Source organism: Ambystoma mexicanum, chromosome 14, assembly GCF_040938575.1.
Source record: "Ambystoma mexicanum isolate Mex_15411 chromosome 14, UKY_AmexF1_1, whole genome shotgun sequence".
NCBI lineage: Eukaryota > Metazoa > Chordata > Amphibia > Caudata > Ambystomatidae > Ambystoma > Ambystoma mexicanum.
In genome coordinates, this window is record NC_090940.1 from 326924073 (window position 1) to 327068251 (window position 144179).

The window sequence follows — 144179 nt, forward strand, 5'->3', positions numbered from 1 at the left end:
ATTTGAGCGATAGTTGAGTAAACACCAAATTTCGGCTGAATTTTTGGAACGAATAGATGTGAGCATACATTCACTGTCTTGTTGGAAGATCCATGCTCGGCGGCCACAAATCCAGTTTAAGTATTTACATTTGGCTGTTTTCAAAGCACTATTGGTATTAACATTATTTAGAGCTATGATTTGTCTCTTTTCTTTACGATATTGAGCCTTACGTAACTTAATTACAGGGTCAAAGGAATGCTTGTGGGTTGTGCCGTTTGTGTTTGGCACAATCATGTTTTTAAATGGTTCCAAAAAATAGATATATTCGATCAGTTTGTATGAATTAGCTGATCTATTTATTGCCTGAGAAAACTTCACTAAGTTTCCATGTGACCATTTTAAACGATTTTTAGTGCTATTGACCAATAGTTGTTGGTTCATCCAGTCATTAGGAGAGGAAGCAATTGACCAATTAAGCTGTAGCGAGAGAAGATGGAGATAACTTTGTGACTGCGGAATTATCTCGAACAGAACAATTCTACAAAACATAGACTGCTCGACATAAATATAGTCAATGATACTTCGACTTAGGTCACGCTGCCACGTGGGGTTCGGAGGACTATCTCGTTCCACTGCACCATTTACAACTCTCATATTCCGTTCCGTTATAAGGCAGGACCAGATGGAAGCGGCCTTCGTCTTACTTTTGCTGTCAAGGGACAACCAGTCCATATTTAAATCACCCACTATGATAGTTTCGGTAATACCCGCAGTTGCAGATATTAAATCCAGTAGCCCAGTCAGGCCCTCAAAGAAAGCCACATCAGAGAGCCCTGCTGGGTTACGGTAAATATTAATAAATGCTATCACATGGTTAACACATGTGATTTTCACTAATTGCATGAAGATGGTAACATGCATTCATGCTTCGATTTTAAGTCCACATTTCTTGTTAACGGCTACCATTAAGCCCGACGAAGGCCGTCCACGAGATCCTGTCTTTGCAGGTAGCAGTACAACATCAAAATTATCCCAGGTGGGAGATTCCAACTACCAAGTTTCTTGAAGGGCAATTATAGCATAGTCATCTAATGTTTTTATGGAGGTATGCAAGTGGGCATGGTCCCACGTATTCCAACAAGCGACCTTAAGATCTTGGGTCTGTGACAAGAGTAGTGGTTAATTCTTAGTTATATGCATATCATCACGTGAGCTAGTATATATTTGAGGTTGATGATCAGAGAATACCTCCTCACGTTTTTCCGTGCGGTCAGGATCTTGAGCAAGTAAGAATCCCATGTCAAATTAGGTCATTTTAGCCAACCATATTGTATTTAGTACTATGCCTGAGGGGATCCATAGTCTCACAATCGCTGTGGAGGGGTCAGTAATGTATTCTACCTGGGCGATGTCATGTGATGTTAAATCCTCCAATTCTAAGACATCACTAAAAATATTCAATACCCTTTGTCTATTTAGATTGTATGTAGGGTATGGACCCTCACAGCATTTTAGAATGAGCGTGTGGCAATAAGGGGCTAAGGAGGCTGAGTGGCGAGACAGCTTGGTATTAATATTTTTCGTCTCGTTATTATATGAAGGGATATTATTTCTTTCCAGATTGTATTTGGAATTTGAAGGAGTCGGGCAGGAGGCCCGTATTGTCCCATTCTGCCCGCCATTGATTCTTGTATTCAGTGAATTTGGTTGTTGAACCACCGGACTGGTCCAGGTTACAGATTTTGCTTGGATATCAGTGTCCGGCTTCTTTGGTTGGTCGTTCTTATACAGGCCACGTGCATCCATATATGAGTCTAGTGCTTTACGCATTTTGCTCAAAATAATGGATCTTTGTGAATTAGTTTTGGTTACGCTGGGCACTTGCAAAAAATTACTTGTAGGTGCTACTGTTGCCTGAGTCATAATCGAATCTTGATTTTTAACGTTACTGTCACTTTTCAAGCGCTTCAACCAAATCATCCAACGGCACATATACCATAGGACTGACAGCAGGAGCTTGACCAACAGGCATCGATAAAACATTAAGGCTTTGAGATGAGACAACTGGGTCGCGAGATGGAACATCTGAGGCCTTGGGACGGGTGTAAAGACTGGTAGGGGGTGTCTGTACTTCAGCTCTCTATATGGTAGAGGAGAGGCACAGAAGACCTCAGCCAAGATTCTCTATTACGGTAGCAATGGACGAGCAATCAAGGCCTAGCTTCTCAGGAGGTGATGCAGGCTGGTTCTTAAGTACAGTGTAGTCCCCGAACCCCCACAAAGGAATTTCCACACACTGTATTACTGAAAACACAGTCTTTATGTAATTAATATTCGAAGGTATGTACACGATCACAATAACGCACTTTGTACTCGGAAGTCAATAATGATAAATATATACAATTCTAAAGTGGTATCATCAATGTTATCAAATCTCATTAAAGTGCATCAACTGTACGGTTAAAATGTCACACAGATCAATAACGAGGAAACCAGCAATAGAGATAGGAAGGAACGCAAGGTGGTTGAAGCAATAGGCAGAATTCTGACCCCTACCACTAGGCACAGTTCTGTGTGGAGATCCCCCCACCTGGGCAACCTGTAAAATAAAGATATATAACACAAGCCCAGTCCATGTAATGTTCAATAGTCTTATTTCCTCCTATTAAGGTTTTACCCCCTCAATGTACCTGGTGGAGTAGAGTTCTCCGCAGATGCATCGACCGATCCTTCTTGAGTGCCTCCCTTTAAAGCAGGAGCCACGGATCGTCGAGAGGCGTCGGGGGAACTTGGCATTCGGTGTCGGGGAATCGACGGCCCTTCTGGAGTGCCCTCCCTTTAAGCCAGGAGTCACGGGTCGTCGAACGTCCGACGGCGAACAGGTTGAACTACGGCAGTGAAGTGGCAGCTTCGTTCCTAGCGGTGCTCGTCGACGACAGAGCGTTGGCGTCCTGCAAGGAAGAGGCGTGCGGGGCACCTCGGTGACGATAGTTCTGGACCGCAAAGAGATGATGAAGAACTGTGGCCCAGCAAGGGCGTCGAGTCGTCGGCGTCTCTGTGGTCCTCAGGTGGCAGGAAACCCACCGGGGGATGCTCCTCGGCGCGTCGACGGTCGGGCCTTCTCCAGCAGGATAAAGCGGGTGACGATGCAGACGAGAGCATCCGATGATCAAATGAATTTCTTAGGCAAACGGGAGCATGACGGCTCCGGTCGGCGATGGCGGTCGGCGGCTTCGGTCGGCGACGGCGGTCGTCGACAGTGGCGGACAACAGTCCGAGTGCTTCTCCTTGAGATTCCGCAGCAGTCCCCATCTCGGGTCGGCAGCCTGTCGTAGGTCTGTCTACCAGGGAGCTTAGGCAAAGATCAGCTGTGCACGATGGTCCCTCATAGCTCGGGAAGAGGGCGCCTTACCAGGTCCTCTCTGGGTCAGTGCTTGGAGGCACAGCAGCTTTCGGATTGTGAAGGAGAGCAACAGCAATTCTTCTCGTCCAGCAGGGCTTCAAGGTCAAGCTTCAGTTACTCCAGTTACTCGTCGTAGTGGACTCCAGCTTCTGAACACCATTCCTAGCAGTGAGAGGTCCCCAGATATACTGTTGATCTCCCATTCATTCCGCTGGGTCACACTCAAGCATCCAATCACGACTAAGGGCATTCAGGCAGTCAGACAGCCAATCAGGCACACGAGGTATTCAGGTCATTCACTTCTCTACAGACACTCAAAACAAGCTATGTGTATTGGGACAAGTACCGAACCATTCAACACTCCAAGCTGCATTCATACCGGTTTCGGGCAGGGCTGTCTCAGTCATTGTGTCAACCACCAGATACTAGACATCCACAACACAGAATGCATATTCGTCACACACTCTATTCACCCAGGTCCCACCCACAGGGGGTACCCACAACATACATCACCGGGAAGGCTCCAGCTAGTCTGGCCGGGCCTTCACAACAACACCATATATGGCACTTCCACCCATCAGCCAGTCAGGGGAAAGGGACAGAGTCAGGGCTTCCCAGGACTTTGGGAAAACAAGGTAATGGGTAATAGAAAGCAAGAGGCTACCCGGGCCATCTTGTTTTCCATCAGGAATCAACTGATCCCAATGGCAGGGCCGGGGTATCCCAAAATGGAGGATACTCCGTGCACCTGTCAAATTCAGCATGGAGCTGCCACCAGCCCATACCCTGCTCTGCGGGCCACCCATGGGTGCCCAAAAACATACACTAGGGGCACAGGGTTGTACCCCCACCCATGGGTGCCATAAGGGTATCCCATGGGTCCGTTCACCGAACCAAAAGAGAGAGAGCTGCACCGCTAGGGGTCTCACATAAACTCCTGCGTGGAAAACACGACAGAACACACGATAAAAAGCAGTAAAGGACAAGGATACGGAGGCCCTGTCCCTCCGATGCATTTCCAGCATCACAGTCGCCCCCCCCCAGACTGAGGTGGAGGGTGCCTAATCTCCCACGGGATAGACACCCTCATCCAGACGGTCAACATACCTTCTGGAAAGGCCATCTGCATTATCGTGACTCTTCCCTGGTCTGTGCTCTATGGTGAAGTCTAGCCCTTGCAGGCTAATGGACCACCTGAGCAGTTTCGGGTTCTCACCCTTCATCTGCATAAGCCACTTCAGGGGCTTATGATCTGTTTGGACCTTGAAGGTAGACCCCGTAAGGTAGGGCCTAAAACGCCTAAGGCTCCAAACTATACTAAAACATTCCTTTTCAACAGTAGCCCACCTAAGTTCTCTACCCTTGAGTTGTCTACTGATGAATATGATAGGATGTTCTCTCCCTTTGTCATCTAACTGGGACAAGACAGCTCCAATTCCGGTGTCGCAGGCATCCGCCTGGACGATAAAGGGTCGGCTGTAGTCAGGCGCACACAACACGGGTGCCCTACACAGACTTTCTTTCAAGCCATCAAAGGCCCTCTGACAGTCTTCAGTCCAATTAACCTTCCTAGGCTGTTTGGGTGAAGTCAGAGCTGTCAGGGGTGCAGCTATGGTTCCATAGTCCGCATTGAAATTGCGATAATACCCAGTGAGGCCCAAAAAGGCTCTCACTTGGGTTTGAATAGTGGGAGTCTCCCAGTCCTGTACATCCTGTACCTTACTGGGGAGAGGTTGGATTTGACCCCCTCCTACCTCATGACCAAGATGCATGACTTTCCCCTAAGCTATATGGCACTTGGTGGCCTTGATAGTGAGGTTAGCCCTTTTTAAGGCCTGCAACACTCTACCCAGATGTGTCAAGTGATCTTCCCAAGTGGAACTGTAGACGGCAATGTCGTCTAAATAAGCAACACAAAAGGCTTCCAGCCCACTGAGAGCATGATTGACCAATCTCTGGAAGGTGGCAGGGGCATTCTTTAACCCAAAAGGCATGACCCTAAACTGGTAGAGTCCCTCTGGTGTGGAGAACGCTGTCTTTTCCTTGGCATGGTCCGTCAGAGCTATTTGCCAATAGCCTGAGGTGAGGTCAAAGGTGCTCACAAATTTGGCAGCACCTATGGTGTCCACGAGCTCATCAGCCCTTGGTAATGGGTGCGCGTCAGTTTTGGTGACGGCATTGACTCCTCGGTAGTCCACACAGAACCTCCAATCTTTGGTACCTGCCTGGGAACTTGCCTTGGGGACAAGGACCATGGGACTGGACCAGGGACTGGTTGAGGGTTCAATAACACCCAGATCCAACATCTTGGCGACCTCAGCCTGGATGTCGTTCTTAACCGTATCTGACATTCGGTAGCTCCTGCTCTTGACAGGCACGCTGTCACCAGTGTCAATTTCGTGCTTACACCACGGTGTAAGGCCTGGCGTCAGCGAAAACAAAGAGGCATACTGCTGGAGAAAAGTCCTGCAGGCCCTCTGCTGCTCGGTTGTCAAATCTGGAGAGAGATGCACTCCCTCCACTGAGCCATCCTGAGGGTTGCTATGCAGCAAATCAGGAAGGGGCTCACTCTCATCCTCTTCTTGCTCGGAAGCCAGCCAGAGACGTGAGACTTCGGCTCGCCTGTGGAAAGGCTTGAGCCTATTAACATGGAATACCTGAGGGGCTACCCCTGGGATTCCCATGTCAACCAGATAATTGACCTTGCCCATCTTGGAGATTATCCTGAAGGGTCCAGTCCACTTATCTGCCAATGCCCGAGGCTTGGTAGGCTCCATCACAAGGACCTTCTGTCCCGTAGTCCAATCCATTTGCGAGGATTTAAGGTCATGCCAGTATTTGTTCAATTCCTGGCTGGCCTTGAGTTCCGCTGTTGCTTGACCCATCATCTGTGTCATCCTCCGTCTGAGGCCTAACACATAGTCCCCCACTTGCTTGGCAGGACCTGGAGTGGTGGCTTCCAAACCTTCTTTGATCAAGGCAAGGGGCCCCCTCACGGGATGTCCAAAGAGTAACTCAAAGGGGCTGAAACCAACACCCTCTTGAGGGACCTCTCTGTAAGCAAACAGCAGGCATGGCAGGAGGAGATCCCATTTCCTCCTTAGGGGCTCTTCCAAAGCACCTAGTATGCCCTTGAGAGTTTTATTAAATCTCTCAACCAGACCATTGGTTTGGGGTGGTAAGAGGTGGAGAACTTATAGGTTACTCCGCACTCTTTCCACATGGTTTTCATGTAACTGGACATGAAGTTGGATCCTCTGTCAGAGACAACCTCCTTGGGGAATCCAACACGGGTGAAAATGCCCAGGAGAGCCCTAGCAACCACCTTGGCAGTTACAGTCCGAAGGGGTATAGCCTCAGGGTACCTGGTGGCATGATCTACCAAAACCAGGATGAACCGATGTCCACCTGACGTGGGAGGGTCAAGGGGACCGACAATGTCGATGCCCACCCTCTCAAATGGTGTGCCAACCACTGGCAATGGCTGCAGTGGGGCAATGACACTGCCTCCAGTTTTGCCAGACAACTGACAAGTTGGCCAGGTCCTGCAGTGGGACTCCACTTCTACTCCCATCCGAGGCCAGTAGAAATGGGCAGAGAGCCTTTGCTTAGTCTTCTTGGTACCAAGATGACCAGCCAAGGGCACCTCATGCGCCAACTGCAGTAGGAAGGGCCTGTAAACCTGGGGTACCACCAACCTCTTGAGGGCACCAGGTTCAGGCTTAGTGGGCTCACTAACAAGGAGCTCACCCTCCCAATAAATCCAGAAGGTCCTAGGCACTTCTCCTTGTGCCTGGGACAGGGCCTGTTTCCTCAGACCCTCGAGAGAGTGGCACTCTCGCTGTCCTTTACAGAAGTCTGCCCGGGAGGGTCCCCCTTCAGCTAACAAGTATTGAAGAGCGTGATGATCCTCCGGGTTGAGAACCTCTCCCACAGGAGAGTCTTCTGGCTCTTCTCCCACAGGAGTTGAGACAGGGTTTACCACTGGACCCAGCCGGTCTGCAGCATGGATCCCAATGGGTGCTGTAGGAACAGCAGGAAGAGAAGGAGCTCCCTCCACAGAGGTGGCCTTCTTGCTCTTCCTTCGTCTTGCCTTAGGCCACGCCTTTGGCTCGGGTACCTGACTCACAGCCAGACCCGGTGTCACCTGTGACCTAGTGACCGCAGCAGCAGTCATGGGAAGACCATCGGCGATCAATCCCAACTCCAATAGATCATTACCTAACAGAATGTTAGGAGAGATTTTGTCCTGAACCAGGACAGGAAGCTTTGCTGTCTTGTCTCCAATTACGAGTGTGACTTGGGCTACAGGCGATAATTTGGGAGGCCCACCAGCTAAACTGGTGGTTCTCAGAGGAGCACCTACATAGTCATCTGGCTTGAGCAGGGTTCTGTCCAGCACTGTCATGCTCGCCCCAGTGTCTCTCAAACCAGTAGAAGGCTGGCCATTCAAGAGGACACTTCTCAAAAACCTACGGGTGTTCTGTGGGATAGTCGCCAGTATTTCCGCATACTGGTCCCAGGCCCCAAGGGACACTAAGGAAATCTCTACGGTAGCACCAAAGGTGATTCCGGTAGAGGACAGGAGGACAGTGGCCTCCAACTCAGACATGGGGTAAGGGTAGGTCAGGCTGACAGCCTGCACTCCAAGTGCCTTACCTTTACACTTGGAGTCACCCCTTTTGTGATCCAGAGCCCCACAGTCCCAACAAGTGCCGGGAGTGCGGGGTACGGTACTGGAACCACCGGGAGCCTGCTTTGCAGCAGGTGGACCACTACTCTTATTCCCACCCACAGATGACTTATCCCCGCTAGATTTTTGGGTCTTCGGAGAGGAGGGTTTAGGTTTACCCGACTGTGACTGCTTTTGGGTCTCCTCAGCTTTCTGAGAGGCCCCCTTTTCTTTGTCCTTGTCCTTCCCACTGGAGTCCTTAGGGGACACCCGGTGGGAGACCCACTTGTCAGCCATCCTAGCCAGCTTAAAGGGATCCAAAATGGTCTGGTCAGCAACATACTGACGCAGCTCCGGTGAACAGGCTTCAGAAAAATGCTCAAAAAACAACAGGTGGGACAATTCAGCAAAAGTTTTCACCTTGTAACCATCAATCCACCCCATCATATTCATGTGCGCCGCACTCACCCAGTCAACCCAAGACACATTCTCTCTTTTCTTAAAATCCCTGAACCTTTAAAGGTATTGGGTAGGTGTCTTGCCAAACTTGGCAATTAAAGCAGATTTCATACACTCATACTGATCCCTTTCTTCCACACTCAGCTTCAGAATGCAGTCATATCCAGTTTGAGGGACTCTGCTTAGCAAACACTTAGCCCAATCTCTTTTGTCAACATCATGAATTGCACAAGCCATTTCAAACGCCTCAATCCATTGGAGGATATCAGAACCCTCCACAAACACACCAACCAAATCCTTCATAGATTTAGTGGCTGGGGACCTGACACTCTCACTGGGTTTCGCTGAAGTCTCCACTCGAGCTTTCTCTAGCTGGATTCTCTGACATTCAGTGTCGTTGTCTTTGAGTTCAAGATCCCTATTCTTGAGTTCAACTTGTTGAGCCAGCTCCTCCTTCTTAAGCTCAGCATCTATTTCCAACTTGCGATATTCAAAGGCCAATTTCATCCTTAATAACTCAAGCTCCAAGGAATTGCTGGGGTTCGGAACAGAGGCAGCAGGAATGGCGGCATTCCCAGAAACAGATTCAGTAGAAACCCCAGAGGCAGAGTCCTCATTGGTCGCATTCCCCCCCTCATCAAGAGTTTCACCATCGGTCTGGTAGTCCACCAGGGCAGCTATCAGCTCAGCCCTAGACTTATCCACAAAGTCTAACTCCCTGGCTTCACAAGCACTCTGGAGAGCCTCTAAGCTCATCCGAGTCAATTTACCGTTTGCAATAGACTCCATTGCTTGTAATGCAGTTATTTTGTACACAACCAAACCTTAATTTAATAAAGTGCAGATATTTTGTAAGTGGCACGGTTATACACTGATTCTTAAAACCATAAGCATCCCACTGCTGCCACTAGTCTAAAGACTGGTAGGGGGTGTCTGTACTTCCGCTCTCTATATGGTAGAGGAGAGGCACAGAAGACCCCAGCCAAGATTCTCTATTACGGTAGCATTGGACGAGCAATCAAGGCCTAGCTTCTCAGGAGGTGATGCAGGCTGGTTCTTAAGTACAGTGTAGTCCCCGAACCCCCACAAAGGAATGTCCACACACTGTATTACTGAAAACACAGTCTTTATACAATTAATATTCGAAGGTATGTACACGATCACAATAATGCACTTTGTACTCGGAAGTCAATAATGATAAATATATACAATTCTAAAGTGGTACCACCAATGTTATCAAATCTCATTAAAGTGCATCAACTGTACGGTTAAAATGTCACACAGATCAATAACGAGGAAACCAGCAATAGAGATAGGAAGGAACGCAAGGTGGTTGAAACAATAGGCAGAATTCTGACCCCTACCACTAGTCACAGTTCTGTGTGGAGATCCCCCCACCTGGGCAACCTGTAAAATAAAGATATATAACACAAGCCCAGTCCATGTAATGTTCAATAGTCTTATTTCCTCCTATTAAGGTTTTACTCCCCCAATGTACCTGGTGGAGTAGAGTTCTCCGCAGATGCGTCGACCGATCCTTCTGGAGTGCCCTCCCATTAAGGCAGGAGTCACGGGTCGTCGAACGTCCGACGGCGAACAGGTTGAACTACGGCAGTGAAGTGGCAGCTTCGTTCCTAGTGGTGCTCGTCGACGACAGAGCGTTGGCGTCCTGCAAGGAAGAGGCGTGCGGGGCACCTCGGTGATGATAGTTCTGGACCGCAAAGAGATGATGAAGAACTGTGGCCCAGCAAGGGCGTCGAGTCGTTGGCATCTCTGTGGTCCTCAGGTGGTGGGAAACCCACCGGCGGATGCTCCTCGGCGCGTCGACGGTCGGGCCTTCTCCAGCGGGATAAAGCGGGCGACGATGCAGACGAGAGCGTCCGATGATCAAATTAATTTCTTAGGCAAACGGGAGCACGGCGGCTCAGGTCGCGACGGCGGTCGTCGACAGTGGCGGACAACAGTCCGAGTGCTTCTCCTTGAGATTCCGCAGCAGTGCCCGTCTCGGGTCGACAGCCTGTCGTAGGTCTGTCTACCAGGGAGCTTTGGCAAAGATCAGCTGTGCACGATGGTCCCTCGTAGCTCGGGAAGAGGGCGCCTTACCAGGTCCTCTCTGGGTCAGTCCTTGGAGGCACAGCAGCTTTCGGATTGTGAAGGAAAGCAACAGCAATTCTTCTCGTCCAGCAGGGCTTCCAGGTCAAGCTTCAGTTACTCCAGTTACTCGTCGCAGTGGACCTCAGCTTCGGAACACCATTCCTACCAGTGAGAGGTCCCCAGATATACTGTTGATCTCCCATTCATTCCGCTGGGTCACACTCAAGCATCCAATCACGACTAAGGGCATTCAGGCAGTTAGGCAGCCAATCAGGCACACGAGGTATTCAGGTCATTCACTTCTCTCCAGACACTCACAACAAGTTATGTGTATTGGGACAAGTACCGAACCATTCAACACTCCAAGCTGCATTCATACCGGTTTCGGGCAGGGCTGTCTCAGTCATTGTGTCAACCACCAGATACTAGACATCCACAACACAGAATGCATATTCGTCACACACTCTATTCATCCAGGTCCCACCCACAGGAGGAACCCACAACATACATCACCGGGAAGGCTCCAGCTAGTCTGGCCGGGCCTTCACAACAACACCATATATGGCACTTCCACCCATCAGCCGGTCAGGGGGAAGGGACAGAGTCAGGGCTTCCCAGGACTTTGGGAAAACAAGGTAATGGGTAATAGAAAGCAAGAGGCCACCGGGGCCATCTTGTTTTCCATCAGGAATCAACTGATCCCAATGGCAGGGCCGGGGTATCCGAAAATGGAGGATACTCCACACACCTGTCAAATTCAGCATGGAGCTGCCACCAGCCCATACCCTGCTCTGCGAGCCACCCATGGGTGCCCAAAAACATACACTAGGGGCACAGGGTTGTACCACCACCCATGGGTGCTATAAGGGTATCCCACGGGTCCGTTCACCAAACCACAAGAGAGAGAGCTGCACCGCCAGGAGTCTCACATAAACTCCTGCGTGGAAAACACAACAGAACACACGATAAAAAGCAGTAAAGGACAAGGATACGGAGGCCCTGTCCCTCCGATGCATTTCCAGCATCACAACGGGTCATTGTAATTTTTTTTAAAAAGGCGTTTAATGACGCTTTTGTCACTCTCGCAGATGGCATATTCTTTGCTTTTTTTAATTGCTGCTCTTATATTCTTATTTTTTGTAGGAATTAAAGATGCATTATGAATTATGGGAACACTACCTGTCGAGATAGGTTGCTCATTGCCCATCGTGGGATCAGTTACTATTGAGTCCTGTACACTAAGCCAGGAGTTATTGGTTGTTGGTATCTGAACAGGGGGCAGTCTTTCGGGACTTGGAGTAATTATATGGGTAATTACTGGAAGCACTGGTTGAAATCCGTCAATAGGAAAGGGTAACCCTTGAGCAATCGGACAGCAGGTTAGATCAACATACGCCTTTTCCACTCGTGAGTGAGGTAAGGCTTTAGGGCTCAGTCTCATCTGTTGAGTCCATGACAGTAGATCATCTAGCTTTGTTTCTTGTTTAGCTATTTTAGCATCTAAAGCTTAAAATAGTTTAAACATGGACACTAATGTGGTGTTAATTGCTGTCAATGTAGTCTCTAACAGCATGGACTGAGTATCGGAGGAATCAACCTGAGGTCGCGCCATAGGATGGCGCGGCGTTGGTTGCACATATGAGATTGCTGATAATGAATAGACCGATGACAGAAGCCCAGGTGACACGTTTCGTAGGGAATTTTGCGAGCTGCGAATCGATATCGGGGACTCGCACTGGCTTGCGTAAAGAGAGACCTCTTGATTATCCATGTCATATGTCGAGTATTCAGTTATCATGGTGGATTCAATGTTACGTTCAGCCATTTTGGAAGGGATATAACAAGGCGAGTTTAACATAGTATTATCAGAAAGGTCTCGAGGGACCGTCAAACCCACCACACTTCTTGTAAGAGAATGCTGCAAAGGTAAGCCAGTATTACTATGTCTGTTGAGTGGCTTCGGTGCTTGGTTTTTTCAACTGGATGACTTGTTTTGGAGTAGACAATCTTGTGGGGTTAAATGCCGCAGTACGCACACCACACCCCTAGGCATGCATGGGCATGGTGAAAGCACGATAGACTTATGGAAAACCATTTTTTTCTGCAGATTGTTTTGATTTCCATCAAAGCTATTACACACATTAACAGTTGGAGGCAATAACTGTTTTCAGTGAGTACAGCCGACCACGTTTGTACATAATAGAGACACAAGGAGTCGAAAAATGTTGTAAGTAGTACTACAGACACAGACTTTAGAGCACCAACTCCAACTACATAAGGCACGTACCTATTAAGATTTAGCTATGAGGACCGGTCACCTTCACTGACAACGCGCAATATGTAGCAAATGCAGTTCCAAAACTCGGCCAATCGCCGTGGGCGGGATGAACTCAGAGGCAGAGTATGGGAATGGCTCTGACGCCACAGAGAGGGAAAGGTTGATACTTCGAAGTTGTCAGGCCTTTGAGCCAAAGTCCAAAGTTCAAAGTTCCGAGCAGGAACAGCAGATAGTGCGGGTAAGCGGTACTCAAACCGGTACTCGCCAGTGTGCTTTTGAATACATTGTTAGCATAGTTAGGCAAGGAGTGAGAAAGTGCAAAAAAAAAGTTCAGTTAGCAACCAACAGCAGCTGTCAATTATCATTTGCATTCCACAATCGAGAATGAATTAGAGAAGAAGCAGGAGCGTGCGTAAGGTGCCATTCACAGCCAAGCAGGCAGAAAGTCATACAGCCGGTCGAACAACAGGATCACTCTGTGATAGCGACAGTAGGAATGTTCTTTTCGACCATGTCCTGCTCTGGTAGCTGGCTAAGGCAACGGGTACCCTCATCTCCAAACAAGTGAGTAGGACTGTGAGTGCAGGTCCATAGTTTCTTCAGCCACTATCTCTTCGGATGCCGACTCGCCACATCGCTCTGATGTAAATGTAATTGGTTACATTATAATGCTCTTGGTGCTCAGAGGTTTACTAAGAGCAGACCCGGGGATCGAACCTGTGTTGCACTCCATCGTTTTGCTTCCAAGGCGAGCACGTTGCCCCTGAGCTTTCCTCCCGAAACCATGTCGGTGTAGCTAGTGTAGAAGATGACAAAATTCGTCAATGGCCCTCATTACGCCCTTGGCGGAGGACCATGGTGCTATTAGCACCATGGTCCATGGCGCTAAGGGTGCAATTCCGCCATGGTGGTTGGCGGATTTACCGCCCCATTCCGACCTTGGCGGGGCGGTAAGTCCCCAATCCCCATTTTGCCCTTCCCCATTCCCATTCTTGCCCCATAGGGCATAATGGGAGTGGGGAAGGCGTTAATTACGCCACCGTAAATTACGGTGGCGTAATTAACATCAAGGTCCCTTAGCGCCATGGATTTTAACGCCTGCAAAAAGCAGGCGTTAAACTCACCATGGCGCAAAGGGACCTCGTACTCAGGCGGTAAGGGTCGGCGATGTTTACGCTGGCGTAAACCCCTTACCGCCTGGGTCGTAATGAGGGCCAATGTCTCCTTTGTCCTGCATACCAGGCATGGAGTGGCTCCAACTTTCCACTTTGCTGCCAAAGGTGCCAGTGGTAAAGCAATACACAATGCCTTTGCTGTAGCTTTGTTGCAAAAGCTAGGTACCTAGCAGCACCTATCATTGGTGTTAGAGGCAGATATAATGTGACTTCGAGTCCATAAGCCATTTCATTCTCTCTATTATTGGAAAATAAGGGAAATATCTTTAGTTTCAGAGTCTGCTTCGGTATTTTGGCTGATATTTCAGTATTTCCCAAACTTGATGAGAAGATATCTGACAAAAACAAGCCAGCCGACTCTGCTCCAGCTTGTTAAAGACAGCAAATTGGCATTAAAGCTTTTATCCGATTCTCCCCATTGGCGACCATAAGGTGCACCAAAATAAAATCGGTCTGGAGCGAGCAAGATCCTCTAAGCGGCTTCCAGGTGAGTCACTTAGACCCAGGTGGACTGGGGGACTAACAATAACCTGGACAGAAATTGATTTTCTGCTTTCTGAAGGCAATGGAAATTCCCATAACCCCAAATGTCATTTCCATACATCCCTGCAGGTGTTGCTTTGATTTTATATATTGCCAACAAATGATCAGCCGTGTCCTGCCGAATGGTTTAAGCAAATCCGAAGATGCCACCTGAAACCTGCCTAATCTTGCGCAGCTGATTTAACAATGTGGCTATCCAGGTTAGTCTGTTATTAAACCTGAGGCCCAGATGGTCAACACGTTCACATAACCCAAGCCGGGGGCCACCCATACAGATTCTGGGAGCACTCTGTCTCTTGCCTGGCACACACATTATGCAACATTTGCTGTGGTAGACTTTTAGACCAATTGCTGACAAATAACAGGTGTATTTGTCCACCAATAATGGTAGTGATTTTGGCGTGCTTGCCAGGAGCACAGCATCGTCTGCGTAGCTCAGGACTGGCCACCTCCTGCTTCCACACACAGGAACGTCCGCATTTGTAGCTGTCTAAATAATGACATCAGTGCGAGGTGTATATTCGGGCTTCACAAAAACAACAAGAAGGTCACCCGAAATGAAACGGTGGCAAGTAGGATGCCCTGCTGCCAGGCTATAATTCCGTGCCTCCGGGTCTGCATCCCCTCTGTGTGGAGTTGATAATGCCCTTTTTTTTCCTTTTGCCACTCGTTGTGTGCCTTTCACTTTGGCGTAGTGTTTTTTCTTTCAGGAAGGGAACGGCACTGACTCCTCTCCCTCCTGTCCACATATCCTTTCAATGAGAGGTTTGCAGTCTTCTACCTTTTTTTAAAAAAGCATATATGACCAGCCTGGAGAAGTATTTACCTTTAGGGGCATTATTGATGGCTATCTGGGTGCTATTCAGAATGTTTTATTTTTAAGTGATGCTTTCATTAATGTTTTTATTGTTTCTTCTAATACAAAGGTTTCTATGTCATATTTCCGCTTTTTGTTGGTCGCCTACTAAAAAGACAGATTATTTTCAGCCAGTTTTCACCGACCCGCAAAATGCGGAAATATCACAACCCTTTATCCCCCAAACCCACCCTTGCTGGTAGTATGTCTGTAAAATCGGAGGGTGTAAACCTTCAAACCCCCCCACACCAACTCCACCCTCCCCACCTAAACACACAAATACACTACACACAAACGCTTACCTGTGCTCCCGCGAGAGATCGTCTTGGTCCTTACATGCCTGTCAGCCCCTGCGCGCACTTTGATGTAGAAAGATCGCTCTATGCGGTCACAGAGCGGGCTTTCTAAATCAGTGTTTTTTCTATTGCAGTAATAGGAAAAGAGCTTTTCACCTAATACCATACAAAGAGCTGGTTTAAGATGTTCCCTTCCCTATGTTTCTTTATTTGAGGTGGTTTAATTTAGTGCTCTATGACATGTGTTTTGATAGTTGTAAGTGACATTGTTGCTCTTTTTACTTCAGACTACTAGAAGGTCCCTTAAGGACATTGGTATGTGTTGTCTACTAAAGTGTACTGTTAGGAAAAATGCACGTAGTATATTTCGGTGCTTTGAAACCATATTTTACTTGCTGTATAAGCGCCTAACAAGCAAACAATAAATACATCAAATAAATCAAAAATGCTAGTTCTACTTCCCACATTGTGCCAAGTTAAATAAGGACCATATCGACCTTTACGTTGGCTCTTCATAATTAGGCTGACTGTTCAAAGAACCTGTTGGCCCCATTTTCACACAAACTATTAAAACTATTAATGAACATTCGTAAATATTATTATTATTTGTTGTTATTTTTTATTTTTTTATTTGGCACATGGTTTGTTACAAACCTTTGCCAACATATGATAAGAACAATCAGTTTATAGTTACATTTCTAAATAGTAGCGAAGGGTTACGAGTATTCTAGCAGCGAGCTCTGTTTCACAAGTATAGCATCCCATGTGTCTTTTAGAAACACTTCATGTAGTAGCTTTCCTAAGGTGAAAATTAATTTCATATTTTCAGTTTCGCAAAGCTAGTGCCACGAGGTATCTCTTATACGGGCATTGTTTATGAGTGCCTCCAGATATTTTGTTCTTATCGAAATTAGCTGATGGCATTCAAGTACAAGGTGTTTCAGTGTCTCCCTTTCTATGTGACATAGTATTATTTGTTGTTATAATTATTTGGTTATTTCGCTTCAAGTGACTGGTTTCCATAGTTCACAGTCTGAATTCGCCAACCTAGACCTCGCCTCTCCTCGCTCAATTTCTCCTCTACATACTGGTGTACTTCCCTTGGTTGCCTTGTTTGCTATCGAAATGTTGCTCGGATGTGCTCCCTAACAAAAATAACAGAAATACAGCAAAGTCGCATGGTCCCACTGCTGATCACGTGCAGATTGCACAGACTTTTATACTATTGCAGTAGATTGCCCCTAGAAGCCTTCCTGCCGTGCAAGGCTGCTGCATTGCACAACACCATTAATTAATTAATCTTTTATAACACGCTTAATACCAGAGACCAGACTCTAAGTGCAGGACCGGAATTCAAACCTATGTTTGCTCTGCAGTGCCTCGTTTCCCCTGAGCTTTCCCCCCCGACCATTAGCTTACCAGACACTGCTTACCATTGATCTCATCTCTCAACCGTTCCACAAACAAATGAACTATTCTAAAATGGCTTTTTTGTGTGTGTGGCAAATTCTCTTTCAAAGGCCGCAGCCTTTTGTGAAATTCCTCCATGTCAATTCAAACAATATTCTGTGTTCACAAAAGCATCTGCCCTTCACATTAGTCCACAGTGTACAAAAGGGGAGGAGCGGGGGGAGTCACAAGCATAGGTTTCTTTGAAGTGATCCTGGCCTGCTTTTGTTAATCCATAGTAGTTGAGTAAACACAGAGCATTTTGAGTAGTATGGGCAGGCTTTGACCACGTGAGCCGAAATAGTAAGGCCTTGAGTCACTCCCTAGCAAGCAGCCGCAGTAGGATTTCAGCGACTGTGTGAGCCTGCGACACAATAGGTGATGCCTCATGCGGCTTCAGTAGAGAGCTCGCCTCACCTTTATTTGAAAACATTGACAGTCTCTCTGTTGCTCGTCACAGTTCTGAAGTTATGTGGGTGTCTCAATCTTGGAGACAGGCACTTTATTGCAGACTGCCTGGGGTCCGATTATCAAAGCTTTGCGGTAGCGCAAAAATGGGGCAAGTGAATTGAGATCCAATTTTGCTGTTTAGATAATAAGGAACGGAGCAAACATGCTTAGGAGCAGTAGCTAAAAAAAATGTCACACCGGCAAAAAGGAAGCAGCCTGTTGTATTTACTATATATCTGTTGCGTGTAAAAACAAAATAAATAAATAGGTCCCTAACCTAGCTGGCCGTACCAGCTACGTGCACTTAAAAATGTCCTATGTTGTTTGTCCTTAATCTCTGTATGTCCACCCATGTATTGTCCTCGGTGACTGTTCCATTTACACCCTCACCACAATCTAGTCAGAATGCCCCTAAAACTCACCCCATTGTAAGAAGATCACTGCTTCCTGTCAAATCTGATATGTATTGTATGATCTTTTTTCAATCAAAAACGCATTGGTCTCCCCTGTATATAATTAAATATTGTAAATACACTTATTTTGAAGTTAGGCAGCAAACACAGTACAAAGAACAGCCCGATTCATTTTTTGGCTTGTGTTTCCGACTATTGGCCAAACAAAGTATCCACTTCAGGCGCTTGAGCCAGCATGCCTGGACACCCAGACGCATGATTCCCTGCTGCCTATCTTTACAGGGTCTATTTTGGTGGCATCGGAGGATCCTTTCCGGCTAATACCATTGACAGAAGAGAGTAAACATCATGAACGTGGGCACATGCCACTTCTACATTCACTCTGTTATCAGAGACCTATCCACCCTACATCACCACGCCCCTCGGGAGAGATTCTCAGGCTCTGGTTCTTGTCTTAGAAGAGGGTTTTGGGTGCAATGGCTTGATTAATATTATCGTGAAGTAGCTGCAGTTTGTTTCAAATATCACTTTGAATGAGTTTATAGCCTCTTCTCTGCTCCTGTCTCTCCTGTAGCGGCAAGAAAACTCTTTTGACGAAAACTTGGCGAATGAGCCTAATTAAAGTTCTTGCAAATGTTCCCTCTTTGGGCAGAATCTCTTTGGTCCTTGGCCCCAGGGTTGGTTAAGTAGGTTTCTTAGTTTGGTAGTACGGCTGGCCTTTTCCATCCCAGGGACCTGCACCAGTTTGTAGAGAGATGTCATAGTAATCGGTTTATCTTTGCTCTTGAACCTCTGCAGATCTCCTTTTCATCAAGATGTAGAGGTTGCTTCTGAGGGTCCATGGTCTCTTCTAGAGGCCAGTCTTTATCCTCTTTGATTGTTCAGTCTTCCTATTTCATGAAGGCACCAAGATCTTCATGAAAAGTTATATTGGCAGTAGAAGGTATTCAGGGTCTGTTTCATGGACTGGTGGAGGTGTGCGTCAGACTGATGATCCCCAGGTGGGATCAGCAAGCAGCACTTGGTCCAGTTTCCGTGACTGCCACCAGACTCTAGGTTTCACTTATATCATAGTCTCGGGAGCCTTTGACGTTTCCTGCTCTTCGCTAATCAGTCAATGGTATTTCGGTTCGATTATCCCAGTTCTTTGGCTAGAAAAAAACACAGAAGTCTATTCTGTTCTGTTTTTGTTTTGAACACGTTTAACTTTGCTTTTGGCTTGAAGTGTGGCTGCAGCTCCATCCTGTCAACCCATTCAGCATGCTTATCCTTTACGGGTGGGGTCTGCATCATTTGCCCCTCTCCAGATGTTTTGAACTACAACTCCCATCAACACGAGGCAGTAAGTGGTGAGAGATCATGGGAGTCTGGTGAACTGCAGGTTGCACACTGCTGCTTTAGGGTATATATTTAGCATTCTATCGGAGCAAACAGAGTAGAAATTCCAATACTTCAGATAACAGGTCTGCTTCAATGTATAAAAGCACTTCTCTTCCCAAAATCATTATTGTGCCCATTAATAAAGTGTGTGCCCATTAGAAACACTGGGTGTTCAGTACACACCCAACACTGAAGCATTTTCGTCATATCGTTTTTCGTTACCACACTGCAAAATCCCAACCAGAAATCATATGCAAGGGGAAGTAGACAGGTTTTAAATAAAGATTGTGGGAGAATATATAATGTGCATTATTTTAATTAGGCTCGTTGAAAAAAAAAAATCCTGAAAATAAAATACAGTATGAGTTGCTAGTATATGCACGTTGGACACCATCAAAAAAGGTTATTCCAAATTATATCAGATAACTGCTCTTGCAGGGTGATCAATAATATTGGAATGGTCCTCTTCCATTTCATAGAGCTCAGTATTGAGTGTGCCCAAATTTAGCACATTGTTGTTCTATTCTCTACATTGCTGTTCCCAAAATGGTATGCCACATTCACGCTGTGCCCAGAAAATACAAATGCCAATCTCACATTGTTCCCCGAACCTCTGCATTCCAGTCTCAACAGTCCATGGCAGTCCTGTTATACTATAGTATTGTTATACTAGTTTTCATATTTCCTCCAGAAAATTATATTGCACATTTCCAAGGTGCCATGCCAGTGCATACCCAGTTAATTACATTGGGCCTCATTACACGGATGGCGGTAAGGGTTTACCGGTATTTTACCGGTACCGGTAAATCCTTACCACCTTACTACGAGGTCCCTTTGCGGCTTGGGGAATTTAACGCCTGCTTTTTGCAGGCGTTAAAAACCAACCCGCAAAGGGACCCAGGGAGCTAATTACGGTACCGCAATTTGCGGTACCGTAATTAGCGCCTTCCCCATTCCCATTATGCCCTATGGGGCAAAAATGGGAATGGGGAAGGGCAATGGGGGAAGGGGGAATTACCGCCCCGCCAACCTTGGAATGGGGCGGTAATTCCCCTTTCCGCCAAGGCGGTGCCGGTATTTTACCGGCATGAACCATGCCGCTAATAGCGCCATGGTTCTCCGCCATCCGTGTAATGAGGCCCATTGTCACACCAGCTTCGACAGGCCTCCCAGAAAATGACCGTGCCGGTTTAACAGTCCCACTATAAAATTGTTTTGCAAGTTTAAGAGGAACGTACCAGTGTTGCCCCATGCAATCTTCCAAATTACCCCATAAAACGACTAGAGCACTGCTTCCAGAAAATTGTCTTTGCCAATTGCAATGCTATTTTGTTAGTATTTCCCGAGCAAAGCACATTGGCATGCTAGTTTTCATATAGACTCCAGAAAACGACCATGTCAGTTTCGTTGTTGCCACAATGCTAATTTCACATTGCCTCAAAAACATCACCCTGTACCACTTTCGGCCCACAAAAGATGGTGTTGCCTTTCTTCCTTCCGACACCTGGTATTATAAAAAAAGACTTTAACCATTTTCAAACAACCCCATCCATATCTGTCTGGTTCCCACCTCTTGGTCCCCTGAATACCATTGAATAAGAAAAATACAAATTATTTTACCTAACCCCAATAACATTGCCCCAAACTATTTCTTCATTGCTACATTCACTTTTCTTCATGTCTCTTAGTTCCCCTGGAATTTCCCAATACCACATTCACATGTTCCCAGAACATTTTCTGATTACCCTTTCACATTGCCCCCGTGTAAGTGGCCTGTGCTGCTTTCACCTTGCCACAGTACTAAACCAGGCCAGTTTCACTTTTTTCCCCAGGGCACTGTCCCATGGCAGTTTCACATTCTCCCAGAATTGCCCATGTCACTTTCACTCTACGCCCAGAATAACCTCCACAATAATCAGTGCATGCACAGGTACCTCAACACACTTTCACATTGCATACACACATTCACACACATACTTGCATTCCTCTCAACCCCCACACTCCCTCACACACACAAAGCAACAAAATACACACCTTAGAGCATTAGTTAATTCTCGGAACAAGAAGCCTGTGAGGATTGCCCAAGTCCAAGCCAATCCTGTTGCGGATCAGAGATGGTTAACATATTGGACTCTATAAAGTGAATTTACGGTTGGACAAAAGGAGTAAAATTAGCCTGAAGAGGCAAAAAAGAAGCTAGTGTTGCTCAGGCATTAGTGGAGCTACATGCTGGAGGCAGTGCTCGAAGTGAGCGGCAATGGTCGGGAGCGGTGTTCCACTACTTTTATTTCTTTCTGTTTACCATTCCTCTTCTTTTTATGACCGTATTCATCATCTATATAGAAGATTTGTCCATTAATGTCCCTGTGCAAATGTAAAGATGTAATAGAAGCCTTAACTGGTCACTTAGACTATTGCAATGCCTCGGCCGCAACACCTTGTCACATGCTGCACTATGCTTCGGCCTACCCACTCCACTGCCGAGACCACAGTTCCACTACTTTTTTCGGTACACTTCTACCACTGGCTGGAGGGTGGAGCACAATAGAAGCCGGGGTCTGCATTTGCTACACAATGTGCTGAAAACCCAAGACAAGCCCTTGCTGTGTGAGAGGAAGAGGCAAGATCAGCATTTGCCTCATGAGGTGCTGGGAAGCACAGGCAACACATTTCCACATGTGGAGCTCAACCGCCACAACCACAAGTGGCGGTTAGAAGCCAAGACAGGCCCTTGGTTAATGAGGCGATGATCAGGCATGGTAATCTTTTGTCACAAGCAACTGTGAAAGACACTTCCCAAAAAGTGGCACTTGCAGGGTAAGACATTCGCATTCTGCACGAGGCACTGTGGAGTGGAAATGAGCAGCTTTTCCAAGAGGTGCCACAGAGTTATAAGAGCATTTGAAATAGGGGGTATCAAGATGCCAAGATAGGCCTTTGCAGTTAAAGTCGGTGAGATGTCTTGAAGAGTACTTAAGTGTGAATTGATTTGCAGGTGGGGAAAACACATGGTAATCTAAAATATTTCAGGGCTGTTCAGGAAGAAGTGCCCCGACTTGGACTATAAGAATTTCAAGACTGTCATATGTGATGGAGGTGTAGTTTGAGAGTGCCCCTAAAATGATTCCCTAGAACAACCAAAATAGCTGAAGCTTGAAAGTGTTATTCCTTTGTAAGAAAATAAGAAGAGAAAACACCAGAACCATTGTGTTAGTAACTCTGGGACAAAGAGAAGTTGGATCATGTAAGAGTTACAAGAGCCAATACAAGTGTGGACAAGATCAAACAACTACCATGGTCGAAAAAGGCACCACCAGCTGCCTTCTGTAATGCCTCCTTGGAATCCAGAATACTGCCAAAAGATATTAAACTGCCTCAAACACCCTGATACTGACAAAGGGGAAATGCAGACCCATCCAAAGCTTAGATCCACTGCCACCATCTACGAAATACGCTTTATTGGAAAAAGACTAAAGAAATGACCTCTATCCACATGATAGTGAAAGATTTGACCTCTTGCACACGAAGCAATTGCGGCTCAGACCCCAAAGGAGTACGGAAAAAAGCCTATTCTTTAAACAAGAGAACATGCTAGTAACTTGACAGAAACAGGCCAGTGGCCCCAACCTTACTAGACTTATCAGATGCCTAGAATAGGGTTAACTACTCTATCTTTAGCCTCAGACTACAAAATCAGATGGATATAAAGATGACAGACTTAAAATGGCCGATCAATTTCCTCCAAAACTGAACTACCAACGTGAACATCTCCCATTTCACACTTCTTCTGCAGTGTATCCCAGGGCTCTATTAACTTTCCTTCGTTGTTCATGTCTCATGTAAAAGCGCTGGCAGAACTAATAGAGTCAATCACTAACAGTTTCTAGCTTAATGCCAACGACTCCCAAATTCTTCTTGGCATCTCAAATGCTGAAAAACCCTCTCACAACGTTCCAAACTGCATCCAGTCAATCCAGGACTGGAGATAATCGTCCCTGCATGAATGCGGAAACAAAGGGAATCACCTCTTTAGTAATCCCCTCCCCAAATAGCGCCCAGTTCCCTTGGCGCCTCTCAGCGGGTTCTCCTCCCACCCCAGTTAAGAAGGATAGAAGCATAGGCGTGATATTTGATGACCAAATGTGCTGTATTCTACAAGGTAATGTTTTGCCCCTCCTTACCTATCCTCCCTTCTCACTTTCTATACTCCTTCTCGTTCTCTCTGTTCTGCGGATCATTTCCTTCTCTCTACTCCTTCTCCCCCCGTGCCCCCTACTGTTTCCACTCCTTCCAACTTCTCACTCCCTTCCACTGGAACCGCCTTCCTCTACCCATCCACTCCATCACCTCCTACCCCTCATTTTGCACATCTCTAAAATCCTGTCTCTTCCACTCTCCCCCGTAGCAACCATTGTTCCTCTCTCACTACTTAACCCTCCTCCACCCACTCCTCCTACCCCTCTTTCACTTCTGTCGCTTTCTATTTGTACTTATCCTCATCATTAATGTAACTTGTTCTTTGTACTGTTTTCTGGTTTAGATTCATTGTCATGTATTGCTTGTTGTATTCGCTTGTTCCTCTTGTAAAGCGCTTTGGATTAAAGCGCTATATGAATAAAAATAAATACAAATACCATGTATATGAGCCTGTGTACAAGTCTCAGCAACTAACTGCGTGTTACAAAATAAAACAGAGTGATTGTCCTCATGCCCTGTACTATTCTGCTACCAACACACAAAAGGCACTAAAATAGGTCCCATGGAACAATGCATTACTTTCAAGGATATTTGCATCAGTCACAGGAACATGTCTTCTTCTGGGCCTTCATAACCCACTCCAGCATCATCAAGCACTATCTAGGAGTAACCTGTGCCCAATGTACAAACAGAAACGCCTTGGGGGTAGAACTCTGGCATGGGTGCAAATCAAAAACTGGAAGGCCTCACCTGCGGAGCTCAGATCAGAAGCATAGGAAAGCTTAAAGCTTGTCTCTTTTCCTAGGCCTTGTAATTATGGACACTGTCGACACTCCACCAGTGTTTCCCTTGTGACATGAGGCTGGACACCCCTTCTATCAGGGATGTCATGTGGGGGTTGCAAGTGTTCTCCCTTGCTACCCCGTAATCTTCCTTGCTAGCCCTGTAAAAGAAAATATGTTTTTTTCTTTTTTAAACTTAACCTCCTGGAGTAGTGGTGGCTCCAGCAGCCCCTGCTTTGTGGGGGCACCACCAAACCAGGTCTGGGGTGTCCCCGCACAGTCTCCACTCATCAGGATGAAGGCTGGGCCGGGTCTTGCAGCGCAAGAAGGAAGCACTCAGTAGGGGTTGGAGCTGACCGTGCCATGTAGCACATGTCACATGCCAACCACTATTTAATCGTGGTTCCTGTTTGTGAGCAGCACGGAGGAGCCAAGGGTGGCCTGGAGTGACTGACTGAAGCTGGAAAAACAGGCATGAAGGCTTTTATTTAATGTGATATCTATTCTGCATATGTGAAGTGCATGTCAGATGTATGTATGTGCTATGGGTCAGTGAGTGGTGGATGAATGCGATGAAATGTGATAGTTTGTGCGTGGGTAGGTGTGTGCATGTGTAGATAATGCAGTGAGAGTGGATGTAAGAGAAGGTGTATGAGTGATTGTCTGGTGGGTGAATATGTATGAATGTGGTAGTGTGTGTTTGAATGTTTCTTTGTGTATCTGTTTAGAGAATGCAATGAGAGTGGATGTAAGACAAGGTGTATGAGTGAGTGACTGGTGGGTGAATGCGTATGAATGTGATAGTATGTTTAATGTTCTGGATGGTTACTGTCTGTGTGGAGAATGCAGTGTGAGTGGACGCGAGAGAAGGTGTATGGGTGAGTGAATGGTGGATGAATGAGTAGGAATGTGATAGTGTGTGTTTAAATGTTCTGGGTGGGTGGGTGCGTTCCTGTGTGGAGAATGCAGTGCAAGTGGATGTGAGAGGTTTATGTGTGAGTGAATGGTGGGTGAGTCAGTAGGACTGTAAGGTTTGTGTGGATGTAAATGTTCTGGGTGGGTGGGTGCCAGTGTAAGTATATGTGAGAGAAGGTATATGGGTGAGTGACTGGTGGGAGAATGGGGATGAATGTGATTGTGTGCGTGAATGTTCTGGTGGGTGGGTTCATGTCTGTGTGGTGAATGCAGTGTGAATGAATGTGAGAGGAGATGTATGGGTGGCTAAAAGGGGATGCCTGCGTGTGTTATGTTATGTTATGTTATGTTATGTTACTTGGTATTTATATAGCGCTCTATATATCATTAGTATGATCTCAAAGCGCTGGTAGGATGAACGCCCTCGGGGAACTGCAGTTCAGGTCAGTAGAGAGAGGTGGTCTCTTAGGGTGTGTGGGTGCACCAATTATGTGTGCAGCTGATGTAATAGCTGTATTGTAGCTGCATCCTAGCGTTAGGTTTGGTGCTGAAGATATTATTTGAAATGTGTGCAGTCTGGTGGGTGGACATCCAGACTGGGATTGGCTGTGTTAGGCCTGAAGGATGCTTATGTGAGCAACTAGGCCGGAATGTCATTGGATAGCTGTGTTCTTTTTTGGGTGTTGAGGTGTTCATGAGGTAGTGTTCGTATGTGAACAGCTAGGCCGAATTTGTCAGGGGTATAGCTGTGTTCTAGTTGAGTGATGGTGTATAGTATAGCGTAGGCATAATGATGTGATATGATATGATGGTTCGTCTTATTGAAACACGGACATACAGTGAAAGTGGGCTGGGTTTACGGTGACAGGAGGGGGTATACGGATATATAGTGACAGCACAGGGATAAAGAAGCAGAGTGCACAGTGATACACAGGCACGGTGGGCGCACATGATGACGAGAGGGGTGGGTAATACATTGAAACACATAGCGACATTACGGGAATAGGATGGCAGGGAGCTCTGCAACGCACAGACTCACAGTGACAGGGGGCGGGCTTACAGCGATAAGGGGATAGGTAAATACCATAACCGTGTGTGTGTGTGTGTGTGTGTGTGTGAAGCCCTGGGAGACTGGGGATCCTTAGAGCATTTTTGACACATCCTTCATTGACTTTATATGTTTTACTGTTATTTTCAGTCAAAGCCAAGTTCATGTGTGTCAATACCTGGCTAGACAGGCATGTTGGTACAGCAAGTCTAGCCATTGCTTACTGTGGCATGACATGTATTACTCAGCATCTTTGATAAAACAAACATGATACCTCACTAGACTGACGTTGTGCTGTAGCAGCCTGTATATTTCTTACTGTAGCATGACATTTTATTAACTGAGCATCTATGATGAAGCAAGGATGCGAAGTGTTCTTATGGGTCTAGACTGACTTACACAGGAACCAGTTTGGACATGTTTTCTTATTGTAACATGTCACTTTTAATGGCCAAACCAACTGGAGTATTTCCGTACAGGAGTACTGGCATATATTGGCAGAGCCTGCTTTGTGCCCAGTGCCATTAATGATACTATAAAAACACCTCAAGGCGAACATAAGTATGTTCTTATATGGGAAAAGTAGCATATGTTGGTGGAGCCAGCATGGAAATGTATGGGCAAAGCCAGCATGAACATGTTTTTGATAATGGCATATATTGATGGGACTGGCATGACAGTGCATTGAGAAATGCGCTTGTACACTTTTGGTGACTTGCATTTATTGCACTTTTTACTGTAGACCCTACAAAACAGACTGCAAACTGTCTGGCCTTCCACCCAAATGTGCAGATTAACAAGGGGGGTCCTGGGAGTCCCTCTGCCAGACATTAGTCCTGGTTACGAGAGACTTACCCAGAGTCTTTAGCTCACTATCTTTCACAAAGAAGAAATATCCCAGACATATCAGTCTTTGTCCTGCCCTGGGGCAGTCCAGCACCGAAATGCTAGGCAATTCTCCTCTGAACAAGAGTACCAACAGAAACCCCAGACACGTGTTTCGGTCTGGTTGGACCTCATCAGTAGGGTGGATCTGTGCCTCTCTAAGAATAGTGAGCAAGGGGTCCACGTCTGGATTCCCCTAGTAACTTAGGGTGAGACCCAAAGTTACTTAAATATGCAGATTAACAAGGGGGGTCCTGGGAGTCCCTCTGCCAGACATTAGTCCTGGTTACGAGAGACTTACCCAGAGTCTTTAGCTCACTATCTTTCACAAAGAAGAAATATCCCAGACATATCAGTCTTTGTCCTGCCCTGGGGCAGTCCAGCACCGAAATGCTAGGCAATTCTCCTCTGAACAAGAGTACCAACAGAAACCCCAGACACGTGTTTCGGTCTGGTTGGACCTCATCAGTAGGGTGGATCTGTGCCTCTCTAAGAATAGTGAGCAAGGGGTCCACGTCTGGATTCCCCTAGTAACTTAGGGTGAGACCCAAAGTTACTTAAATATGCAGATTAACAAGGGGGGTCCTGGGAGTCCCTCTGCCAGACATTAGTCCTGGTTACGAGAGACTTACCCAGAGTCTTTAGCTCACTATCTTTCACAAAGAAGAAATATCCCAGACATATCAGTCTTTGTCCTGCCCTGGGGCAGTCCAGCACCGAAATGCTAGGCAATTCTCCTCTGAACAAGAGTACCAACAGAAACCCCAGACACGTGTTTCGGTCTGGTTGGACCTCATCAGTAGGGTGGATCTGTGCCTCTCTAAGAATAGTGAGCAAGGGGTCCACGTCTGGATTCCCCTAGTAACTTAGGGTGAGACCCAAAGTTACTTAAATATGCAGATTAACAAGGGGGGTCCTGGGAGTCCCTCTGCCAGACATTAGTCCTGGTTACGAGAGACTTACCCAGAGTCTTTAGCTCACTATCTTTCACAAAGAAGAAATATCCCAGACATATCAGTCTTTGTCCTGCCCTGGGGCAGTCCAGCACCGAAATGCTAGGCAATTCTCCTCTGAACAAGAGTACCAACAGAAACCCCAGACATGTGTTTCGGTCTGGTTGGACCTCATCAGTAGGGTGGATCTGTGCCTCTCTAAGAATAGTGAGCAAGGGGTCCACGTCTGGATTCCCCTAGTAACTTAGGGTGAGACCCAAAGTTACTTAAATATGCAGATTAACAAGGGGGGTCCTGGGAGTCCCTCTGCCAGACATTAGTCCTGGTTACGAGAGACTTACCCAGAGTCTTTAGCTCACTATCTTTCACAAAGAAGAAATATCCCAGACATATCAGTCTTTGTCCTGCCCTGGGGCAGTCCAGCACCGAAATGCTAGGCAATTCTCCTCTGAACAAGAGTACCAACAGAAACCCCAGACACGTGTTTCGGTCTGGTTGGACCTCATCAGTAGGGTGGATCTGTGCCTCTCTAAGAATAGTGAGCAAGGGGTCCACGTCTGGATTCCCCTAGTAACTTAGGGTGAGACCCAAAGTTACTTAAATATGCAGATTAACAAGGGGGGTCCTGGGAGTCCCTCTGCCAGACATTAGTCCTGGTTACGAGAGACTTACCCAGAGTCTTTAGCTCACTATCTTTCACAAAGAAGAAATATCCCAGACATATCAGTCTTTGTCCTGCCCTGGGGCAGTCCAGCACCGAAATGCTAGGCAATTCTCCTCTGAACAAGAGTACCAACAGAAACCCCAGACACGTGTTTCGGTCTGGTTGGACCTCACCAGTAGGGTGGATCTGTGCCTCTCTAAGAATAGTGAGCAAGGGGTCCACGTCTGGATTCCCCTAGTAACTTAGGGTGAGACCCAAAGTTACTTAAATATGCAGATTAACAAGGGGGGTCCTGGGAGTCCCTCTGCCAGACATTAGTCCTGGTTACGAGAGACTTACCCAGAGTCTTTAGCTCACTATCTTTCACAAAGAAGAAATATCCCAGACATATCAGTCTTTGTCCTGCCCTGGGGCAGTCCAGCACCGAAATGCTAGGCAATTCTCCTCTGAACAAGAGTACCAACAGAAACCCCAGACACGTGTTTCGGTCTGGTTGGACCTCATCAGTAGGGTGGATCTGTGCCTCTCTAAGAATAGTGAGCAAGGGGTCCACGTCTGGATTCCCCTAGTAACTTAGGGTGAGACCCAAAGTTACTTAAATATGCAGATTAACAAGGGGGGTCCTGGGAGTCCCTCTGCCAGACATTAGTCCTGGTTACGAGAGACTTACCCAGAGTCTTTAGCTCAGTATCTTTCACAAAGAAGAAATATCCCAGACATATCAGTCTTTGTCCTGCCCTAGGGCAGTCCAGCACCGAAATGCTAGGCAATTCTCCTCTGAACAAGAGTACCAACAGAAACCCCAGACACGTGTTTCGGTTTGGTTGGACCTCATCAGTAGGGTGGATCTGTGCCTCTCTAAGAATAGTGAGCAAGGGGTCCACGTCTGGATTCCCCTAGTAACTTAGGGTGAGACCCAAAGTTACTTAAATATGCAGATTAACAAGGGGGGTCCTGGGAGTCCCTCTGCCAGACATTAGTCCTGGTTACGAGAGACTTACCCAGAGTCTTTAGCTCACTATCTTTCACAAAGAAGAAATATCCCAGACATATCAGTCTTTGTCCTGCCCTGGGGCAGTCCAGCACCGAAATGCTAGGCAATTCTCCTCTGAACAAGAGTACCAACAGAAACCCCAGACACGTGTTTCGGTTTTGCCAGTGGTTGCCACACCATTTGAGAGGGTGGGCATCGACATTGTCGGTCCCCTTGACCCTCCCACGTCAGGTGGACATCGGTTCAACCTGGTTTCGGTAGATCATGCCACCAGGTACCCTGAGGCTATACCCCTTCGGACTGTCACTGCCAAGGTGGTTGCCAGGGCTCTCCTGGGCATTTTCACCCGTGTTGGATTCCCCAAGGAGGTTCTCTCTGACAGAGGATCCAACTTCATGTCTAGTTACATGAAAACCATGTGGAAAGAGTGCGGGGTGACCTACAAGTTCTCCACCTCTTACCACTTGACACCAATGGTCTGGTTGAGAGATTTAATAAAACTCTCAAGGGCATGCTAGGTGCTTTGGAAGAGCCCCTAATGAGGAAATGGGATCTCCTCCTGCCATGCCTGCTGTTTGCTTACAGGGAGGTACCTCAAGAGGAGAATTGCCTCGCATTTCGGTGCTGGACTGCCCCAGGGCAGGACAAAGACTGATATGTTTGGGATATTTCTTCTCTGTGAAAGATAGTGAGCTAAAGACTCTGGGTAAGTCCCTCGTAACCAGGACTAATGTCTGGCAGAGGGACTCCCAGGACCCCCCTTGTTAAATCTGCATATTTAAGTAACTTTGGGTCTCACCCTAAGTTACTAGGGGAATCCAGACGTGGACCCCTTGCTCACTATTCTTAGAGAGGCACAGATCCACCCTACTGATGAGGTCCAACCAGACCGAAACACGTGTCTGGGGTTTCTGTTGGTACTCTTGTTCAGAGGAGAATTGCCTCGCATTTCGGTGCTGGACTGCCCCAGGGCAGGACAAAGACTGATATGTTTGGGATATTTCTTCTCTGTGAAAGATAGTGAGCTAAAGACTCTGGGTAAGTCCCTCGTAACCAGGATTAATGTCTGGCAGAGGGACTCCCAGGACCCCCTTGTTAAATCTGCATATTTAAGTAACTTTGGGTCTCACCCTAAGTTACTAGGGGAATCCAGACGTGGACCCCTTGCTCACTATTCTTAGAGAGGCACAGATCCACCCTACTGATGAGGTCCAACCAGACCGAAACACGTGTCTGGGGTTTCTGTTGGTACTCTTGTTCAGAGGAGAATTGCCTCGCATTTCGGTGCTGGACTGCCCCAGGGCAGGACAAAGACTGATATGTTTGGGATATTTCTTCTCTGTGAAAGATAGTGAGCTAAAGACTCTGGGTAAGTCCCTCGTAACCAGGACTAATGTCTGGCAGAGGGACTCCCAGGACCCCCCTTGTTAAATCTGCATATTTAAGTAACTTTGGGTCTCACCCTAAGTTACTAGGGGAATCCAGACGTGGACCCCTTGCTCACTATTCTTAGAGAGGCACAGATCCACCCTACTGATGAGGTCCAACCAGACCGAAACACGTGTCTGGGGTTTCTGTTGGTACTCTTGTTCAGAGGAGAATTGCCTCGCATTTCGGTGCTGGACTGCCCCAGGGCAGGACAAAGACTGATATGTTTGGGATATTTCTTCTCTGTGAAAGATAGTGAGCTAAAGACTCTGGGTAAGTCCCTCGTAACCAGGACTAATGTCTGGCAGAGGGACTCCCAGGACCCCCCTTGTTAAATGTGCACAGAAAGTGTGCTGTGTAATGCTCCATTTTAACCCATTATTCAAAAAATGTTCTCATGGGAGGGCAAAGAATCCCCCCGATACTCCCCAAACTGTTTTCGTTAGTTCGGGCCCACTCGCTATTCTCATTTGCAATTGCATACTTATGGCGAATATTTACAACCTCCAATGAAACAACTCACCAGCCACCACTGGTTGTCTGATATATTTTGGGACCAGGCACTGCCCCCTTTTTCTACGCTAGATGAAACATTTACGCTTTGGTTAAAAAACATATTTACTTCTTTCACTTGGAGTAGTCCATGCTCTTGCAGCGGCATAATCATCATGGACATTGTGCACATGTGGTGGTCCAGGCCGGCCTGGGGTGTGGCATGCCCTGTATTTTCTTAAGGAGCTTTGGGGGGCCCTCAGCATGGGCCACAGGTGGGGCCCACCTTTTGTGCTAAGCCACTGATTGGGCTCTGCTCACCTTGAACGCATTCAACTGTGATGTTAATGTTTGAGAGGTGCCGAAAGCTTGACCAGGGCCCTGCTCTAGTGCAAAACTGTTTAAGAAAATAAGCGTTGGACACATGGGGGGTCATTACAAGGTTGGAGATAGCCATGGCGCTACTAGCGGCATGGCTACCCCTTTACTGGGTACTGGGTCCGGGTTCCTTAAATGAGGAATTACCGGGCCATACCAACCTTGGGGGACCCGGTAATTCCTCATTTAAGGAACCCGGACCCGGTACCTCCCCATTCCCATTCGAGCCTCCATAGGGCTCAATGAGAATGGGGAGAGTGCTAACAACGGGGCCGTTAATAACGGTCCCGTTGTTAGCAACCTGGTCTGCTCGCCGGACCCTCTAAGGGCGCCTGGTAAAACCAGGTGCCCTTACCGGGTCCCGCAAGCAGACCTTGTAATGCAGCGGTAGGGGTTTAACGGGGCCGGCAGCCCTTCCGGCCCCGTTAAACCTCTACCGCCAACCTTGTAATGACTGCCATGGTCTCAGAAGTGAGAGAGCCATGGAGTGACCCACCCCTCCCCACTCAAACTCCTTCTTGGAAGGGGCTTTGTGGAAGCTTCATTCACAAGGCTGTCCTGAGGTGAGGTGGTCATTGAATAGCACACCTCGCACGTAGAGGTCTGAAAATCAGAAATGCATTGAGCCCCACTCGAGTAAAATGCAGCCCCCCCTCTCCCTCACACCTCACCCTGTTAAGAAAGATTGAAGAAGAGTCATGTATCAAAGCCTAGGACATTAACGTGTTATGTTCGCCTCTGGGTTGTGGGGGACAACATGTGGTTGCTTGTCACATAACTTAAAGATAAAGGCGCATAGAGACAGATGGTCTCAGCTTACACCCGCACAATAAGTTTCTTCTATCATAGTAGTAGCTGACTCATAGATACTGTCAGGTGTATAGACCCACGTTCAAGTCATTATGCTGCAACATTTGGTGCTGTGGGCTTAGAAACTCCAAGATGGCCGAAAAGCCCACATTTGCGCCAGAACCCAGGAAAACTGCGCAGTTTTTGCACACACCAAAATGGTCGCCTGACCTGCCACCCACCAGTGCGAGCGTGATGGGCCAGAAGCGCCATGGGCGAAATCAGTGCAAAGGAATATGGTGCTGTTCAAAATCTGTTTTAATTAATGTCAAAAATCGCTAAAATCATGGGCACAAAACCACCAGACAAAAAAATCCAACTTCTAGTTGGGTGTTCTACATTACTCTACTGCAGAATCCACATTAATACAATGTTAGCAAGGATCATATGCTATCAAGTAAAATCCCCTTTTTGAAATGTATTAATTCAAGACAGCTCCCAAAAATGGGTGTAGTACCGGCGCTTGACACTAACCGGCGCTAGCGATCTAAACTCTGACAGGAGACCGATATTTCAGGAGCTGAAAAGGAACCTGAGTTAGCTGGAAACTTCAAAGCCTTGGTGGCTAATGAGAATTCTTAACACCTACTGTTCCCGGCCCCTATACTAGAAGGCAGTCTGATTTAATTAAAAGTTCAAGAGGCCTCTGTCCATGGGAAGCATTCACACCTGCTCTTACCAGCAACAGCACTGGAGATCACATGGTCATGTTAATCAGATGCAGAGTGGCACCCTGGTCTGCTGACCTCAGTCAACACAATAGGCTCTTTCTACTTAATAGGATATGCTGATTTGAGGTGTAATTGTCAACAGTTGCTCTGAGGGAAGGAAAGACATTTGATCTCTGAGTCAAGCCAAGTTCCCGGGGGCGAGGGCAAACAAATGGGTGTACTGAATTGAGAGCAAATGTATGTTTTATTAAATTGCTTATACAATATTGTATGAAGCTGACAGAAATGTACAATTTGGGGATTCTTAATATGAGAAATGGGCCCACAATTGGAGACTAAGCTCAATGTTGTGGGATGTTCTGAGGCTAAACCCCAGGATTTATCAATATTGCAGACACAGGGTTTATGCTAGAAAAATGAAAACTTACTGTAATATGCGTAGAGATGGGGTGTACCTCCGGGGAAGATTTGATGAGAAACCAATATGCCGAAACCTACTAAAAAGCGCAAAATGTTGTCAATCCTGAACCCAAGCTCTTAGAAAGACCAGGGTTGATCAGAGACCTGTTTTAATTCATCTATCATGTGTACATGTATTATGAACCACTTGTTTATCTGGGAAACATGTTTTGATTATGAAAAATTGGGTTCTAAGTAAAAGCAAAGGGGCGTTTCTTCAATAGATTGTAAAATGTAGCAACACTCTGACTCACAACTCAGAAAATCCTTTAACCTATCAGGACCCTTAGAGGGTTGGGCATAGAAAGTCAGCCTTCCCACCCATTTTCAAAAGACATAAAAAGAGCCACTGAGACCCAGGTAGATGGCTCTTTCCACTTTTTTGCAAAGCACTTTGCCGGACCAGACAATATCCAGAAGGACCATATCCAGAACTTAGACTCCAGATAGATTCCAGAACTTTGAAGCAGAAGGCCTAATGCAAGCTAAAAGTATTCTCAGCTGGCCTTACAATTTTGCAAACTGATTTATCCCAGACTTCCAAGGGGCACATCAGAATAAAACAGCCGGGCTGTGCTGTTTGATTCTAGCCAAGAACTCTGTGCCAGAACCAGACCACTGTGCAGTGCCAAGAACTTTTGCCAGAATCAGAGATCCAGACCAGCAGAGCAGAGAGAACCGCAGCTAAACCTGTTGACCAGATCTGTGATGAGGCCCATTCCTTCCAAAATTAGGAGTGAGTATCCAGCCAGAGCTGTGCAGAACCAATATCTTAGTTTAAAATAATCTAATTCAAACCATTTCCACCTATTTACAACTGCATAGAAATCGTGTGCCCATTCTGTGATTTCAAACCTATGAAAGTGTCATTTGTCATTTGAATCTTACTTTATTTCTGAAAATATACCTCCACTAAATCGTCTGTATCTTTGGAACCGCACGTGCTAGGAACGCAGAAGTGCGTAAAACAGATGAATGTCCAGAACGGGATTTAACTGTCATTTTAAAGCTAAGAATCTAAGTTTTCCACCAAGCCCAAAACCCGACTTCCTACTCCTTATAGTTATTCTGCCCCCTACCCTGGGGTTTAGATACAAGGACTGAACATATCCAAGAGAGTAAAGATACAATGAAAATATGTTTATTTTGGAATAAAGTCCATCAAACAGACATATAGAAATATATATTTCATACTATTGCCCTTTATATAAAAAAACAACTGCGGATGATAAAAATTTAAAAATATATAAAGGGACCGTGTGACTTCAAATTACCAAGGTTAGCCTGAAAGTTCCTATTCGCATGGATAAGTACGCCCTCGGCATCATCTGTTGAAACAATCCTTAAATCCTTAACATTTACTCATTGTCATTTAATTCATTTTCATATAAACAAATTCGATCATAAAACATATTTTCCATTAAAACCTTGTATCGGCAAAAGTGAGGTGTTACCCAAATAGTCCCTTCTTATCTTATATGCCTCTCTGAGCTACAAGAAAAAGCCCCATGTAGCACAGGGCGAGTTGGCTGAAAAGGAAGCAGCATTGAGTAGGGCAGCACTGACGAAAATCAACTTGTCTTAACCCTTTAAGTGCCAAGGATGAGTATACTCGTCCTTTTTACATAGACTTCAATAATAGCCTGGCACTTTTAAAAGCAATACAATTGTTTGCTTTCTGATTTGTAGATATGCTGGGCAAAACATAACAAAATGCAATAGATCTTCAATTGCTTCCTTGAACAATGGGCAGCAAACATCATTAGGCGGTGCTTGCCAGTCAGGGAATTTTAAAAGCACCATCTCTTATAAATAGTTATTTAAAGATCTTATGAGTGAAACAGCTCTTGAGGTTCGATCAGATGCGCAGCCAGTGCAACACTGATTCAATGCACCATTCATTACCAGAAATCCTACCCTTAGTTCGCTGCGCGCTGCATAATTTGGAACAGATCTCCGGAGACACAAAACATTCTTGCAAAAGTCATTTTCTATGACTTGCAATTTAGAAAAGTTGGAATAGACCCAAAGTGATGCAACGTATTTAGTGCATGTCTTTGATTGTGTGCCATACACCCTGATTATCATACTAAGGGGCTGCCTTTTACACATGGACCGAAAGCGTGTTACTCCCCCTATTATTTGCTTCATTCTTATGGCCTGTTTCCTAATATGGGCATCTCCTGTTACGTCTGAGGAAAAACGAACTCCCAAATAATCGAACTCAAAAATCCTCAGAATCATGGAGCCGTTACTTAACATTCTGATACCTTAATCAGAAAATATAAAGTCGCGTAAAACTGTTAACAGTAATTAAAGAAATTATTAGAACATTTGTTCTACGTTGCATTAATACAAAACACTCTACTACAACACCTTGCCTTTAATGATGTACTTACAGTTTGTAAAGGAAGCAAAAAACATTTTTTGAAGATCTTTGAAGTCTCTGCCCTACTGAAGCAGCTTAACCATATTCAGGTAGCTGTCTTCAAACTTTGTGGCTTGCCTCCTCGGGTGCCCCTGGAGTGTGCCAGGGTGGCACGACACACTTTAAAATGGAAGCACAGTGACTGCTTTTAATAAAAAATAAGAACAGTTATGGCTTTGGGGGTGGTGGGTCTGGAAAAATAATGTTATTATAGGTGGGTCGAGTGAGTGCAGCATAGAAATCCCTCCTTCCATTCCTTCAAACACAAAACCAAACTGTGGCTCTCCGCTTCAGACTACCCTCGGATTGTTTGAACTTGCACTGTCTTGATGCCTCTGTTAAGCATACCCCTCGCATTCCTATACATATCACGTATATTCATGAACTATTACTGTATAGTCACCCTCGATCAGCCTCACACTGTATATATTGTACTGTACATATACCTTGTATGCTCTACCTTGTTTGCTTTCTACTGCAATCTGTAATATATATGAGTGTAACCTTAAGATAAGCTATCTACTGCAACTTGTAATATGTATCATTGCAACTTTAAGATAAGCGCCCAGATGCTTTTGGGCCAGGCATGCTATACAAATAAAGAAATACAAATACAAATGTTTGGATACTGCCGGTCTACGGCCTGCATTTCTTATCCATGTGTCCACAGTAGTCACTTGCAAATTTGAAAACTTTATTCCACCAAAGATAACAAACTTTGAAGTGGAAATTGGCAACAAGGAAATGTAATGATTCACTAGGTATCGTCACTTCTCCCAAGGGGGAGCCCTTTTCTATGAGACTAGGGAGGTGCGGCCGCTACCCAATAGTCCCCCGAGTGGTGGTTTAATGTGGAGGATCTCATGGGGAGGTACACCCCTCTGGGTACAAGGATCATCACCTAGGGTATAGCCCATTGAACCACGCCACTGCCCAACATTTCCTAGCCCCCCCTTCCATACTGAGCCATTTCATAGAGAGTAAACCCATGTATTTTTGTAGCACATGGGAAATTGTCTCAATAGAACAGTGACGAGGGAGAACACAACAACCATGAAGAGTAACCAACTCTTAGGTACTGCCACGACGTGGCTCACCAGAGGCATGAGGAATGCCAAAGAGACATTATCTGCAGGTGCCGATGCTACACCCGAGCAGAGTCCCAGGGATAAAACAGAAAGAGAAGGACTGAAGAGAATCTGATCGTGGGGAAGCCAGGAGCCCACTGGACCCCAGGAGTTTCGAACTTTGAGTGAGGGCTTGAAAAAAAGCTGTGCAGGGTACGCTGGCTGCAGGCTGCAAGAGTCTATTGTGGGTCTGACGGAAGCAGACACAACTGTGAGGCTGAACGGAGGAAGAGGTGGCATGATCGCAAGTAGGTGGACCGTCGGGTCCCAGAGCAAAGCCCAGACCATAAGGAGCGGAGGACTGTGAAGGTGCACCAGAAGCGTTGAAGCGCACGAGAAGAGCATAGGAAGCCACTGACAAGGAACACCATCCCAGGAAGGACTGGTGATGTGTGGCCTCCCTTGAGAGGGTAAAGGGAGGCATGGAACATCCAGTAGGGATACGGGGGAGGTGGAGAGAGGGACACAATGTAATGTTCCTTAACGCAGTGGCAGAAATAGGGCTATTGGGGGACAAAACAGTGTAGAGTGCATCATGAAGGTTCCACCTTATCACAGTGGCAGCAATAAACCCACTAACCACCAGACAAGGGTTGGGGACCCTAACCCCAGTGAAGCAAGCATCCAAGGTGAATTTTCTCATCACAGTAGCAGCAATAAACCCACTGCCCACCAGAGAAGGTTCAGGACCCTAACCAAAGTGAAGCAAGCATCCGAGGAGAGCTGTCTCATCACAGTGGCAGCAATAAGCCCACTGACCACCAGAGAAGTGTCTGGGATCCTAACAACAGCGAAGCAAGCATCTGTGGTGAACCTCCTCATCGCAGTGGCAGAAATAGGTTCACCGACCACCAGAGAAGGGTCTGGGACCCTAAAAACAGAAAACCACGCATCAGAGCATAACTTCCTCATTGCAATGGCAACTATAAGCCCACTGACCACCACAGTAGAGTGTGGGACCCCAACAAGAAGGAACTGAGAACCCAGGGAGAACTTCATCGGCGGATGCCAAAGATAAGTCCACTGACCATAAGGGAAGGGTTTGGGGACTTTGCTGGTACCAAGAGAAGATGGCAAAGCATGCAGCAAGTTGAAAGACATGAAAAATAACTTTTCAAATACCAGGAGAAGGGAGTAATTCTCCTGGAGACAACACAAACACGATTGGGACATGATCAGGAGACGCCAGGGAAAGGGAGTCACTCCCCTTGGCCTTATTGTGAAACTTTACAGACCAGTACCAGGAGAAGGGAGTCATTCTCCTGTTCCAGAAGATGAAGTTGTGCAAAGATTGTGTGGAATCCCCAAGCCAGGGGAAGGCAGTAATTCCCCCAGATAACCTTTTTGCATGAGAACATTCTTTTAAATACCATCCAGCTACCAGGAGAAGGCAGTCATTCTCCTGGGGAAGGAACTTTCTGTTGGATTATATTGGTCTTTAGTTGCAGTGCATAGGTTGTGACACAGGATGGTGGAGATTGATTTCGACAGATATTCTGACAGCAACTTTTAGTATTAGTTTGAGGCAGGGAAACCCCTCTTAGACGATAGGGATAGTGAGAGACTTTTTTTCCATAAATAAAGGTCTATAACCACCACCATGCCACCTTCGTGTCAGCTTCCTAATTCAACACCATTACAGAAACAATTGGATTATTGGATTTCTTACCAACCAGTCAATTTATTTCCCTGCGTCTGCACTAGTACTTTGCTAATCCTTGATGCACTAAAGAAAATGATATAACATCATTTTCATGGCACAACAAATCCAGGATTATGTTCAGATTGAACACATTAAAAGTGATTGCGAGACAAATCCTGGATTTGATTCATTTTGAATACCTTGCAGATGATGGCGAAACAAAAACAGAATGTATATCACAACGTACGCCTAATAATTAAGGGCAAGAGAATCCTGGATTCAACTCACATTGAACGTATCGCATGCAATGGTGAGGAGAATCCAATATTATACACACACTTAATACATTTTCACATCCTGCTAAAACACTTGCAGGATTATAGTCATGTACTTTGAACCCAATACACATAAAACAAATCCAGGATTCTACTCACACTGAGCATATCACATGTAATGGTGAGGCACATCCAGGATTATGTACACATTTAATACATGTTCACATCCTGCTAAAACACTTGCAGGATCATATACATATACTTTGAACTCCAGGATTCTACTCACACTGAACATATCACACATAATGGTGAGCCACATCCAGGATTCTACACACATTTAATATATTTTCACATCCTGCTAAAACACTTGCAGAATTATATACATATATTTTGAACTCCAGGATTCTACTCACACTGAACATATCACAAATAATGGTGAGACAGATCCCGGGAAATATGTTCACACTGAATGCATTTTCAGATACTATTGCGATACGCTCAGTACTACGTAGATTTTGAACATACTACACATAAGGCAAAGGTAGGATTCCACTCACATCGAGCATGTTACACATACGTATTAAGCAAAACGGTTTCCCTCCCAAACCACTTTTAGTTGAATCCATTAGAAGGCTTTCTAGATGCAGAATGGACATGCCTCCTGTTTGAAATAACCCTGCCCTCGTCCAGCATTGAATTTATGTGGCTTTTTGTGGAGAGAGAAGGCTGAAGCCTGTGGGGAGAATGAATGCAGAGAGAGAAGGCTGAAGCCTGGGGGAGCATGAATTCAGAGAGAGAAGACTGAAGCCTGGGGAGCACGAATGCAGATGCAGAGAGAGAAGGCTGAAGCCTGGGGGAGCATGAATGCAGAGAGAGAAGGCTGAAGCCTGGGGGAGCATGAATGCAGAGAGAGAAGGCTGAAGCCTGGGGGAGCATGAATGCAGAGAGAAGGCTGACGCCTGGGGGAGCATGAATGCAGAGAGAGAAGGCTGAAGCCTGGGGAGCATGAATGCAGAGAGAGAAGGCTGAAGCCTGGGGGGAGCATGAATGCAGAGAGACAAGGCTGAAGCCTGGGGGAGCATACGTGCAGAGAGAGAGAAGGATGAAGCCTGGGGGAGCATGAATGCAGAGAGAAGGCTGATGCCTTTGGGAGCATGAATGCAGAGAGAGAAGGCTGAAGCCTGGGGGAGCATGAATGCAGAGAGAGAAGGCTGAAGCCTGGCGGAGCATGAATGCAGACAGAGAAGGCTGAAGTCTTTGGGAGCATGAATGCAGAGAGAGAAGGCTGAAGCCTGGGGGAGCATGAATGCAGAGAGAGAAAGCTGAAGCCTGGCGGAGCATGAATGCAGACAGAGAAGGGGGAGCATGAATGCAGAGAGAGAAGGCTGAAGCCTCGGGGAACATGAATGCAGAAAGAGAAGCTGAAGCCTGGGGGAGCATGAATGCAGAGAGAGAAGGCTGAAGCCTGGGGGAGCATGAATGCAGAGAGAGAAGGCTGAAGCCTGGGGGGAGCATGAATGCAGAGAGACAAGGCTGAAGCCTGGGGGAGCATACGTGCAGAGAGAGAGAAGGATGAAGCCTGGGGGAGCATGAATGCAGAGAGAAGGCTGATGCCTTTGGGAGCATGAATGCAGAGAGAGAAGGCTGAAGCCTGGGGGAGCATGAATGCAGAGAGAGAAAGCTGAAGCCTGGCGGAGCATGAATGCAGACAGAGAAGGGGGAGCATGAATGCAGAGAGAGAAGGCTGAAGCCTCGGGGAACATGAATGCAGAAAGAGAAGCTGAAGCCTGGGGGAGCATGAATGCAGAGAGAGAAGGCTGAAGCCTGGGGGAGCATGAATGCAGAGAGAGAAGGCTGAAGCCTGGGGGGAGCATGAATGCAGAGAGACAAGGCTGAAGCCTGGGGGAGCATACGTGCAGAGAGAGAGAAGGATGAAGCCTGGGGGAGCATGAATGCAGAGAGAAGGCTGATGCCTTTGGGAGCATGAATGCAGAGAGAGAAGGCTGAAGCCTGGGGGAGCATGAATGCAGAGAGAGAAGGCTGAAGCCTGGGGGAGCATGAATGCAGAGAGAAGGCTGACGCCTGGGGGAGCATGAATGCAGAGAGAGAAGGCTGAAGCCTTTGGAAGCATGAATGCAGAGAGAGAAGGCTGAAGCCTGGGGGAGCATGAATGCAGAGAGAGAAGGCTGAAGCCTGGCGGAGCATGAATGCAGACAGAGAAGGGGGAGCATGAATGCAGAGAGAGAAGGCTGAAGCCTCGGGGAACATGAATGCAGAAAGAGAAGCTGAAGCCTGGGGGAGCATGAATGCAGAGAGAGAAGGCTGAAGCCTGGGGGAGCATGAATGCAGAGAGAGAAGGCTGAACTCTGGCGGAGCATGAATTCAGAGAGAGAAGGGGGAGCATGAATGCAGAGAGAGAAGGCTGAAGCCTGGGGGAGCATAAATGCAGAGAAAGAAGGCTGAAGCCTTGGGGAACATGAATTCAGAGAGAGAAGGATGAAGCCTGGGGAGCATGAATGCAGAGAGAAGGCTGATGCCTTTGGGAGCATGAATGCAGAGAGAGAAGGCTGAAACCTGGGGGAGCATGAATGTAGAGAGACAAGGCTGAAGCCTGGGGGAGCATGAATGCAGAGAGACAAGGCTGAAGCCTGGGGGAGCATGAATGCAGAGAGACAAGGCTGAAGCCTGGGGGAGCATGAATGCAGAGAGATAAGGCTGAACTCTGGCGGAGCATGAATGCAGAGAGAGAAGGGGGAGCATGAATGCAGAGAGAGAAGGCTGAAGCCTCGGGAGCATAAATGCAGAGAGAGAAGGCTGAAGCCTCGGGGAACATGAATTCAGAGAGAGAAGGATGAAGCCTGGGGGAGCATGAATGCAGAGAGAAGGCTGATGCCTTTGGGAGCATGAATGCAGAGAGAGAAGACTGAAACCTGGGGGAGCATGAATGTAGAGAGACAAGGCTGAAACCTGGGGGAGCATGAATGCAGAGAGACAAGGCTGAAGCCTGGGGGAGCATGAATGCAGACAGAGAAGGCTGACGCCTGGGGGAGCATGAATGCAGAGAGAGAAGGCTGAAGTCTGGCGGAGCATGAATGCAGAGAGAGAAGGGGGAGCAGGAATGCAGAGAGAGAAGGCTGAAGCCTCCGGGAGCATGAATGCAGAGAGACAAGGCTGATGCCTGGAGGAGCATGAGTGCAGAGAGAGAGAAGGATGAAGCCTGGGGAGCATGAATGCAGAGAGAAGGCTGATGCCTTTGGGAGCATGAATGCAGAGAGAGAAGGCTGACGCCTGGGGGAACATGAATGCAGAGAGAGAAGGCTGAAGCCTGTCGGAGCATGAATGCAGAGAGAGAAGGGGGAGCATGAATGCAGAGAGAGAAGGCTGAAGCATCGGGGAGCATGAATGCAGAGAGAGAAGGCTGAAGCCTCGGGGAACATGAATGCAGAGAGAGAAGGCTGAAGCCTGGGGAGCATGAATGCAGAGAGAGAAGGCTGAAGCCTGGCGGAGCATGAATGCAGGGAGAGAAGGGGGAGCATGAATGCACAGAGAGAAGGCTAAAGCCTCGCGGAGCATGATTGCAGAGAGAGAAGGCTAAAGCCTCGGGGAGCATGAATTCAGAGAGAGAAGGATGAAGCCTGGGGGGACATGAATGCAGAGAGAAGGCTGATGCCTTTGGGAGCATGAATACAGAGAGAGAAGGCTGAAGCCTGGGGGAGCATGAATGCAGAGAGAGAAGGCTGACGCCTGGGCGAGCATGAATGCAGATAGACATGGCTGAAGCTTGAGGGAGCATGAAGGCAGAGAGACAAGGCTGAAGCCTCGGGGAGCATGAGTGCAGAGAGAGAGAAGGATGATGCCTGGTGAGCATGAATGCAGAGAGAATGCTGATGCCTTTGGGAGCATGAATGCAGAGAGAGAAGGCTGACACCTGGGGGAGCATGAATGCAGAGAGAGAAGGCTGAAGCCTGGCGGAGCATGAATGCAGATAGAGAAGGGGGAGCATGAATGCAGAGAGAGAAGGCTGAAGCCTCGGGGAGCATGAATGCAGAGAGAGAAGGCTCAAGCCTGGGGGAGCATGAATGCAGAGAGAGAAGGCTGAAGCCTGGAGGAGCATGAAGGCAGAGAGAGAAGGTGGAACATGAATGCCGAAAGATAAAGGCTAAAGACTCGGGGAGCTTGAATGCAGAGGTAGAAGGCTGAAGCCTGGGGGAACATGAATGCAGAGAGAGAAGGCTGAAGCCTGGGGGAGCATGAATTTAGAGAGAGAAGGCTGAAGCCTGTGGGAGCATGAATGCAGAGTTGGCAACTATTGATGCTCTACAAAACATTTCAGTTGTTTTGCAAGATGGCTAACAAAACAAGCATGTAAAAAGGATAGATTTAGAGCGCGGAATTGGGATTAAATGCCATATTTTACGGAGGATAATAATGCTGCTTCTCTGGGTTCATACAGATTCATCCGTCTCTTGGGCTTCTCCCGGTGCACATAAACAACGGCCTCATATATTAGTCAGATGCGTGTGTGGAAGGCTCCCACCGCATCGTGTGATTTACTTGCTCGCTGGATTGCACTGCAGTGTAGGAAGCTGGAGACAGGGGCCCTTGTAATGAGCCGCTCCAAGAATTACACGGGCGTTTGTGTTCTACACAATGAAGCCATTGTGGAGTTGTGTGGTATGTGTTGCCTGCTTGTTCGCCTACGCGCAGGCATGCCATGTTTACTCACAGTATCTCGCTATCAGCACGAAAGCAATGCTGGGAGTCGCTATTCCCTGCCTCCAATGAGAGCAAACGTTTCCAAATATTTAGTTCTACTCAGGGATCTTTTTCTTGCAGTAACAGTTGAACCCCTCAAAAGTACAAAAGGGCGTGAGCGTGGTAAAGACGAAAGTTGGTAAGGAAGAGAGATTTCTCTGTCCGAGGGCCCCTGCCCACCCAGAAACTAGAACTCGCTTCATCTCTTTTGCAATCCAGGCTGGCACTACAGGTGCACCACTTCAGACATTACTTGCCTCTACCCAAGGGATCTCATCGCCCTGAGCCACTACTGTGCACAGACTGCAGCCTCTCCTCTGCTGTACACTACCTCCACTCCAAGGCACTCGTCCCGCTCTATGTAGCCACTACCCGCAACACAGTATAAGATGCACCCCCTTTCCATCCTGTGGCCTCCTAATGTGACAGGCCTCCTCAGCATATGAGCTATGCCATCTGCTTTGCCTGATACTATGCATCATGTGCCTTACTCATGCATTACCATGGCATGGTGCATATCCTTGCACCCGCTACAGTGTCCCTTCTTTTTCGACTCAACTTCATGGGACATGGACCTTCTCATCTTCCACACATCCAACCAGTCGCAGAAGATGTCGATAGCAACAACCCTATGGCTCCTACCTTTACTGAAGACCCCCACCTTTACTGAAGACCCCCACATTGCTAAGCAATTAAGTGGTCAAAAGGCTGCACTTCCATTTGAGGGAATAGTCTGCAAACGTGTGCTTGGCTTAGTAAATCACAGCTCTGCAAGCTGTTCGTACTCCAAAACTAGTTTTTCTAGGCCAGATGGAAAAAAACACCCCATGGAACTAAGCACAATCTCTTAATTGATTAATCTTTTATAACAGGCTTGATACAGGAGACTAGTCTCTAAACATAGGAACAAGATTCGAACCTGTGTTGCTCTGTGTTATCTTGCTTCCAAGACAAACACGTTGCCTGTGAGCTATCCTACTGGCCTTCCTCGCAGTTCATTTTGTAAGGTCAGATTTTGTTTGTTCCACGCAGGGGACTTCCCATATTGTTGGTTAATTTTCTACAAGATTATGCATTTCCGCCCACCAAAGGGCTTCTAGACTGCTTTACAAGCCCTCTGATTGCACACATTGATGGAGGAAATGCCTTCTTCCCTGGGCTCTGCGATGTACCCCTTTCCCCTGTCAAGGTGTTCATCTGGGATCAGGTGTCCAGCATGCCTCATAGGAGGTTCCAAGAACTACTACCACATCATCCCCACTTCGCGTGAACCACACTGGCTACCTATGCCCACTAGGGACCAATGTTAGAACACCTGCCTACCTCATTTCCAAACATACCATCTTTGGCTACACGCACTCCTCTAGAAGCAAGGCCATCACAATGCTTGAAATGAAACTGGCATGCAGGAGGAATACCAGGAAACTATCCTTCTGCTGCTATGCCCTAGCATGCTAGGATAATCACCAATCCAACGCTTCTGATGTTCAGAAAAGATTTTAAGACACTGCTTTTTAGGGAATTAGTAGATATGTCTTAGGATCTACTGTCCCCGGATAACCACTGCTCGCGGATTGATATGTTTATTATTTTTATTTTTTTACATTTATAAAGCGCACAAGGCAGCCCTTGGGCATTGTGGTGCTGTTACAAGGAGGCTTGCTTAGTTGCACATGAATGACAGCCTGTCTATGGTTCGTGGGTTACAGAGAACCTGTACAGGACAGATAGCGGTACAAAGTATACTTGTTACAGAGGATGCTCACCCATCTCGTTCACTCTGCACTATATAAAACATAAATACAAATACTATTTGGGGTTTCCATAGGTGAGGATGGAGACCCAGAAGTGGGCGTCTTGCCTGCTGCGCGTAGGAAGGCATGTGCACTGCAGCTGCATCTCACTGATCAGACCCAATGATGCTGTTAGGACTGTTCCTCAGAGGAGATTTGCCTGGCATTTTTGGGTTGGGCTCCCCTTATGGGCAGAGTCAGATGTCAAATGACTTCGCCTGTGGTTTGGCACTGAGAGCTACGCCGCGATTGAGATCCTTGTGAATGGGCTGCAGCGAAAGGTAGAAGCTCACTGAGCTTGTGTTCATTCTTACTAGAGAATTCCTCACATTGTTGGTTCGTGATGCAAAGTTATCTCACAGCTGGTGTTACTTCAGAAGAAAATCCGTTGTCTTCTACCATACATTTGGGGAAAAGTGCAAAACCATAAATAGAATCGGATCCCGTGGACATAAGGACAGCGCTTCTGGGATATCCACTTAGAGACTGAACTCATAATGGAAGGGCAGAGGACCAGGCAAGGGGAATTTTCTGTGTGCAACATTAAAACTTTGTGTTTGTTGTCCTGTCCGTTCAAGTATAAAGACTATGGGCCTCATTACACGGTAGGCGGTGAGCCATGGCGCTATTAGCGCCATGGCTCATGCCGGTAAAATACCGGCACCACCTTGGCGGAAAGGGGATTTACCGCCCCATTCCAAGGTTGGAGGGGCGGTAAATCCCCCTTCCACCATTGCCCTTCCCCATTCCCATTTCTGCTCCATAGAGCTCTATGGGAATGGGGAAGGCGCTAATTACGGCACCGCAATTTTGCGGTGCCGTAATTAGCTCCGAGGTCCCTTAGCGGGTTGGATTTTAACGCCTGCAAAAAGCAGGCGTTAAATCCCCCCAACCCGCAAAGGGACCTCGTAGTAAGGCGGTAAGGATTTACCGGTACCGATATTTTACCGGTACCGGTAAATCCCTACCGCCATCCGTGTAATGAGGCCCTGTGAATTATAAACTAGTAGCAAAAAGTACCTGCACTACTCACGGGTTCTGTGGATAGACATGATAACACTCTCATCAATTGTTGAAAATCAATGATCCTGTAGGTCGCTGCTCAGAGTTGGTTATTGCTTGATGTGCTTTGCACTGAGAATAGGTGCGTGTGGCTCACTGACATAGCCCAGAGCAGACGTGGAGGGGAGGTGAGAGTTGGGATGCTGCAGCATACTGCAGCAAACTGGGAGCATACTGCAGTATGCATACTCAGTGCATACTGCAGTATACTGGGACATTCACTACGCTTGCCCCACTTGTCGCCTCACCCTGGTGTGGTGCATTGCAGTGCAAATATCTTAGAAAAGGAGCGTCCTAGGGTCTTGAAATGCATTCGAGATTTGTCCCCCGTGTCGAGACGCTTAAAATGAGCTTTGTCCAGTCCTTCTGCGACCACATTGATGCTTTGGTGATTTCATGCAATCGTCTCATGTGTTAAGGGGCTGAAATCCAGGGAAAGGGGTGGGGTGTCCAAATGTCATGTAGCCAGTAATGTCGGGCGGGTCCTAACAGGTAACTATGCAAAATTTGGTGCAGATTGGTGGAACAGTGTGGAATTGTACAGGGCACAAACTAGCAGATTTTGTTATGTATAGAGATGATACCCTTCATCCGTCCGACAAATTAGTACATAGATGGCAACCTAACTTAGCTCTTAAAGCTCACAGGTTCCAGGTTCAGATGAAAAATCTTTTATCAGCGCAGACCAATCTAAGTTGAAAACCGCAAACCACGACTCTCATTGTCTTAAATTGTGCCTATGCTCAACAGTTCAAATATTGTAATATAGCCTTTATTGCATGTTTCAACTACATAACGGATTTGGCCAAAATTTCAAAAGTGATAACAAGTCTGCGGGCCTCCCCCCCTGCCTGCCCCAGACTGCAAGGTTTTGTAAAGATTTGATAAAAAATGTTAAAAGTTATTAAGCGTGAAACAACATTATTTTTCAAAAGTGTGGCCTACTTCCCATTGAATTTCCCATAGACAAAAAAGGTCAATTATTGCCAAAGTGCACAGCGTATACCGCTGGATGGATTTGGACCAGGTCTGAAACAACTTGGGCACAAAGCGTTGACTCACGATCCATGCATGGTTTGGGGTTATTCCATGCCGTAGTTATTTTAAAATTTGACGGAGAACGAGGTGCTCCCTTCCCCAAATATTAAAGTTATATCTCCCATGGTGCATTGCAGGATCATGTTTTTCAGAAATGAAACAACCACCATCTTGTTTTTTTCTCGATGCGAGAGATATTCACGGCTATAGCTGAGGTTATGGGAAAATGAAACGCAGAAAAAAGCTATTTGCAGGTCAATACTTTGTTGCAGTATGTACAGAGGAGTGTTGTCTTTGAGAGATATGGCTCAACATCCTCTTTTATCACTTGCAAGGTAGCAGGTAGGATTTTGTGTCCCACAGAAGAAGGCTGTGTGGTTAGAGTATTGGTTGAGGAAGATGATGTGGAGGAAGACAGCCTACTACTTGCTAAGAAAGGAACAACCTTTCTGAGAGCAGTGCAGTGGTTGGATTGGGTGTGGCATCGCATTGATGTCCCCTGAATATTTTAAAACACTAACAGGGGAGTACTGTCAGGGAGTCACTCAGTGCATTTCACTTTGGCAGCTTTAGCCTTTGGTACATTCCCAACAGTGGTAAAGAACTGCCACACCCATGATTCTCTCTGGGTGCTAGAGGTAGGCACTGATCTGACCTGTGCTACATACAGAACAACCAGTAAGATGGTAAACGGTCGCATGATTATACTTTCACGTGCAATAGAAAAGGATGGAAATATACTCTGCAAACACTACAAAAAGTGTCAAAATATTTGAGACTCTGTTGTAGTGTGGGGAGTAGAACACCGAGATATCTCGGTCCTGTGTTATTGTGATTTCTTAATACACACAGAAAGATTGGTAACAATGTTTTAGTAGATTTCTTAAATATCTGCTTTGCATAGAAAACAAATAAAATTGGAGTCATTTCATTTGTAAAGCAGACAACACATGTTCTAGTTATGTTTGTCATGTGCCTCTTAAATACATTTAAATACATTTTAGATGTTTTGTTTTGTACACAGGTGACAGGGCAAGCTTCTTTTCCTATCCCTCACCCTAAATAAGCAGACCATCATGCACAATCTAGGGGTAGAATATACACAAGGGTTTAGTTTGGTAGGAGGGCAAGATAGCTAGTAGGTACACATTTGGTCTTAACAGGCATGCCTTTGATCCACGTGGCCTCCTTCATGGAAAATTTCACCCAATCACTGCATGATTTTAAAAAGGTCTTTTAAACTGCCCTTCCAATGGGTTAATAATAGTTGCACATCTTCCATCACATGTGAGCCAGCTCAAACAAGACTTTCTTTGAAGCTCAACGAGGGGGGCATGCCACACAGTCCCATTATTCCCTTAATATATTGTGCTACTTTTAGACTTTGAAAACGGCGGTGGCAAGTAGACACCACTCCTCTCCAACCCCTTATTCTCATTTTCCCCAGCTGAAAACACATATTTTACTTGTTTCCCCCTCCTCTGATTCTACACTAGATACCTCCTCCTTCAACAACTTACAGATCCCCTACTGCCATTCAACTCAAACAAATAGAGCTGCAATAGAAATCCTGAATATAGCCAAGTTACATGTCTTGTATATGTATTGTTATATTCCACACTTCCCTTGTTATTTGGAAGATGATCATTCTGATTTCCTTTTTACTGTGTATTTTGGAATTGTAGTACAGGACACTTGATGGACACACAAAAATACAAGTCATGAAATGCAAAACAAAAACTAGAACTGGATGGGCATCTTCTGAATTACATGGAGACATGCACACACATCCGCACACACACACACACACACACACACTGAAAACTTGCACTCAACATGTCACAATGCTCACATACACACACGGGTGCACACGTGTGCACAAACACTAACACTCACTTTCACAGAGCAAATGCACAGTGCACACACAATCCCTCACACACACCTTCACACCATGTACACACAAACGTGCTCACATCAAACACACACACATTGCATGCGCACCCTCTTAGATGACATGCACACCCTCACACCACGCATTCCCCCTTGCACTGCACATGAGTCAAAAAGAGCACTACACTGTCTCTGGACAACATTATAAAATAGAAAAAATGAAACTGCCATTGGAGACTCCTGACCTGCAGGAGTTTGAGGCGCAGCACTTAACCATTATTCTACAATGATGTTATTTTTTGGATTCTCACAAGTTTCAGACCTAGCCTTTTATCATTGAAGATATTAAATTATAGGCTAATTATGAAAAGTATACCCCATGTTGCACCAACCCATTGTGGTCTAGTGGTGAAATGCTGGGGCTTGAACTCTGGAAGACCACGGTTCAAGGCTGGATGTTTTTAAAAAATAATTAACTCATTTAATGAAAAGAAAAGCAACGCAACTGGGACACCACAAGGTTTGTTGCAGTGTAGTCCTGTGATCTTATTTGGCATGAGGGCGTTTAGACATGGCTGCAATGTCAATCACGTCCAAACATCCCTTGCTCCAAAATAACGGCACTGGAATGTCTTTCGCTTCAAAAAGGGCATGCCAAAATTGATGCTGCAGCAGAATGGCCATGCCAAATCAGCGCATGGCAAAATGACGGTGCCAAAAAGGGGTGTACCACTTGGAGCAACCTGCTTAATGTGTGTGGTCCGAGGCAAATAATTTAATCTAACTGCGCATTACTTAAAAATATTGTGAGTTCTCAAAGCCTGCAGTCCGAAGGCCATGGCTAGTGGTCTGGTAGCATTTAAAAATGGACAGTGGGCACACCAAAGGCTGTGCCCACTGACCATGGCCGAAGACCATGCTAGTGGTCTGGAAGTCTTCTAAAAATCTATTGTATAACAAAACCCTTGAAATTGAAGGAATAAACTTTAGTTGCAGGAATGTTAAGGTAAGAGCTTAATGCACCAAAACCCCTGGAATTCAGGTAAAGCCACCTTAACTTTGCACTCTCCCTCTTGCGCATCCTATGACCACAATGATGACATCACAGATCACATCACTGATGTCATCACTAATTACATGTTGTAATTACATTGTATATAACTGATTACATCAATAATGGAATTAGACATAAAATAATGTATAAGTTAGCTCAATAAAACTTTGATTACCTTAATAAATGTTTAAGCCGTGGACTTGGCTATGACAAAGGCTGGGGTTACTGGCCAGCACCAAAGGTCAAAGCTAGTGGTCGTTAGTGTTCAAAAATACCAATGTGCATGGTTAAAAGCCATGCCTAGTAGCCCATCACAGTTTTCAAATGTACAGTGGGCAAAGTTGAAAGCTGTAGGCAGTGACCATGGCTAAAGGCCATAGCTAGTGCCCATTAATATGTTCTGATATACAGTCAGCACAGCCAAAGGTGCCTAATCAGTGCATATAATATACAGTGGATATGGTTCAAAGCTGTATCCACTGGTAAAGGCCAGAATCTATGGTTGGTAGCCTGTTAGTGGTTTAAAATATTCAGGGCACATTGATGCGATGAAGGTAGTGACCACGGCCCATAACTGAAGGCCATGACTAGTACCCATTCATGTGTTAAAATATATTGCAACATGCACACTGACCATGACTGAACCATGACTGAAGGCTATTCTTAATGATAGTAACTGTTGAAATGTATTTATTGATGTGATCTGTGATGTCACAATTGTGGTCATAGGCTGTGTAACAGGGGGCGTGAAGTTAAGGTGACTTTATCTGAATTTTAGAGGTTTTGTTGTGTTAAGTTCTCACATTAACGTCCCTGCAACTAAATATTTTTCCTTGAAAAAGAAACTCACATGTGCAAATTGTTATAGTAAAATAAGTCAGCATGGACTTACAAACATGAAGAACTGTCCTTGGACACTTTAACTACTGCTGACTTGTGAAAATTGGTCAAGGCTGGTCCAAAGTAAAAAGCCTCCCAATATGGCATTTTAATAGAAAACCAACGTGGTCGTACCTTTATAGTCCACACAGAAAACTCTTTAATATGGCTGACAAGCTAATGATAACAACTTAAGGTCTATCAGACTCATCTACTCAGCCCGTCTTCTTTCATGTTGAACAGTGAAAGGCCTTAATTATTCACAGTGCCTTCATGCCCTCTGTTTTTTTGCGCATTTCTATTTTGAGAGTAGAACAAGCGTGAGGTTTCAAAGTGAGTTCAGGGGAAGGAGACATGGACATCAAATCCGTCACATAGGAAACCTCATGGAATTACGCAGCAGCAAAATACCAAAGTAAACTACACATACACACTCATTGTACTAAAAGGTGCATGTACGGGTATCTTCCAGCTAAGAACCTATCCTGTGAAGGCTCGTGGATGCCTGCTGCATTCCTCGTGCAGAGGGTCACACAGGGGCAACCTCGGATGAGGGTTTGGCTTCCATGTTGGGAGCAGGCTACTAATAAACCCTAAAACGTATCTTCAGGCTTCCGGCTCCTTTCTTCTCCTGGTTTCCTGCTCTCGTGTGCCCACAACATACTGGCATCGAGTGGACTGGACCTGCGCACCCTGTTGGTGGCCTGTGCATCGTTTTGGATCCATCATTTCCCCGCCATCTAGTGGCTGCCAGTGAAACTGCTGCAGGTAAAGGATTATTATACATGAAGGACCTATGCACTGAATACCCTCAAATGCTATCAAGGTTAAGGTGAGTATATCTGCAACAGTGGGAGCATCAATTTGTCTTGTGGATCAGACAAAACGTTTTCTCAGTGGTCTTGACAGTGTTAATGGAGGATTTTGTTTGGTGAAGTGGGGAGGCACACCAAGTGAATTGTGACAGAATTGTGACAGAATGGTGGCAACAATACAGGCGCCGGTATCCAGTTAAATTGTCGAATGCATATTTTCGAATGCCATTTTGTTGAAAACAAATTTGCCGGAAAAAAATCCAAATGTGTTTTTTTATTTTATATGGTTTTTTTTGGTTTAGTTAGTAAAAAAGTGTAAATAAAACAAAACGGAGGGTTGGGGGAGGAACCCCCCTCCCAAATAACATTTTTTTTTTAAAAAAACATTCAAACATTTTTTTTGCCGGCATATTTGTATCGAGAAAAAGGCATTTGAAAATGTGACATTCGAAAAAGTCACTATAAACCACAGGTGCCACCTCTATTTCAGCCCATGCCAGCTGAACCATCCATTGTGTGGGTCCGATGGAAGAACATGTTCGACACCTACCTAATTACGATTGGTGGGAAAGGATTTGACCCAGAGAGGAAGCAAGCCATTCTCCTCAACTATTTGGAAGTGGAAGGGTGAAGGATCCTTGAGACTCTGTCTGGGATTCCTGTTGATGATGGTCAAGGGACACCCCATATGTTTATCAGGCCACGCAACGTGCTCTGCTTGCCCAATTTGGTCCTTGTATTAATGTCATCATGGTGCACGATCTGTTCTTCTCACGCTTGCAGCAGCCGGGGCAGAAGGTGAACATGTTTGTGGCTGCTCTGAGAGGTTTAACGAAAATATTTGAATTTGGAGCACTTACTTACAGTCTGGTATGTGACCATATAGTGAGATGTACTGTGGACAAGAAACTGCAAGAGAGGCTCCTAATGGCGAGAGACCTTTCTCTGGATCAGGCCATTGCTACGGGCAGACTGGCGGAACAGTCTTCGATGCATTCAATGACTTTGAATGCCTCCAGTGGGGAAGTGAACAATGTGGGAAATAAGCACGCTACACATTTGAAGCCACGTCCTTCCCCACGCATCCTGGTCAGGTCTGGTTCTTCTACAGGCTCCCGGAGTGAGCATTATGTGTTTCACTTGTGCCGGGCGAGATCACATCTCCACCAGTTTACGCTGTCCTGCCAGGAAGGCAATATGTGCCAAGTGCATCAAGAAGACCATGGCGCAAGTGTGCAGCAACCTGAGGAGATGCGCGATGCATTGAGGAGGAAGATGACCTGTTTCATGAGGGTGCGAGTGATCTGCTCATTGCCAGTGGGGATGGGGAGGATGTGGATGCTCCTGGGTGCGAGGTAAAAGTTGATAGGCATAATTTGGGAATGATGGATGATTCAGGTTCCAGATACAAAGTTGTGGGTGTGGAGTTTTTGCACCCACTGGGTATTACGGTAGGTGAATTGGACCCTCCTGACGTGTCATCAAGTATATGGGGGCTCACCAATTGATATTTTGGGGTAAAAATCTGTCTAAATTGCCTTCAAAGATAGAGCTATTGGAGCTATTTTGTAGCTGACACGAGTGTGGCACTGCTGAGTTGGAGGCATCAAAAAGGACTAGGTATGGCTCTTAATCCCAATGCTCCGCAACCAGTTATGTTTGTGGGGAATGACTGTGGCGATCGATTTCACAACGACCGTCTTCTGGGTTGCCTGAAGGGGTTCATCCACAAGATCATTTTGAAAAAGGGGGCAAAACGTGTTTTACACAAAGTTTATTCTGTTCCTCTGTTACTGAAGGAAAAACTTAAGGCTGAACTCGACAAGTTGTGTATGAATGATGTCATTGAACCTATTGAAGCTGCTGAGTGGTTGTCCCCTCTGGTAATTGCCAAAAAAGGGGAGGCGGCAATATTAGGATGTGTGTGGACCTTAGATCCCTCAACAATAACATCTGGGCAGATCGACATCCGTTGCCCAAAGTGCAGGAAATTATTACCCTCCTGCACAGCACCAAGTATTTTTCCATGATTGATTTATCTAGTTCCTATGATCAGATTCTTTTGCATTCAGATTCTAGACCCTGACTTCATTTGTTACGCCGTTTGGTGCTTACGGGGCTAAAAGGATGCCATTTGGGCTGGGGTCCGCTGCGTTGATCTACCAAAGAGTTATGGAGAAATTGTTTAGAGGTTTGCCCTATGTAAAGTGCTTCCGAGTTGCCATTTTGGTATTTGCTCCTGATCCTGAACATCATGAAAAGTATGTGTGCAAGTTATTGAGAATGTTTGCCCAGGCTGGTCTTACCTTCAAGAAAGCAAAGTGTAAGTTCAGCATGACAGAAGTGTCATACCTGGGGCATAACATCGATTGGCAGGGCATCAGGCCGAAATTTGATTTGGTGAAGGCAGTGTTGAAAGCTCGAGCTCCTCAGAATAAGTACGCGCTGAAAGCGTTTTTAGAATTAGCAGAGTACTATTTAAAGTTTATAGAAAGGTTTACAACCATTCGTGCCCCTTTAAGGGAACTTTTGAAAAAAATGCCAAGTTTGTATGGAGCACGGAGTGTCAGGAGGCATTTTCCCACATCAAATGCAGCATTGTGAGTGCCCCACCCTCAGCATGTTTAATCCATGTTGCACGAGCATTCTCATGACTGATGCCAGTGCGGTGGGTCTTGGGGCTACTCTCATTTAGATTCAGGAGGGGAGGGAATACGTGATAGTGTTTGCTTCCAGGGCATTACAAGATCCAGAAAGTAACTACTCTACTGTGGAGAGAGAAGGGCATGTTTTTGGGCGGCCAACCACTTTAGTTTCTTTTTGTGGGGTGTACCATTCTGATTTGAAAACTGATCACACAAACCCCAGGTCCATGCATTGAATGGAATGAATGTAGGTGGCTCCCCGAGGATTAATCGTTGGGCTCTTGCCCTCAAAGAGTACAATTTCTCAGTTGTCTATGTTCCAGGATCGAAGATTGGTGTGACAGATTGTATTTCTTGTCTCCCCCTTGAACGGTGGGGCAGGGGGGGCAGATTAGTGAGGAAAGATGGTCCATGATTGCAGCTATTGGACAGAATGAGGTGTTGGACCTGCCCAGGTGGCGTGTGGAGAGTGAAGCAGACAAGGAGATGGCTAAGGTCTAGGTCTATTCATTATTAAAGGACGGTTGGCCAGAGCGGGTTGTTGGAGTTAGTGCAGAGTTTGAGCAGGTCAAGGAAGAGTTGTGGATGCATGGTGACATTTTATGCAGAGGTGAGAAAGTTGTTCCTCCAAAGGGCATGAGGAGTGTCATGCTGGAGATTGCTCACAAAGGTCACATAGGAAGAAATATGACTAAAAGGAGAGTGAGAGAGACATATTGGTGGCCCAACATGGATGCTGAAGTGGAGTTTATGGTTAGAAATGGTGTGCCTTGCACATCAAGTGATAAGTCACATGTGGTGACAGAACCCCATTGTGTTCCATGAAATTTCCGGCGAGGACCTAGGAGAGAGTAGCGCTGGATATAATTGGTCCTTTGCCTAAATGTTGTCAAGGGAAGAGATTCATGTTTGTGCTTATGGACTACCATTCCAAGTGGCCTTGTGGGGGGTGGTCAGATGACATCACAGCCAAGTCTGTAGTTCCTGGATGCTATTTTCAAAGTGGAAGGGTTTCCCTCACGCTTGTTAGCTGACAAAGGTATGCAGTACAAGTCCAAAGTAGTGGCTGACTATTTCAAAGGGGCAGCAGTTCATCATGATAATACAGCCTTGTACTGTCTGTGCCAGAATGGCATGGTGGAGCATTTCAACAGGGCAGTGAACGGGATGCTTCAACTGGCCAAAATGTCCAATTTGGATGTGGTGAATTCAATTTGTGATATGCTCTGGACTTAGAGGACCAGGGCCCATTCCACAATGGGTGTTACGCCTTTCGTGGCATTGAGGGGCAGGAAACCTGATTGATGAGTTGACCTCGAAATGGCTGGGGACCTCTGGTCCAGTTAAAGTAAGGGCGGAAAAAGGTCAGAAGAAGTATAAGCAGTTCAACGATAGTAGGAAGAGAGTGAATACCACACCATTTGTGGCTTTTGATTTCGTCTAGGTGAGGAACCCGAGGGTGAGGGGTGCAGACGGCCCATATGTGTCTGCTCCTAGCAGGATTTGAAGGGTTCTTGGTACAGTTTTGGTGTTGGAGGATAAAACAAAATGAAGTGTAAGTCAATTGGTGAGATGTCATGAAATGGAGTGTGATGTGCATGAGTGTAGAAGTGTAGTGCACCAAGAGGTCCTACAAGAGTTGCCTGGTGACGATGGCAGGGGTGATACGAGTGGAGATGTTGCTGTGGGGTTTCGGGAAGAAGGTGAGAGGAGTAGTGGTGAGCCCTTGGTTGAGAGTGATGACATAGTAGTCAGTAAAATGGTGCGGAAGGAGAAGTGATGAGAGAAAGTCCTGGGGAAGGATCATCGGAGAGGCATGTTGAGGCCGGCTAGCAGAAAAGTCATGAAGCAAAGATTGGGCAAGAGGATGGTGGTGCTTGGGTTCGGCAACTACCTGTCAAGTTCCAAGACTATGTGTTGAGTTTTTTTAATTAAGGGAAAGGTGTGTACGGGAACTTCCAGCCACAGGACTGTCCGGTGAAGGCTTGTGGCTGCCTGCTGCGTTCCTCGTGCAGTGGGTCACGTAGAGGCATCCTTTGAATGCCTCTGTGCGACCCGCTGCACGGGGGGACCGCCAGAGAGACTGTTACTTCCTCGGATGATGGTGCAGTACCCATTTTGGGAGCAGGCTACTAATAAACCCTAAAACCTACCTTCTGGCTAATGACTCCTTTCTTCTCCTGGTTTCCTGCTCTCGTGTGCCCGCAACAGTGCACCTCTGGTCATGCCAATTTTAAATACAATTTAAAACCTAACGCTGGAGGTAACCGTGGGAAATGTCGATACTTTGCTCGCAATGTGGGATTTCTGCAAGCAACCTCACAATTATCCTGTGAATGCCTCACTCAAAGGCAGTTCAAAATTCAGAGGATTCAAACCTTCTGGGGAAGGTGTGAGGTTTGAGTGTGTGGAAGCAGTAGGTGGCATAAGTGTTGCAAATGCCACCACAACAGGTGATAATATAACTTCAAATTGTTATGGCCTCACAGTTTGAGCAGCTTAAGGAAGAGTTGTGGGTGGATGGTGACATTTTGTGCAGAGGTGAGTCACTGTTAGGCTGTAATAGCGTACTCTCCACGCTTACTTTATATAGCTTCTCTTAAGCTTACTTCCAGTTCTTAAGTTACATGTTACAAGTTACAGACATCAGGTATAAGACATATAAGACACCGACACCCATCACCGAGGAAGGGAGGGAACAACTGACTCTACATAGAACACTCACCACAGCATTCTCCCACTCATACGTCAACATTCCACAGGCACTCACATGACATCATCAATCACATGGCAAGCCACATCAGACTCAAACAAGTACTTCACAACACAGGCATTTGGGCAGAACTTTGGAGGTTTGGAGTCGAAACATTGGAATCCACCGGTCGCATACCCATTCTCAGGTCACCCGCAAACTCCAAATAGAACTGGCTGTGATGTCATTGAAAGATAGAGCTAGGTGGGACATCGCTAAAAATCGTGCCTTTTAAAGACATTATGCCAGTAAGGTTACAATCTGCACAGTGCACTAAATGATCAAATGTGTACGAACTGGACCCCAACACCGGCCCAGATAGCCTGCTGCTTTGGCATTGACGTACGGGTCAGTCCTCAGTCTGCGAGAGATCATGCAATGTGCAGTACATGTGCAGTGACAATCCTTGTGCATTTTGTTTTGCATGGCAATTGGTTGTGTACATGATGCCCTGCAGCTGGTCCTTGCGCTCTTAGCACAGGCACGAACAACGGAAGTGCTACTGGCTTGAGATGTACCAGACCCCAACCTACCCTATTACCGACCAAGCTTGGTTGCACAATAACACACGAGAGATTTGGCAGGTTGCTGCGTCATCAAGCTGTGGCGCACTTAAAAAAATATAATAAAGACATTTGCCAGCAATTGCCTTCTTTGTCAAAGTGTATGGCAGTTGCCTGATATGAATTAATGTAAAATTTATTTAGACCAGGATGATATATATAGGGGATTTTACAACATCCCAACTCAGCAACCGACTTCTTTGATTTTTTACCTCAGCCAGAGGTAGATTTTCGCAAGTAGATTTAGAACTACCCAGTCCGTGTCATACATTTATTCACGAAAATGAGATTTATAGACGTTCTGCGTTGAGCAATTGGACTCTTGGGAGTTCATACGCAATTGATTAGGTGGGCAGGCAGCATCAGGAGTGATTAGGGGCCCTTCTGACCCTTAAATACACAAGCAGTGCAAATGGATTTATAGATTAAGGTCACTCTCCCTTGACCAATTTTAAAAGTAGAGTGATCAATGGGTTATATATCATTGAGGGCATTGCATTAAATCAATGAGCACACGATTTTCTCCATTTCCAAAGGGAGACGTAAAAACACTGAATTTGTGAAGAAAGAACCAGATGGCGTGCAAAAATGATTCTATTGAATATTGCAAACGCAATGATTACTTGGCACGTATGCTTCAAGATGTTACACATACATTAATATCAGCATTAGTGTAAACTCAAAAATGAACGAGCTTTTTGGGCCTTGTTCTCTTATGGTGCAAACAATTCTTTCTAAAACCAAAAAAGTGATGGGTGGAAGGTTCTGAATTCATCTGAACCACTGGCATTGCTCTGAGCAACCATCCACACCCCCGTTTTTTAGTCTGCCTGCGCCATTACAAAAGAGGTCCAGCCAACCATATGCAAATCCATCAGGTACTGCCACCAATGGTAGCAACCAAGCCCAAACTGCTAGGCCAGGCCCCTTCTGCACGAAAACACAAGACAAGCAACCCCAGACATGTTTCGGCCTTGTTTGCCCTCTTCAGTGAGGTGCAGCTTGGCTCCTGATGGCACAGCGAGCAAGTGGTCCATGTCTGGGCGTACCCTCTATCACACCGGGAGGCAAACTAAAACCAGAAAAGTGATGGGTGGAAGGTTTTGAATTCAACTGAACCACTGGCATTGCTCTGAGCAACCTTCCACACCGCCAGTATTTAGCCTCTCTGCGCCATTCCGAAAGTGGTCCGGTCATGTGCAATTCAGTCAGGTATTGCCACCTATGGGAGCAGCCTTGCGCGAACTGCTAGGCCAGGTCCCCTCTGCACAGAAACACAAGCAACCCAGACACATTTTGGCCTTTATGAGCATCCTCACTGAGTTACAGCTTGGTTCCCTATGGCGCAGCGAGCAAGGGACCCACGTCTGGGCATACCCTCTCTCACATAGGGAAACAAACTAAAACCAAAAAAGTGATTGGTGGAATGTTTTGAATTGATCTGATCCACTGGCATTGCTCTGGACAACCTTCCACACCACTGTTGTTTAGCCCATCTGCGCCATTGCAAAAGGGGCCCAGCCATATGCAAATCCATCAGGTACTGCCACCTATGGGAGCAGACCTGCCCAAAATGCCAGGCCAGGTCCCCTCTGCACGGAAACACAAGCAACCCCAGACATGTTTCAGCCTTATTGGGCCTCATCAGTGAGATGCAACTTGGTTCCCCATGGCGCAGCAAGGGACCCACGCCTCGGCATACCCTCTCTCACATAGAAAGACAAACTAAAACCAAAAAAGTGATGGGTGGAAGGTTTGAATTAGTCTGAACTTCTAGCATTGCTCTGGGCAACCTTCCACACCACTGCTTTTAGTCCATCTGCACCATTGCAAAAGGGGTCCGCTCATGTGCAAATCAGTCAGGTCCTGCCCGAAATGCTAGGCCAGGTCTCCGCTGCACCGAAACACAAGGAACCCCAGACATGTTTGGCCTTGTTGGGCCTCCTCTGTGAGGTGCAGCTTGGTTCCCTATGGCGCATTGAGCAAGGGACCCATACCTGGGCATACCCTCTCTCACATAGGGAGACAAACTAGAACAAAAAAAGTGATGGGTGGAAGGTTTTGAATTAATCGGAAGCACTGGCATTGTTCTGGGCAACCTTTCCCACCACTGTTTTTAGCCCATCTGCACCACTGCAATAGGGGTCCAGCCATATGCAAATCAGTCAGGTACTGACACCTATGGGAGCAGTCCTACCCAAACTGCCAGGCCAGATCCCTTCTGCACAGAAACACAAGCAACCCAGACACGTTTTGGCCTTTTTGAGCATCCTTGGGGAGGTTCTGCTTGGCTCCCTATGGTGCATCGATCAAGGGACCCATGTTGGGCATGCCCACTCTCACATAGGGAGACAAACTAAACCAAAATAAATGATGGGTGGAAGGATTTGAATTAATCTGAACCTCTGACATTACTCTGGAAAACCGTCTATACCACTGCTTTGTAGCTCATCTGCACCATTGCAAATGGGGTCCAGCCATATGCAAATCTGTCAGATACTGCCACCTATGGGAGCAGCCTTGCCCGAACTGCAAGGCCAAGTCCCCTCTGCATGGAAACACAAGCAACCCAGACATGTTTTGGCCATGTTGGGACTCCTCAGTGAGGTGCAGCTTGGTTCCCCATGGCGCATCAAGGAAGAAACCCATATTTGGACATACCCTCTCTCACTTACGGAGACAAACTAAAACCAAAAAAGTGATGCATGGAAGGTTTTGAATCAATCTGACCAAGCAGTTTCAGCTGGCCCCCTTTAAGGGTGGGATTTGCATATGGTCTTTCCCCTTATCAAATGGCTTGGCAGGCAAGGAACGATGGTCTGGAGGGCTGCCCAGAGCAATGCCATAGATTGAGATTAATTCTAAACCTTCCAGCCATCACCTCTTTGTTTTTGCTTTGTCATCCCGAGTCGGGCGGGTGTGGTCCTGTGCCCAGAGACCCAAGCTACTCCTCACTGATTAGGCCCAACAAGGATGAAACATGTCTGGGGATGCATGTGGTCTGGTGCAGAAGGAATGTGACCAAGCAGTTCGGGCTGTCCAGCCCCTTTTGGGGTGGGACCAACCCTGATCTGCATATGGTCTTTCCCCTTTTGTAATGGCTTGGCAGGTGAAGAACGATGGTCTGGAGGGTTGCTCAGAGCAATGCCAGAGGTTAAGATTTATGCTAAACCTTTCAGCCATCAACTCTTTTGTTTTATCGTACAGTTCTTTCACTTGAAAGTACATGCAGTATAACAGAGATTTTGCACTGGAGCAGGTGCGATTATCTCTATGTTATCCAATATTTACTATGCGCCCTTTACCAATGTAGTGGTCTTACTGGCCTAACCCTTGTCCGAGGGGTGGCATATCATGACTCTGCCTGGGTGTCGATAGTGAAGAAGATTTGGGGAGAGGAATAGAAAGGGGATATGCCGGCAGACAAAACACTGCAGTACGGTAAAGAACACATGGGATGGGGGAGGGGATATGGTTGTGATAGTATGAATGCATGCTAATTTAAATGAGATTAGTTCTCTCTAAGCATGGGAAATTCTGAAGAATGTGCAGGTAGTTTAAGGCAGCGTTCTACTGCGATGGCAGCATCTAGACCAGGTGATGCCTATTAAAGGATGGTGCTGGTGTGCGGTTGCGCGGTTGCGCGATGGACCTGAGTGGTGCTCAAGCAGGCCCTAGTAATGTGGAGGCTTTCACCAGATTTGTTTGAAAGAAACACTCACTGTATAGTGGGTGAGAACTGGTTTTGCCAAGTCAGCTGACCGAGGTGTCAGCACAAAGAATTGGCAGTGTAAAGAAGAAGGCTTGGGGGGAAACATGAGGGAAGTATACTGGTGAAAAATGTTCACAATGCAAAAAATATGTTATTTCAATTCATTTATGTACCAGGGCCACGATTCCCTAGTCCTAGTCCTTTGACCTGGTGCAAACATGTAGTGAAAGTATATGTTTTTTGGATTGGGACAGTTTCATTCCGAGTGCTAACTGCAGCTGCACGCGTGCGTAGTTCATGAAATAGCGCTTTGTGTGCACGCAGGAGAACCTCTAAAAAGGATTTGGCTTTCTGGGGCAATTGTGAACATGGGTTGTACACTTATGTGCACTGAAACATATATTACACATGCCAGTTTACAACCCATCCGAGGCACACATGGAAGTGTGCAGTCATGCCGGTGCACACCTCTCTCTTGTATGCCACATATAGTCTGTGCTAGGGCGTAGAATGGGGGTGTCTCCATGCCCTACCGTGCTCCGCCTCAGCCCCAGGGACGTGAAATAGACATTAGAGGCTCCGTCAACCTAGACTCAAAAGTATTCACTTTAAAGGTGTAGTGAGACCTCGGATGAGTGCAATAACATTTAATGAAAATTCAATTTATTGACCCAAATATAAATAACTGTGAAGACTGTGTGGACAACCTGATTGAATGGGGGCCATCTGGACATTCGAGAAACGATGGACAAACATGATAGATGCAGGTAAAGAGGATTAGTTACACACATTGCCAATGCCAACAGCTTTGATTTGTTTTTATTATCTTTTTATTAGCTTCAACATTTAACATTCAAATCACTTCAAGTTCACCCTCCCCTTTAATCCCCTGGAACTCGAGACGGCTGTAGCACCATTTTTGGTCACAAGTATTCGGTACAAGTCTAGTATATTAAAACAAGTTTAGGATGTGAATGCTATGGGGGCACCATTGGAGCATATAGTCACTCTGCAAATATTGGAGGACCAGATCCCATTCCAATTTGAAGCTCTCGGGATTTCCCTGTAGTTTGCAAGTCATCCATTCCATGACCACGAAGTGCCACACCTTCCTGAGCCACTGGAGTTGCATTGGGGGCATGTGTTGTTTCCAGCATTGGGCTATCGTTAGCCATGCCGCTATCACCAGAACCATGATCCCTTTCCACTGGCGCTTGGTATATACTTTTTGTTTGGGGTCCCACAGTCCCGCCAGCCAAATTCTATCCCCTAATTCTTCAGACCCTTGGACCATTTTCCCCACCTGTGCCTTGACCTCATTCCAAAATTCTGTAATGAGTGGGCATGAGTTCCAAATGTGTTTCCAGTCTCCTTCCTGGTGACACCCTCGCCAACATAGTCCATCCGTGTTGGGGTACATTACTTTTAGTCTCTTTGGCATCAGATGCCACTGCAACAGAACTTTTTGCCACATTTCCCTCAGGTGGATTGACCTTGTCAGTTTGGCAACATTTCGCCATACCTCCTCCCAGTGAGACTGCAGTATTTCGTCCCCTAGAGTCGCCTCCCACCTCCTCATGTATATCCACATGTAGTACAGAACTTTAGGGAGAATTGTCATTTTTATCGCTGAGATCTGCCCCCACCACGAGGTAGATAGAGGCGTCCATCTTGTTAGCAGTTTTTGCAGTTGGGAGAGTAGGTTTGGAAAGTTTGCTGTGTACAAGTGTGCTATCTTGGAGGTAAGTCTTGTTCCGAGGTACGTTATACTATTCTGTGTCAGCTTCATCCCTTGTGCCTGGGCTAGGTTTGCAATGGTCATCGGATCGGCTGTTAAGTTTAATATCTCCGATTTACTCTTGTTTATTTTGAGACCTGAGATGGCTCCGAAGGCCTCCAATTCGTTCATAAGAGTGGGTAGAGATGTGACAGGCTTGGTTAATGCTAGCAGCATATCATATCCGAAGGCCATGGTTTTGTGCTCCACCCCCCCATCTGCACTCCCTTTATTTGGTGTTGTTGCCGTATCCTCGCCAATAGGGGTTGCAGGAACAGGGCATATAGGAGTGGAGAGAGCGGACACCCTTGATTTGTTCCTCTTGTTTGAGCGACCGTCTGGGACAGGAGGTTGTTGATGGAGATTCTCAGGGTGGGACCCCTATAATTTTACTTTATCATCCTCAAGTAGGACTCTCCAAAGCCCATGCGCTCCATCGTTCGGAGGAGTTGCGACCATTCCACTCGGTCGAACGCTTTTTCAACGTCCAATGCTACTAGTATTGCCTTGGTGTTTGTGCGCTCCGCCTTTTCTATGATGTGGCATCCTCTCCTTGTATTGTCTGCTGCTTGCCTTGCAGGGATGAAGCCTGCCTGGTCCGCGTCAACCAGAGATGTCAGGTGTGTCGGTAGCTTATTAGCTACGACTTTGGTTAAATGTTTTGCATCCAGGTTTATTAGAGCAATTGGCCTATAGGACCCTGGGAGAGTGGGGTCCTTAACCGGCTTCGGCAATAGCACTATTTTGGCCTCATTCATGGATGGGGTAATGGTTCCCCGGGATCTGAAGGTGTTGAAGAGCGCCGTGAGTTTAGGGGCCAGCGAGGTTCGGAATGTCTTGTAGAATACTTCTGTGTACCCATCTGGGCCCGGTGCTTTGTTTTTGGGAAGTTGTTTAATGGTCTGTATCACTTCCTCCGGGCTAATATCTCGATCTAGAGCCTCTCAAGCTTCCTCTGACAATTGGGGCAGGGGTATGTTCTGGAGATATTTGTCTTGTTCTTCATCACTTGGGTTGTCAGTGTTGTACAAGGCCTGGAAAAAAATCCTCATGATCTCGCTCATTTCTTCGTTGGTTGTTTTCCGGACCCCAGAGGTGTCCATCAGTGCTAGTATAGTTCTCTCCTTGGCTGTCTCCCGAAGCTGACGAGCGAGCAGTTTGTCTGCGTTTTTGGCGTGGATGTAGTACCTTTGCTTCGCCCGCAGCAGTGAATGACCAATTTTCCGAGTTTGTGGGAGCTCGAGTTGACTCTGGATGTGCTGCATCGCCCGTTTCTTCTCTATACTCGGAGTAGCCGCTGCCTCTTTCTTCGCATCTTGTAATTGCGCCTCCAAATCCTGTTCCCACTGCACCATTTGTTTGTCTCTTCTGGTCTTCATGGCGATTAATTCTCCTCGCATGACCGCCTTAAAGGCACCCCAAACGGTTTCCTGCAGAGTTGCCCCCGTGTCTTTTTCGGCAAAGTACATATCAATTTTCCCCTGGATTTCTTCAACTAACACAGGATCTTGCAGTAACGCCGAGGGGAATTGCCAGGTCCACACCCCACCTCCCCTAGTCTTGAGTGCTAAGGACGCTATTATCGGGGCATGATCCGAGAGTGCGATAGCCTCTGTCTCCACTTCTCTGGTTGTCCCTATTAGGTCCGTTGATGCCCATATATAGTCAATTCTCAATAGCGAATTATGGACATGAGAGTAGTGCGTGAAGCCCTGTCTCTCCCCATTCTTTGCACGCCATATGCCACACAGGGAGAGGGATTCGAATGCTTTTTGCAATGTCTCCAAGGGGGCCTTTGATCTGTCATCGGTTCTGCCAGATCTATCACGGGTGGGATTCCAGGCTAAATTCAGGTCTCCCCCTAGTGTAATATCTCCCGTCGCAAATCCTTCCAGTGCCCTCAACATGTTCATCCGGAAGGATTCTTGGCCAACAGTTTTGATTTTTGTGTAGGTTTGGAATAGGTATTAGCCAGGCACTGTCATAATGGTACTAGGATGTCATCAGCCAAATGGTGCATGTAACATGATATCAGTGTCTGGCAAATGTCTATCTAATACCTATGCACAAGCCAATCTGTTGGCTTTGCCAGTGCTTACTATTAACAGGTCTTCAATAAACTGAATGCATACTACTAAGTCACATGTGGTTAAGACATTTTTGTTACATCAGTATTGCATTAACAGCTCCAATTAAGCCACAAAGTCTTATAAGAATGGTTTGAAATAACACTGGCAAGCATTTTGAGCACACAGTTTGATGCTACTACTTGGTAAAGTGAGCACAAAGAAATCCAACAGGGATGAATTCTGGGAGGGAAGGGAAAGGGAAAGGGTGGGAATAGCCACATGAATTAGCATGGCCACGTGCAGTCTATGGGTGGGTAAATACCCCAACGCAAGTTTGTATCCCTAATCTTATACCATCTCCCTCCTGCTCTACCCCAATGCATTTGTTTTGGATTATCGGCAGCCAACTAACAATCAAAACAAAACAAAATGATGGCAGAGCATAAATGTATCTAACAGCCAGACACCCTGCAAAAACAAGTTTATTGCTTATTTCAGTGAAAAGCAACAATCAGGATTCATTGAACAAATGCCTGTTTCAAATTAGCACAAAATATCTTTGGTTGGTTTTGAGCACTGGAATTCCTCAGGTCACACAACTATCGGGTTCCCCTATGCAAACTCACTGAGTCCGAAATTACGCCATTCACCTTAATCTGCATGGCTGGGAGCACAAAGTTGGCACGTACCAATTTGAGAAACCTTGGGCCAAAACCAAACCCCTCTAATACCGTGGACTGATATGTCCAGTCAACGCGATCAAACGCTTTCTCGGCGTTGACCGAATGCAGGGCCATTGCGTGTTTGTGTTCCCTTGCCCAGGTCAAGATGTCTATTGTTCATCGTATATTATCGAATTCATGGTGTCCCGGAACAAACCCTGTCTGATCCGCTGTTACCAGATCAAGCAATATTGTTGCTAACCGTGTGGCTAAGATTTTTGAATATATTCAGGAGTCATAATTAAGCAATGCAATTGGCCGAAAGGGGGAGCGGAAGGTGGGGTCTTTATCAGGTTTAGCAATTAACTTGAGCATGAATTCCTCCATTGTCGGCATAATAGACCCTGTTCCGGCAAAGGATTTAAACAGTTCTGCCTTTCAAGGGGAAAGTTCACCGGAATTGTTTTTATAAAAAACGGCTGTGAACCCGTCCGGGGCTGGGGGTTTTGTGAGAGAGCGAATGGATTGAGCCACCTCCTCTGCTGTTATGGGTACGTCTAATGATCTTCTATTGTCCTCCGATATACGGGGAAGTTGGGCTTTATGGATGAATGCCTCTTGTTAACGGCCATTAAGGGAGTCTGTCGCAAACAATTCTATATAGTATTGTGATAATACCTACATTTTCTCAGATTCGTCATTGTGTAATAGACCCTGCCCATCTTTCAGACCATAAATTGTAGTACTGTTCTTCCGGGCCTGGAGTTTGTAACCTAAAATTCGAGACACCATATTAGATGTACTGTGATAAAAGTGCTTCATTCTAAGCAGCTTGTATCATCAGCCCATAATGCCTTGAACTGCGCATTAGCTACCTGTAGCTGCCTATAGGTCTTTCTGGCCTTATCCTGCTTATATTGGGTTTCCTACTTCTGAACGCTCTCTTCGACTCGAGCTTGCTGAGCTGTGAGTATCTTCTACTGAGATCCCCCCTTAATGTGGGTTTAAGGGCCTCCCACAGTACAGGGCCTCCCACACTACAGATATAGATACCTCCCCCAGGAAGATTTTCTTGAAAATACTGAGTGATTCTGTCCAGAATGGTAGTGCATTGGACCCAGTCAGCCAACAATGAATTCTTCAATTTCCATCCCCTAGACTTCCTTCCCCCAGATCATACCCATCTAGTTGTAAGGTGGTGGGAAAGTTGTATGAGACCAGAGATATCTGTACAGTGGCTGAGTGATCCCCGAAAGTAAAACAAGGTTGAGATTCCAGGAAATAATCGATCCTGGAGTAGGTGCGGAGGACATGTGAAAAATGCAAACAATCATGATGGTGGGGGAGAAGATTCCTCCATGCGTCAACGAAATGCAGTCCACCAAATGCATGTCAGCTATAGCCTGTTTAAGGGAGATTGCTTTGCAGGCATCAGCTGGGGACACCAGACCAGACCTGTCTTTACCCCATCTAACACCACATTAAAACCCTCACCCACCACTAGTTCTCCACACTGGAGCTGCGGTATGCGAGCAAACAATTGGGCACAAAACTGATGTTGCTGCTGATTAGGCCCATAAATGGACACTAAGGTGAGATCTTTTCCTGCTATGTGTGAATTCAGCCCAATGTATTGACCCTGAACATCCTTCACAATCATCCCCTGCTCAACGTGTAAAAACCTGGCTATCAAAATCGCAACCCTTGCCTTTTTCATAGGAGAGGAGGCGAAGTATTGATGAGGAAACCAGCGAGACCACAACCTCGGCCAGTCCTGATGCAAGAGATGGGTCTCCTGAAGCAGGGCAACATCACCTTAAGGTCCACCAGCTTTGATAGCACGCTCTTCTGTTGTCTCAAAGCCCATAATCCCCAACCACTATGCTCCTATCAGCACAACCCCGCTCAGCTCATGCTTACACAGGGCCGTCTCCCAATGCGCCAAACCATCACAGCATAGCAACACACACTGTGATACTGGATAAGAACAATAACAAATACAAATACGAACCATAACAGCCCTCTATGGGGTAAACATCAGGCCCAACCGCCTGAAAGAGGGCATGTACTCCTGATGCCCCTTAAACTATGTACACTTACAAAAACATACAGCATGAAGCAGCATCAACAGCTATAGTTGCATCTCATTACAAATTCAGAACAATGAACAACCCCAATGTGGTATGGAACCTTGTGATATCTGATTTCGACTCATTTCCTATATAAACCAGTCAATCAGGAGCCTCTGAATCCTTGCTCCTTTCACTTCTGTCCATCAAGGTCTTCTCCAATCTCTCCTTCTGCTCTTTCTGGAACACACTTGAGACCATGGGGCAGTCGAGGACCTCGCTTCAGGCAACTGTATATCCACATCAGGAATCTTCAGGGTTTCCACCGCTGCTTGGAGGAATGCAAATTGGTGTTGGACTCCATCTACTTGAAACAGGATCCGGAACGGGTACCCCCATCACAAGGAGATCCCCTTTTCTGATAGCCAGTTGGTCAATGGCCTGTGATTTTGAATCGTTCCCTGGGAAAGGTCTTGGAACAATTGGAGTGTTAAGATCCTCTAAATTCCAGGCTGCACCACTCCCTGGACCTCTGAAAAATAAGGTCTTTAGTCTTCAAGACGTGGTCTCTCACCAAAACATCTGGAAGAAGGTTCTGTCGCATTTGGAAGTTGGAAATCACCCTATGCATTCGGTCAAGCATGAGGTCCACATCCGCGTCTCCCAGTATGTCTTGTTACAGCCCCCTGACATATTCTTCTAGGCCCTGGTCTTTAATCTCTCTTGGAATCCCCCTGATCCAGATCCAGACATTATTTCTGTGGGACCAGCTTCTCTTCAAGTGTGTGCCTATAAGCTTTGAACACTGTCACCCTCTGTTCTAGATGATCATGAGAGTTTGCCTGGTGACAGAAGGTAGATTTTGTCTCCCCCAAGCCTGGATTAATCCGGTTTAACATTTTTAATTCCTTCACCGTTGTCGCCATTTCCTTCTGAATGGATTGGAATAGACGTACAATGTATCCCTTCAGGGACGGTTGTGCATCTTGCTACGCCACAGGTGCTGGATCAGCAACCATCCTTGGTTGTTGAAGCATTTCTTTAATAGTAGTCACTGGCTTCTCTTTAGCCTTTCCAGACTTCATCTTGGGCATGGATAGGACTTCTCAGTTTCCGGCACTGAAGTGCTCAGCAGCAGCCCGGCAGATACGTAAAAAGGGTGCGCTCTCCAAAGCCAGCCAGGGCTTCCTGGGACTACCCGGGCTCCGCAAAGGTCCAACCTGCTTCTGCACCTGTTGGACTCACAGGCTTCTTTATCGGGAGCTCCCTACAGAACTCTGTCACTTCTAAGACCCAAAGCCAGGCTCAGGGCTGCAGCTAAAGAGGCCGGGATTGTTCAGCTCTATAGTAAAATGCCTCGGTATGAATCAAGAAAAGCATAAACCGGCTATTCCCTCTGGCTCAAGATCAAGTGCAGGACGACAGTATTGATATTGAGAAGCAGCAGTTCTGTGCTGACAGTGCTTGGCCCCCTGCCATCAGCCACTTATTCTTCACCGGGACAGCTGCTACTGGGTTGTATCCAGTCCAGATATGGTCCTCCGCATGTGCTCCCTACATGTTCAGAATCCAGTGCAGCCCAGATCCGCTCAGGCCAACTCGCGCTACAATGCGCTCATTTCTGTTAACAGGGGGAGCAAGTATGCAGGGACTGCACCTTTCATGACCCAGAGCAAGTCTACCGTGCCTTGGTGAGAGGGAAAGGAGTGTGCCTTGGTGAGAGGGAAAGGAGCAATGCTGACAGGGGTGCTCGACTCACTTGGAAAGCTGGAGGCTCCTCCACCTCACGGTATTGTGCTGCTCAAAGCCATGGCTGTGCCACAACTGTTTCCGCTCTCATCAGTTTCAGCTGTTAGATGCTGGCTCTCCCCCGCTCGACGGGAGCCCTCCGGAGCCCGGGGCTGAGCAGGAGGTACCTGCTCGCTCCCCCTCCAGGCCGCACTGTGCGGCTCCGACGTCCCACTTACTTCAGGGACCGTCTTCGCCAGCCAGCAGTTTGCCCACCATGCAACAATATCGCGGGCAGCAGCCTGCACCTACAAGCTGCTGTAGCCCGCACTGGCCAGCTCTGCCCTCCACATGCAGTCACGGGCTCTTTAGAGGGTGCCGAGTGGGGCGCGGCTCACTGCAACTTTGTCGCAGGCGGTCGCCATGTTCCCATACTGCCGCGGGTCAGGCCCTGATCTCCTGTTTGTCTTGGGAAGATAGCTCAGGGGCAACATGCTCGCCTTGGAAGCAAGACGACACGGAGCAACACAGGTTTGATTCCTGGGTCCGTGCTTAGAAACCTCTGGGTATTAAGGGTGTTATAAATAACCTATCATATCTGTCTGAGTAAAGTATGCCGCAATTTCAGGTGGCCAAGCCCTGATGATGCAATCTTCAGATGGCCCGTGAGTTCAAGGTCCCCCCCCCCCATTTTGCAGCATCAGATTGGGCATCAAGAGGCCACTAGCCCTGTTCTCGCTGTTCAGGACTGCAGAGCTACAGGTATTACATTGCCATTAGCTCCCATCCAGGCCACGCCCCTTAGACTGTTGATTTTGTATGCTTTTCTACTGGTGCCTACCACCACTGTGTTAGCTACAACAAGACACAGGGAAGTGTGACGATCCTTCAAATGGCATCACTTTACCCCAAGGGGAAGACCCTTCTCATGAGGCTAGGGCGGGTCCGTCACTTTCCAAAAGTCCCCCTAGGGGTGGTAAAATGTGGGAGGATCTCATGGAGAGGCACTCTCCTCTTGGGGAGAGGGACATCAGTTGGAGAAGCAGCTCCTTTAATTCCCAACCCTGTAGACTAGTGACAGCGGCTAGATCACCATTATTTGGAGGTACATCCGAAACTATGAGTTATTGTACAAACTCCAATACTCTTAAGGCGACAAAGACTGAGAGGAGAAAGAGCTTTAAAATGAAACAACAAAACAAGAAAGACGCTCGTCCAGCTGTTGTTAATCGAACTGAAATTATATTAGCACTGGCCCCGCTATGTGAGTCCATTAGAAACAAACGACGGGAGATGGGAGTGAGAGCGAAAGCAAGTGCCCGAGTGAGACAATCGAGGGCTCAAGACGTTGAGAGAAGGAGAGATCCCTGGGGAAAAAGAGGCCGAGGCGGGGGCCTATCTCGAGGATGGGACGCAGAGGTGGAGAGACTTGAACGGCGAGTCCAAGTGTTCCACCAAAGAGAGAAACCCGGCAAAGAAGGTGTGGTGGAGGAAAATGCACAGGGATTTCTGAAACACAGCCCAGGCGAGGGCCATGCGGGAAGTAGGAGCAAACCCCCGAAGTTGGTGTTCAGCATGGAGGCACAAAGCAAAAAGTTATTTGAACAAAGCTTGGTGACCGACTAGAAAGTATACAGTCGAGACCAAACAAGAGCAGCAGTTAGGACAACCTTTATCATCAGTGAGATGCTTGCAAAGCGCCTCATCATTTGGCTGGTAGTGGCTTAATGAAGGAGGAGAGAGTGCACAGCAGTGGCAGGACCTGTAGGGGGTGGAATGTGCAGTCCAATAACTACACTGAAACCGCTACCCCAGGCCTGCTAAGAAGAGCCGCAGCAAGCTGGGAGTGTATAAGGAATCTTGCCGATGGTTTTAGACTTAAGAAAAAGAATATGAAGTTGGTTACCAGTCCAGGTGAAACTGATATCATCGCTCACAGCCCCGGCAGAACCGGTGAAGTTTTCCCCACTCTGAGAAACAGGTAGCGGGAGTTGGCAAAATCTGGGAGGGAGCCGAGAGGGATCGGAAAAAGATGTCTTTGTTACATAAGGAAACAGACAAGGCTAGTGAACTGTACATTTAATAAGAGAAACGCTCACCTTGGTAAGGGCAATATTCTAGCAGAGGTTATTAAAAAAACGAATCCCCAGAGCCGTATTAACAGGGTTATCTACTTCGAAGACGGAAAGAGCAGGCAAAGTTCTTTAAAGAGCCCGCTGACGAGAACAGAATTGATGCTCTCCTTTCAGAAGCAATCTTCAGCACGTGCGATGCAGAAGCCAATGGAAGGTCTTTTTATGCATGTCCCATATTCTCTACATTGAGCCCAAAAGTTCAAACCAATCAGAGTCTTTGAGGAACACCTATATACTGCTATTGGTCAACACCGGATCATGCCAAGAGTCAGTGTTACTGGTTGTTACCGTCCCTGGCACAACTAAAGAGGAACACAATGCCCTTGTCATGGTTCAGCTGTTTTTACCTAGTATGTCATTATTTGGACTGAACAAGCAAAGGAATTAAGAAAATTGGGAACCACTAGATTGCACAGATCCCTGGGCCATTCCCCAAGTGTGTGATATTGATGAGTCAAAAGGATCACAGGGAACATCTTCCTCGTCCCAGTGGGGACCCGCCAAGGTAACTAAAAAAAGTAGACTGTTTGGAATCTCGTCTAGATAAATACCAGCGGGTTAAAGTCTACACCAAACTTTGGGGAATCAGCTAGGAGAAGGGAGTCATTCTACTTGCCCTTTGGAAATCCTATAGAGTTTTGTGTGCCAATATTTTGTTTGACCTTTGATGAACTATCAGTTTGCTGAAAGACTTTGCATCCAGGGCAAGGGAGTCATTCTCCTTGATTGGAAGAAGACTTTGTTCTTTTTGGACTTTGATTAGTGTAACGATAGGACTAGAGTCGGGCCCTGACCAAGATGGTGCCTTTTTGTTTGACTTCCCTGGACTTCCTTACATTTGCCCCAGTTTCTTTAGGGAAATCCCGTTAGAGTTGGGGTTAGAGAGGTATATAATTTTGTCACAATAAAAGGTTATAGCAATCATCATGCCACCACTTGGTCAGTTCCATCATTCCATGTTGCCACAGAAGGCCCCAGCTGAACGAGAACATTTACCTCAACACAGGCTTTCATAGTGATCTCTCATATGGTTACACATCAGGCTAAAAAGAAAAGTCACAGTATGTGATAAATGCATCATAACAGGCAGATATGTTTCCAACTTTGTTGATTGCAGATCTTATGCTGTCTAGCAGACCAGATAGTGTATTATTTATCGCTGCTTGGCAAAGCCACACCTAAAACATCAGTCTCCCTGTGAAAATGGACACCAAATATCACAATTGAGCCTTCCCATTTTGGTTATCCGGCCTCTGTGTCACCCATAGCTATTCTGAGTTTAGGTTGAGAATCGTTGAAAGTCTCCCAATCAGTGATCTGGATTCTGGAGAGCACTGGAATTCAGCACTCAAGGTAGAAGGATGAGGCGGGAACTCAACTGTCCAATGCTTTTAATAGCTGCCTTTGCCCCCATGATGAGAAAGTTTGCGCAAAGGTTATCTCTTGCAAGCTGGGCACAGATGAACATTCATTTCAGAAACCCACAACCATTTAAAAGGAAATAGTGGGCCAATTTGTTTAACCAGAAAAGCTTATGACATCATTAAGTCAAGATTCCATCTGGGTTAGAAAAAGCAGGTTGGTATTTCGGATGAAGGGGAAAGTTATTTTGATATGTCAGCTTGTGAAGGACATAGTAAATTCTCTATATTACCAGGAATTCAGGGACTTCTTCTCACCCACATGGTGATCAGTGGTTCTCTGGTGTTCAGCATGCCTTTGTAGCACTAATCACCTTACTCACAGGGATTCCAAAGGTAGATCCCATGACACTCATTTGGTTCTCCTTTGCCTTGGATTCCACAGCAACTTTAATATTCCCCATCACAGACGTTTGACAGATGAACCCCTGACACAACAGTCTCTGATTGCTTTTGTGATGAATCATACAGAGTCCTCATGAAAACCCCACCTAAGGTCTCCTCTCAGGTGGCCAGGGAAAGGCAGATGCTTCCTGATCCTGACCCTGGGGGTGGAGTTAGTCAAGAGAATCACCAGGGAGGAGAAGGGCCCCAGGGAAACAGGAAGACTTCATGGGATGAGACGCGGCATTTGTCTACCTCCAGGAAGGGAATACCGTTAATGCCAGTACATGTGAGTGAAGACAATTGTAGCCGGTCATATATTAAGGATAAGAAAAACCCTTACCAAAACTATAACACTTCCAGAAATAAGAAATCCTATCAGTCTCAGGAAAAGCTTAAAGAGAGGTCTTTAAAAACGACCAATCTGAAAATGGGAAAGCCTCAATGCTTTGTGAAACTAAATATACATTGTTATCCTTGTGATACCCCTTTTAGGAATATACTTAAGGAGAAAAAGGAACTTGATGGGGAAAATATTATTTAAAAAACTGACTTTTCTGATATGGACTTCAAGTCCCAGAATTCCCAGAGACCTGGGAAAAAGAAGAGGGCTTCAGCGGCACAGAGTGCAACCCATTGGGATTAATGACCCACTCCTGAGGAAGGCTGGGAGGCATAAAAGGCCCCCTCGGGTGCAGGCCATTTGGTTGAGAAAGAGATTAAGAGAGAGAGAGAGATCAAGAACAAGGTGGAAGAAGGCGAGATGACCACAGCAGCAGCAGGAGAGCAGTAGTAATAGTGGGTGGAGGAGTTGTTCACTATCAACAAAGCAGCAGAAGAAATTGTGTAAGAGCCAGGACCAAAGAGGCAAGAGAAGCTGATGCAGGTCCTGAGAAAAGCATGCAAGCTTGAGATTTCAGCTACAGAGGTCACTCTGTGGAAAGCGCACCTAATTGTTACTTTCCTGAAGGGAGACTTTGACTGCACCGGTCACAGAAAGTGCACCTGTTTGTGTCTTTCCCCAACGTGCAGCGTTCAATGGTGGCAGGCGAGCACCCAATTGCTGGAAAAGCCGTGAGGGCTCTGAGATGCGGGAAGCTGTGCTGGAAAGGTTGCCAGAGAAGTGAACCAGATGGACTGGGAGCAGCAAGGTACCCGGACTCGTACGCCACTGGTGAGTTCACTGTTTAGTTGTGACCCCGGAGCGCTCTGTGGTGACTCGTTGCCTGAGCCCAGACTCATTATTGACTACAGACCTGATACAAAACAAATTACTGACTCTAACATATACCAAGCTGATATAAATAAATGCAGTTGGCAGACAGAAGCTCCAAAGATTCCATGTGAAGGAGGTGATTGCCATATAGTGGATGATAAGGACAGCCAACCACCTTAAGGGGCAATATATAAAGAAGGGAACCCAAACAATCAAAGATAAAGCCAAACACGATATACACTAAGGCAATTGACATACGCCCAGTGTTGCCTAAATCAAGAGAAGATAACTGAACATAACAAAGTGTATGAGAGAGATTGCCCAGATGTAGAGAATGTCTTAAAACCACATTGCGAAAGCCAAATAAACATAAAGAAGAGGAAGAGGTATAGTCAGCATATGGTTAATAATACAAAGGTGGAACAAGATAGGCAGGAGGGCTGCCCTTCTGGCACAAGAGGTTCAGGAGGAAGGAAGCATTGTCTGTCTTGAGAGCGGCAAACACTTAGGTGTAATAAATAGCACCAGTGTGATTCTTGTGTCTCCTGAAGAGAATCCTAAACATAATGTTGTGAAGCAGAAGCAGAAGACATTGTAAAACCTTTGAAGTTGACCACACCACAGAAGTACTTAGAGATATTAGTTGGGCCTGGCAAGGGAGTATACAAGGTCTTGGAACTTTGTGCCAGTTGGTTCTATTTGGACAGGAGAGTATACCCGTACAGTGAACTGCAGTGGTTTGTCTTGGCTGGCAGGAGAGTATTCCAGAGCAAACATTGATTCTGTTCTGGTAAAAATAAACCGGAACCAAGTTTTGTAAAAGTGGTAAACCTGGAATGAGAGTAAAGCAGGTAAAAGCTCATAACGTACTGTGCTGGGGTAAAGCTTATGTCGAAGTTGAAGTGATGCCAAAACAGTTTGATAATAACATTTGTTTTGAAGTTAATTAAGTTTTGAAATGTATCTGATTGATGCCAGGTTTGATAATGCAGTACTGAATTTGAGGTGGCGCAAAAACATCCTGACAAAGACATTTGCTTTGGAGTTAAGGAAATTACTAACTATTCATTGTTGATAACAAGAAGTTGTTTCAAGACCTTGAATGAAAGTGGAAAGAGGAAAGTGTTATTAAACCATTGTGAACTATCCTTGGAATCCAAGTTGGAACTTTGTGTTTGCAAGATGAATTAGGAAAATAACTGAAGCGGAACGTTTTGTTATGATATATGATTTTCTTATCCTTTTTGAAAATGTAAAGAAAGACCTGATTAAATCTGTGGAAGGGGAATTCACGCAGGTTGTCAGAAGAAGTATATATTGTTTTGTGACCTATATTGATTTGTTTGCTGTTGTTAAACTGCCATATAATTCCTTATTGATTTGGTTTGTGTATATAAATGTGAGGGATGGAACCCTTTTGTTAGAGTGTTTTCCTTTTACTTTGTTTTTAGGCAGGGAACCCCTCATCAGGGTGGGGATAGTGAGGCGTTTATCTAACATTGTTATTGAATAAAAAGTCATTTGTTGAAAAACGTTCATCAAGTTGTCCACCTCACATTTCTGACCCCTCACACTATTCATATACATGTCTACCTCATCTCCATCTTCAAAGCTACCAGAGAAATTGATTAGACCACTCATGTAGTAATCCACAGTTTTTCTCATGGTACTTTGAGGAATATGTGAACAGGGAGGGTCTATAGGCTTTTGGCAGCTTTTTAGGTAAACATTTCTGAAGTACTACCGACATGCTATGTAGGACTCTCTTACAGAATTCAGGAGAACCTTTCAGGGAACCAGTTTTATGTTATTGTTTAAAACTCGGACCATGCTTGAGAGCAGCAGACCGCTGTAAAGGGTGTGGGTAGCCAGCGTTTGGTCTGGCACCTTTTAACAATAGCACAGTACTATGAGTTGCTGTCTGTGTGACCATTGGGATTAGTCCATAGCCAGGAGCCATTGAAAAAGCCACATTTTGTGAGATTTGTGAAATTGGATAATGTTGAGATTGAGTTCCGGAGGGTGGTTGCGTGACAAGAGAAGGATTGTTTGAGGGTCCTCTTTTTGAGGACTAGTTGTGATTCAAGCAAGTCTTTTGATTCATTGCAGGAGGAGCATATGCCACCAGACGTGTGGAGCTTAAGCACCAGGTACCTTGGTATGCTACTCGTGGCTGTTTGTAGATGATAAATGCAGTCTTGAACGGTATCCTGGCCTGGAGAGGAAGCCAATGTAGCTTGTAAAGGGACAGGGTGATTTGGTCAAATTTCCACGCACGCATAATAAGATGTGCTGCAGCATGATGGCCTGATTTTAGCAAAGCCAGGTGAGTTGTTTGGAGCCCTGTCAGGAAGGCATTTCCCCCATCGATGTGCGAGACCACAGTGTCCTACACTACAGTCCAGAGGTCCTGCAGCGGGACATTTGGAACCAGGCTGTTTGGGCCTTCTTGGCTCTCTGTTTTTGGAAGGACAGGCTGCTGTCAATGGTGAAGCCTAAGGGTTTTGCTGAATATTAGAGTTGAGGATTATATCCTTCTGGGCACATATCATTGAGCCATTGTTGGACAAGTGGTTGTTTAGCGGGGGCACCAAACAGAATTAATTCATTCTTGGCTAGGTTAAATTTGAGTTAGGCAGCCAACAGCCAGGGCTGGATAATGGCTAGTTGATCGCAGAGACAACTGATGTCCTGTGGGCTTTTTATTCTCATGCACAACTGAGCATTGTCTGTGTATTGGTGGTGGATGGCTATATCAGGGTCTTAGAGGAGTGTCCCCAAAGGCTCCATGTAAAGGTTAAACAGGATTGGTAAGAGGATAGAGCATTGGGGGGCTCCAGACGAGACTGGGAGTTAGTCAGAACGCAACGAGTTCATATAGATGGCTTAGTGTCTGCCTGAGAGGTAGGAGGTAAACCAATTCAGGACAGTGCCAGAAAATCCCATTATGTTGGTGAGGAGGCAGAGGCAGATACAGTGGTTGACTGTGTTCAATTTAGCCGAGAGGTCAAAGAGGATGGGGAGGCATAAATCGCTGTATCCATGATTTGGAGGGCATCATCCACCACCTGGATGGTGGCCATCTCGATACTGCGCTTGACATGCAACCCCAACTGATAGACGATTAGGAGGTGTAGTTGATTGATTCTGGTGGGTACTTGTGTATTGACTACCTTTTCCAAGATTTTGCCAATAAACAGGAGGTTCGTAATGGGCTGGTGGTTGGCCAGGTTGTCTGGGTCTAGGGTCGTTTTTTTCAAAAGAGGTCATAATAGACTAGTCTTGAGGGTATCTGGAAATTACCCTTATGTGAAGGAGGGGTTAATGATGCTGAGTAGTGCATTGAGTGGTAGGCCCATCAATTCTTTAATGATGGAGGCCGGGATGATAGCACCAGAGTAAGAACTAGGTTTGAGAGAGGTGACTAATTTTAAGAGGCCTGGGGGAGAGAGAGGAGATAATTCAGTCCAGAGGGGCAGTGTGTGTGCTGGGGCGCATGGGGGATAATGGTGTGGGAGGTTGATTCGATGATCTCTTGAATTTTGCCTATTTTTTCAATAAAATAGTTGACGATTTGTTGCATTTTTCCTGAGTTGCTTGGACCTCGGTGTTGGGCGAGGGATTGGTACAATACTTTCCTACTTCAAAGAGGGCATTGCTCCTGTTAGAGGCTGAGGCAATGGCGGTGGAGTAGTAAGCAGCTTTGGCCTCGGTAACTACACACAACCCTACACCGTGAACACACCATGATTAACAATAGGCTCAAAAGAATACACTCAAAACAATGCACTGATGAAAACCATACAATCAACCAATTCACACAAAACAGCACACTCAAAAGAAAACGGTGCTCCTTTGATTCCTAGCTAGGTCAGAGCTATATAAAACCCAAATACAAATATACATAAAAATGCAAATACAATATACTCAAAAGAACATCTGTGTAATATAATTCAGTGCAACAGCCATGCACATCAGGCACCTCATACAAGCCCGAACCATGAGCAGACTGTTACCAATAATACACTGAGAACAGTACACTTGAACCGATATACTCAAAACAGTAACCTCAATAGAATACACGAAAAAGAGTTTGTGCAGAATACAATTCAGTACAATAGCCATACACAAGCAATACTCCATATAAGCCTCACACGGTGACCAATCATAATATGCTCAAAGATATACACTCAAACTATGCACTTAAAACAATACACCCATCGAAACAATACACTCCTCAAAAAATAAACACACACAATACACTCAGAATTAAACCCTGGATGAACGTGTGCAGAATACAAACCAGGACAATAGTCTTACACAAAAGGGACAAGACACAAGCCCACACCATGACCAACAACACATAATATATGTATACGGTCGGAATAACATAGGTCTAATACAATTCAGCAGATTAGTTATACATAGAAAAGAGGATATCAGTGTATAGTAACACATTGAAACTAGCACTGGCAATGCCAACAGTTTGGGCTTTTAGGCAGGCATGGTAAAGGCCCTTGACAGGCACAGCCGTAGTGGTATTAATTTGCCATTGGCGGTATGGAAGCAAGTGCAAAATGGTGCTAGTGCCTGGGCAGCCCATAGCAGTGTCTGGCAAATGCCTAATTCTTATACACACCAGTAGCGGTTTTAAAACCTCAGTTAAGTCATTAATTCCCAGAAGACTGCTTTGTGAAAGAAACCAGCCGGCACTTCTTCGGATGCAAAGTTAGATGGTAAGGCTTGATTAAGGTGACCTCGAAGAGTTCCCATGATGGGGTGTTTTGGGCGGACAGAGGCAGGAACTGGGTGGGAATAGCCATAGGGATTAACATGGCCATGGGCAGTCAATAGGTGGGTATTCGACCAAAAGAACAGCTGCAAGTATTGCGTCCCTCCTCATATGCCATTACTCCCTCCCTGTACTCTAATGCAACAGCATTAGCTTGTAGGTGGCATAAGCGCCACCTAGTAAGCCAAACTAATTAAAAAAGCTAAGCTTACTGTCTATAATAAAGAGAAGCGTACAAACGGTGCAAATGCCAACATTCATGTTACTGCAAACACTTGGGAAAGGGAAATTCAAACATTGCTCTAACATAAACATACTGCACACATATATGACACTAAAAATGCACCCTTGAAGCATCCTCGAGCACTACTTCAAGAAACTCAGTTTAACAGCTGTACTGATGTAACCGACCTACTATTTAAAGTGAGCGTAGTGATGTAGTGTTACAGTGCGAGTTAAAGTATAATTCCGAGCATACTGCATGTGTATTTCACTTGTGCTCTGGACATTGGGCATGTGTGTAGTGCGCTCAATTGTATTCTGAGCAGGTGACATGTGTGAGTGCATGTAGTTCATAGTGTGTGTGGGGGGATGTGTGAGAGGTGTGTGCATGTGGGGAGTCTGTGTGTGCATAGTAATTCTGAGAATGCTGTGTGTGCTCTGTGTGGAATGTACATTCTTGTATTCTGTGTAAACTGTATCTGCATAGGTTCACGCTGCGCATAATGTGTGCTGCGAGTCATCATGTGGGTTACACAGTGCATCCGTTATCTGGAATTCTGCAAATGCGTTATGATATGATATGATATTTTATTTGTATCGCGCTCGTACACAAGTGTTTCAGAGCGCGACAAGGCAAGGGAAGGGATCCGGGGAGAACACAACAAAACAATGGTCTTACTAGGCCCAGTGACATTGAGAACACGCAAGTGCATGGGAATGAGAACAAGTGCATGGTAGGGGGAGCGTGGAAAGTGCAAAGGAGAACAGATGATTAATAATACATGAAAATAAATAGAAAATGGAGGCAATAAACAGTGGTAGTGCAGCCAGCAAGTGGCAAGTGCTGTGTTTAAGGCAGCAGACTGGGTAAGACTGATAAGTGCAGAAAAAGAAGAACTTGGGCGGGGGGGAGGGCTGTATGGGTACAGATACAGTCCCGAGTGCAAGGGGTGGCCAGGAGGCAGTGCAGTAGGGTGGCAGGGTGAGCAGGTACCTGGGCCCTGGGGACAGAGGGTGGCCAGGTGCACAGTGCCAAGAGAGAGCAGATCAGCAGGGGGGAGGGGCAGCAAAGGCAGAAGCAATGAGGAGGGTCTTGAGGTGCTTCCGGAACCAGAGATGGTTCTCCTCAGATTTTAGAGTGGCAGGGAGGCTGTTCCAGAGGGAGGCCCCAGCCGAAGATAGAGATCTACCCCCAGCTCGTTGGTACTCCGCACATACTGCACAGATGTATTTGTTTTATTTGAAACAGTTAATTTCAAGTTTGGCTCATTTCGATTTTGTCTAGCGAAGATCAGTTTCACATTGGGGTTAGGTGTCTGCCAGAAATGTAAACAAGCATTGGCAGTACCAACAGTTTGGGCTTTTGTGTATGCATTGGGAAAGGCACTTGGCAGGTACTCCCGTAGTGGCATTAATTGGCCATTGATGGTGGCAATTGAGAAAATGGGGCAAGTATGTGGGCATCTAATAGCAGCACCTGGCAAAGGCCTAATGCTGATACACACTCCAAAACTGTTGGCTTTGCCAATTTGTGTTTTTAACAGGACTTCAGTGAAGGACACACAGAGTGCTTATAAATCGAGTTGTTGAAGGCAACTCCAATTGAGTCATTAACTCTCAGGTGACTGCTTTGAAAAAAAACAGCCAGGCACTTTGAGTGCAACGTTTGCACATTAGGGTTGATAAAAGAGAGCTCAAAGAGTTCCCATAAGGAGGTGTTTTGGGTGGGGAGAAGTAGGAACTAGCTGGGAATGGCCATCGAGATTAGCCTGTCTATAAGCATTGATGGGGTGGGCAAATAACCAAACAAGACCTACAAACCTTGGGTTATATGTGACCTTACCGCAAACAATTACGGAGTGGTAAATTTTATCGCAGACAAAACGCAGACACTGAATTTCTTTTTGTTTTTTAAATTTGGGGGGTCACTCCCAAGCCCCTTTTTTTTAACCTTTTAACACCACCCCACCCCCATCCTGACCTATTTTAAACCCTTACCACACTACCCTGTATCTATTTAACTAATGTTCGCACTGTTTTTCGGTGTTATTGTTTGCTCTGAAATTCACCACTGTGTTTTGTTTGCAATAAAATGACTCGATACCCAAGCTTTGTGTTCCTCCTCACATACCCTTCCACTCTAGCTGTACTCCAATGCAATAGTTGTGGCTTATAGCTCATACTAAAAACTGAAGCTGGCAACTACGAGATATGTGCCCTGAAAGCTTTTTTTGTGTTAGTTTTATATGAAACATCCTATGCAAAAATGACCAATTTTCGTCATTTTTGTTTTTACCATGACAACTCTTTTTTTCATAAGTAGTCAAAATGTACATAGAAAAACATTATGCCTTTGTCCTTAGTTGGCACTAATCTATGATCATTAAAATATTGCTAGGCCGTATATTGAAAGGTTAGCAATTCATTGTCACTGAATAGACGGCGAGTGGTGACGTTTCTAGCAATGCTTACTTGGTTACCGGATGTAAAGGAAAGGAGGTTCTACGTCCATAGGAAAGTATTTCAAAGCACTCTGCAGTTGCACGGCAATTCCACCGAAATCCTAAATGAACATTTGGCACAAAAGCAAATGTTGCATTGGGGCATGTTGTTTTAAGAAACAGAAGGGGTGTTGGTTTCAGCTTTAACTGGGGCAGTGGTCTCTTGGCAGGAATGACCAGATGTAGAATATGTCAAGTGTGTAACCACTCATGTCATTACAGGCACGTCTTTGTTTGGTCATGAGGTGGCAGCCAGGGGCGACGGGAAATGATAGGACGTTATGGGCCGTGGTCCAGCCAAGTATGAACCAGGCAAAAAAGCAGAGCTTTGCAAAAGAAAGCTCCCACAACAATGCTTCCAGGAGCTATCAGAACGTGCTCGGGAAGGAGGCTTCGGGTTGAGGTCACACATTGTGAGTGCTGATCCTGAAGGTGCGGGGGGGGCATTTATTCATCTTTTTTGCTGTGGCATAGGGTGGGTGATCCATGGTTCTGTTCACTCCTGGACCCCCAGGGGGCTTGGGAGTGTTGTTGCCTTGACTATTGCCTCTCATGTAATGAGAAGTCTGGTGTCCCACTCACAATTCAGAAGAAGAACATGCTGTACAGCAATGATTCTGATCTTGGTTGAACTAGTGGCAATTGTAGACTGGATAAAGCACTGGCCCTAGATATGTGATAACCTACTGGCGAGGGTGTCCAGTCATTTGGTCGAAAATAAAAGATCGAATGACCATTTGGTCGAATACCAATTGGTCGAAAAAAAAGGTCACATTTTATTTATTTATTTATTTATATATTTTTTTCGTTTTGGTTGGTAAAAAAAAAAAGAAAGAAAGAAAAAGGGGGTTTGGGGGGGTACCCCCCTCCCCCATAAAAATAAAATAAAAAAAATAATAAAATTCGACCATTTTTTCGACCATTTGGCATTCGACCAAATGGCATTCGATCATTTGGTTTTCGACCAAATGACTGGTAACCACTGGTGAGCTATTATTGTGAGTCTGATTCAGAAGGGTCTGGGCATCTGACCACACTTGCGTTGTTGCCGCATTGTTTGCTGCGCTTTTATATGAAGGGCAGGGCAGTCCCCCACTCCACGCCTCCCAACCCCAAAAAATCACTTTGTTATGCAGCCGAACCGAGCCCACCCCCAAAAGAAACGCAACCAACATGCAGCAAAACCGCCGTTTCACCAATTGTGTTGAAACGGCCATGATCGGATGGGCCGGTACTGATTCAGAGAGCTAAATCCTGGCAGCAGAGTGGTTTAGGCCTAGAGACGTCTTAAGTTATGCTTGCCTAGGTCACACCCCATTTCTAAAAGATTCACCTCCAATGGTTAAGCATAGCATGTAAGCATACACTGTGCCTCTCTTGAAACAGGCAACCTCAAGACATTTTTCATTTTCGGTTATGAATGGGGAATACCATTGTGTATAACTTTATTGGCGTGTTGAGAAACGTTGAATTGTGCGCATGACAGTTATAGAATCCAACTAAGATGCTTCAACACAGGCACAATATGGTCAAATCTTCTTAACGCAGCCAACCACTAAGCAGCACCCTGAAAATCACTCTTCGGGGAGGGAGGTCCTAATTGGGCAGGCCGGCCAAGACTTGATTCCCAAGTTCAGTGCAAGAAAGAACCAAGTCCTGAATCAAAGTTCAAAGATTCAAAGATGGAATTAAGCTTTTGAGGGGCTGGATGGCAACCAGCTTCTGACTATGAATACCCATAGTAAGGTAGAGAAAAAGAATAAAGTCAAGTGGTTTGGCAGAGGTAGCACGTGCGAGGGTAGCGTGCTCTTTAGCCAGATCATCTACCCATGCTGCAACGACGCGCTTCAGAGTGGTTGGGTAGGGAGAGGAACTTTGAGGTGTTTGATGTGAAAAAGGTCTGGCCAGCCAACCCTTGTTCCTCTGGAAGCAAGGGGTGGACTGGCCTATAGGGAACTCTGGAGATTTTCCAGATAGGCCTATGCACCCTATCCTAGGGGTGGACTGGGCTATAGGGTACACTGGAGATTTGCTGGTAGGCCTCTGCACACTGGGAAGGGGTGGTCTGGCCTATACTCTGGAGATTTCCTGGTGGGCCCCTGCACCCTGGGCAGGGATGGACTAGTTTATAGGGAACTCTGGAGATTTCTAAGTACGCCTCTGCACTCTGGACCTCTTTTGTGTGGGAACCTATTTTATTTCCAAATGTTCTCATAGGAAAAGGGTTGGGCTTGCTGAAAATATGGGGCCACTTTGAACATTATTTCCAGGGCCTCTTTTGGGCCTCTTTTGGTTCCCAGTCCACCCCTGCTGGAGGCATATACACATATACACTTTTGACACCATCAGGGAAAACATGGTGTAACCTGTGCACTATGTCTAGTAGGGCGGGCGGAATCCCGGGGAGACACTTGACGACACACTACGTCACTAGTGTCTAGTTTTATCTGATCCGGGGTAGGATAGACAGTAGATAAAGAGAAATAGAACTTAAGTCGACAGGTCAAGTGAAAAAGGTTACTGTGTACACTAAACAAGAACAGCCACTTAAAACCAAGAATTTAATCAAAACAAGAGAGTAAATTTTAAAATAAGTATTAAATCAACAATAGTGTGAAACGATAATCATCGTTTAAGCAATTTCGTGATTTTCACACCATGGGGGTCATTACGATCCTGGCGTTAAGGGTTTAACGGCGCCGTAAAAGGTGTCGGCGCCGTTAAACCCTTAACGCCTGATTACGAGGTCCCTTTGCGGCTCCCGACCTTAACGGCGGGTCTGGACCAGCCGTTAAAGTAGGGACCCGCAAAGGGACCTCCGAGGTAATTACGGTACCGCAATTTGCGGTACCGTAATTACCGCCTTCCCCAGTCCCATTGAGCCCTATGGGGTAAAAATGGGAATGGGGAAGGGCCAATGGTAAATGGGGAATTACTGCCCCGCCAACCTTGGAATAGGGCGGTATTTCCCCATTTACCATTGGTGGACTCGTTACAATACCGGCAGCAACCATGGTGCTAATAGCGCCATTGGTTACCGCCGGTGTTGTAATGAGGGCCTATACATCATAGGAAGCATAAACCTCTTAGTGGAAAATGAATTGTAAACGTAAGTACAATCATCAGTGGTAAATCACTGTAAACAGTTTGCAATTTGTTCGCACAAATTTCAATTCCAGAAAACTCTGATGTTATGCAGAGTCATACAGTCTCGACATGTTTCAGTTGGTATGTCAGATGTACAGAATCTTCTTCAGGTGGCAGGTACAAATGGATTTCCTATATTCAACCAATGGGCGTGGGCCCTTCACCGGACCCGTCATAAAATAAAGAGGGAGATGTGGTCAGCTATAAATGCTGTGTAAGTCTCCAAATAGAACCCATATATGGTTTGTAAACCAGTAAAACAAGGTGACAGAATTACCTCGAATCGATTCGTGTAGGGGCTGATAACGCAGCAAAGAGGAGTCAAAGGATAAACGCAGTACTCCTTAGGCGTTACTACAAAAAAGCACAGTAAATGGCTTTTAGATCGCTAGCAGGATTAGGGCAAACCCGGACAAACACCCTTAAGAGTTAAAAATTAAGTGGTGTACTAAAGTGTGACCCACCTTCACATGTAGCTGTAGAGCCGCCACAGTGGGCAATTGGTGAGAGGTGGTCAGCTAAGCTAGTCACCTGCCAAGAAACGCAGTCTTAAGGAGGCTCGGGTTCAGCAAAGTCAGGTGGTGTCAGCTAGAGAGGTAACCGAGACAGCTGTGGATACAAAAGCGGTCTATATGTACAAAGACGGTATGTCACGAGGTTAATACTAATACACTCACAAAAGGCCAACAATACCTTAAGGGAGGCCAAGCATCTAGAGGCCGATTGTTGTGGATCTATGGATGGTGGATGGGTCCTGTTTGCCAAAAGGCCTAACGAGTGTCATGGTTGTGAACATCCACCTGGTCTAATCGCAAATAAGATCAATGTCAGATGACGCTTAGAGAGATATAGGTGGACAGGTTAAAAAATGAAAAGGTAAGTACCTTAATTCGCTGGTTAATGGTGCGGGCGCCTGTGACAAGATCACAAGGGTTCTGCAAGTCGCAGTCTGGGATCCCGCTGAGAAAAGGAGCATATATTAAAGGTCTTGTTGTCAGTGCATCGCGGTGGTAACGACAAAAGAAAATGCTAATACGTGGCTCTTAAGGGGACACATACCTGAGCAGGGGCAGTACACGATGTGGGTAACGTGTCGTGCGGCAATGGGTCTACATCGGTAGAGTAAGTTTTACCATGGGTGAGGCTGGCAAGGCATATGAGGGAACACTAGCTAGTCCGTTGCTAAGGGACGTTAGACGCCTGAGTCCCTCGTCTCCGTCGGTGCATCCAGATTAGAAAATGGAATGAAAAGACTGGCGGCCATATTAACATGGACCTTGCCCACAGGGCAGTGGAGCTAGACACCCTGGTGTACAGGTGGAGAGATAGACCTATCGATAGTAGCAACAATCCACGATACGTACCAAATCACTATAAATGAACGTGGGTGGGTCGGGTGGTTTAAGTACATGGCTTACTAACCGTCCCTGCCAACGGTGCGCTGAAAAGTATAATTCGGCAAGTATGTCCATAATGATCTATCGTCCTAGGTGGCGTCCAGCATAGTGTTAGGCCCCTAATATGACACGGACAGTAGGGAGAGCAAGAGACAGGAGCTCTAAATCGAGCCCCAGTGTATGTTAAGTAATTTACACCACAAACGAATAGAGGGTCAAGGCCCTAATTCGAAAGGGGTAATGCAGACTATGACAACACCGGACATCAGTGTGGGGGGGTCAGAAAGGTGGGGGGGTATATATCGCAGAGGGGGAGACATCCCCCAGTATATAGGTGTAGTACAACATGCCACCAATAGGCAGAGAGGTAATCAAATAGAGTATAGGGGGCAAATGGACCGGAATAAATCCTTCGCGTTCACAATTTTGTATACACAGATGTACATATATTGCAAGTGGCGATCCCACAGTGAGCCGCAGTTTAGTACAAACATTCTTCATAGGCTGTGTGTGCACATAGTTGCATGTGTCCATTAATCAAGGACTGGATGTACGGTATTAGGCAGTAACCAGACCGATCAATGTGTAACCAGAGATGAAGATAGACAACATTGAATAGTGGAGCATACCAAAAGCCTGACTACATTTTCTAAGTAGGTATATAGAGAGAGAGAGAGCAGGTTCATACATGCGGGAAATCAGGTAAAGCAAGTGTAAATGAAATCAACCATATCGGCGGGATTTAGTTGTTGCATTTGTGCCACTCAATTGAATCATTGAGACCTTTAACATCACTCCTGATCCTAAAAATCATTTCTTGTTCTAATTTGAGTAATTTGCGATCAGGATTAATATCCTTGCCACATGCCAATGTTTTGATGAATTGTACAAGTGAAGGCTTCGCACCCATGGTTAAGGTCCATAAAATGTTTAACCATGGGTGCATTTTCAATTTTGTTTTTAATGCAGCTTTGATGTTCAAAAATTCTTATTTTCGCCATTCTGGTCGTCATGCCCACACATGGTAGCCCGCATTTACAACGAATGAGATATACTACATAGGTAGTATTGCAGTTGGTCATAGTTTTTTGTTTCCAAGGTTTTGAGGTTCCTACATCGACCTCTGTAGTCTTTTTAGTAAGTTTGCAAACCCCACAATGTCTGCAGGGGTGGTGCCCAATGATAGGGTTAATCCCCCACAGGCTGGTGATGCTGGGCTGATGAACTGTCACGGGTTTGAGCTTGCTCTTACTCACACTGCTCCCAATCGAGGGGCTTTTTTTGAAGGCAAAGATTGGTTTGGACTTCAATACCACATTTGTTTCAAGAATCTTCCAGTGTTTTTGTATAATAGATTTGATTTTCATGCTCTGATCTGTAAATGTGCTTACACAGACTAAGCTGTTGTCTGGTTCCTTCTGTGGTCTTTCTTCCAATAGAGCTTCTCTATGATTATTAAAGGCATGTTTGGCCGCTTTTTTCACCAGTTTCTTTGGGTATCCCTGTTGGCATAATTTCTTGGTAAGGGTTCTAGCTTCCGTTTCATAGACCACGTTATCAGAGCTGTTTCTTTTAAGGCGCAGAAATTGTCCAAACAGGAGGTTATCCCTCAGATGTTTCACGTGGTGGCTAGAGTAGTCCAACAGAGAGTTCTTATCTGTTGGTTTGTGGAAAGGTTTAAGTTTTAGGACACCCTGTTGGTAATAGATAGTCAAATCAAGGAGGTTGGTGGTAAAATTGTCGCTGGTAAGAGTGAACTGGAGATGGCGGTTCAAACTGTTCAACCACTGAAAGAACTCTTTCGCTATTTCTAAAGACCTCGACGAGACTCGTATCTCATCAATATACCGTTTCCATTTGATGATGTGATTTTGAAGGGATTAGTCTCGCTGTAGATATGTACTTTCTCAAAAATCTCAACTAACAGATTGGCCAGACTCGGGCCATGGTTGCGTCCATGGAAGTACCCTCCACTTGCTGGTAAAATTTACTGTTGAATTCAAAATAATTCTTAGTCAAAGCCATTTCCACACACCAGATGAGAAAAGAGGTGGGGACAGGATCATGGTCCTCTCGTGTCAGCAGAATTTCTTCAATTGTTTAGAGGGTGGCCTGGAATGTATGTATACAGAGACACGAAATCGAGGCCAAGAAGCAGAGATGACTCTGGGTCAAAGGCAAGGTTTTCAAACTGGTTGATGGCATTGGTGGAGTTCTTGAGATACAATGTAATTTGCTTCACGTAACCCTTAAGATAGTGATCAGCGTATTTGGAGAGAGGTTCAAGCACCAAATTGATGCCTGCTATGATGGCTCTAGCCGGTGGTTTCGTGTGTGTTTTATGGATCTTCGAAGGCAGTAGAATGTGGGGATGGAGGGTTTTGTGTTAATAAGGAGTTCTGATTCTTGTTTTGAAATCCACCCGCGGTCTCTAGCTTTAGAGACTTTGTGGGTGATTTGCTGTAATAATCCTTTAGTAGGGTCTTCATCAAGTGGCATGTAGTAGTTGGTATTAGAAAGTTGCCCTTCGCATTCCTTAATGTAGTCACCCCTATTTAGAATCACTATTGCACCCCCTTTGTCAGCGTTTTTAATCACTATTTTGTTGTTAGTGGACAAAGATTGAATGGCATCAAATTCAATTTTACTGATGTTCTGAAAAGGTTTAGAGAGCTTGTTCTCCAGTTTTGTGATATCAGCTAAGACTCTCCTCTCAAACACCTGCGATTCAGGTGAAAAACTTTGGCTCGGAGGGCAAAATGTTGAGGGATTACGTAGACCCTTAGGGTTAGTAATCTCATCAGTTGGTACTGAGTTGTTGTCCTCAAAGAATTCTTTTAAGTGGATCTTGCAGAGAAATCTATTGAAGTGTACCTGAAATTCAAAGGGGTCATGTTGTTTGGTTATCACAAAGCCCAAACTTTTGTTGAGGACCTGTTTGGTCAATCATGGTAGGTTGATAGAAAGGTTCACTAAAAGCGATTCCCGCTTCTTGTCTGCTTGCTTCCGTCGTTCCACGAGCTGCGGCTCTGGCCTTGATATAAAAAACCACGTGTGTTTGCTCAACATCTACCGTTCCCTTGACGTTTGTTGTATTGGCCTCTACCCCTTGATGGAGTTTTCTGAATGGGAGCTGATGTACCGTCGCCCACGTCGTCAGGGTCGCTACTGTCATTGCTAGTACTATATGAGGTGTTATGAAAACGGACCCTCCTGTTGTTTTTTGAGAGCCCGGACTGTTGGAGTGATTTATTCTGATAGTTCGCATTCACATACGGGAAAGCTCGTTCATGTGTGAAGTGGGCCAAATCCTTTTTCATCCTTTGTATGCATTCTTGAACTCCTTGATCTCTTTTTCTATTTCTTCAATTCTTTTTTTTAAGTTATCCAGGGACAGTAGTTGTTTCATGATTTCATCAATTTTTTTCCGATCAATTTCAATTTTTTCTGATGTTTCTTTCGGTGTCTCGATAATGAAGATTATCCAGTCTCTGCCACAATGGTTGGTGATGTAACGCCACTGTATGCTGAACTTCTCATTATCTAAGAATAAGCGTGGTTCGTTGAGTACTGTAAGTCCTTGCGGGTGAGATTTATTTTTCAAGTATTCAAGCATAATTGTTCGGTGCAATTCGGTCCAAATTAGTCTTTTCTTAAATTGTGTTATTTCATCCCATTCATTAGGCTGGGGTGTCAGGTCTTCAATATCTGTGTGCTTCAAAATCGAAATAGCCTTCATAAGGGCTGCGGCATAGTCATCGCTATATGCGAGAGTTTTTTCTTCTGCCATCTTGGGCAGGTTTAGGGGTTAACCGGGTAAGTAGTAAAGCTGCGTGACCCCACTGGGTACGTGTGATTCCTGTGACAATCTGCCACTGAATATATCTAGTAGGGAGGGAGGAATCCCGGGGAGACAGTTGACGACACACTACGTCACTAGTGTCTAGTTCTATCTGATCCGGGGTAGGATAGACAGTAGATAAAGAGAAAAAGAACTATAGTCGACAGGTCAAGTGAAAAAGGTTACTGCGTACACTAAATAAGAACAGCCACTTACACTGGCAGACATAACACAATACCCCTTTCTTAGACTGGCAACCGAGAGCAAATGCTGGTTAAACAGGAGAAGTGGCATTATTGATCCCGGAGTGGTGAGCAGCATTTAATCTGTGGGGATGTTCGAGTAGAACACGGGGGATGGATATTAAATGAGGACTCGATACATAAAGGAGAGTTGGGGGTCGAGCAGTAGCTGTTTTCCAGTGGCTAGTAATCCACACTTGGATGTGAGCAGCACTGATACAGACAGTGGTCATACCCACACACATAGGCAGCGTCAATAAAAGGAATGCCTCTAAAAAGGGAAAGAACCCTGACGTGGAGAGGGTGATGCTGGACAACTCCCAACCACACAAAAGGATTCCAACAGGAACTATACCTATCTGTATTCCCTTTGCGGAAACACCCATGCAAACAAATGCCCAGGGTCTCCAAGACTATGCCATGCCTTGGCAAGTGAATAGCAGCAACATGTGCCCCGCAGGCAATGCAGAGCATCAGATCAAGAAAGAACATGCAGAAATGGAAGACGGAACCGTGTGAGTAGGTGAGCTGGAAACAGCCCGGCCAATGACTACAGAATGTGGGAGGGCAGCACTGGGGCTGAATGTGCACTTCAGTGCTGAAGATGATACAACATTGGATTTCAAGAAAGCTTATCATTGCATCAGAAATGGCTTTCCCTTACCAAACCCTTATGGTGAGGTAATGCATCAGAACTGTCCAGGCCCACTTCACCAAGGACATGCAATATTCGCTATGGTCTGGACTTGATTGCCGTTTGTGCTGGTTGTGCTTGGCGCCAGCAGGTGCTGATGTTGTGTGTGTTGTTAGACATTGCCAGTTGCTGGTTGGGCAGGGCCATCGGGATGAGGATTAGCTGTAGGTGAGAGGGAAAGAGGAATGAGAGGGAAGGAGGAATGCAGTGGGGGGTGAGTGAGGTAGGCTGGATGAGGGGGGAGCGGTGGAGTGGGGGAAGAGGGCAAATTAGTTGATGGTGGGAGAAGGGGTAAAGGAGCGAGGAACTACGGTTGCAGAGGAACTGTCGAGTGGATGAGTGGAAGGAGGGACATAGTGGTTCTGCAGCAAGGAGCCAAGCAGTGGCGGGCAAGAGCGCACTGGGATGGCAGGGGACACTAGGATTTGGGTGGGTGAAGCAAGAGGTGAGTTTTGGTAGTGAGTAGGGAGTATGATTTGGGGAGAGAGGGGTGTTGAGTTGAGGCAAGGGTGGAAGATGCACATGTTTTGGGGTTGGTGGTTGGGAAAAGTGGGAAGAGGCTGAGTTGGAGTAGGTGATTTTGGAAGGTAGTTGAGTCTCGGTTCTTGTGGGGAGAAGTGACAGAAAGTTTAGAGAGGGGTTCATGACAGGAAGGGTGGAGGTGAGGTTGGGAGGGCTGGGAGATGGCTGGGTTGGTGGGAAGGTGCGATGGGAGGAAGAGGAGTGGCAGACAGGAGCAGGTGGGAGATGGGGTGGGGCAATGCAGTGGGTTGGAGAGGATTTTTGTGAGTGTGTATTATAGGTTTGTCTGGGAATATGTAGCGGTATGAGTAGCGAAGAGGAGGGTAGATGAAAAGGATGGATAAAAAGCAAATTTGGGGTGGCTGAAACGGAGTGGAGAGGGGTTGCAGCGGAGGAGGGGAAAGCAGAGAAAATCGATGAAAACGACAGAAGGTCAGGAGAAGAGAATCTACATAGGAACTGCTAGATGAGAAAGTGAAGGCGTGCAGAGGCTTGAGACAGTGGGCTGGTGCAGTGGGCATCACAGCACAGCACAGGGCGTAGGAACAGGCAGGAAGAGGTTGGAGCAGTGAGAGGTGTTAAAGCAGGAAGGGCCGATGGCAGCTGCCAGGTGTCCTGACGTGGTGAAGGAAGGCCGTCCTCCCAGTATTCACAGCCATGTTTCACATGGTGATGTGACCATGTCCAGATGTAGTGTCATGTATGTTGGCATTCATCCCTCTCCGACCATCTTCGCAACTGTGGTTATTAGCTTATTATGTGCCTATATCACGTGACTTGGAGACACCTTTCTTTTGCTTTTTATGTTATTCGGTTCCATGTAATAAAGTCCCAGTGAAAATGGCTGTTTTAAAAATAAAACGGCAAAAAGGCTGTGCTGTGGCCATCGCAATCCATGTAATGGATGAGGGGCACCTCTGTGACCCCCAGACCCATTACACTGCAAAAGGTAATGGGGGGACACCCCCGGAACCCTCAGCCCCTTGTGTGGTATAATGGAAACACTTTTATCGGGTCACACCACAACCTTTTTGCCGCGATTTTTAGTAAAAACGGTCATTTTTCGGTAACCATATTACTGAATACCTGTTATTCAATGCAATTTTATTTTTCTATTTCATTGTGTCTAAAAGGTGTAGCTCTTTAGAAAAAGAACATTTGTATTCATCTGAGCTTCAGAAATACTTCAAAATTGATGTATCTAAAAATCCCAGATGGATGTAGGCACCTTTATTCCTGCCTCTATGCTTACGACTCATTACCACCACAATCTAAGTACATCATTGAAGCAATCGGCCTATGTTGTCAGGCTGCAACTGCTGTTATTGTCCAGTTCGATTTAGGGGAATGAGGCAAAGCTGACATGGGGGTGAAATGCTGTTATAATATTGCCCTCAAAAATAATCATGGAAAAGTCTGCCTTTTCACAAGCTGACTGAATTGCAGGATTGGGCCATTGCTCTCCAGACTTGCCTTGAGATATGCTATGATATATGATAGTTTATTTATATAGCGCCTATAGACAATGGGCCTCATTACACGGAAGGCGGTGAGCCATGGCGCTATTAGCGCCATGGCTCATGCCGGTAAAATACCGGCACCGCCTTGGCGGAAAGGGGATTTACCGCCCCATTCCAAGGTTGGAGGGGCGGTAAATCCCCCTTCCGCCATTGCCCTTCCCCATTCCCATTTCTGCCCCATAGGGCTCTATGGGAATGGGGAAGGCGCTAATTACGGCACCGCAATTTTGCGGTGCCGTAATTAGCTCCGAGGTCCCTTAGCGGGTTGGTTTTTAACGCCTGCAAAAAGCAGGCGTTAAAGCACCAACCCGCTAAGGGACCTCGTAGTAAGGCGGTAGGGATTTACCGGTACCGGTATTTTACCGGTACCGGTAAATCCCTACCGCCATCCGTGTAATGAGGCCCAATGTGTTTTGAGGTGCATGAATCTGCACTTCACCTGGCCTATGAGATATCATCGTCGACATCGTTCTTTTTTGTACTTCATAATTTTATTACATTGTCAAAATTGACATTACCAGCGTATATCAAATGAATTCCAGCATAAATCCCATTTTATGAAACTACGGCACCGCCCCCAATGCCCCACTCCTACCCAGCGGGTGTCTGCAGTAAAAGCACCTCAGGGGCACTCTGGATGTTTGAGAGATATGGGGCCTCATTACGATCGCCATGGCTGCCTCCAAACTCGTTCCGACTCCGCCCTGGTGAATGGAGCAATTACCGGTCCATTCCAAGGTTGGCGGGACCGGTAATTCCCCATTCACCAGAGCCCCCATAGGGCTCAATGGGAATGGGGAAGGCGCTAATAACGGTACCGCAAATTGCGGTACTGTTATTAGCTCTAGAGTCCCTTTGCGGGTCCCGTCCTTAACGCCTGAAAAAAACAGGCGTTAAGGAAGGACCCGCAAAGGGAACTCGTAATAGGGCGGTAAGGGATTACAGGCACCGGTGCCCTACCGGTGCCGGTAATCCCTTACCGGCCATCTCGTGATGAGGCTATGGTCATTAATGCTGCATGTCTATCTGGTATCGTTCTAGTCCTCTTCATCTTGTATTGTTTCTAACTTGCGATGTAAGAAGGATTGAAGACGCGACCATATGTGCATTAGCCTGGAAGATGTAGGAGGCGACAATACTATGTTTGAATCTCGTGTACATACATCATACCTGCAAACCAGCAATCTTGTGTTGGGGGTTTACTTTGCATCCAGTGCAGTGGTAGTCTGAACTTAGCTAACGGGACTGCTAGTCGTCTAAGCTTCCTGTTGAGCCATGCCTCCTCTGGGAAAAGACCCAGAAGACAGCCCAAGGGTGATAGCTGTGCAGTCATTTCAGGATTGCTAGTCGTATAAGCTTCGTATTGAGCCGTGCCTCCTCTGGGAAGAGACCCAGAAGACAGCCCGGGGGTAATAGCTGTGCAGTCATTTCAGGATTGCTAGTCGTATAAGCTTCGTATTGAGCCGTGCCTTCTCTGGGAGCAGACCCAGAAGACAGCCCAGGGGTGATAGCTGTGCAGTCATTTCGGGATTGCTAGTCGTAGAAGCTTCGTATTGAGCCGTGCCTCCTCTGGGAGCAGACCCAGAAGACAGCCCAGGTCTGGCCAATTCTCCCCCAATACATGACCAGTTCCTCACAGGTCCATGCCATATGAGAAAATCGCAGCCGGTGCCACCTCTGGCATTCACCTGAGTTAGGTTCACGGATTACCCTAAGCCAGGTCGGTATGGTACAGAGCCAGTGCACATACTTGTAGTGAACTAAAGACAGCTTCATCCCTAATGAAATATTCCTGTTTAAACCGCATATTTGTGGCCATTGGGCTTCACTCATTTCCTACATGAGGTCTTCTCCGTCTGTCCTGTGAGATGCTGCAGGACCTCCCTACTGTTCCCGCCCGGCCTTTACATTCATGAACTTACACAGGCCTTGAGCTTGCCACCAGATCTACAAGCTCACATGTCTCTGGGGGGTTTGGCAAATTCCGGCCAATCACTTTTAAGTGTTGTCCTTATTCTATACTGCAAAAACATGTCAGGCCTGGCCTGCCGGTATTGTGCTAGAAACGACACCATAGGTGGAAATTCACCAGTAAGTAACACATTCTCCCACCTATTCATTTCCAATTATTTCCAATTTCTCATAACATCTGCATTAAATGTTTCCGACCCTCTCAAAAATTAAAATAAGGGGAAAATAATCGCTTATTACCGATAATTTTCCCTATCCTGACCCAGGCCTGCTAAGGGTGTGTTCGTTCCTCCTGAATTCACATGAAGAATCATTGTAGGCTCCTCCCACACCCGCACATGCGTGGTTAACACTCGCATCTATGGCTTGCAGCACGATTGAGGATACCTCAGGGGCAACGTGCTTGCCTTGGAAGCAAAGCGATGCGGTACAACACAGGTTCAACCCCCAGGTCCGCACTTAGAAACCTCTGGCTATTAAGCACATTATAAATAACCGATTACAATGTTGTAAAGCCTGATTCAAGGCATTTCTTGCAAGGTGACTTTGAACTGCTGAAAAGTGACTTTGCAGTGCAGTCATTTTTGCAGTACAAAATGACTTTGCACTGCAAAAATACGATTTGCACAGTGAATCAGGGTTTGTGTCGGCCGTGCAAAGTCACTTTTCAGCAGTTAAGTCACTTTGCACCATGCAAAACATTCCTTGTATCAGGTCCCAAATGTATAATGGTTGGAGTGTACTGTATCATCTCTGGTATGCAACCCATTTCAAACATTCTGACTTGAGTATAGCCTGACAAGCAGCACAGAAATGACTGTCTGAACCTGTGTAAAGTAGAGGTGAGCCGGTGCTGTTCAATTCCCCAAATTAACAAATAACAATGAAACACAAAATGCGTGAAGCTTATTTGTATTAGTTCCATGTCATTAAATCAACATTACATATTGAGTGTTAATTTCTTTTCCCCTTAAAAAACGCTTCCCTTTTTACAACTCTGTGAGCTAATAGCTCTGTAGACCTCAGGAGGGGACATTACCACTTAGCTTCGTCTCAGCAATAGCATGGGGGCGGGGGGCATATCCCGCGATAATCACCCCTCCCTCGGCCAATAGGGCTTAATTACACGATAGCTGTTCTAGCTGCTCTAAATTAGCACGGAACGTTGGAACTGAAACACAGCACTGCGCTACCTTTCAATTGTGATGTTGCTGGCCTTTCTATACTGTCACATGGTAGGAGTTATGCAGAAAAACACAGTGGCCCTCATTACGACCCAGGCGGTAATGGTTTAACGGCGCCGTAAAAGGCGGCGGCGCCGTTAAACCATTACCGCCTGATTACAAGGTCCCTTTGCGGGGACCCTTACTTAACAGCTGGTGTAGACCAGCCGTTAAAGTGGGTGCTGCAAAGGGACCTTGGCGATAATTACGGCAACCACTATTAGCGGTGCCGTAATTATCGCCTTCCCCATTCCCATTATGCCCTATGGGGCAAAATGGGAATGGGGAAGGGCAAATGGTGAATGGGGAATTACCGCCCCCGCCAACCTTGTGATGGGGGCGGTAATTCCGCCATCCACCATGGCGGAGACCGGCATGGACCATGGTGCTAATAGCACCATGGTCCAACGCCAGGGTCGTAATGAGGGCCAATACCTTTAGCATTGCTCTATACATGTGCAAGCCTTGCTATGCTTTCCAATTATTTTCTACCCATGTGGATTGTGAAAAAAGGGTGTCATTAGTGGTAAATTCAGAGCAATCTACTGAGTATGACATATACAAAAGGTTGTATACGAATTGTTCGTATTACAATTGTTCGAATGACAATTGACCTTTTCACAATTGACCGAATTGTGAAGGTCAATTGTAACATATATGCGGGGGGAAACTCCCCGCAACCCCCCACCCAACCCAAACGCACCCAAAACCCCATATATATATATATATATATATATATATATATATATATATATATATATATATATATATATATATATTACATGGACGTGGTAGCGTCCATGTAGTTGTGGTTAAGTTGGTGTTTCCATAGGAAGAGCATTTTTTGGGTGGCTTACAACTTCGCTCCCTCTGGACGAATCCTCACCAAACTTTGCAAAAAAAGTATATGGCCCACTCTGAATTTTTTAGCAAAGTTTGGTGAGGATTCGTCCGGGGGGGGGAAAGTTATAGGGGGGTCCCAAAACTTGTGTTTTTTCCTATAGACATAATGGGAAAAACTTTGCGCACGGCCACAGGCCAAACCGCTGGACGGATTTACACCAAATTTGCGGTAGGAGCGGGGGCTTGGTCCCAAAAGCATGCTTTTGCAAATTTGCTGTAAATCCGTCCAGTAGTTTTTTATAAAATGACCAAAACGTAAGGCAAAAAAAATTAGTGATATCTGTGTTCGCTTCGCGGATGGACTTCCCTGTTCGCTCCGCGGACAGCACCCCGATTGGCCCATGGCCTTGCGTCATGTCCGCGGACATGCGATTTGTTCGCTGATTGGAAGGCGAGGGGCGTGGAGCGCGTCAGATTTTCTGTGGCGCCCGCCATCTTGTATTCGCCGTCGACCGCGTACAGCGCGGTGAAACGTGGATAAAAAATTGTATTTAGTGGCCTGTGTTGGTGTGTAAGAGTGTTTGGGGAGGGTGGGGGAGTATGAGATAGGTTCAATATTTTGTTTTTTTATGTGCTAGACGATTTTGTTGCGTTCGATTTGTCTGCGGAGAACACGGCTGTTCTGACATTTTGTAAATAAACTAAATGGTGGGGTGTTTAGAGGACGGAGTATGTGTCATTTTTGTTCGCAAGAAAGGTAAAAATGAGCTATGAACACTCGCGGTGTACTTAATTGTTCGTAAATACACAAACTGGGGGTGTCCTCAGGACGCTATCTGTATTGTAATCTGTCTAGTTGAATGTGTTCTAAGAACACTCGCGGTGTCCCGAAATGGTTGCAGTTACACAAAATGGGGGTGTTCTGAGAACGTTGTTTGTATTGTTCGTTGTCAGGGTGAAAGTGTTTTAAGACCACTCCATTTGTCCGCTAATAGTACAATTTCCTATGGGCATCAACCGACTTTTTGTCCACTAAAGAAACGATAAATCCGGGTGGTGTGCGCCGACATTATGTGATAATCCTATGACTGGCGCTATTGACCTGGCTGACTTGCTTTTGCGACACTAAATCATATCTCCCGCCCCTAAGCCTGATATTATCAAAGCATTCATATTCCCCGCCTCTCTCCGTGACGTTACAGGGTGCGTCATCAAACGCGCCCAGTCCTCTGCAGTCCTAAGTGACTTTACACAGAACCTGGAAGACTACACATATTATGTCACAACACAGCGCGCCACAATTCGGAATATGAAACAGTGATTTAAAAGCAAACAGCAAGATTGTAAATTTTGTAAAGTAGATTTATTTGACATCAAATGTTTAGAGAATATTCAGCAATTTGCATTTGTCTTTGTTGTCGATCCGCAAAAGTTCATGTTGAGGCACGCGATGTTCCTTTGTGGTACAGAGGGTGTTAGATCAGCTTACAACTCAGTGCGCCACAATTCGGAATATGAAACTGTGGTTTAAAAGTAAACAGCAAGATTGTACATTTGGTAAAGTACATTTATTTCAAATGAAATGTTTAGTGAATATTCATCGATTTGCTATTGTCTCTGCTGTCGATCAGCAAAAGTTTATTTTGAGCCACGCGTTGTTCCTTTGCGGTAGATACGCTGTTGGTTTATGATAAAAGCAGTAAATGGTCGCTCTGATAATCGGAAGGTTGTCCAACAACGAGCCATTAGACCACCCTATTGGTTGGTATGTTGTTTGTAGCCGCTAGTACTGCGTAAGGGCATATTGGTCCTTGGCGATTGTCCCATAAAATGGTGAGGGTCATGAAGTTGCATATTTGGACCTGCACCTGGCAGTTGAAGACCCCATCCACTGGAGTCTGTAAATCGTGACATAGGCAAAATGGGGCCACATACCTGTTTTAAAAAACATAAATTAGTCTCACCAGCCGATCTTCATTAAAAATCATCATTTTATTTATTAGGGCGTGAAACTATTTGCTATCGAAGATATTGCAACGGAGTATGTTAATAATAATATTTTCCCATTCATATAGCGCTAAGAACCGTGAGGTATCTAAGCGGTGCTTATTATTAACCACGGTGTGTGGTGCTCATTTATCGACCACGGAAGGATGAAAGGCTGAGTTTGGCCTTGCCGGGATTCGAACTTGCGTTAGCAAGCTGTGCACGGATGTCAAAGCGAGCGTTGTACTCGCTGTGCCACTTGAGAGGCTTCAGTGAAGTGGCACAGCAAGTAGAGCGCTTGACCGCCTATAGACCAGTTACATTATTGTCACGCTCACCTGATTCCCAGGGAGGTGCAGGTCTGGCTTCGAGTGCTGATGCTTCTTCAATGGTGAAGCGCAGGACTCTGATGATGGACAGGAAGGGCCCCTCTACTCTGGCTTTTCTGGCTCGCAGGAATATTCCCCTGTGCGTGAAAAGGGAGTATTACCTACTGACGGAATAATGCTCAAGCCTCCCACTCCCTTCCAACCCTCCTCGATACCCTTCCACGATTCCCCGTGAAGTCTCACCTTAGGGTTTGGAAGGATGAGTTCTCCATCCTGCTTCTGATGCAGGGGCGCGTTGAAACCCAGTTACTTCACTGGATTGAGGTTTGATGGGAGTTCAATATAAGCTTGACTATTCAGGTGAGGCGCTGTAAGAGTTCTGTTGCAAGTTCAAAAGTTCAAGCTTAATAATAATGTTCATTGTCTTATTGCAGCAAGCGCTAATGCTAATGTCTTTTTCCCCTAAGGGGCCGGGGTTAGGAATGCCGGAGATATGGCGCCGACCCGAAGTGTAAGTTCTGGATGAGCGTTCAGGTAATGTCTTGCATTCGCTCATTCAATGTCTTTGTCTTTTTTTCCCCATTGGGGCCGGGGTCCGGAATGCCTGGAAGCGGCAGGACCCGAAATGAAATGGGAATGACCCAACAGGTAAGTCTTAGAAGGAAACTGAGCTTTTCCTTTTTCCCTTCCTTCTCTCACCTTGTTTTCTTGTCTTTTCTCTCTAGGCTCTGGGAAGTGGGTGCGGATCCAGATGATCGCTGCTGAAGATGGAGGCCCCCAGGAAAGGTGAGTGAAATGCAGCGCTGCAGCGATCGAAACAAAATGCTTTTAAAAATGATGTCTTCCCTTTCAGGATCGTCGGTGTGATGTCCCAGTGATGCAGCTTTAGCAGGTAAGGTCTTCCTTCTCTCCAATTCCCTCCTATCTCCTTTTGCAGGCGACCCAGGATGCTGACAGGCGTGGCTGAAGTCCAGATGCAGGAGCTGACACGGTGAGCGTCCAGCTGCGAGGAGCAGAACAACGCGAAGCGTGAGTTGCTGATCGGGCGTGGTTTAAATAGCTTTGGAAGAAGTTCCAGGCATGTACCCTTCCACCGATCAGGTATGTATCCTTCCCCGACCACACCCAGGTGGAAAGTAGTCCCACAGGTAAAGTAGTTCCATTCAGGCCTCAAGAGGGCCTGGATGTAGCAGCATGGTCTGCATCAGGTAAGTGCACATTAAAACACTTGAACACATGTCTAGCTTTATGAGCCTGGCGCCTAAGGCGCCAGGACAGGGGTCCAACATGAGCCTGGCCCCTAAGGCGCCAGGACTGTGTCCAAAGGGCCCCAGCTTGGGCCCGCTGGCACTTCCCTGGGGGGAATGATGCCTGCCTCTGGGGTTGCTGGGTCGGACCTGGCTCCTTGGAGGTAGGCATCATGATAATTATTTCTATTAACCCACCCTGTGTCGTCTGCCTTTTTCAGAGCCCTCTAAATGACAGGGGATCAATTTGGCGGTGATAGTGCGCGGTAGAAAACATTATGCCACTTTCAACGAACAAGTTCAACTTGAGCGGTCTTTAATGCTACGCTATTGTAATTATATTTGGTATAAAATAATCTAAAGGGTTACTTACAGTACAATTGCAATTTCCATTGTCTACGAGTAGTGCAGTCCCAAAATACGACTCCGCGTGTGCCAACGATCTTTCACATAGTGATATAATATATAAAAGTGGTTTTGTTTTAGAAATTTCATCCTTATCTTCTCTTACGTTTTAGCAACACTCCTTCAAGAGAAGTCTTTCATCACAATCTCTGTCTGTCAAGGTCAAAACACAATACAACCTTATAGTTCGCTTCGTGAGCCTCTCCGGGGCCCGAGAAAAAAATGGAAGCAGCTGACCTTCACTGTGAACAAGCATAAATTCTTACTTTGCAACATTCTGTGTAAAGCCATCTGTGAGAAGTTGGTTTTTGCACGCCATGTTTGTATATTATTTGCGTGATATTAAAAAAAGTTTGTTTAAGGGACGTTATGGTTCTAAGTACAGCCGAAAGACCCCTGAAAGTCGCAAGTTATGGTAAGCTATGAAAAATAACTCGCGCAACCACCGTGCACTGCTAAGACTAACACCCAGGACATCAAAGATGACATCGCAAATGTCATTGATGAAATCACTGATGACATCACATGTGTATGTACTTTTCATGGAATTTGTGTACTAGGGATTTTTATTATAATGTTGTGAAAAAAGTGTCAAGGATATTGCAATAAATATCATACCGTTATTAGTGCTTTGAATGATGCATTGATATAAATAGCATTGTATTATGGGATTCTATCTAGTATACTGAGCTACTAATGGAGAAACAACATTGTGTGCAGAGTACAAGATGAAAGCATAATATTTGTAATGTTAATATGTTGAATAATGAAATGATAATTGTCCTGAAATGTTCAAAAATTCACAAAATGGGGGTGTTCTGAGGACGTTATTCGTATTGTGTGATTGCTTAGCTGTATGCAATGCGGGAATGGCACAGAGAGTAAAGTGGACACCATCCGCGGACACCGCGGCTGTTCGTGGACAGGGTGTGCTACATAAAGGTTTTTCCAGGAAATCCAACATGGAAAGAAGACTGTACGGATCAGCCAATCAGATGTCGAGGTTGTGGATTTGTGTTGAAAGAGACTGTGTGTGGTGAAGATGGCAGAAGTAGAGAAAGTCAGGGTGTTGGTGCTTGGAGATATGTTTGTGTATGGTTTACAACAGTACACTCAATGCAGGCATGTTGCAAAGAACTTTGATGTGAAAGGAGTGGAGGTGGTGTGGAGCACTGTGCCTGATTGCAATGTACAGGGAATTGTACAAGTTTGTGAGGATATGGCCACAATGAACAGTCCGCATGTGGTAGTTTTGCATTATGGTGCTTTCCATTTGGGCAACGTCAGTGCCCCTACTTTGTTGGCTGATTTGGAATGCTTGGTTCAAGCCGTAATGAAGATCCTTCCAAATGCGAAAGTAATTATTTCTGGATTACTACCTAGGGCAATATGGGACAATAGTTCAGTTTTTTGTCCTCAGCAAAACATTGCTAGGTGTGTCATCAACCGAGACATGTGTGCCTTCATGCTTAGAGCTGGTATGTTCTTCTGTAATAATGAGAATATTGATGCCAGTAATGCTGTTAATTTTAAAGAAGATGGCATTTCTTTATCTTTTACAGGAAATGCCTTTCTATTTTGGAATGTAAGGGTTGCTTTGGAGAAGGTTATGTGAAGATTTTAGGAGTAAAGTAAGAAAAAAAAACAAGAAAAAAAATACAAAATAACAGGTGTCTGTCAAGCATCTGTAAAAAAAACAAAAAGAACGGCTCTTTCCAGAGTCAACTTCAAAGGGGAAATGGGGCACACTATTTAAATTTACATTCACCACGCTCAGATTTTCGATATGTCCGCGGACATGGCGGTAGTCCGCTGACATGAAAATCACTACGAGGGGGTTAGTATGTTCTATGTTACATGTATATGAAGTCAGGGATATTATGGTTAAGTTGTGCTACTAAAAACCTATGAAATTCAGTGAAAAAACTTTGTTAAAGGGACGTTATGGTTCAAAGTAAAACCGAAAAACCCCTGAAATTACATTTGTGATGTCATCTTTGATGTCCTGGGTGTTAGCAGTGCACGGTGGCGCGAGTTATGGTTGCTTATGTTACAATAACTGCCGAATTTCAGGGGGTTTTCGGTTTTACTTTGAACCATAACGTCCCTTTAACAAGTTTTTTCACTGAATATATATATATATATATATGTGTGTGTGTGTGTATATATATATTACCAAAGCGATATATATATATATATATATATATATATATATATATATATATATATATATATATATATATATTTATATATATATATATATATATATGCGGCCAATTGTGAAAAGGTCAATTGTGACCCTTTAAATTCAGTCAATTGTTCATTCGAACAATTGTAAACGAACAATTTGGGTAATACCACACAAAAATCGTCATCACTTCTAAGCAGCTTAGAATGACACTGCACTGACTTAATGATACTGAAGTATCAACCCAAATACCTGCAGAGTACACACACACGCACACACAAACACACCACACACACACACACACACAAACACAGCACACACACCTCAAACACACACTCAAACGCACACACACACACATATGTTTGGATTTAGGGATATTTATGTGCTGATGTTGGGGACCAGGTGGAGCCATGGTGCAGGGTAGGTCAATTTATGGAAGGACCCCATCAGAGAAAAAAAGTGGGGCTGACCACAGTCACTCAAAATGAGCCCATCAAATCTACAATAACCTACTGATGAGAATTTTAAACACATAAGGCCTCATTCCGAGTGTGGCAGTCCAGAAACAATGGTGCCAGTAAGCTTACAGCCACCCTTGTTTCTGGAGCGCCACACTATGAGTCTTCCTGCAGGGGCCTTAGTGCCTGGCAGGTTTGACCCATTGGCACTGGCACCATTAGCAGCAACTCTGCCAGTGCATCTGTCTCCCCACTCCCATGGAGTCCTGACTCCACAGGAATGTGGAGTTAACAAATCCGCCACCTGACTTCCCGCGCAGCTGGGACTTGTAATGTCCCGGTGGCACCGGGAAGTCAGGCAGCGGATTCAGTGTTTCCTGATCGGCAGCAACCCGCCGGTGCCACTGGGTGTTACTGCCGACCTCAGAATGAGGCCCATAGATTCCTTTTTAACACCTTCAGAGCAGGAAGCCACAACCGCAACACACAAGGGTAAGGCTTTCTCCAGAATACAGGGCCGATTGTTGCTACATCTCTGTGGCTTATGTTTACAATACTGACAACCTCCACAGTGGTGTACATCTTTAAAAGAGGATACTTGAAAGCATGTTATGTACTTTGTGAAGAGATTATGACTTGGTATATTTTTTAGTGATAATGTGGAATATCTTTCCAACGTAGAATTTCCCAACTTACATATAAGATCTTGCTTTTAATCAGGACGTGGGTGCCAATATGTTTTCTCTGACTTTACTATTTGTATGCTAGAAGATACTACCATTGAGTAGGGAAAGAAGCCAAAAATGACCAAAAATCAAATGACAGCAGAAATGCAGTCAATCCACAGCCAGCATCAAACATAATTTATTTATTTTTATTTGTTTATTTCTATCGCGCCGAAGCCTGCAGGCATTAGGGCACATACACTGAGACACGGACAACAAAATAGGATGAGACAATCAGTTCATACTGGCCAAGAAGAAACATCTACTTGAATAGTAGCGTTTTTAGTTTTTTCTAAAGTTTGGAAGGTTAGATTCCAATCTTAGGGTACATGGCAGCTCGTTCCATTTTACAGCGGCTTTGACTGCAAACGAACGTCCCAGTCCTTTGACTCTTTCCGCACATATGTGACCAACCAGGCCATGGGCTTCGGATCTCAAGGATTGGCCTGGTTTATAAGGAAATATCTGCTCTTTCTGATAATCTGGGGCTGAACTATAAAGGCAATGGTGTACAATTGTCTTGGCCTGGAAGGCAATGCGGTCTTCTAAGGCTAGCCAATGGAGAGACTTCCTGTCTTCTGAGATATGTTCTCTCCTTGTTTTCCTTTTAATGGTTCTCACAGCGGTGTTCTGGATTGTTTGGCATTGTCTGATGCAGCTTTTGTTAGTACCCGCTAACAAAGTCCGGCCTCGAGAGGATTGTAGCTCTAGCTATGGTAGCGCAATTTCTTTAATTCAAGACTGGTTTGATCCGTTTGAGCGGGCTTTGATAGTGTTGACAATTTATTTTCAAGTAGGTTACGTGGGATTCAGCTCCTGGGGAAATGTTTTTCCTTTTTATTTACAGAAACCAGGATCTCTGATGACTTCCGACCCATCGCACACAAGGAATTCCCCTTGACTACACACCATCACTCACAACAACTAACACAGCAGGCAGAATTGCCATCCCCCATAACCTTCACCTATCCATCTCACACTCTGAGGCACAGGCATGCAAACACAGACTGTGAATCGCTCCTGGTGAAATTTGTCATCAACCGCTCACTCACCCACAGCGTCACACTCATCTATGGAGCCCCCCGGCTACAGCAGACTCTTTGCTAATGCCCTGTGCGACGCCCTAGCTGCCATCCTGGTCACTAGGAGACCTCAACATTTGGTTTGATGCTCCAGATAAACCCATGACACTCCTGGACAACCTGGAAACCCTCAACATGTCTCAGCATGTACCAGGTGCCACTCACACGACAGGACATACTCTATATGCAATTTCCATGCTCCTACATGACCGCTCATATGGACGGACCACACAGCCATTCAATTTTAGCTCCTGTCACCCATCCCCAACCAATGCATAGCTAAAAATGGATCATCCACCCGCGTCCCATAATAGAACAAGGTCACAGTAACCACGGAACTGGCTGACTCTATACACTCCTCCCTTCCCAACCTACTAGTCGAGGGAAAACTACCCTCTATCAGTCACTTCAACCTATGGCACTCCAACTCCCTTCTACATCTCACCCCCTCAAGATGAACCGCCAATAGACAGGGCCCCCACCCAGAAGGTTCACCCCTCTCCTCAAAACACTCAACCACTACCTTGAATGCAGAAGGCGGACCAAGACATTTCCCCCTAACAGAAAAGCCCATGCTCATCAGACCCATGTCTTCAAAGTCAAAATCTAGAAGGCCCAAAAATCCTTATGCAGGAACAAAGTCTCTAATGCCCGTAAGAGTAGCAAGGAACTGGACATAATCTTAACAGAATTCATGACCCCTCTTTGCACTCCCGCCTCGTACATCTCCCAATTTCTGTGTGATGCCCTCTTGGGCCATTTCTACAACACAGCACTAGAAAGAACCTGCACCATTAGCACAAAACTAGCAGTTCTCCCGCCCCACCACCCACTACCCCGCATGAACCCCCTAACCCTCCCCCTCCCTCTCACTCTTCTCCTCTTTCTCTCCCATCTGTAGACCTGAATTCCTCAAACTACTTGCCAGCAGCCGTCCGTCCGGATCCCAGAGATACCCATCGCAAGATCCATCCTTAGCTCCTCCCTCACCCCAGGCATATTGCCAGCATCTTTCAAAACATCACATGCCAAACTCCTCAAAAAATCATCACTTGACCCCCTCCTTCCAGCCAACTACAGACCCATTTCTAACACCTGTTTCTTAGCCAAACTCACTGACCGAACAGTACACTCCGAGCTCTGCCTTTTCACTAAATCAATTCACCTTCTTTACCCCGCCCAGTCTGGCCTTAGATCCCTCCATGGAACTAAACCATCTCTAATTTGCATATGGAATGACCTCAAAGGCACTGCAGACACAGCACTGTGTCCCACTCATACTCCTTTAACTCTCAGCGGTCTTCAACACCATTGGCCACAGCCTCTACACTGACAGACTCCACTCCCTCGGCATAAGGGACACAGCACTAAGGTAGATTTCTTCATTCTTCACCAACAGATACCAAATCACCCACCTGTCTCCCTTCACCTCAACCGCACACCCCATCAAGAACAGAGTCCCACAAGGTTCCTGCATAGCACCTCTTCTCTTCAACCTCTGCATGATCTCTCTCCCCACTTTAACCACTCACACAGAAGCTCCTGGCTCAACTCTCTTTGCTGTATGCCTTTCTACTATTAATAAATGGATGCAAGTAAATCGTTTAAAAAACAACCCAGTCATACCCGAGATTGCAGTTATAGGCAAACCTGTACTTGCCATTTAACTTCTGCCCATGCCCACTGGGAACATGCCCCAAACTGATTACTATGGATGGTAAGGATCCTGAGATACTGGGGATATACTAATAGGGCCCCAGGTTGTCAGAGTCATCAAGTATGAAGGTGCTTATAGCAATGTATATGTTTGAAACAACAGGTCATGTTGAGCGGGCAATCTGCTGTTTCAGACAAATACTCACCCAGCATGCACTCTATTAAAATGAAATCAAAGTTCAGAGAGGAAATCCCTCTTCTATTTCTGTCGTGGGCCAGGGGCATAAGAGGAGTGGCACGGTGGAGCTTCAATCCCTACAGGTAAATATGAGCATTATGAAGTAGTTGAGGGAGGGGAGGTAGCAGGTGGGATACAAGGGAGAGGGAGGAAAGATGGTGAACGGGTGCATGCAGCGGTAAACTTGCTCGGAACACAGGCTTGAATGATGAGAACGGAGGATAGCACAGGGGCAATGTGCTGGTCTTGGAAGCAAGACCATGCAAAGCAACAGAGGTTCGAATCCTGGATCCGGGCTTAGAAACCAAACTCAGGTATTAAGCATGTTATAAAAAAACATTAAATAAATAAAATGAGATTCAGCCCATTACCCGAGCAACCTGCGCCCACACCAGGTACTAATTGATAGTATTGCTACATAAAAAAACATGAATAAATAATACACAAGCTACACAATGTTAAATATGTGTCTTTGAATTGCACAAGTCAGATGTGTAACATTTAAATACGATTATTATCACTTGGCTTGAATGTTCTATATGAAGTAGCATATATCTCTCTCTCTCTATATATATATATATATATATATGAAAGGGAAATTTGTGAATATGGGTGTGTGTCTGTTTGAAATGTTCGGCATACTTCCCAACATGCTACAAACCTGAAATGTGGCATGTGGGTAGGTTACATGTTGTAGACAATGTAAAACGTATAAAATATACATTTGTCTAATGTTTGCAGTCTGCAATGCTTGGATATGTGTGTTTGTCTGTTTAAAATGTTCAGCATACTTCCCAACATGCTACACACCTAACATCTGCCATGTGGTTAGGTTCCATGGTGTAGACAATGTATAAAATATAAATGTTCTATTTTTTATTTTTTAAGCAGTCTGCAATGCTTTGGTATGAGTGTGTGTCTGTTCGTAATGTTCAGCATACTTTCCAACATGCTACAAACCTGAAATCTGGCATGTGGGTAGGTTCCATTGTTTAGACACTGGAAAAAGTATAAAATAACGACATGAACATTTTTATTTTTTTAAGGGGTCTGCAATGCTTACCCCTTCCATATGGCTCTTCGCGCAGTAGTTCTGCCGTAGTTCTACATTCATTGTTCCTAAAGATCAGCAGTTCATGAAAACCTCAGCAGTTCATTGTTCCTAAACTTTGCACACTATCAGCATTCTAGCTGACATTAACGGCAATCACTTTTGAAGTCATGCGCGTGACACAATACAGTGCTTTTGTAGTAATGCAGTGAGAGGAAATGGTGCATGTCTTTCCAATAGTGTCCGCAATGACATTGTCACGTCGTGGCAAATCTCTCATGATAATTACAGAAACTTAATTTCCCACAGAAGTTGATGAATGTATGCCATCTCAACAGTACGAAGCCTACATGCTTCAGCCGTACACGTACGGGTACGGCACTTCAACCATACACACTTCAGCCCTACACATTCGGCACTTATGTTGAGGTTGCTGCTGCCTCGGCTGTAGATCGGGACACCAATAAAGTTGGTGCACAATCTCAACGCTCCAACTTAAAGAAGCTAGAACTGATTTGCGGGATTCATGCTTTTCTCATGGTCAGATTCATGTGGTTTGCTCCAGAGATGGAAACAAAGGCAATTTGTTCACACTAGCTCCTACAGGAAATACTAGCAATACTGTTCAAAGAAGCATTGGTTTAGTTCATTAAATAAACTTCAAACTAGGACTGAAGTAGGAATTACGGATACGCCTTCAAATGTATTTATAAATAGAACTCTACATTTGACTACTGGTTTCAGGATTTATGGGTCCAATTATAAAAGCAGATTCTTTGAGTTACATTGTTTTATGGGTAATGACACCAATAATGGTTGGTTAAAATGCTCATCAGTTTTCGCAGCTCACCCCACAATGTTACTGAAACAATTGGGTAATATTTTAGTCACTATTATTGAAATAAAAATTGTAAATCATTTGTTGAAAACCTACCATATAGGTTGATTTTAAATGAATGGTATTCATTTTCTTACTGTAATGCATTTTCTGAATAAGCTCTGTCACTTTAATATTTGTGGTTGTGCAGTATTGTCACTTTATAAATGCATAAATATATATGGGCAGCTGTGTGTCTTCCATAGTCATTTTGAAGCCTCGATAAAGGGTGGCTTCAACCCACCTGAAACCCTGAAGGTGAACGTCTGTTTTCTGGCAGAACACAATAGACTCCTGTGTTTTTGTAAACATTCTGCTAGAGTTAATGGTTTAATTACAGCTGTAAATATTCTACAGGTGTAATATAAATGTCTTAAATAAGTGTGCCTTCAGCCACTTGATTTATATCTGTTCTTTGCACTGTAGTACTGTTAGAAACATGCATTGACAAAGCCAAACTTTTTGGCTTTTGTATAGGTATTAGATAAGTATTTGCCAGGCACCGCTGTCATAAACTCAGTTAAGCACACCGTTTTACAGATTTTGCCATTTTATGGCCAGCTAATGCCATTATAGCAGTGCCTAGCAAATGCCTTTCCCATGCCAACACAAAATGTAATGTAATGTAACTTGTCATTTGTATAGTGCCTGTAGGTGAACGCCCTCAGGGCCATAGTCCAAGGTTTGCAAAACTTGATTAGAGGAGTTTAGGATGTGTGTGTGCATTTTAGCCAAAGCGAAGTTGGGAAGGGGTGGCAAGGTCCCTAATAGCAACCCATACCGTGCTGGCAAGTGGATAGGTGCTTTGAAGTTGACAAGAGAGTATGGAAGAGTATTAGACACATTATGTGTCCAGCTAGACCGAATTTATGTCATGGGGGATAGCTGCATTCTAATGGCAGAGGTGTTGTGTGATGTGTCATTGGGAATGGTGTATGATTGCAGATGTGTGCGAGTGGGGTGTCTTGCCTTCGGCTATCTTCCACAAGATAGAGTGTGATACATACCTGTGTGCTCTTGCTGGCTTCTTGGATTCGTAGATGTGGCGTGGATTCTCTCTTGTTGTCTGCTGGAGATTATTAGATTATTCTTACCGTCAATCTGTGATTATATGGAACATCATTGCTGCCTACCTGAAATGGTTGCTAATTCCAGAGGGTAGGTTTTGTCAGAGTGTGGGGGAATAGCCATGTCTTGAGGGCCCTCTAGAAGGCCAAGTGATCCTCTATGAGAGAGATTTAAAGCAGCATTGAGTTCCAGGTAGTGGGGGCTTGGACGGAGAAGGAGGATCCTCTGATTGTAGTCGATTTGAAGGTGGGGATTAAAAGGAGGAGTGCAGTGTGTGAGAAATCTGAGGGCGTCCTCACATCTACTCCCCTTGAGTCCCGTTCTCAGGTGGCCAGAGAAAGGCCATCGCTTTTGGATCCTGCCCCAGGGGGTGGAAAAGTGAGGGGGGATCACCTGGGTGGAGGGTCCTTGGGGATTGGGGAGAGTACCACTTTAGGGGAGACACAGTGCTCCCCCTATCCACTACATGATGAACCCATAATCCCAGGCATGTTTATGGGCTATTGTTACTCCGTTCCCTCTAGCTAGGGTAAAAGCAGGTGAAATGATCAATCTAGAAGCTACCGAAAGAGGACTAAAAGTAGGAGGGTTAAATGCGAGACATGGTATACCCCTTTCCCTTATGAAGACCAGCCCAAAACTCCCCTGGGCTATTTTAACACATCTCCCCACATTTTCCAACATTCAACCTGCTATGGTACTGGGACGAAAAAGAGGCAACTAAGAGTGGTTAACACTAGTCGGTCATTTCACCACTCTAGTACTGAGATGAGGAAGAGATCCACAGAGTATGCAAATGGTCAGGCATGTCCCTCTAACTATGGTCAGGCAATTGGACAAAATGACCACCACCTGTGGTCACTTAGTAAGCTCAAACGGATATAAAAATGCGGGCTGTTTGCTGTCAAGGGTGTTGCACAGCAAGTTGGAGTGTGGAGCCGGTGGAGCTGGAAGCTGGTGAACCAGAGAGACAGGAGCGGGAGACGCGAGTGCGAGAAGCTGTGTCAGGCAAGGACCAGAGACACCGGGGCTGAGGCAGGCCCAGAGAAGGTCAGGAAGTCCTATGCCCCCTCTGTGTCGTGTGAAAGCAGGAACTGTCAGCTGCTGAGGCAGTCCGGTCGTCGCAGACCTGAGGGAGAGCGAGCAGCACTCTCCCGACCTCCGCAAGAGAGGAGCGGAGACCGTGGAAGTCAGAAAAGACACAGCAAGGAAATTAACGAGGCCGACGGGAGCTTCCGCCTGAAGCTGGTGAGTGCAGATGGGAAACACTCATACTGAGATGCACCGAAAACCTGCAATAAGCCTTTCTTGAATGTCAAACGTTTTGGAAACTGTCATAAGCACTTTTGAATATCGATGCATGTGCTTATAATCTTGAATTGTATTGAAAAGGGTTTCAAGGGTAAAACAGATACATTTTAAACATCGAACCAACTGAAAGCGTTATTGAACACTGTGCGGAATTAAGGCAACATGGAAGAATGAATGAATAAGCATTTCTCAATGCTATCCAGAGACAAATCATATAAGGAGCATGTTTTGAGTGGAATAAAAGCAATGTTGTGCAGGTGGAAAATACCACACAGTGGGCCTCCTCACGAGTTGGGCGGTAACCCTTAAAATCGACGGTAACGCTATCAGCGCCGATATTAAGGGTCCGTCGGATCACGAGTCCAAATACCACCGGCACCATTACAGCAGGCGCAAGTACAGCCGGCTGTACAAGCGTCGGCTGTAAAAGCGCCATTAACCATTCACGCTAAAACATTGCAATCACGAGTCTGGCGTAGGCGCACTTAGCGCCAGAAAAGCGGCAGACAATCCGCCGAAAAAAACCCCAGCAAAAAGCTGGAGGTAAAAGAACACAGGCCACAGCAATAAGTGCCCAGGTTAAACCAATGCAAATCAGAGGCCTACAAAGGAGCCACCCATGCACAACACACCGTCCCCAACACCATTACACCAGTAGGAGTAGGGAGGAGACAGCAATAAGGGCCCAGGTGAAACCAATGCAAATCAGAGGCCTACAAAGGAGCCACCCATGCACAACACATCCTCCCCAACACCATTACACCAGTAGGAGTAGGGAGGAGACAGCAATAAGGGCCCAGGTGAAACCAATGCAAATCAGAGTCCTACAAAGGACCCACCCATGCACAACACACACTTCCAAACACCATTCTGCCATTCAGAGTTGGAACCCTTGATGTGGACTTCTACCTGCTGCGCCTGGAGCTACAGAGGCCAGCTAACCAGGCCAGGGCCCTGGGAGTGCAGGGGGGGGTGGGGATGAGGAGAAGAAGGTGGAGGGCAGCACCAGCAAGGCGACCAGCCATCCCCAGGGTCAGGCCAACACCCTTGGCCCTAACTGATGGCCAGTTGGTGACTGAATATCGGCTGGACAGGGCAACCATCACCCAGTTGCTGGACACAATCCAGGCTGACATCGGCAGCCGCATGGCCATCAGCACAGCAGTACCTCCGTTAGTGAAGCTCGTATCTGTGCTACAATTCCTCGGGACTGGCAGCTACCAACACACCGTTGCCATGATGCATGGCATGGCCCAGTCCACATTCAGTGCCATGCTGGGACAGGTGCTGGTTGCACTGCTGAATCATGTGAATGAGCACATTGCATTGCCAGCCAGACAGGCACAGGTGAACCACCTGAAGGGTCAATTCCATGCCATTGCCCAAGTCCCGAATGTAATAGCAGCCCTGGACTGCACACATGTAGCACTTGTACCACCCCAGGCACATGAGTCAGCCTACAGAAACCGGAAACAGTACCATTTTTCCTGAATGTGCAGATGACATGTGACCCTGACCTCACCTTCATCCACTGCTGTGCCCGCTACTCAGGATCCAGCCACGACTCCATGGTCCTGCACAACAGTACCCTGCCAGCGTTCATGGAAAGGCACCGAGAGCAAAACACATGGCTGCTGGGTGAGTACAAATATATACCGTAATGCATGTTAATCCACAACTGATGGGGCTGGTCACACACAGTGAAATCCCTGAATGGCAATAGGCTGCACCATCACTGCAGCATTTCCAATGAAGCACCTTGCACGAGAAACCTTGGACATGTCCAACACAGCAGAAGACACCCATTCAGGATGTAAAAGACATGTGGCAGCACAGTGACATATGGAAGGCCTACCGCCACAAAGCCTCCTGTGTGAGTAGCACTATGGTTTCCAACACTGACACAGTACAGACATCCCACCCTGTCCACCCGACAGTCATGCAAATGTAACACAAAAGTCTCCACATCCACAAATGCACCACACATAAGTAGTCAGAGTAATGCTAATGTACATCCCACAAACCCTGTCCCCTGAATGGCCAATGAAATGTATGGAGAACAGTATAGAATAGTGACAACCAGCAAATGCAACTGCAGCCAAAAGGAATGGCAATGACACATGAGGTAGCCACTTCTCGCATGCACAAGCAGATGGAAGGGCCCCCTTACCCAATGACAAGTGAAGGAGTACTGTTACATACTGAAACAGAGGCGTACCAAGTCGTGAGTACCTCATTGAGTCAATGCTGCTCGTAGCACAGCACACTCCACAATGTTATTGACCAAATGACAAGTATGGCAAAATGACACTGATGACTGAGCCCTGTACACCCACTGAACTTACCTTGTCCCCAAACCTGCTTTCTCTCCCCTGCAGGCGATTCTGGATATCCCCCGTACACATGGCTCATGACCCCTGTGCATGTAAAAAAGAGGGGGGGTACCCTTTCTAGTGGACAAGCTCAAAGCTAAAGTACTTCACAGGTACAGGAGGGTGGTCCTGCCCACAGATTGATATGTAGGTTGGTCTATTAAGTGATGGATCCAAACCTAAGGTCAAAGGTGTATTGCCTTCTCACTGAGCTAAAACAAACCAAACAGTAGCAAACAGAGGTTTTATTTGCTAGTTATATAGATAAGTATTCAATACATAAAAGTTGAGAACAAATGTTGAAAAAAAGTACAACATACGTAAATGAAAAGTTAAGACAACATATAATACCATCAATAAAAATTCATAACAAAAAACAAAAGTATAGTATTAACAGCAAAGTGAACAAAGAGTACTGTATTATCAATATACAGGTCAATCTTAAGCAAAGGTTTCTTTTCTATTTCCTTGCATACTGGTGAACCAATTGAAGTGGACACACAGGTCCTTTGTGAAGAAATTCAAGGTTAGAAATTCCTTTATGGATAACCTAGTGGAAAGTTGCTTGGTCGGATATTACTTTCATGACCCCTGTGCGTCATCCAAACACTGCAGCGGAGCGGGCATACAACCTTGACCATGCTCGTACACGGATCTGCGTGGAGAGGGCATTTGGACTGCTGAAGGCACGCTTCCGGTGCCTAGACCATAGGGGAGGGGCATTGATATATGCACCAGAAAAAGTCAGAAAAATAGTACTGACATGTGCCATGTGGCACAACATCTGCTGTTGCAGGAATGTGCCACTGTGTTACACGTCGGCAGAGAAAAACTTCCCTGCAGTGTACGCCCCATTCACAGGCTCCTTTGTAGAGCAAATACAGGTTGCCATGGCGTCTGTACAAGCTACGGCGGAACCCGTGTCAGCTGACATGGCTCGTACGTGAAGGACGTACAACAAGGCACGCCCCCCCTTACGGGTTTAAAACTGCCGTCTTCCAGAGGGCTTGTTGCTGCTAATTAGTGTTACTTACTATTTGCGGTTACGTCCGTTTTCCGTCATGAAATCTTGTCACGAAATCCCGACTTGATCTCCTGGTTCCGACCCACGCCCGAACTTTTGGATTGTTACGTCTCCTATTCCATTGGCACTTCTTATAGACCGCTACGGTATCGACCCGGACTGCCCCTTGACTGCCTTCTCTCCGTCCTTATCATTGTCGTGATCTTCTAGTATTTGACACGGAACGTTATTCGGATTGTCCTTCCCTGCTCCTGCTGTCTTTGCAACTCATTCGTCAGCAGTTACTCAGAACACCTCAGTTGCTCCAACCCTCGTTTGGGAAGCGTGTGTTTCAGGTAACCAACTGTGTTTGTTTTCTGCTATTTCTGCCAGTGCCATATTTGACTATTGTACTTCATTTACCTACTGCTCTGTTGGTATTCCTCTCTACTGGATTTGGGACATTCATTGAACTACAACACTCAACAAACTTATTTCAAAGTGCATATTGACGCTCTCCTGATCCTGCACCAACGCGGCTCTAGTGCGACCCTCGTGCCGCCTGGGTTTACTTCCCTGTACTAACTTACCTGTTTATTATTTTTTCCTGTCGTTTTCTCCAATCCTGGAAATTGTTAACCCTTGAGAGTCCCACATTTCAGGTCTGTAGTTTTGGCTAAAAACTCTCTATAGGAAGAATCCATTAGATTAATTCACTCATTTGGGTTTACTTCTTTACTTTTAGGTCCATCCCAGGGAAAGTTCCACTCCAATCCCTGCCTAGGTATTTCCTGTCCCATACTGTGCTTGATTGCTTACTTGTTTTCTCAGCACTGTCTAATATCTTTGTATTCCTTTGCAGCATTGGTATTGGTGGTGTGTGTTCTCCCCGCTCTTTTATTCAACTGACACCTCTGCCTGTTCCAATAGAAACAGCAGAGAGGTACGTTTTAAAGAAGAGCCCCTCTTTGAGGAAGCCTGAGTCTTGTACTCAGGGGAGCTAGAATTGGAGGCTGAATATTGATTGCTATGTACATATCATCTCCAAGGTCATCTATCTATCTTCCTGACCTGTTTACGGAGCGGTGAGTAACACACTACCCCCTGATGCTCATGTGCAGCCACCTGAGGATGGGAGTTAAATGTTAAATGTTAAATGGTAAAGGTATTTGTACCGCGCACCGTCACCAACGGAACTGGTCCCCAGGCGCTCAGGCGGATCTGTAAATGATAAAGGTGGGATGGGTTAGTAAGGTGAAGGAGGGAGTAGGATAGTGAGAGGAGTGGTGTTCTGTTGGCAGCTTCAGCTCAGTATACACCAGGTGCTGAGCTTTGGTGCGGGTATCGGATCGGAGTCAGTCCGCGTGTGCTGTTGTTCCGGCTTATGTGTTGTTGCAGTGTTGTGAAGTGCGTGCGGCTTGTTGTGCGAGAGATGGTTGTGTGAGTTTTTTGAGTGAGATAAGTATGCAGAGTTTGAGCTTATATTGGTTAGTGGGTTACCTAACCTTTACCATGCTAACATTCACAGTTCTGTCTGAGTGTGGCACTTTTTGGCCCTTAGATTCCCATCTAGACACGGCGCGGGCCAATGTTTAGGATTTCATCCAGGTGTGGTCATGCCAACATTCACACTTTTATCTAGATGCGGCGCAGGCTAGAGTTTAGAGATCCGTCCAGGTGTGGGTCTGCTAATATTCACAACTCCAGGTGTGGCACACGCTAGAATTCACGTTTTTCCTAGGCGCGGGCATGTTGTCCTTCAATCAATCCTATCCAGATGTGACGCAGGCCAACGTCTATCTAGGTGCGTCTGCCGGTCTGGATATGTTCGTCCGGTACGTACGAGTGGGAGAGTCACTTGAGGGCTTTCGTCATGGTCTCGGTGTGTGGTCAGTCTCTGCAGCCTTCCTTTGTGGCTATTTCCATGATGTCTTATGCTCTGTTGAATGGTTGGTTCTTTGGTTTGAGTTTTTGTCCAATTTGAGAGTGGAGTGAAGGTGATGACGTGCCTGAAGGTGTTGCACGTGCACAAAGGGTTGGGCTGAGAGAGGGGAGGTTGGTCAGACAGGGATTGATTGATGTTTTTTTTTAAACGGGTGACGTCTACATTTCACAAATGTCACTTCAACATTAAATAGCACTTTTCACAATCACTACTGTCCATGCTTTGTGATTTTCGAAACGTGATTTATTCTCAGTGTAACAATCCCTCCTCCCCCCAGTGAACACCCAGCACACAATCCTCCCTCCCCCCAGTGAACACCCAGCACAAAATCCCCCCTAGCCCCAGTGAACAATGAGCACACAATCCCCCATCCCCCCAGTGAATTCCCCACAACAGTGCAGGTAGGTGCATGTTTGTTATCAGGGCACCCACAACGATGCCATGTCCAACTAGTGGGCGCTTTCCTTGTCCAGGCCCCTCTGGTGTGCCTAAGAGACGGCTCAAGGGATCCCTCCGTGGGTGTGGTTGAGGTTGAAGGGACTGACCCGGTTGCCTGCATGTGCTGTCGGAGAAGGTTGTTCCTCTCCCTTGTCTGCTCAGCAAGTGCTGACACTGCCTCGCACAACTCCCTCACCCTTTGTCCAAACCCTGTCAGGGCAGCGGTACATTGCTCTACCACTCTGCATGTGCGCACATTGTCACGCGCTATGTACTTGCACCCATGGCTTATGGATGCACTGATAGCCTTGATGTGCCGGATGTGCACCTTGGCCATTGATTCAACTTTGGCCTGTTTGGCCTCAATCACATCCAGTCGGCCATCACTGCTGCCCCCCTGATGAAGGGTAGCCCTGGTGTGGCAGGTGCCGGCCTGCCATTTGTGTGCTGCTGGGGGGTGCTGCATGGGGACATGTTGCCAGCTGGGATTGGGCTGCCGGGCTCTGAGTGCCGGTCTTCAGGGCTGCCGTATTATGGCGTGCCCTCGTCGGGCTGTGGTGTGCGGACACGATGCACATGCACACGTGGGGTTTGTGCTTGCTGTGTGCCTGGCCTTGGGGTCCCCTGTGGTGTGACCATCCCTTCAGCGTCACTGCTTCCGGGTGAATGCAGACCTCCTGCCTGATGCGCACTTGGAGGTATCACTCCAATGTCAGACTCCGATCCACAGGTCAGTCTCTCTGCATCGGGGCTATGCCTGGTGGCTTGGGGCGAGCTGGCCGTGGACTCCCTGCGGGCATGTGGGTGCTGCAGCGGTCTGGTAGGGCTGCGTTGTGGTGAAGTGGGAGGTGGCCTGCGTCGGTTCCCTTCCGTGCGGCCCCTTTGTGGGGTGGTGGTGCTGGTGGAGGCTCGCTGCCTTGGGCGCCGTGATGGTGTGGCCTCCTCCCTATCATCTTCATCCCGTTGGGTTTGCCATGTGCCTGTGGGGTACATAAGGTGTGGTTTGAGTTCAAGGCAACCTACTTTAGTATCATGTCATCAAGTGGGATTGAAGACAGTATCAATCATGCATTCAACTTGCATTTTGTTCAGTCGCCATGTGGTGCTTGGTGTGAGTGCGGAGGTGCACTGCATGGGAATGTTGTGTGACAAGATTACATGCACGGTTGGGGTGCAATGCGCTCAGGGTCCTGGGGGTGTATTCTTGAACACTCACACTCTACATAGCTGTCCCAGGGCTATGGATGTATGTCCCCTACCCCTTCCATTGATGCACTGCACATGCAGGGTAGTCTAAGCAGCACTACGGTTCAATGGAGGAAGGGGTCACTTATGGGTGTCTGCAGTGCCTCACACGCATTTCTTCACATTCATTCACTCAGGGTCTGCATGTGTTTTACTTTCAGTTGCATGCATTTGGGGTGGGACTCACCTGCAGTTGGATCAATGCCAGTGCCTGCCTCCGCTCCACCAATTCCCTCGATGGTGCCGATGTCAATCAGGGCACTCATCTTCTCCTCCCAAGGTGTGAGTTCGGGTGGGAGTGGTGGTGGCCCTCCTCCAGTGCCCCTGCTTGCACTCCTGTGGTGTGAGAGGATGCTGCGGACTCTCACACGCAGGTCGTTGAGGCGCTTGCGGCAATCCTCCCTATCCCAGGGCACGCGCCTCACTGCAGTGACCCTTTGGCTGATGTTGCGCCAAATCTGTGCTCTGCGCTGGCCACTAGTTTTGCGCTGCTGCAGCTCTTTGTGATGGATCTCTGCCTCCTCCACCAGTACAGCCAGCTCCTGGTCGCTAAATTTGGGCTTTCTCACCCTGTTCTGGGCAGTCTTGCCCCTAGTGCGCTCCTGTGACATGATTTTGTGTTCAATGGGGTGGATGACTTCCAGGGGCTGTGATATCTGATGGATTGTGATTTCCAAGATGGCCGCCGCTTTGTTTCCCGTTCCGGCGGTGATGCGTTTCCCGCACGCTAATAGCGCGTGCTTATTGCGTGCATATTTTTTATATTTTTATATTTTTAAATGTTTTTATTAGCATTTATGTATGCATGTATAGTGAAGCATCAAGAACATGGTGAGGGTGAGTCACCTAAAGTATAACATATATGCAATTTGAGCTTGGTAAGGGTGGGCAACTTAACTTAACAAATAACAAAAGTAACACTAACTGTTCGCATGTCCTCCGGGATGTTGGGCTCATCGCTTTGTTGTCGGACCCTCGTCTCAGGTCGGTGAGGGCTGGCCAATCATACTAGAGCGTATTGTGGAGGGGAGTGTGGGTTTGATGTTCCAGTATCTCGGTCGAACTTACTCGATGGTCCAGGGGGGGTAGATTCAAGGGGGCTTGAGGCTCGTTGAGGAAATCAAGTCTCTCAGGAGGGACTTCCAGGCCTCCAGCGCGGTGCTTGGATCTTCTCCGCCTCGGTTAATCCCTTCCTCCCACGCCCTGGTTTCGGCTGCCGTCCATTTTAGCATCTCCTTAGTCCAGGGTTCGTGTCTGGGGCCAGTCGGGGATTTCCAAGCCATGGCAATTGTTCTCTTCGTGAGTGCGCATGCAATGTCCATAAACTTCACCAGGTGTTTGATTTTACTCAACCTGGGGTAGGTACCCAGGAGGCATTCCTTGGGTGTCCATTCGTATGTCTCCAACCCAGCTCTCCTACAGGTCTGTTCGGCGGCGGACCAGAGTTTCTGTGTTTTAGGGCAGGTCCAGAACATGTGGATCATGTCGGCGTGGTCGGCAGTGCACCATGGGCAGGTCGGAGCCACCTTGTCGGAGAATGTGGCTATCCTGTGCGGAGTCATGTAGGTCCTGTAGAGGATATTGAGCTGAATCAACCTGAACCTCGCATTCCGGGATATCTCCTTCGGGTATGATAGGGCCCTCGACCATTCTCCTTCTGTGATTTCGGTCCCTAAGTCAGACTCCCATTTCTCTTTCAGGCGTGCGCTTCTTGGGTTGGTCCTGTCATTTATTTGGATGTACAATCTCGACGTCGGTTTCCAGCCGTCACCGACACCATACAATTCCCGCACAAGTGGGCGTGTGTCCGGCTCCTCAGGCCATTCAGTCCATTTCTCTTTGGCAACCTGTCTCACCTTCTGGTACCATAGGAATTGTCCTGGGGGGAGTCCATCTGTCTGTTGCAGTGATTCAAAGTCTCTAAACAGCCCATCGCTGAACATGTCTCCCCATGAGTAAAGGCCGTGGTGCTCCCATCTCCTCATCGCCGATAAGTCGCTGTTGGTTTTGCACACGTCTGCCAGGATGGGAATCTCTGGTGTGTACGGGTGCCGTAGCCCCAGCATAGCGGTGACTTTTGTCCACACCTGTCGCCCCAGCTGTGCTATCATAGGTGGGTCATGAGGCCCCACTTGCTTGTTCCATATGAGCTCCTTGGGGTGCATGGGGGAGGTTAGTTGGTGCAGGAGATTCGTCTCTGCCGAGGGGTCGTCACATAGCCATTTTGCGATATGGGTCAGTTGTGCCGCCAGATAATACCTCTGAAAGTCAGGAAGCTGAACGCCGCCCTCGGCGTAGGGGAGCGTAAGGATGTTCAGTGCAAGCTTGTGTCTGGCTCGGCCCCAAAGAAAGTCTCTTAATAGGGATTCTAGCTTCCTGAAGAAGGGTGGTGGAATGTAGTATGTTATGTTTGTGAAGTAGTAAAGAAATCTGGGCAATATTATCATTTTGGATATTGCCACTCTACCCATCATTGAGAGCGGCAGTTTCGACCAGAATTTGATAGATCTGCGTACTCCGGACATGGCCACCTCCGTGTTGCAGTCATGAGTAGAGGCCGGCGTGTGCTTAATGGTGAGGCCCAGGTAGCGGAACGCCTCCACCTGCCATTGAATCCCAATCGTAGGGAGTTTGTCAGCGCTCTTGCCTCTGAGTCCAGCCAAGGGGAAGGAGCATGATTTCTGGCGGCTAAATTTTATCCCAGAGTATTTCGCGAAGTTGTCTAGGATATCCAGGGCTATAGGGGCGTTTATCTGGGGGTCTCGTAGGTATAGGAGGACATCATCGGCATACAGGGAGATGATATTGTCTGTTCCGCCCAAGCTGATGCCGGCATCAAAAAGCTGATTCCTGAAATAGATCGCCACCGGTTCAAGGCCCAGAATGTATAGCATTGGGGAGAGGGGACATCCCTGCCTGGTTCCCCTCTGGATGGGCCACGCCTTCGATATCATGCTACCAGTCTTCACTCTCGCAACTGGATTGTTGTAGAGCACCTCGACCCAGCGAACAAATTGATCGCCAAGCCCAAATTCCCTCAGGGTCTCAATCAGCCACTCCCAGAAGATCGAGTCGAAAGCCTTGATGGCATCCAGCGACAGCACAGCCAGGTCTTCGGTGGATTCGGCCGTGTGTGCTATCACATGCTGGAGTCTACGCAGGTTGGCCGTGGTGTTGCGTCCCGGAACGAAGCCAGTTTGGTCTTCGTGTACCAGGGTTCCTATTACTTTCGAGAGCCTCTTTGCCAGAATAGTTGTTAGTATTTTGCTGTCGTAGTTCAGGAGCGCTATTGGGCGGTATGAGTCACAGTTTTCAGGTGGTTTGCCAGGCTTAAACAGTGGGACTATAAGGGTCTCCCTCATGCTACTAGGTAACCCTCCAGTTTCGAATGCCTCCGCGTAGACTTCTTGTAGTATGGGGGATAGGAGCTCCTCGTATGCCTTGTAGAACTCCGGTGTAAGGCCGTCTGTTCCGGGGGTTTTGCTCGTGGAAAGGGATCTGATCGCCTCGGAAATGTCCTCGGGCGTGATGGGCTCCCCCAGCATGTCTCTCTGCTCCTGATTCAGTCTGGGTAGACCGACTTCCTCCAAGGTGTCTTTGATGTCAGCCTTGGGTATGCGATTGGTGTGGGCGTATAGTTCGGCATAGTAGTCAGAGAAGGTGTCGTTTATAGCTTGCTGTGTCCTGTGGGGTGTACCCCCGCTGTCCTTAATCAAATTTAGTGCCGACCTTGGGTGTTCTTTACTGCATAACCAGGCAAGTATCCTACCTGGTTTGTCCGCTTCGCTGTGTGCCTTCGCAGACCGAGTGGAATAGTCGAACTTCGAGAGTCTCTCCCATGCGGTTTTGCAGTCTTCTCTAGCCTCCTTCAGCCTGGCTTCCGTCTCTATCGTTGGGGGGAGTGTACTCTCAAGGTGCTTGATCTCTTCCTCCTCGGACTCTAGTACTTGTCTCAATTGCCTCCTAATACCGCCTGCTTCGGCAATTACCTCTCCCCTCGTCACCACCTTCATTGCTTCCCAAAGTGTACTCCATTTGTCGACTGAGCCCTTATTGAGGTCTATATATTCCTCAAGCTTCTCAGCTAGGGTTTCCTTGAATGCGGGATCGGTCAAGGCCTCTGTTGGCATGCGCCACATCGGGATAGGGGGTCTAGGGCCTCTCAGACAGAGTTGCAGTACTAGCGGAGAGTGGTCCGATATCGATCTGCCCAGGTAGGACGCAGATTCAGCTTGTGAAGTCAGCTCGTGGTTTATGAAGAGATAGTCTATCCTGGTGTGGAGGTTGTGGGGGGCCGAATAGAACGAGTAGGATCTATCGACTGGGTGCAAGTCCCGCCAAATGTCGGTCATGTGTAACTCCTCCATTGCTCTGCGAAGGGCTTCGGAGGAAAGATTGTTGGGTGCGCGTGGTGTGATAGACCTGTCCATTTCAGCGTCCATGACACAGTTGAAATCCCCTCCCCATATTAGAGTATGGTCCCTATGGAGCATGATTTTGGCGCACAGCTTCCCGAGGTGAGAGGGAATGCCGTGTTGGGGGAAATATGAGTTCACTATGCATAGCCGAGTGTTCTCCAGCATGCCCCACATTATCAGGTATCTTCCTTCGTTGTCTCTTTCTACGCCCAGTTGTTGGAAAGGGGTGCCTGGGCTTACCCATGTGTACACTCCCCGTGCATATCTCGAGTAGGATGAGCCATGCCCCTGGCCACCCCAGTATTTCAATAGTTTGTCCGCGGAGTCTGTGGAGAGGTGCGTTTCCTGTAGTAGAGCGAAGGATATCTTCTTCCTCTTCAGATAGGAGTGTATCCGGTTTCTACGAAGGTAGGACCCCATTCCCCTGACGTTCCACGTGATCACCTTAGGTTTTGATGCCATTGTGCGTCGACTTCAGATGTCAGCAGAGATACCCCCACTTTTCCAAGGGTTGATCGTATGTTGTCTCGGGCCATGACCTGTCCAAACCGTGAGGGGCGATCCGTTTCAATGTTTAATTTTGAGTTCGTTCTGGAGCCGGTAAGAGTTCTCGGAGGCGGGAGAGTTAGAACAACAACAACTTGAAAAACACAACTGTAACTGGTGCACCCAGCTCCTGTCACAACGGTGCAGTGCTCGGGTGCTCTCGCACTGTCTGTCCCCATCCGGGTGTCTAGCGCGAGTAAGTATGTGCTGGCAACTGGCCTGCACTAGTCTCTCGCGGGAACGGGGTCCATGTACGCGCATGGGGAGTCCGGCGGGCCGCGCACTCGTTTAGCGAACTCTTTTTGTAGTTTTGCTTCAGGCTGGGTCGGGGCTCTTTTACCATTTCTGGTGTGTTGGGGGGCATCTGCGTCATCCCTGGCTATCTTCATTATGTTGTCCGAGAGAAGCATCCGCAGGGACCTCGGCCAGGCCGTTATGTTCCATCCACATAGTGGCTGCCGCTGGAGTTTCCAGGAACACCGCCCTTCCCTTAAAAAGCACTTTCAGTCTGGAGGGGTAAAGCAGCATATATTTCAGATTCAGTTTCCTCAGTCTAGCCTTGATTGGTACGAACGAGTTCCTGGCTCTCTGAACCGACTGGGTGTAATCGGGATATATAGTGATTTTAGAGTTGCCCCGTTTTATTTCTCCGCCTTCTCGCGAGAATTTCAGGATTACCTCCCGGTCCTGGAAGTTGAGTACCTTCGCAATGATGGGGCGAGGGTAGGAGCCTGGGGGGGGTTTCTTTTGGAGGGATCGGTGAGCCCTCTCTATGGCGAAGCCCTGGGAGAGATTTGCCACCCCGATCTCCTGTTGGATTAAGGATTCCACAAAGGCTGTCGGGTCCATAGCCTCTGTCCCCTCCGGCACCCACAGTATCCTGATGTTGTTGCGCCTGGCGCGGCCCTCCGCCTCTTCGGACCTCGCCTCCAGAAGGGACACCTTGTTTTTGAGAGTTGCAACCTCCGACTTTAGGACCGCCGTGTCGTCGGACCTGTCCTTCTGGGAAGATTCAATAGCGGTGACACGTTCCGTCAGGTTGCGGGCATCCTGTCTTATCAGTTGGATGTCAGCTTTGACTTTGCCTATCTTCGATTCTATGGATGATCTTAGGGCAGCGATCGCATCCAATACCTGATTGTGCCTGGTGTCGTCCTCCGAGCTGGCTCGCGGTGCTGGGCCTGTCGGGGTGGTCTGGGAGGCGGGCTGAGACTTAGATGTAACGAAAGGGTCCATGGTGGCATTTCTGGCCTTATTTCTTGCGGCCGCCATAGTGGAGTTTCTTGGCTTCGATGAGTGAGGCAAGGGGTTCAATGTCTTCCCGCAGAGTGGGTAAGCATGCGACTTCAGGCAGCCCACCACTGCGTGTCCATTAGGTGCGTCGTGTCGCCAATCCTAGTGCACTCCCTGTGACAGGTGTGCAGCTGCCCCGTGGTGGGGGCGTGCAAGCCGTTGCGGCCCGAGGATGAAGTGGTGGCGGGAGCCGGTCAAAGCTGGTTGCTGCGGGGCAGGGGGGTGCTGGTTGGGGGAGGTGGGAAGGCTCCCGTCGTCTGGCTGGTGGACTGCCGGTCTGAGGCCCGCGAAAGATGTTGGGGTCGGCCTTTAGATGGGGCGGGGGGCTCCCGTAGTGAGTGTGGTATACGCCCCAGGTGCGGCGTCCTTGTGTCGGTCCCAGTTGGAGGCCGCCGAACGCGGCCGCGGTGTGGAAGTCCGCCCAAGTAAGCCGGCAATGTCTGATCCGCGGGGGCGCTGATTCTGGGCAGGAGGCGGAGGGCCCCCGCAATGCTGTCCCTTGATCCTGGTTGAAGTCTGTGGGGCCTCGTTCCGAGGTATGGCACGGGCCCCTGGGTGACAGCGGTCCGCAGAGGGAATGAGTGATCAGCCCGGCAGGTGACCCAATCTCCGCGGGCTCTCCGGTGCCCCGGAGTCAACGACGTGATGCAGATGGAATGGTGGCGGGAGCCGGTCAAAGCTGGTTGCTGCGGGGCAGGAGGGTGCCAGTTGGGGGAGGTGAGAAGGCCCCCGTCGTCTGGCCAGTGGACTGCTGGTCTGAGGCTCGCAGGAAGATGGTGGGGTCGGCCTTTAGATGGGGCGGGGGGGCTCCCACTGCAAGTGCGGTATACGCCCCAGGTGAGGCGTCCTTGTGCCAATCCCAGTTGGAGGCCGGCAAACGCGGCCCCGGTGTGGAAGTCCGCCCGAGTGAGCGGCCAGGGCCCCCGGTTGGCGGCGAGTGTGTCAGGCGCCCCACAGGCCGGGGCTCAGAGTCCGCGGAGCCGGCGGTGTATGATCCGCGGGGGCGCCGGTTCTGGGCGCGAAGCGGAGGGCCCCCGCGATGCCGCCGTCCGATCTTGGTAGAGGTCTGTGGAGCCTCGGTTCGAGGGGTGGCTCGGGCCCCTGGATGGCAGCTGTTATCAGAAGGAGCGAGTGATCAGCCTGGCGGGTGTCCCGATCTCCGCGGGTGCTCCGGAGCCCCGGAGTCAACGACGTAATACGGCCGCCATCTTGGAGACTTCCCTCGGGAGGTAGGGGGGAGCCGGGCTGAGTCGATTCCACGGGTGCCCAGGCTCCGATTTTCTTCGGGAAGAGGTGCCACACACGGGCAATCGCCTTATGAGCAGCTGTACCGGTGAGTAGACGGCACAGCTGCGCTCGTAATGCCCGAAAAAAGGATCCGACTTCGCGGCCCAACCGGAGCTCAAGGAAGCGCCATCCTCACTCCATGCGCGTCAGGCCACGCCCCCTTATTGCGTGCATTATTAGCGCAATATGCGGTAGCGCACGGTGCACCGGATTTACGGGTTCTACCCATTGCGCGCTATTTGCGCTACCGCAATGTCCCTGTGCACGTGCACGAAAACTTGTGATCTGGCGGATTATCCGCCGGGGGGCTTGGCATTAGCACTATATGCGTTCAACGGGAAAACCGCTGCTTTACCGCCGAACTTGTGATGAGGCCCAGTGAATTGAATGAAATACAAGTGTTGGCAAAGCAAGCAAAATCCCAAGAAGGGTGTGAGAAGAGAAACAAGTATTGACACAAGCCAAGTGGTCAAGTAACTACAAGTTAAGAAAAAACCTGTATTGGCAGGAGCCATAGAAGTATCAAAAGTGTAACACAGTGAATGGTGTCCAAGCTAGCTAGCCATGATAAAATATTGGAAGAAAATATTCCTGATACAAGAAATACTTTTCACTGTTAAGGGAAAGCAGTGGACAGGTGTTGCTAAAGCATATGGGGAAAGGGGTATCAGTTGCGTGGCCTGTAATGGGTGGACTGTGTCGTCTGTCAATGGTGCCCGGACAGAGGGAACCACTGCATGGAAGCAATATCAAAAGGAACTCAAACCAGAGAAAGGGGTATTGGCTGCATGACCTGTGATGGGTGGACCGTGTGGTCTGTCAACTGCGCCTAGACCGAGGTGTCTGCATGAAAATCAAATGAAAGGAGGAATCAAGAGTGTTAATAAAGACTTGTGTTGTAACAGACGTGCATTGGTGAATCAGGGAAAAGTATCCATGGTAAGAGGGTTGGAGAGGACCACAATCCTGTGAGAACTGATTTGTTTTAAACTTTTAACCTTCTACATTGGGCTTGGGGAAGGGAACCCCAAGACTTTGTGGAACTGTCTTGGACTTGGGGAAGGGAACCTCAAGACTTTGTGAAACTGTCTTGAACTTGGGGAAGAGAACCCCTTGAGTTTTGTGGAACTGCGTTAACCTTGGGAAGGGGGGCTGAAAAGTAGGCCAGGAGCTGGAGGAAGCTCAGGACTTTGTTTGGAACACTATTTATGTTATTGCTCACATCCCTACACTTTGTTTAGCTTTATTTGTGAGGGCAAGTATAGGTTTTGGACACAGACAGCCTTCTAAGTTGAACTTTTTGACTCAGACTTTCCTTAGTTTCTTACTCTCTAGATCTTTCCTACTGCATATTTAGTCAGCCCTACATTACCCTTTCCAACTTTTTTAGTAAATGTATGTACTGATTCTTATTAGGATTCCCTGGTATGTCTTTGATTGCCAGTATCTTTACTACTATTTGGCTGGCACAGTATTAACTGCAAGATGAATCACTCATTGTGAATGGAGGTTTTCTCAGCATACTATCTTCAGTTTCTTAACAATTACTAGGTGGTAAATTACCACATTAATTATTCATTTAAAATCAGTTCGCTTTATATAAAATTCCACTTCTTTGACCATACTTTCTGGGTTTTACTCTTTCTTGAACAGCTTTTTGTCATGGGCTACACTAGAAACACAGTTTGTGTAAAGAGGACACTCTTAGCTTTTCTCTTTGATGAGCAGCCACCTACTCGTGGTTAATGGAAATATAACCATAGGTAATTGTTTTATTTACAGAAATATTACCTTATTGATCTTTAAGAGCACATATTGATGTAAAAATGCTCAGCATTATACTATCTGTTTGACTTATGTCCATAAATGATGTTATTTAGGTTTTGAAAATGACATATATATGGGTCTACCATATGGTATTTTTGTTTACTTTTGATTATACTGCAAATTACAATTGACATTGATTATTGGGACTAATATGCATTGTTTAAATATTATGTTTTCCAGATTTCTTTATGAAAATTATGTAAATTGCCCCTGGTGCGTTGGGCCTCTAATAAATCATTTTATTTGTACTAAAGTATTTAACTGTGTCAATGTGTATTGATATATGTTACCAAGCAATTACTTATTTAGGCTACATCGAATTCATGTGCTTTTTTAAAACATAAGATTACAACTTAAAAATGAACCAAAAATAAACAAATATTATGACTCCTTATAGAGCCACTTATAGAGTGCAGAGGACGGGAGTTCCCACATTTGGGAACGTGTTCTATTGTATTAATTAGTTTACAGCCTTGCAAAGTTGTAGCTTTTGGAGTTCAGCTAACTCCTTCAGATGGCAAGGTTTTCAGATGGGTACAAAGGCACTTCAGTTGAGATAGCATCAGATGAAATGCAGGCTGCTTTAATTAGGATCTTGTCTTGCATGGGCAGTCAGTGTAGCACCCTAATACTGGGGAGATAAGAATGAATTTTCTGATGCCTATGATTGTTCTGGCTGCAGTGTGCCACACTTCTTTGAGTGGCATGAGGGCTGAGGTGGAGGGAGTCCTGCGAGGTGTGGATTCTTCCATCTAGGTGCGATAGTAATATCTAGGTATTGTGATGAATCTTACAGAATCATCACTAATTCCCTGGTGGCAGTCTACCCCTCCATAGCCAGGGAAAGACAGCCGCTGCCTGATCCTGAACCTGTGGGTGGTGTTAGGAGGGAGGATCATGGAGGAGGAAATGAATACCGGGAAGAGGTGATGGCGCCAACAGTTGAAACACTGTATTTTCCCCCTTTTGATGAGGAGGAAATCAAAAGTACAGAATCTTTAATGGCATAATGTTGTGAAACATCTGATTTTTATGGTAATTGTAATGATATTACAACTGTTCAATCATTAAATGCAAAATCCATTAAAATCTCCTTGGACTCCAAGTCCCAGAAATCCTTAAGTACTGTGATGAGGAAGAGGAGCAAGGAGTTCATGTGGAGGAAATGTGACCCTGAGAACAATATGCATTCTAGTGGTTACAAGGCTAATCAAATGCGTGGGACTTTTAAATTCCCAAATCACCTGCAGCTGAGAGAAGAGGAAGAGAAACATGACCATGAACGTGGATGGAGAGTAAAGGCAGGTTGAAGAGTGTGCGGAGCAGATAGTGTCGTTGGTGGCAGAAGAAATTCCACAAAGGACTGTGGGGAGAGAAGCATGCCAGAAGTCAGCTGGCAGCATTCGGGGTGTTCAGAGAGGAGCTCCAGTCAAGAAGAAACAGAGGGTGTACAGCGGAACTGTGTGTGGAGACGCAGTGCTGAAAAGCAGCACCTGTCTTGGCAGCGAAGGCTGGAAGAGCCAATGCAGAGACCCTGTGGCACTCTGCCACTGAAGGACAGCCAACTCCTCATGAGCATCCCTCAACCACAGCACGAAGTGCCAGTGAGTTAGCCTTATTGTGAAGTGGGCAAGGGACATGCAGATATGATGATAGGCATATACAAAGTACTTTTGAGTGCCGACCTAATAGAGCTATTTGGAAAAGGCGAATGTGGTACAATTTCCCTGACATGAGATGTCAGTTGGAGGAAACATGGGACCAGCATTGCCTAAGTCAAGAGACATTTTCAAAAGAACAAAAGGGGGAACTATGGTATAAGACTCCTGACTTAAAGAGGTCAGTTGGGAGATAACTGGAACAAGCATTGTGTGATGAATCTAGTGAGATCATCCCTAAAACCCTGACATGGGCATCCTCTCATGTGGCCAGGGAAAGGCAGCTGCTACCTGATCCTGACCCTGCGGGTGGTATTATGCGGGAGGATCACATAGGAGGGGACTCATTTCATGGAGGAATGGGAGACCTCTCCGGATGATTCCCCTAATGTTCCTAAAGCCTGAATGGCTTATTGTGAAATAAACAATTTTGACCTGAAAACCGATAAGAACATTATGGACTTCAAGGGCCATAATGCCTGTAGTACTGAGACGAGGAAGAGGGGCTCAGAGTTGGTGAAATGTTATGAGCAGTGTGAGAAACCTGACAGTGTTCTCCCACCTACTCCCCCGGGATCATCCATTTAGGTGGCCAGGGAAGGGCCAACGCTTTAGGATCCCGACCATGGAAGTGGACAAGCGAGGGAGGATCCCCTGAGTGGAGGGTCACGAGGTATTGGGAACAGAATACCTGAGGGAGAGACATGGTATTTCCCCTCTATCCAATTTCCATCAGAAACCCTTTCCTCAGCCTTCATGGGATATTTTCAATCCCATTCCCTCTCCCCTCCCCATTGCCGACTAATATTGGGAAGAAGAAAAGGCAAACAAGAATAGTGAGGATTACCTGCAAGAAACACTTGAGAAACAGAAGGAAGACTGCCTCCTACTACTATTAGGATGTCCCATTACTAGAGTCAGACAGGGCCGGCCAGGCATTTAACACTGACTATACACACGAGACTCCAATTGACTCACGTTTTATGTATAAAAGATGTGGTTTTGCATAATCAAGTGAGCAAGCTTTTAATCCTGACTGAGCCGAGAAGCCAAGGAGCAGCGAGCTGCAGGGAGAGAAGCCTGGAGGATGCAGAGGAGAGTGGCCCGCTGAGATGCTGGTCCGGTGTTTGAGAGGGGCTGCTTCGCGACTAGGGAGACAAGTCTCCAGGGAGCCGGAGCAAGGCGGCCTGTGTCCTGCTGGCGGTGAGCTGCAAAGTATTTGTTCCCTTGGGATGTGTGCCAGTCCCAAGGGGGTCTGAAGGGCAGTTGGTGAAACCCTGACCTCAATCCCATATGCCGGAGAGATCGCTCACCAGCGCAACGCTACACAGTGAGTTTCAAGTCATTAAGCGGAAGAAATTCTGGAGCGTGCAGCTAGCTGGAGCGGGAAGGAAGAAAGACAGTTTTTGCAGAGTGGCACGAAGCAGAAAGCAATAAAGGAAGCAGAAAGTGAATGGAAAGGGAGAGAAACGCGCTAAAAGAGATGAAAGAAAGCAAAAGGCTTGAAAGTGAATAAGAAGGGTGCGAGTGACCCGAAAGTAAAGGAAAGTCGCAAGTGAGCACCGAAGAGCAAAATAAGTGTGCAAGAGTCACGATAAGGTAAAAGACAGGTGCAAGGGTGTACAAAATTAAAGGAGCAAATGTGCAAGAGGCACAGTGGAAAGAAAGCGAATCAAAGGAAGGTGCCAGGGGCACTACAAGGTGAAAGAAGACAAAGCCAAAGAAGGTGCAAGTGTGCCCAGCAACGTGGAAGATAAAAAGGAGTGCTTGAAGCACCCAAAGATGAAAGGACTAAAGAAAAGCAAGTACAGGAAATACAAAGAGGGGGCCAAAGATCAGAGTGGTCACGCTTAGGAGCAGCAAAGAACCTGGCGCTTTCAAAGGCCTCTGAGTTTACCCCATGAGAATGTTGTGTGTGAAAGGAACCGTAAATAAGAAAAAGGTGCATCCTGACAAGTAGAAGTTTGTATTTGGAACTGAAGGGGCCTAAGCTTGGGGAAGGGATCCCTAAGACGCCTAACAAAGGTGAATACTTATTTGGTGAAACAGAGAGACATAAGCTTGGGGAACGGAACCATGAGAAGCGTGAGAGAAACTGTGTTATAATTTTGCTTTGTCTGAAACTTGGGAGGATTGAAGCTTGGGGAAGGGAATCCCCAAGAACTAAATACATTACAAGTTGTTTGAAGAGAGAGTGCAAGAACTTTGTAGAGAAGAGTTAACGAACAACCTCTTTTTGATTGTGATGATCTTTGATGATACTGACAGAGCTACACCTGGTGAGAAGACCACTGGAAACCAGCCTTGGTATATATTTCTTTTTGAATCACTACTTTTTCTTTAAAGAGACTTCCTACCACATTTTATCAGAGTGAGGGCAAGCATAGGTTTAGACAGACAGATTTTGATTTTGGACATTCAGACATCGGTGGCCCTTAGACACATCAGTTGAGGGAATCCCTTTAGAGTAAGGGATAGTTAGGTATTACACCAACCCCAGCATTATAGTAAATAAAGGTTTTGAAACTATAACACTTCATTCTGTGTCTCTCTTGATAACATGCCTGACTCACTGCGGTCTAGTTCTCAGAATAGAAAGCACCTGAGCGGGACCTTTAAAAACGTATATAACTTTCAGGTGTAAGAGCACGAGAAAGAAGCTCAAGCTGATGGTGTCATTGTGGCGGCAGCAGGACACTGTGTAGGAGATGCAGCAGAGGTCGGGGAAACACAGTCATGCAGAGGACATGCAGCAGGAAGCAGTTCTGAAGAAAGCAACGTCATGTGGGAGATGGGCTCCCTGCATGCCGTGAACTACTCCGGTACTAAAATCGCACCAGCGATCACAGAGAGCTGCGAGAGCTCCATTGAGGGACTGTGTGCACGGCAGCAGTCTAAGCAGAGCTGGCAGAAGCAGAGAAGGCCCAAAGAGATGCGCAGCAGCACCAGCGCATTAGAAGGAGACGCATAGGCATACCGGTGAGTTGACCTGTAGCAGATGACCCCGTGGCATTCCGAAAGAGACCACTATTATTTTGAATACCGAACAACTGAATTGATGCAAACTGGTGCAACTCTGCTAATGAGGGATTCCAAATGGGAGACCATTGGAACCTGCATTGTCAAAGCCAAAGAGAAGTAATAATCAGGCAAACTGGGTGCAACTCTCCTAATGAGGGATTCCAAATAGGGGACCATTGTATCCCGCATTGCCAAAGCCAGAGAAGATGGATATCCAGGCAGATTGTGTGCAATCCTCCTCACCAGCGATACCAATTAGGGGACAATTGTAACTCGCATCAGCAAATCAGCAAAAGAGTGATACTAAAGCAAACTGGGCACAACTCTCCAAAAAGGGGATGCCAATTGGGAGATAATTGTAACCCACTTTGCCAGCAGCCAAAAGGCTCCATAATCAGAAAACAAAGGCTACAGGAGCATAGCCCTCCTTGTATGAAAGACCAAGAGGGAGAGAACTGTAACCTGCATTGCCTAAAGCCAAAAGACGAGCAGGAGAACAATTATCCTTTTGTGGAATACCAATTTGGAAAGAGATGTAACACTTTTTATTAGGAGTCAAGAGACTATCAAGAGAAGCAGTTGTTGGTTCAAACCTCCTCATTTACAATTCTGGTATGGAGAGTTTTAGAACAAGTATTACTACAAAGTACACTTGTAGTAGTATGAGTTTTATCTTGGCAGGTGAGTAAACCAGGAAAGGGAACAATAGTATTTAGTCCTGGCAGGCAAGTATAACAGGTAGAAGAAGAAGATGATTTAATGTACCATAATTGTGGGAAAAAAAAGTGTGGTGGAAAAGATGTGTTAATCCTATCCATTTGTCTTGATGAACTGTTGCGATTCAGAAAGTGTTTGTTGAACCATCCTGACTAAAGTGTTTCTTTTGAAGAAGAAGTATGATGTGCTAACACGTGCTTGACCTTTTGATAAAAGAGCACTTGCATTGAGTTACACATTTGTTTTTGGTGGAAAATACTTTCATTTTGTCACGCAGGAGATTGTGGAAAAATAACAATTGATTTGACTTGCAAACAAGTTTTCAGATATTCACTTTGCCAAGTGAAAGGATATCTTGAATGAAAAAGACTTGGTATGCTACACTGAATGGAACTTTAATGTTGCACAGAACTTTCTTGAAGCTGAACTTTGTTCCAGATATTCCTGAATTGATGTAGGGGAAGGAAATCAAACCCTGATTACAAGGATTACTGCTTAAATATATTGAGTTTTAATTGATATGTTATTTTGTGGAATTTAAGATTGTATAATTTGGTTGTATATATTAGTGTGAGGGTCAGATACGTTTTAGACAGTAGGTCATTTTGTTTGGCCTTAGTTTGTTAGGCAGGGACATTCTTGTTAGGTTAGGGAAAGATAGGCGTTTGTCTCACCCCTTTTTATTTAATAAAATGGCAACTTGTGAGAAAAATATACCTTTGTGCCCATGTCGCATTTCTGATCCCTTGCATAAGGTCTTTAATATTGGTAGTGGGTCAAACCAACAAGTGGGAGTTTATAAGTATATGGGATCAGTCACCCAGAGGACCCAAAACAGTATTTCCATTCAAAATTAAAAATGCCTAAACAATGCTCCCCAAATACTTCCTTACTCTCCATAATTTACACAATGACATGTCCGCCAACTTTCCTCCAATCCTCCCTCCCACAAAACAAACAAGAAGTCAGTCCTCTGCATCAACCTCATTGCTTTGGTGATTTTGATTGTGAATAAAGTAGAATTTACAAGGGAGAATGAACACATTGATGATAGGGCTTGCTATTGCACATGAGTAAGTAACAGATGATTAGGTATCCAGCAATTGGCCTATTTATTAGAAAAAAGAAGACTAGAAATGGATTGGATGCAATCACAAAGCTCAAAGAGTCTTAGATGCATAAAAAGGCTGTTGGGATGCACGTTCTGATCCCAGCCCCTACCAAACGGTTTTGACTGCAGAAAATATACTAATACATGGGAAACAAACATGGGAACTGGTACAAGGGGGTGGGGGACTTATGGGCATAGGCAATTAATATGCAGGATGTATTGACTGTAGAGAGTCAGATAAGGTTATGATAAACCAAAGACAGCTCTATAGAGTATTAGTTAGATATACTGTGTACATACACAACACCCAGTATAAATCCCTGCCCATTGATGAGAAATATAGAAGTGCCATCATGTACAAAGTTAGGCCTGGACCCTTGCAGGCCATGTTGAGAACACAGCACAACGAAGCCTTGTGCTTGAATATTTCACCCCCACCCCAGGTGACGTAGGGAACACACACACATACAAATGTATCCTGTTAGAGCTTTGCAAGATTAGCAAAGAATGTGAACAAACTAAAACGAGTAGGGCTGATACCGGTGGTGAAGGGCAAACCCATGGGAACCTGGGTAGAGGTCTTGAGCTGCAAAAACACAAGCTGAGATTTAGGACACCAGCGCCCCACCCCCCCAGGATAATGGCCATCCCATTTGAACTACCAGATGCCTGTGAGAAATCTTTCACAAATTACACTCGCAGGAGAACAAGGCCTGCTCCCCCGGGGTGGTAGCTGATAAAAGGGGAAGTCAGAGAGATTGTGGCCAATGAACTGGGGAATCATATGTAATCAGTAGTATGTAAATAGGTGGAAGCCAGTGAGGGTGGGGGGTAAACACTGCATATCGTGTGAGCCACAGATGATGATTTTCACAGTTATAATGTGCTGTTTGCTTTGAAGATAAGAGAGAGCGGGATGGCAGAGGACTCATAATACCCTGTCGCCATTTCCTTTTTCTATACAAATAAAGCTCTTGTACTTCTCCCAAAAGAGTACACAAAGCCTTTTTCCTTAGAGGATTGTTATTCATTTGTCCGTTTTTTTTAGGTTTACGCTACAAAATTGGTTACTCCGGTGTGATTCCAAACTCCCCCGCAAGGATGGAGGATTCCTGGCTGGACATCCGGAGGGGCCGCACCAACTTGCAGTGACCAGTACCCTTGCGTGCACCTTGGAGAGGTTTACAGGAGCTGTGTTATCAGAATTCCTGTATGTTCCTTTGGAGCAGGGCGCTGTCCCTGGATTTAGCAAGCTGTTGATGGGATCTTGTGACAGAGGATTTTGGGAGAGAACATAGACCTAAGTGCACCCTTTTTTCTGAGAAAAACAAGTGGGGTAAGGACAGGGAGTGGTAGTTTAGTGTGTGAGGCATCGGAGTAAAGTGAGGAAGACCATGTGGCATTGCATATAGGTTGGTTTGGTTATAATATAGAGGCCTGTGGTGTAACAGGACCCTTCCTATTACAAGGGAAGAAGACAGTGCTGTATAATGGAGGAAAATGTATGGATAGAGGCTCTGTATATTTAGGGGGCTTGGGATCTCGCTGCCCAGTATAAGGAGGGTGTCAGAATGTAAAATAGTTGTGCCAGATGCTCCTTGTGGGCCTGTGATCTCCCCACCGGATAAACTGGAGGGGTGGCAATGGAAAGGTAGTTTTTAGTGTGATTTTATTTTGTCTGTTTTATTGTGACGATGAGAGGCTGATTTTGTTGTGTGAGAGGAGGTTAGTGGGTGGTGTGCGGACGTGTGTGAGAGGAGTGTGGGGGTTGTTAGTGAGGGGAAGGATGGGGTATCAATAGTGGGAAGGCAAGAGGGCTAACGGACGAGCACAGACCCACTCCATCAGGGTGTTGTTAGACAAAATATTGTATAAGGGTGAGAGAGGGGCGGCAGCCATGGATTCAGTATCCCCATTGAAGTATATGTGTAAGACTCTTCCCTTGTACTGAGAGAAGATCCTCAAGTATCATAAGGAATGGCTACCAGAGACAAAGGCCCTCATTACAAGTCAGGCGTTAAGGGGTTAACGGCGCCATAAAGAGCGTCGGCGCCGTTAAACCCTTAATGCCTGATTCACACTTTAACGCCTGCTTTTTGCAGGCGTTAAAGTCCAAGGCGCTAAGCGACCTTGGTGCTAATTACGGCACCGTAATTAGCGCCTTCCCCATCCCCATTATGCCCTATGGGGCAAAAATGGGAATGGGGAAGGGCAAATGGTGAATGGGGAATTACCGCCCCACTCACCTTGGAATGGGGCGGTAATTCCGCCATCCACCATGGCGGAATCCGGCATGGACCATGGTGCTAATAGCTAATAGCACCATGGTCCACCGCCTGACTTGTAATGAGGGCCAAAAACTACTTTGCCAGAACAGGATGTGAGACTTGGCCTCAAGGCCAGGGATCTCTAGAGCTGAAATATCTTCATTGGCTCCCAGTGGCCGCAAGAATCAAGTTCAAGACCCTCTGCATTGCCCACAAGGCTTTCTGGGACGGCAATACCTACAATTCTCTCTACCTAAATATATGCCTACTCAAGCCCTCTGCTACTCCACCTCCAACTCTTTAAGGGTCATTCACTTCTCCAAGCAAAGAGTTGGGGGCAGATCTCTTTCTTTGGTTTGGGCCTCCCTCTAGAAAAGCTTCCCTGCCTCCCTCTATTTCTATTTGTATTTTATTTATTTTTTATTTATCGCCTTAATCTAAAGCGCTTTACATAGGATACAGGGCCCATCTTGTACCCATCTTGTACCCCCAGCTTTTTTTACAATCACCCCCAGCAGGTCCATGCAGTGTGTCATTGCCTACAGCTCCACCTGCTCCCCCATTGTCATTTCTGCAGCTGCCAACCCCAGTTTCTGGTGGCACACCAACTTATGCAGTACATCCTGGGTAGCAGCATGGCCCTCAAGTGCAGAATACTAATGCAGTGCCCTACCGCACGGTGACACATTATATAGTGCCCACTGTTGTTGAAGGAAATACATTTTTTTACTTCCAGGAACAACCCAGTACCCACATTAAGACAGCCCACAGAGAGCCTTAGCGTGCCTATTTCTATTGGTCACTGCCAACCCAGAAGAGGAACCCTTGGTGGGCTTAGAGATAGGCAATTAACCATTCATTTTCATAGTGGATACAGGTTCAACGAAGTTGTGTATCAATGAGGGAGGATTCCCTTTGTCAGACAAGGTGACAAACATGCATAGCTTCTCTGGGGCAGTACAATCCATTCTGTTTACAAAATAATTACCCATTAAGGTAGGGGACAAGTTGGTACGGCCCCCATTGTTGTTTTCCACTGCAACCCCCACAATCTATTGGGGAGGGACATCATAAGTAAGCTTAACATGACCATCTTGTTTACTGAAAATGGAATGGTGGGTTCGACCCCCGGTATCTGTTACGGGAGGGCTATGCTGATCATACATGCACTGGGAAAAGAAGTAGTGGTGAGAGGAATACCATTGGCCGCTGATTTCTTTGTATACAGGATCACAGTACTTCATAGCGCGGTCCCACATGTGGCCAACCAGTGAGAGAGGAGTGTGGGTGGTTCTGAGTGAGGGGAAGGGTGGGGTATTAGTAGTGGGAGGACAAGAGGGGTGATGGACAAGCACAGCCCAGCTCGGTCGTGGTGTAGTTAGACAAAATATTGTATAAGGGTGATAGAGGGGTGGCTGAGGGGTGGCTGCGATGGAGCCGGTAACCCATTGGAGTATATGTGTAAGACTCTTCCCTTGTACTGAGAGAAGATCCTCATATATCATAAGGAATGGCTACCAGATACAAAAACTACTTTGCCAGAACGGGACTGCAAGACTTGTCCTTGGCCTCAAGCCCAGGGATCGTATCTCTCCAGAGCTGAAGTCTCTTCATTGGCTCCCAGTGGCCGCAAGAATCAAGTTCAAGACCCTCTGCATTGTCCACAAGGCTTTCTGGGGCATGGGGCCACAATAGCCCCAATTATTTCGATCTTAATATCTTCCTACTCGAGCCATCACTACTCCACCTCCAATTCTTTGAGGGTCATTTGCTTCTCCAAGCAAAGAGTTGGGGGCAGATCTCTTTTTTCAGCTGGGCCCTCCCTCTAGAAAAGCCTCCCTGCCTCTCTGTATTTCTATTTGTATTTTATTTAAATTTTATTTAGTGCCTTAAGCCAAAGCACTTTACAAAGTATGCATGCAGTTACAATAATAAATGCATAAACAATAAAAACAGAGAACAATCACTCAAATGTTTTGAAGTAGATGGGATTTCAGAGAACCACGGCACAAGGAGTAGGTAGACATGGAGCGAAGAGAAAGCGGAAGAAGGTTCCAATGGGGAGGAGCAATAAGCTCAAAGGAACGAAAGTGGGACTGAGAACACAGGGGATGAGGAGCCAGGAGAACATTTTGAGAAGAAGAAGGAAGAGAGCGTGCAGTAACATAGAAAGATATTAGTGCAGCAAGATAGCCGGGAGCAAGACCATGAACAGATTTAAATAAAAGACAATGAAAGTAACATTTTATTTGAGAGTGAAAAGATAGCTAGCCAACAAAGTGTTTTAAGAGATGCAGTAATAGAGTCCTGCGGTGAGAGAAGACACAAGAGATTAATAGAATTTTGAACACTGATTTGAGTGGGGCAAGATGAGAGTTAGGGAGGCTAAATAGGACAGACGAGCATAGAAAAGTCGAGAACAAATTAAGAAAGAAATTTGAATTTTGGAAGCCTGAAAAGTAAGGAGTGAAACTCTGAAACTTGAGCAGAACCATCTCTGGTTCCGGAAGCACGTCAAGCCCTTCCTCTTTGCTTCCGCCTTCTCTCTTCCTCTGCCCTTCTGATCTCCTGATCCACGCACTGGTCACCTGGCCACCCTCTGAATTCGGACCCGGGTCCCAGCCTGTCCAGTTGCAATCACCACTGCCTCTTGGCACCCGCTGCACTTGTGGTCTGTATCTGTAACCCTACAGCCCTTTCTCTTGCACTTATTAGCCACCCGTTGGCTGCACTTCTGAGCATTCTCACTTGCCACCCGTTGGCTGCACTCTGCTGTTTCCTTTGCCTCGCACTTCTCCCCTCCCCCTTCCCCTGCACTTGCACGATCTGAATGTCACAAGGGCTAGTAAGATCATCGTTCTTGTCCTCCCTCTGTTGCCTCCCCTTGTCTTGTTGCCCCTTGAAACACTTGTGTATAGGCATGCTATCAATGCCATATTATATCATATCATATCATGTTTAATTCATGGCCAGAACAGGGAACTAATAATAAAGACATTTTGAGTCATATGCATATGTTTTTAGCAGCTAGATACAGAGGAAAAAAGTTGAGAAACAGAAAGTAAGTGTTAGAGTGGTGGAAATGGTGGAAGACTTATAAAATGTCCCTATCGATCCCCCTCAGACAGTGAACAGGCCACCCATAACCTGTGTCCTGACCACTACCACACCCACCGCTCTGAGCACTACAGTACCCACTGCTCCAGTGTCCCCCCTAAATATTAGGCCAGTCCCCTCCATTAGAGTGTTACCTCACACGTGCAGAGTAGGGATACACAAGTCACAAACCTCCCCAATCCTATAGTGTCTGCAGCTGCAAGGGCTCTAGCACAACAAGAAACAGACAGGAAGCCACAGAAGGAGGTGAAGGAAGCATTGAGAAAGGAGGAAGAAGAGTTAGCAAAGTTAAAGTTAGATCAGGGAGATGGACAGTGAGTGCCTGTTGGGACTGATGAGTGGAGAGCGGGATATATTCTGTTTATAATTGACAGCACTGAGATCAACGGTGTACACATAGAGAAGGAGAGGGTGGAGAGAAGGAGGTCAGATAGTTTGAATTATGGGACGGTACGGTCAGATGATGACTATGAACGAACGAGAGCAGGGGACGAGGAGTGGGATACCTTGGATGAGTTAGAAGAAGAAGAGGAGCTGCCCATAATATCACAGTGGGTTATGAGTTTGTGGGGACTGAGGTTAAGAAATAGGTTTGGGCGTTTGGCCATTGGCGAAAAGATTGCAGGCACGGAAGAAGAAAGTGACCAAGACAGTGGGGGCGCACTCCCCATTATTACATAAGGGACTGGGGAGAGTCCAGCATATACCATGGGCGCTCATGGATATAAATAATTTAAAGTGGATGTATGCGTTTGAGAAGCAGACAGCTGGTACTGCTCTGGCAGTGGGAGATCTGTAAAGTTTATTTGTTGCAATAAGGGAGGATCAGACAGATGACGTTTGAATTAAAGCAGGCTATCCGGGAGGGAAGTTAGGGGATCACAGACATGATGATGCACATTTGAATGATATTAGGCCCCAAATATAGGTGGCACTGAGGTATGGATGAGGACCCTGCTCAGTACATTTTGCAACTCCAGGAGATGTGGAGGGCAGAGGCAGGAGATTTGTGGGATTGTGAGAAACCTGAGGGTGTTCTCCCAAGTAGACCTCGGCAAACCCTTATTCAGGTTGCCAGGGGGCGGCTGACACTCTGAGATCCCAAGCCTGGGGGTGGATGAGCGAGGGAGGATCACCTGGATAGAGGAACCCAGGGTTATGCTGGGGGGAACGACCCACGTGAGACGCGGTACTATGCCGGGGAAAAAGGGGAGGCAAATGATATCTCTAAGGCCTTTATAGGCTATAGCACATCTGATGCACCTCCTCCCTTTAAATCTCTTCTACCTAGATCAAATGACCCCTCTGTAGAGAAACAATCCACTAATATTTCAAACCTGCTTGCACCCAAAGATTATCCCTCCCAGAATCCCTGTTTGACTGTTCCCTACCCAAATCCTCATGGTCATTGCCCTTCCCATTCTTCTTCACGTCCATCTAATTATTCTTCCACAATACCCCAGTATACTGCATTTACAGAACACTACGATTCCCACAATCCCCTCTGTTCACTGCACAATGCCAGTTACTCTCATTTGCTTCACAAACCATACCAATCCCGTCTCTCTGATAGTCATCTTTCGAAACCCCAATCTACTGTGAGAGAATACTACTGTTCCCACAACCCCCTATGTTCTGTTCTTCATCCCGGTCATTCTCGTTCATTTAGAAAACCTTCCTCATCATATCTCGTAGGACAATCCGACAATACCTTTTCTCCATCTTACCCTGAAGGTACTCAGGAACTCAACCACCCTCCTTTTCCAGCCTGAACACTTCCTCACATTGTGACAGACAATGGATTTATAATGCACCTGTTTACCTGACATGTCCCGACACAAGGGTCAGGACAAGTCAGGCAATTGATTTAAATCACACACACCTGACGGCCCTTCTCTTTTCCCACAGGGATAAAAGGTGAAGTAAGAGAGCACAGTACAAGCAAAGCGAACACTGCAGACAGCCCGACAAGATGGCTTATCAGGTGCAGCAGTTCACATCAAGAGGGTGGCAAGGAGAGAAGTGACCTTGCCCTTTTTTTACCAGATCCGGAGAAAGTTTGAGGAAGAAAGCCTAAGACCGCGAACAATAGTACAAGTGTCTTGCAGCAGATGTCAACGGAACACAGACAAGCCTACGCCGATAAGCAGGAGCAAGGGAAACTCCCGGGACCGTAGTACCGGCCTTGACTCCAATGAAGAGGATAGCCAAGTGGTTCATCACAGCCGGTGAGTCGAGGGGAACGAAAATAAGAACCAGGCTGTGTTAATTGATAATCGCAAAGTGGCAAGTTTTAAACCAAATTCGAGGAACTGTGAAAGA